This window comes from Eulemur rufifrons, chromosome 1, assembly GCF_041146395.1.
Source record: "Eulemur rufifrons isolate Redbay chromosome 1, OSU_ERuf_1, whole genome shotgun sequence".
In the NCBI taxonomy this organism is placed as follows: domain Eukaryota; kingdom Metazoa; phylum Chordata; class Mammalia; order Primates; family Lemuridae; genus Eulemur; species Eulemur rufifrons.
In genome coordinates, this window is record NC_090983.1 from 27,058,666 (window position 1) to 27,202,844 (window position 144,179).

Below are 144,179 nucleotides of genomic sequence, written 5' to 3' on the forward strand. Positions count from 1 at the left end.
TTGGCAGCATGAAATAGTCTCATCATTCACATGTGTTTGGAGGCAATCTATCCAAATAAAATACCCATCCATCTACTAATTCTCTTTTGTGTAGCAAATATTTCCAAGCAACATTTTTCTCATCCGTTGAGTTTCTTGTAATAGCCTTAGTATATTCTTACACACTCAACAACTGTAGCTTCCTAAATCCTGTTTTACATAGCACCAAATTTGGTAAGAAACAAAAATGAATGCAGACAATAATAAAAATAAAACAATAATAATAACAAGAAGGAGGAGAAAGAAAAGGAATTATTTATGTAGCAGCTACTAGGTGCCAGATGCTGCATTAAACACGGTAGTTGGTTGATCTCACTCTTCCTCCTCATACAACTCTGTAAAAGAGCAACTATTGTCACTCCCATTGTTATTGATGAGGGAACTGAAGCTTGAAGAAGTTCAATATCTTGTCTAAGGACTAAGAAGCAGGGCTGGTCAGGAACCCACGTTTGCCTGACTCCAAAGCATAACCTCCCAATCACTCCATAATGGCTCACAAATACCCTCAATCTATGCAGTATAATAATAAAAATCACACTAAAAAAATACTAAAATTCAATCTTCTACCTATCCCACACTTAATTAACAATTAATTTTTTAAATTGGAATTGAAAAAACACTGACATTCTATAATCTATTTGACCATAGTCCCAAAGCAAAACACCTAAAACAGTCTTTTCAAAGGAACTATCACATTTTTTTAAGGCTAGTCAAGGAAAAATGACATTTTGAAATGAAGATACTTGGCTATAAACACAATTTTAAATTTTATTTTGTCTGTTTCAAATCATGGACACATTGATCCCACACAGAATTTGAATTACAATCCTAACTTTACATTATAGATTTTTTAATATAGCCATTCTATAAATTATTTGTACATTTCCAGAACAAAACATAATCATTTAAGTGGGCCAAGATCCTCACTTACCAACAATTTAATTTTCTCTAAATTTGAAATTAACCAGCATAGCCACCCATTAAATTTAGTTTAATATGATCAATTAATTAGTAGCACTTATCAACCACCTACCCTTATCAAATAATAACATTAGCTTTTTCCATATTAAGATGTTTAGATTGCTAAAGTTATAACTATGAAAGCTTAAATCCTGAGAAGTCATTAAATATTTTTATTCTGCTATTTTCCTAAGACAAAAAGAATAGCTAACATTTGTGTAGCTCCTTAAATCATACAACATGCTTTTGCACACCTTATGTCACTTAGAGCAGTGCAGCATGTAGGTCAAAGCTCTACTGGCTGTATTATTTCTGTTGGATCGTCATGGCATTAGACTGTTTGTGTCATGGATATGGACATGGCGTAGAGACAGGAATCAAACGATAGAGACCAGCAATCACTTCTCCAGAAGGAAAAGATAAACTCTAGGATTCTTCAGAGTCCAGTTCTAAACTTTTTATTGGCTATTTTGATAAATTATCTGAGGGAAAGATTGCACGGTGAAATGCTCAGTCTTGCAAAAAAACATTAAGTTCTTCCATGTACTAAAATGTTTGGGTGAACAGGGATAAACTATAAACAGATTTTCTGACGTGGTACGACATGGCGGAAAAACTGATACAAGAGTTTTAATATCAACAAGTAAGTTTTGGAAAAAGTAGTCCAAACTATTTATGTATCTCTAAATATTCATTCATCCTACCTTGAAACATCATAGATTATTATTCAGATTACAACTACTGATAACACCACACCCACACACACACATACAGACACACACATTCCAATATGGGAAACAGACTGTGCAGTCAATATTGACGTTCCTTGAATAAAACAACTTCATCTGAAAAATATCAACAAAATAATGTTGGTAATCAAAAAGAAAATATGATCAAAATTACCCCAAACTCTGATGTACAAACCCTATAAAGAATTTGGACGCAATCCAGGAAAAAGCATTTTAAATGACCAAGTTGCTGCTAGATAAGATTCTAAAAAGATAAGAACCATACCATCTGGCAAGATAAACAATGAGAGAGGATGTTTTCAAAGGCTTTAAAATCATGAACAATATAGATAAGGTGAACATAGCCATCTAAACCCTAAAATGTTTTAATGAAGAGTTTGCATCTGAAATTTGAGGGAGACAATTGGGGCAAAGAACAAGCAGTATCACACATAGTACTAAATTAATTTGTAGTGGGCCCCTCTTGGGGAACCTTCCCTGCTCAGATATCTCCCCGCTTGCTTTTTTTTTAATTTCAGAATATTACAAGGGTACAAATGTTTTGGTTACATAGATTGTTTTTGTACACCTTGAGTCAAAGTATAAGTGTGCCCATCACCCAGATAGTGTACATTATACCCATCAGGTGTGATTTCACCCATCCCCTCCTTCCCCCCCACCTGATTGATTTCCATATGTGCTCATGAGTGCTGATCAGTTAGTTCCAATTTAATAGTGAATACATGTGGTGTTTGTTTTTCCATTCTTGTGATACTTCACTTAGGAGAATGGTCTCCAGTTCCATCCAGGTTGTTACAAAAAGTATTAATTCGTCATTTTTTATGGCTGAGTAGTACTCCATGGTATACATATACCACATTTTATTAAGCCACTCATGAATTGATGGGCACTTCGGTTGATTCCACATCGTTGCAATTGTGAATTGTGCTGCAATAAATATTCATGTGCAAGTGTCTTTTTGGTAAAATGGCTTTTTTTCCTTTGGGTAAATAGCCAGTAGAGGGATTGCTGGATCAAATAGTAGGTCTACATTTAGTTCTTTGAGAAATCTCCATACTCTTTTCCATAAAGGCCGTAATAATTTGCAGTCCCACCAACAGTGTATAAGTATTCCTTTCTCTCCACATCCATGCCAGCATCTGTTGTTTTGGGACTTTTTGATAAAAGCCATTCTCACAAGAGTTAGGTGGTATTTCATTGTGGTTTTGATTTGCATTTCTCTAATAATTAGAGACATTGAGCACTATTTATGACTTTTGCCCACTTTTTAATGGGGTTGTTTGATTTTTTCCTTGCTATGTTGCATGAGTTCTTTGTAGATTCTGGTTATTAGCCCTTTATCAGATGTATAGTATGCAAATATTTCTCCTCTTCTGGAGGCTGTCTATTTGCTCCATTGATTGTTTCCTTGGCTGTGCAGAAGCCTTTTAATTTAATCAAGTTTGATTTATGAATTTTTGTTTTTGCTGTGATTGCCTTCTAATTAAACAAGTCAGTCAAAAATAAAGAACAGAGAAATAAGAGGAATGAACAAAGCCTACAAGAAATACAGGATTACGCAACGAGGCCAAACATAAGCATCACAAACACCCCTGAAGGTGAAAAAGAAAACACACAAGGATTGGAAAACCTATTTGAGGGAATAATTGAGGAAAACTTCCCTGGTCTTGCTAGAAATTTAGATATTCAGGTACAAGAAGCTCAATGAACACCTGGGAGATTCATGGCAAAAAAGCAATCACCAGGACACATAGTCATCAGACTGGCCAAAGTTAAAACATGAAAGAGGGACTCCTGTGAGTTATAAGGCAAAAACATCAGGTAACTTACAAAGGAAAATCCATCAGGCTAATTTCAGACTTCTCAACTGAGACCTTACCAGCCAGAAGGGATTGGGGCCCTATTCTCAGCCTTCTTAAACAGAATAATGGCCAGCCTGGAATTTTGTATCCTGAAAAACTAAGTTTCTTATATGAGGGAGAAATAAAGACCTTCTCAGGCAAGCAAACACTGAGGGAATTTGTCAAGACCAGACCTGCCCTGAAGGAAGTATTCAGATGTGCATTATACATTGATCAGCACAACAGACACCCACGCTCAGAGCCCATATACCATAATGGCTCAAGACGTAAAACAAAGCAATAGGGTTCTACCCAATAGGATAAACAGAAACACATCCCACTTATCAATTCTTTCAATAAATGTGAATGGCAAAGTCTCAGGTTATAAAATCATTGTACACAAATCAGTAGCATTTCTATACACCAACCACAGTCAAGCTGAGAATCAAATCAAAGACTCAATACCTTTCACAATAGCAACAAAGAAAATAAATTACCTAGGAATATATTTAACACATCAATTGCCACACAAAAAAATCAGAAACTTTTCCTTGGGGCCATAGGGTTTTATTATCAACATAGAATAAAAACTTTGAGTGTAATTTAAAGGTAAACATAAATAGAAAAACAAATTTATTACTTCTATTCGTTTAATCCACGTTTTAAGGCCAGGTGTCGTAGCTCACGCCTGTAATTCTAGCACTTGGGAGGCCAAGATAGGTGTATCGTTTGAGCTCAGGACTTCGAGACCAGCCTGAGCAAGAGCGAAACCCTGTCTCTACTAAAAATAGAAAGAAATTAGCTTTAATCAGCTGGGCATGGTGGCACATGTCTGTAGTCCCAGCTACTCAAGAGACTGAGGCAGGACGATCCCTTGAACCCAGGAGTTTGAGGTTGCTGTGAGCTAGGCTGACGCCACGGCACTCTAGCCTAGGCAACAGAGCGAGACTCTGCCTCAAAAAAAAAAAAAAAAAAAAATCCAAATTTTTAGAATTAAATTGTCAATATCAATTATAACAGTAAGAACATCAACAAGTAAGATTTTATATCTGCTTCACATTGCCCCAGGGTCAAAACTAGAGTGAGTTAAATATAACTCTTATGGCAGTTAATGTGTTAACCAAGGAGGTGAAAGATCTCTGCAAGGAGAACTACAAATCACTGAGGAAGGAAATCGCAAAGGATGTAAACATATGGAAAAAAATATGCTAGTGGATCAGCAGAATCAACATTGTTAAAATGTCCATACTATCCAAAGTGACTTATAGACTCAATGCAATCCCCATCAAAATATCAATGTGATTTTTCACAGATCTAGAAAATATAAATCTATGTTTCATATGTAACCAGAAAAGACCCTGAATAGCCAAAGCAACTTAAGTTAAAGGAACAAATCAGGAGGCATCACTTTACCAGACTTCAAGCTATACTACAAGGCTATAGTAACCAAAACAGCATCGTACTGGCGGAAAAAAAAAAAAAAAAAAAAATAGAGACATAGACCAATAGAACAAAACAGAGAACTCAGATATAAAGCCATCCACATACTGCCATCTGATCTTTGACAAAGCAGACAACAATATACACTGGGGAAAGGAATCCCTATTCAATAAATGGCACTGGGAAAATTGGATAGCCACATGTAGAAGATTAAAACAGGATCCTTATCTCTCACCACTCACAAAAATTAATTCAAGGTGGATAACAGACTTAAATGCAAAACATGAAGCTATAAGAATTCTAGAAGGAAATGTTGGAAAACCTCTTCTAGATATCAGCCTAGGCAAAGAGTTTATAAGGAAGACCCCAATGGCAATCACAGATATCGCCACACTTCTGAAAACACTCTGAGAAGTCCGTCCCTATGGCCATGTCTATACCTCATGGTCCTACTCCCCCAGTTCCTCCTCCCCAATCCAGTCATAGCTCATTCATTTAGGCTCAGACACCCGAGCCAAGCTGGACCAGTCACAGTGCTTCATCTTCTAGCCACACCTGATTGACTCAGGATGGCCAATCAGAGTTTTACTAGGGACTTTTTTAAACTAGATATAGGAACAGAGAGGGAATCCCTCTTTCAGGATACAATGCTCAACAGCTTTGTTTCCTGTTCCGCAAAAGTTGAGGATAATGTCCACCTACAGTGAGCAGCACTAGGAAAATTCTAACTAAGGAGACCAGATAGATTATTTTCCAAACTATGACACTTTTGAGAGTGAAAGGGATCAGAGACATAAACCAAAAATATCTTGCATGAACTCAGATGTGTGATCCCTCTAGTCTTCACTAATAGACAGAGATAGTCTCTGACATAGACATCTCTGACAGAGACAACACGAGGAACAGACAACGGCTGTACTTATGTATGTGGTGCTTGAATATCACAGAGGCTGGTATTGAAAAAAAATAATTTTCATTCTAATTATAGTCCTAAGGTTAATTAAATGATTTTTTAAAATTTCTGGTCGCTATGGAGAAACATTTAAAACAACACAGCAACAAGATATGGTGCAATGGACATGGACTTGGGCTGCCCAGATGCCCCTCAAAGAAATGCTTGTAGCCCCTGCTGCTGGGAGTGGTGTCAGCAGGCAGCCCTCAGCTCTTAGCCTTTTTAGGGGTTGCTTCAGCAGCAGAGAGTTGTTACTCGCCAAGGCCACACCATTCCTGGGGAGATCCACATCCAATAACTGGATAAAGGGAGGATATAAAGACCTGGCCATTTTAGGTCAGCTTGCCAAATTTAGCAAATAAAAATACAGGAAAATTTGAATTTCAGATAAACAATGAATCATTTTTTAGTATAAATATATCCCATTCAAAATTTGAATCTGAAATTCAAATTTAACTCGGTGTCCTGTATTTTATCTGGCAAACCTAATTTTGCCCCAGTGCAATACAAGTCTAGCAGGCCGGCCTCACTCCAGAGCTCCCTGTGGGGTGTGCCAAGCCAGCTCTCAGGTCAGCTTGCCCTCTCCCTCTGCCTCCCTCTTTCCAGGGCCATTCTCTTGAGAAGAAAGCATCCTGTATGTAAAATTCCATCTCAAAGTTTGCTTCCCAGAGAACCCAACCTGCCACAGAGGCATCGATCTTCTGTTTTGCCCAGCTTTTGAAAAATGCAGATCATAAAAATAATCCCCCCAAAGTTTTTCCAAGTCTAAAATGACAAGAAAATGATTAGTAAGTAAATGTTTTGTTGATGGTTATATTTTGAAGTGTTTGTTAAGAAATATTTATTAACTTATTTAGAATAATATTAATAGCCATTACATATTAACAGAAATAATGTTTATGAAAACAACTATTTTCCAAAATAAAACAGTGTAGTGAGAAGAGCAGATCCTTTTACATTTTACATTTTGCAAGTCACTTTCTTGTCTGTCTCATTAGAAGACTGATGAATTTTCATATCTGCTCATGCATTTGATTTGTTATGTTGGTTGAAGTACATGAAAAAAATCCAGCCTTACATAAATATGTACAAGTATTTTTAATAACCTTTTCAGATAATTGTGGATATTCACCTTTGATAGTCAATTAAAACTACACAAGTGGTAGTTTCTTAAAGATTAGTTGTGCTGTAAAACCTAAAACCCTATCATTTGTTGTACTCTGTTAAATTAAAATACATGTATGTGTGAACAAACTCACTTGAGGCGAATCGCATTTATGATACAGTACAGCTAGAATTTTTCTAGACTTTATATAAACTTTATTTTGAGCCCTTGTGCAATCAACACATATAGACATTCCTTCCCATTTTATGGGACTTAATTTTATTATTTTTTAAAAAGAAATATTGGTAGTCAATCTTTGGTATATTTGATATGCGATTTCATGGTCTAAGTCAAGAAGGCAACCCTCAATTATAACATCGTTCTTTTGGGAATTCACAATCCATTTTGTGGTGATTTGCTTCACTAAAGGGTTTACAGGAAATGCATTTTAGCAAAAATCAAGAACTGCTGAGAGTGGCAGAAAGGCAGTGCAGTGCAGTGGCAGGAGCCTGCAATTCAGGACCAAGAGCCCAAGGTCAGATCTCAGCACAGTCTCATAAGGAGTTCCAAACTATGACACTTTTGAGAGTGAAAGGGATAAGACACATTAACCAAAATATCTTGGACAAACTCAGATGTGTGATCCCTCCAGTCCTCACGAACAGACAGAGATAGTCTCTGACAGAGACGACAGGAGAAACAGACAACAGGAGAAACATACTGCGAAAATTGTCAATTATTATATTTTGGAATTTACATTTAGTTAAATGTGTGTTTGCAGGTTGATATAAATTATTAAATGGAAATATGTTTGGCATATGTCTCTAATATTTAATGATATTTATGTCATAGAAGGAAACCATACTTTACTGTCACATGAGCCTTGGGACACATAGATCATGGGCTATATAGTCTGGTGATAGATACCCAAGGACACATATCCCGTTTAATATTCTGGGACATATCCCAAAAATAAAGCAACATTTGTAAGCCCAACATTCATCCAATGAAATAATGCGCTCTATATATCTAAGTTAGATTGTAGTGGTTGTATTATTATTAACACATATTCCTTATGGGACAAAGGAACGCCTAGGGACCCTTTTCCCTTTAACATAATAGCAAGAGTTTGTCTACTTACTGGTTCTCTGTCAATTACTATAGAGAAATGAGATACATACAAGCCATGCTCCGTCAGCAAGGTGAGGCAAGCACCAAAGTAACCCACTTCCAGTCCAGCACCAAACTATATATAAAGGTTAAAGCAGCGATCAGAATCCCCACGTTTATGCTGCACCCACTCTGCAATGCAACCACACTTTGTTCTATCCCTCCCCTTCCTTACCACTCCCCTTGACCATCTGGTGCCCCCTTGCTCTTGTCCCCTCACCATCCTTTGCATCTCTCCCTAGCTTCTCTAGAATCACATGACTTACCTACTCCCTTGTAGATCAGATTTCCCTGGGCTTTGGGATCACTACTCAAGAATCAGGCAGTTCGATAGGCCAACCAGGAGCTATGCAGGGTGCTGTGAAGTCATGTAAGTAGTGACTATGGAGGGAAAGCTGGAACAAGGCTCCCTAAGCCAGTACTCAAGGGAACCTCTATTCCCGTGAGGGAGTGCTGACTGGGAGAAGCAAGGCCTCCAACCAACTTGGCCCCATCCTCATTTGGCCTGGGATCAGGCCTGTCTGCAGATTCTGTTAGCCATTTTTGTGTGTCTTGCCAGATAAAAACCTCATATGGTTGTTCCAAAGCAAGAAGAAATATTACTAGAACAATCAGAATGTATGTAATAAAACTATCACATCACAAAAAGAACCTGCTCATATTTAAGATGAGATAAAAAGTTAGATATAATGGCCAAAGGTCATGGAATCAGAGATGCTGTGAGTCCAAAGTTACTGAATTCATCCCCCCTCTCAGTGGAGGGATTCCTCATAAAACAAGAGTTGAAAAGTCAAATGCCTACAGGGACTAGGCAGGTAATGAAAAAAGTGAAGGTACCAGACAATAAAGAATGGTGGGAACTGTGGCAAACAAGAAAACATATGCCATATCTACAGGGGCAGCCCCTACACAGCTCCACCCAATTGTTGTCTTCAGGCAAATGGGCCCAGCACTACTAGATTTTCTAATTTTTCGAGAGAAACTAGAAATCCAGATTTTTTCATGGCTTTAAAATTTTTAAATGTTATCTGTACTTTCTAATATTTTTAAAGTGCCTTAAGCCAAAGAAAACATGAAAGTGAACCAGACCTGGCTCACAATAGTGACTTCTCAATGAAGAACCTGTTTAATGGTCCAATTCACATTTCAGCAGCTCCTATCCTGAGCTCTTCCTTACACTGAACCAAAGCCTGTATCGGCATAACTTCTACTGCAGATTACATAGCTCTGTCATATGGATCAACACAGAATAACTCTGTCCTTATATTTCCTTTTTTGTTCTTGAAATATCTCCCCAAAACAATGGCTAAGGCTTTATTATCTCTTACCTTTTCTAATCCATTCAGTCTCTTTTTGCTCTCCAAACTCTTTTTTATTAATCACTGTGCTATGCTTTTCTCTAAATTGTTTTCATCTTGCTCTGTCTCAAGTACCTACAGTGACTCCCTATCACCTTTCATTTCAAGTGTGTCTGTGGTCTGACCCATGGTTACCTATTTAATTCTCCCACTTTGTACCTTCTGCTCTAACATATTGTTAGCAGGAAATGATTCTTCCATTCCTGATGTTTCTTTCCAAAGTGGATGGAAGTCTATTGCATTCCACTCCTCTGTCCCTTTACTCTTTTCACCTCTAGGGTATAGAAGTTATTTATTGGATGAGTAAATTTGAAAATAAACTGGCCGTGCTCACATCAGCTTTCTTTTCTCCTACCTGGAATTTCCTTTCTCCTGGGATTGAGGTACCCACTGAGAACAGAAGTCCTCCACCAGGAAGAGTGATGTTTTGGCCTCCATTTGCCTTTCAATTTGTACAGAACCTGGTTAGAGAACTGAGGAGCTATTTATTGTGCCTTCTGAAAAATGCAAATCATTATGTTCCTTCCCAACTCAGGAGATTCTGAAATACCACAAATCATTACAACTAAAAGGTAATGCCGGGAGCCGGTGGTGTCGGATCAAGCGACCGACGGACCGACCGAGGTTCGAGAGAGGGATCGGGACCAGGAACTTGAGCGAGGTCTAAGACGCCTGGGCCAGGTGCGCGGTCGTAGGCAGGCCGGGCGCAGGATGCGGTAGGAGAGGCGCGCGCGAGGAGCCCCATCCCCGGCGCCGCCAGCCCCTCAACCCAGCCCATGGCGAACCCCGGCCTGGGGCTGCTCCTGGCGCTGGGCCTACCTTTGCTCCCTGCCCGCTGCGGCCGAGCCCGGTGGCAAACGCTGGCCCCTCCCGCCAATGGAAACACCACTAATTTCGCCTTCTGGCTCCAGCTCCGATGGGGCCCTGTCTCAGGAAGCCATCACCGCCATCATTGTGGTCTTCTCCATCCTGGGTGCCCTGCGCCTGGCTGTGGGGCTGGCGCTCTTGGTGCGGAAACTTCGTGAGAAGCGGCAGACGGAGGGCACCTACCGGCCCAGCAGCGAGGAGCAGTTCTCCCATGCAGCTGAGGCCCGGGACCCCCAAGACTCCAAGGAACCGGTGTGGGGTTGCCTGCCCATCTAGGTCCCCTCCTCTCCCCCCCCCCCCCCCCACTTCTTTGCTGTGTGATCTTTGGGGAAGGAAGGCAGAGCCCTCTCTGGGCAATCAGACCCACCCTATGCTTATGAATAGAAGGGAAGAAGTTGCTTCAATTCCAAGGCCTTGCCCTGAGGGCAAGGGAGGGTGGGGACTGCTCACTTTTTATATATTTATATAAAATTGGTAGTGAGATATAATAAAAGCTTTTTATGAGCTGGTGGGGGCATTAACCTAGACAAAAGAAGCAAATGCAGAGGTGAATTGTAAGGTTGCAAGGGCCCTAGGGGACCTGGCAGGGGACTTCCTAGAATCCCCCCCTAAGGAATTTCAGATGCCCCTGGAGGGAAGGAGGTGGGAGGGATGGGTTTCTAAGCAGACAGAGGGCTCTAGATAAACTCACCACGAAAAACAAACAAAAAAAAAAGATAAAAGATAATGCCTTTAACCTTGCCCAAGGGAGTCCTGTAGTCTGGCAAAGAGTTTAGTTAAGCCCAAGGTAAGGAATATTGAGTTTTGCCAAGTTCGTTATATTGTAGATCATAGAGAATGTGAGTGTGCCCCACACCATCAGCAGCATGGGGTGTGTGTATGTTGGGAGGCAATGAAGAAAGACTAGTCGACTCACAAAGTATTTGTTCTTGCCCACAAATGTGTAGTTCTGAGGAAGACAAAGATCTAGAACACCAAGATGACAGGGAGGCAATGTTTTCCAACATTTGCCTCATCAGGGCCCACATAGGGAATGATGATATTTGTATGGCACTCTGGGGTAAACAAGGAAGTCCACCGCCTGCCAGAAGTAACCATCCTAGTGGTTCTGGTCACTTCAGTTCCCACGTAGGTGCCCCAAAGGCCAAGAAGCTCAATATCTTAGCACAACAAGGTGCCTATGCATATCAGTTGAAAAACTCTGCCTTAAGCTCAGGGACCATCGCTAATTTTATGTTTATTTCCCTAGAATCTAGCACAGGGCTGCAGCACTCAAAAATGTTTATTGAAAGATAGACATTGAACTCACAGGCTCCTTCTGATCCCAGGGAATGGAGGGTGCAAGATTCAAATAGCTGGTGTCCTCAGAATGCCGGACTGTCTATTCAGAATCAGCTGGATCAGAGAAACTTGATATTGGTTCTCATCTATCATTTGCTTGGATTTTAGAAAATAATAAAATGTAGACAACAGTGTAAGACAGGCACACACTCATTGCTGGTAGAAACACAAACAGGTGCCACTATTCTGGAAATGTGAACCATATACCTTAACATTTTGATACCTTGGACTTTTAAGAATCCTTCCTAAGGAAAATTTCAAAAATGCAAACAAAAATTTACATCCAGATATTTCTGTTATAGCATTATTTTGCACAAGAACAGGGCATTGCTTAAGTAAATTATCATGTGATAGAATTTTATAAAGCTTTTTAAGCTTCATTAATGAAGAGTTTTTATGACATAGGAAAATGCTTCTTATTGCAGTATTAGGTTATAGAAACCATGCAAAATGGTATATGAATTATCATTTCAACCGTTTTAAATATACACATATCAATCTTCAAAAAATGATCAAATAACCACTGAGTGATGGGATTATTGGCAATTAATGTTTTCTTCTCTTTACCCTCTGTATTCTCTAAATTATTTACAGTAATACTCCTTATTTTTATAATCATAAAATATTATAGTAAAATCATGTTTATGGAATATGTAATTAGATGGAAAATGCTTAGGATAGTGTGAACTAAAATAAAATTTTAAGGCTCACCCCCCCCCACCAGCTGACCAAATGGACCCCCTCGTGGCCAAAGGAATATCCTAAAACTAAATTGCCTGCCAGGAGGAAGGAGGTCAGACATGCCTTATCATGCCCCCTCCATTCTTGCGGACATCCCCGTTGTAACCCATTAACAGGCCTAAGGGTATGCAAGACAAACGTACAGGTCCTCAATTTACACAACAAATATATGTCCTGTGGCTTATCTCTGATAAACAGGTCCTATGTTAAAACATTCCAAGCCTTTAGACAAACCTTCATGTCTTTAACCAATTACAAGCCAAAGAATCTTTAAACTCACCTATAACCTGTAAGCTCCACCCCTTCTAGATGGCCCACCTTTTTGGGCCAAACCAATGTATGCCTCCTACGTATTGATTTATGACTTTACCTGTAACCCCTGTCTCCCTGAAATGTATAAAACCAAACTGTACCCAGCCACGAGTCCACTGGCTCAAGGGTTCTTGGGCGTGGCTCCGGGTCATGGTCCTCAATTTTGGCTCAAAGTAAATCTCTTTAAAATTACTTTACAGAGGCCAGGCACGGTGGCTCACTCCTGTAATCCTAGCACTCTGGGAACCCAAGGCGGGAGGATCCCTTGAGCTCAGGAGTTCAAGACCAGCCTGAGCAACAGCGAGACCCCGTCTCTACTAAAAATAGAAAGAAATGATCTGGACAACTAAAAATATATATAGAAAAAATTAGTTGGGCATGGTGGCACATGCCTGTAGTCCCAGCTATTCGGGAGGCTGAGGCAGAAGGATTGCTTGAGCCCAGGAGTTTGAGGTTGCTGTGAGCTAGGCTGATGCCACGGTACTCTAGCCCGGGCAACAGAGCAAGACTCTGTCTCAAAAAAAAAAAAAAAACCTACTTTACAGAATTTGGCTTTCTTTGTTGACAATAGTAAGCAAAACTAAGATGTATAGTTGTATATGTATTAGCATGATTACAACATTTAACTTTTGTAGTATGTATATATCCATATTTGGAAAAGAAAACTGCACAACAATAATTTAAGATTGGTTCTCATCTGTCAATGTGGTTATCTCTCGGTAACAAGATCAAGCCATTCTCATTCTTCGTTCTATTTTTCTGCATTTTTCAATTTCACACAATAAAAAGGTATTAATTTTATGGTGATAACAACAATAAAATTCATTTTTTAATTTAAAATTCAACCCTAAGGCTAATGTTAGTAGAACTTTCAAAGTAGAAGATTAAGTAAGGCTAAACCAGAGGAGTATCTAATTATCATGTGAGCAAGAAATCTTTGGCAAAAACATCAGTGAGACTAACACGGTCTCATTGTAGCTTGAAAAAGACTCCATTGAACTTCATTATCATAATCTAGCCCGTGGTCCCTGTTAGACTTGAGAACAGCAGTTAAACTTTGACATTTTCTACACTAGTGACTTTTCTCTCCATTCTAATAATTTACAGCTAAGTCAGTTTTTAAATTTAAAGCATTTCTAGAAATAAGATACTATTTAACAGACATAAAGACAATAAAAATATGATGTCTCCCTATTGTCTTTTTCATCTTCAACATGTTTTACTAAGATTCATTTATCAAGCAGTGACAGATGTGGAAAGTTTACCAAAAAAGGACACAGCTCTTAACATATAATCAAGGAGACTATCTTTCTGCTGATTTGTGTTGACGTTAACTAGCAATAGGGTTGGTTGACATTTCCTCCTATTACTGGAATATCTTTCTTCCACTTCATAAATCTGACAGTGTGAGCATGGAGAAGCTGTATTTCTATCTGGCACTATCTCTAGTGGCCTGAAAAGTAAACAGCTCCATGTTTATAGCAACTCTGACTACTTGGGGCTGAAAACAGGACCTGAGGGGGCTATAAAAATGCAAAATAATTCAAATGGTGAAATTTATTTCTTCTGTTTTTCAGAATATAATCTGCCAATCACTTTGTATTTTAATGTGCCGGGAGTGAAAAGAAGAAATTAATATCAAACAGCATTTTAGCTGGTAATGAATTATCCATTTTAATTAAGGCTTTTTTTTTTTTCCTAATGGGGCATTCAATATACCCAGGAAAGTATTTACCAAGAAGCCGCCTTCCTGTCATCCCACCCTGAGGCCATAACCCGGAACCATTTTACCATAAACACAAGGGTTCATTGATACCCTGGGAGATCTTTTGAAATCTGTCTGAACACTTCTCTCTATTCTTTCTACTCACACATTCTAATATTAAAATGAAAAATAGAATGTACATACAGATAAATCAATGTCAAAGGCCTGTGGAGTAAAAGATAATGAATAGAAGAAAGAACATTGTGGCAGAGGGTGCTAGTTGCTTGGCAATATCTAATCTCTCTTTTCTGGGCCCACAGCTAACCCATATTTCCCAGCCTCCCCTGAAGTTAGGAGTGGTCATGTGACTGAGTTCTGGCCAATGGAATGCAGGCAAAAGAGATGAGCATCTCTTCAAGACCTGGACACAAAAACCTCCATGTCTTTCTTACCTCATCTATGAGGAATGGAATGGAATGGAAAAACAGTGGCTCCAATGGAATGGAAAGCAGTGGCTCACATCTGTAATCCATCTCTACAAAAAATAGAATTAGCTGGGCATGGCGGCACACACCTGCAGTCCCAGCTACTGGGGAGGATGAGGCAAGAGGATCGCTTGAGCCCAGCAGTTTGAGGTTGGAGTAAGCTATGATGACACCACTGCACTCTAGCCCCAGTGACAGAGCAACACCCTATCTCAAAAAAAAATAATAATAATTAAGGAAATAAGATAGAAAAGGACTGATGGAGAACAACTGCCCAGAAACTGCTTGTCCATGAACACCCATGTTGAACTATTACATGAGCAAAAACTAAACTTATTATGTTAAGCTACTGAAGTTTGGGTTGTTATTTTAGCAGTTATCCTACCCTGACTAAAGCAAGCATGATTACATACATTTAGGCAAGTGTTGAAATAGGCATCTACATAGAGAATTTCACCTATGTTATATCCGTGATAAAAACAAAGACTAAAAAAATGACAAATTTGGCCGGGTGTCATGGCTCACGCTTGTAATCCTAGCACTCTGGGAGGCTGAGGTGGGAGGATCACTTGAGGTCAGGAGTTCAAGACCAGCCTGAGCAAGAGCAAGACCCTGTCTCTGCTAAAAATAGAAAGAAATTATATGGATAACTAAAAATATATACAGAAAAAATTAGCCGGGCATGGTGGCGCATGCCTGTAGTCCCAGCTACTCGGGAGGCTGAGGCAGGAGGATTGCTTGAGCCCAGAAGTTTAAAGTTGCTGTGAGCTAGGCTGACACCATGGCACTCTAACCGGGGCAACAGAGTAAGACTCTGTCTCAAAAAAAAAAAAAAGAGCGAGACCCCTGTCTCTACTAAAAATAAAAAAATTTTTAAAAAAAGAACTTTAAAAAAAAAAGAAAAAAATGACAAATTTTATGTGTTTGGCCCATAGCTAAATAATTCAAATTATTATTTGATTTATCAAATCACTTGTTCTATAAATGTGGTTAAACATTTAAAACTTTTTGCATAACTTGATGGCCGTCACTTTGAGAACTTTATATAATTCTATATAGCTTATGATTAGATTTGGAGGAAGACATCACAAAGGAGTTAACATTACAGCTCAGTCTTGAAAGATGAGTAAAAGTAAACCATGTGATTAGTGTCCTAGAACTTTAAACAGGAAAGGATTCTTACAAATGAGAAACTAAAAGCCAGAGAAAGTGGAACTTGTCCAAGATCTTATTATACTACTATACTGTAGCAATGCTTGGTTTAGATGAGGAATCCCTTGGTTCCCAGGCTAATGTTTCTTGTACTTCCCATTTTCTCCCCATATTACTTCACATAACAAAGTGTAAGTGTTCTCAGAATTATCTGTCATAAGGCAATGACTACACGCATTTCCAAATTTTCAAATATCTACACACATGCACATACATAAACATACTTAAATGTATGTGGGGAGGTTCCTAGCTAAATGAGAGCAGAACCTCTAGTACAATCATGCCCATGATTAAGGAATACGACCCCATTCCTGCTGTCTTCAAATCGCATATATCTAGCCACATGCCCAGTATGGTAGCTAGTCTCCAGAGATGGCTCCCAAATTGCATGCCTCATGGTATCCATGCCTTTGTATGGTCCTCTTCTGCACTGATTCAAGATTTCCAATAAAATGTGGCCAAAGTGGCATAGTACCAATGTCAGCCTTTAAAAAGACAGCTGCTTCTTCCTCCCTCTTGAAACATTCCATTTAGAGAGTGCAGAGCCACAGTGTAAGAAGTACAGATAGCTGCCTAGAAAGACTATACAGAGAGGCCATATGCAGAAAGAGAGGCCTGAGACCACATGGAGAAGGAGAGAGGCCCAGCAGGACTCACAGCCACCAGATAACTCCCACCTCAGCCAACATCTGACTGCAGCCACAAGAAAGACCCCAATTAAACCAATAGAAAAACCACCTGGGTGTGCTGGTCAGCCACACAGAAATGAGAAGTAATAGAATAGTTGTTATTTGAAGTGGTTTGTCACACAGCAATAAATGACCAAAATAGAATTTGTTTCATAAAAGTAGAATGTTGCCATAATAAAAATCTAAAACATATGGCATTGGCTTTGGCACTCAGTGGCAGACAGAAGCTGGAAGAGTTCTTGAGGAGATTAATAATGAAGGCCTGAAGGACACTGAAGAAATTGCTATTGGAAGCTGGAGAAAAAATGACCTGACTTATGTGCAGACCAAATAGCAAAACTGTCACCTGTAGCATGGATGATAGAAAGGATATGTTACAAACTGATGGATCTGGCTAGGCAACTTCCCAGTCAGGATACAGTTGGTCCTCCATATCCATGAGTTCTGCCTCTGCAGGTTCTACATCTGTGGATTCAACCAACCGCAGATCAACAATATTTTTTTTAAACCAATAAAAAAAATACAAACGTCAAAAATACAGTATAACAACAATTAACATAGCATTTACATTTGTATTAGATTTTATAAGTAATCTAGAGATGATTTAAAGTATACGAGAGGATGTGCATAGGTTATATGCAAATATTACATCGTTTTCTATAAGGGACTTGAGCGTCCTTGGATTCTGGTATCTGTGGGGGTCCTGGAACCCATTCCCCATGGATATGACTGTATTGCAAACGCCAACTGGCTTCTGGATTCTTTTAGCTGCTTGTGCTAACATACAGGAGCAGCAAGATGAACTAAAAAAGTAACTCCCATTCTCAACCAGAATTTGGAGGAAATATAAAGGATTTAGGACTTTCCATATTCAAAAATAAAACTTTCTCTTTTCTAGCTTCTCTAGGCAGCAAAAGATTCCAAGAGAGATGGCCTCAGAACAAAGATCAAATCCAGGACTCTTTTAGCAAAATATGATCCCAGAGTCAAGTTTGGATCAGTGGTGTAGCTCGTTTGTTGAGATCTCAGGAAGTGTTGAGGAGGTCCTTCATAGACCCTTTTATCTGTACAGAAAGGCTTCTAAGAACATTAAGGGTGTATCTCATAGACTCTCTCAACCAGACAATAGTGCTTCCAAGAATATTAAGACAGGTACCACAGCACCCTGCTTCTCGGCCCAAGGTAGAGAAGGTCAATCTCAAAGAGAATTATGCATGTGACTTTTGTCTAATGGAGTGAACTCCTGTAAGATTTGCAGGAAACTCACATAGTTTTAAGAAAACTATGCTCATGGAAACACTATCAGCTTGAACTAAAAACTACAGACATCATTTAAAATGAAAAGAGGTCTCTGGGCCTCTAAACTTATATTGTTAGAAAGTAAGCTGAGGAAGCTACTTGGCTGTAAACATAGGCCATTTCTTGTACAAAAGGAAAAATGACTCCATGGGTGGAAGACAAGAGCCTAGATCATGGAACCAAGAGCCATGGAGGACCACTCTAGGGAGTAGGACTGGATTTTAGTCAAAGAATTGGCAACAGTTCCCAACAGTTTTAGGATTGCTATGAACCAGTGACAGCTATATGCTTCCTGTTTTCTTTTTCTTAAATTGGGTGTCTGTTTAAACTTTTTTAATCACTTCCTAAGCACTGTGTGTGTGTTGGATAGGGGTCAGATTCTTTGTCTTTTTACTTCACTAGTCGTCACATTGATAGGAGATGAACCCAGGGAAACTTAAGCTTGCCTAGATATGATTTAGATGACTAGATTCTGGATATAAAGCCTGAACCTGATGCCATAGCATAAGAAGACCTTAAAAGCCTTGGAAAGAAGAGTGTACTTTCCATGTGAAAAAGACATGAATCATTGGGAAACAGAGGGCAAACTGTGGTAGCCAGTCTCCAAAGGTGGCTACCCATGGTTCCGTGACTCAGTATTCATGTCCTTGCATGATATCCTCCCACACTGAATCTAGGCCGACCTGTGACTTGAGTTAACCAGTAGAATTCAGTAGGAGTAATGCTGTACTATTTCCATTCCTAGCCTTTAAAAGGACTGATAGCTTGTGCTTCCTCCATTTCAGAATGCTTTCTTTGGGGAACCCTAAGCAGCCACGTAAGAAGTCCTGCTACAGAGATCACATGGTGTGCCGCATAAGGACAGAAGAGGCCCTGAGTCTCCTTGGCCAATAAACAGGGCCCAGCGATCCCAGACAAGTCCAGATGACTCAAACTCCAGCTACCACCTGACTGCAACCACATGAAAGATTCCAAGTGAGACTAGAAGAACTGCCCCACTGAGTCCAGTCAATCCACAGAACTGAAAGATAATAAAATGAATATTGTTTTAAGCCACTAAGTTTTGGAGTTGTTTGTTAACAGTAAAGATTATCAAAATGCACTGATTTGCACAATGCCTAAGGACTCCATGGGAATGAGTTTGAACCTATGTACAACCACAGTTCAAAAATATATAGGCATGTCCGACAGACTTGGGAAGAGGGCCCCCATAAGTCAGACTCTAGGGAAGAGTCTGCCACAGCAGGCCAGACTTGAGAACAAGTGCTGGATAGGTGGAAACATTTGTTCTGACTTCAAATGAGGCTCAACTTAAGCCACCTGATCCATCCAGCTGGGTGTCTATATACCATGGGGAGAAATGCCAAGGTTATCAGGGAAAAGTAAAATAAACTTGTCAGTATGAACCTAAGCAATTCTGCTGGCAGATATCTTTTTTCTCCCCCATCTCCCTCCCATCCCTGTCTCCATCCCTGCCAAAGGGGCGGGGGGTGGGGGGAGGAGTTAGTAACAAGCCAGAGAGAGGAGTGAGCACCAAAGAGAATAGGTGAGCGCCCCTGGGTACACAGCCCAAGCAGAGCAACAGAGAGATTAGTCACCACCCATGTGGATGAGCCAAGCAACACTTACTAATGATCAATGAAGGACAAAGAGGGAAGCCACCAAGACACGGAGGGCAGACATAGGCTGCTGACATAAACTATATGTGAAACAGCCTCCCATTTTTGTAGATTGACAGTGAGAAGAAAGGCTGAAGTGAGGTGAGGTGAGCAAGGCTATTAATCAAAACATGTATAGGGACAAACGGTTGAAGTTGTCTTATCCAGGTACCAGAAACCTGTTGGAGACATTTGAGTTTCTTACATGAATCTTTTTATGGGATTTATCACAGTGAGCAAATACCATGTCTTAAGCATCTTCTTGTCTATAGTTCCCAACCCCATGCCTGGTACATAGTAGGTCTCAGTAAGCATCTGCTTAGAAATATTATGGCAATCAGAAATACGAATAAACAAAGAGTTATAGTGACCTTAAGTGGAGTCAAATATGCATAACATGGATTTATCTACTAATATTTAGAATGGTCCTTTGTGTTTAAGTCAAACTGCAATTGCTGTATGTCAGGTGAAAAAGTCATTAGTAAATACTGGGGGTAAAATATGAGTCATCCTATTGACACTGGATCTGACTTTGTGCCTAGCACCAATTTTGTATTTATTAATTAAAGTTATTTCTCAAACTAACGGGTGAGGATGTCCAGAGATATAGTCAATCAGGGATGGGAGAGAAGTGTGACAAAGGGTCTTTCTACTGTTACAGCAATCGATTTGTCTCATCAATCACCTTCCATGTGCAGAAATCTAAGGGGAATAATACCATCTCCTTCTGAAAGTGATGACAGATCAAGACAAAGAACACAAACATAATGAGAACCAGTTTACACAGTAAAGAAAGGTCTTGTTAATTATGTTCCTTCTCCTGAGACCTTCCTTAATAAACACCCCGAGGTTGCTAGGAAAACGTGAGGAAGTCAGAGCCCGGTTTGACTTAGGGAAACAGGAACCTTTATTGATCTCGTGATATCCAGCTCCAGGACTCAACTTTGATGAAGGCTGTATAATTATACTCCTGCCCATATCACAATATTTTTCACAATTCCTGCCCAGTTGTTTCTCCCTTCTACACTCAAAAATAATGAGGAGGACCATTATCAAAAGAGATGGTACAAATGACTGCAAATATAATCTCCTTCAATTCATGTTTTTTTTTTCTTTTTTCGTAGCTATTCAGGGAACATACCTTTTTTCCAGTTTTATTAAAGTATAATTGACAAATGAAAATTACATATATTTACAGTATAGGTGATGTTTTGATATATGGATACATTGTGAAATGATTACCACAATCAAGTTAATTAACATATCCATTAACTCACATAGTTTTTTTGTAGTGAAAACATTTAAGATATACTCTCTTAGCAAATTTCAAGTATAGAATGCAATATTATTTACTACAGTCACCATGCTATGTATTAGATCTCCATAGCTTACTTTCCATTAGTTCAGTTTTGTTCATCTTCTGGAGTCTTATCCACTGTTCTTCTTTTTTGGAGGGCTCTTGTACCTGCCCATTAACTCTGGAAAAGTTGGATGGATCTGTATCTTCCCGCATCCCGGCGCTGAATCATATTGCATCTCCAACATCCTATAAACACTAACTTTACCGTAAGTCCTAAGAATACTATTTACACATCAAACATAAAAAAACACTGTAAGGAACATCTTTTGGCTTGGGCTACTCAAATCCATTTACCTTCTTCTGGTAAGTGAACTCTTTTTCAGGAACCATCTTTCGCCTGCTTCCAATGTATGAGGTTCAAAAGAGTTGAGTCTAAACCTGGTTCAGGGGTGTGAATATAATTTGGGTTTAACTAACTACAACACCCCTGACCACAGTGGCCCATTGGTGGGTCTGGTATCCAATTAAAGCCAATTGAAGTTAACTCTGGAAATTTAGTAGAGCAACTGGGAGAGGGGTCTCCCTCCCATCTTCCCACCATGAGAGGAGAACTTGTCCAAGAAGCCAATATAAAAGAAAGCAAAGCTGATAGACGAAGAAAGAGAACTTGGTGACAACTATTCTTGAACCTCCCAGGTAGGTGAATCAATAAATTCTCCCTCATACTTAATAACTATTGGAGTTGGGTTTTGTGTAATAAAAATTGGAAGTTTTCTAACATAAAGAGATTTTAAAACATGCTAAGACACAGAGGAATGTAGATGTCACTAAGGATTAGACAAAGATTTGAAAGGGCTATGGGGACCTACTTGGAACCCCAGAGTTGGTATGAAAATCATTTTAAGCTGAAGATATTTGAGATTCAACAGATGCAGAAAGAAGCCTTCTCAGAGCTTCCCTTATCTGACTAGAAGCAGCAACTTGCAACTTTTAGGAAATGAGGCTGCCATGTATTCCCTCTTCAGGGCAAGTCTACTCCCAGGAAAAAAACTGAGAGTAAATCTACGATAAGTCCCCTAACTGGGGGAGTTTCATGGCATGAAGACCAGGAGTTCCTGCATAAACAAACATTATTATAAACTTCATCATCTGCTTGTTCTCCTAAAAACCCATTTTTCTTTCCTAAAGAAACCTATTTATTCTTCCCATGGAAGCCTTTTCTCTCCTCTCCCTTTCCCCTACTGGGATAGGTATATAAACCCCTAACTTTAATCATTTACTAAGCTAGCTACTCCTTTTGTTAGCTCCTAGATGTGTATGAATAAACCTTTTCCTCCTGTTAACCTGTTTTTTGTCAGTTTAATTTGCAGGCCCCCACATACTGAACCTAACAGGGTAGAGGCAAAGTCTTTTCCTCCTCAACAAGGGCAAAGAGAAGAGGATAAAAACTGAAGTATCAGCCGGGCGCAGTGGCTCACGCCTGTAATCCTAGCACTCTAGGAGGCCGAGGCGAGTGGATCGCTCGAGGTCAGGAGTTCAAGACCAGCCTGAGCAAGAGTGAGACCCCCCATCTCTACTAAAAAAAAAAAAAAAAAAAATAGAAAGAAATTATCTGGTCTGGCCAACCAAAAAATATATATAGAAAAAATTAGCCGGGCATGGTGGCGCATGCCTGTAGTCCCAGCTACTTGGGAGGCTGAGGCAGTAGGATCGCTTAAGCCCAGGAGTTTGAGGTTGCTGTGAGCTAGGCTGATGCCATGGCACTCACTCTAGCCTGGGCAACAGAGTGAGACTCTGTCTCAAATTAAAAAAAAAAAAAAACCTGAAGTATCTATGAGCCGCCCACTCTGGGTGCCCAGTACAATCTATCCCAATTCCACCTGCATATCTGTAACCGTGGGACCAGTCTAAACTGGGCCTACTCTGTTGATAAGATGTCAAATTATCTTGTAGGTATAACAGACCCCAAAACTGCAAGTCACGTAGCCTGGGCAAGCACAATAGAAAAAGCTTTGACTTCTAAAAACACTTGGAACAAATGATTCCTCCTCTCAGAACCAAGAAAACCAGGACATGCCCAGAACCTAAATGCTGGAGCTCTTTTAGCAGCAAGGGGTCTGTTGACTCAGAAGATTTGATGCTAAAATCCACCTCAACATACCTTACTGTATGGCCAAATTTAAAGCCCTCAGACCCTGCCACGCTGACATTCCTAAATCCTTTCCCTTGCCCTCTGAGCCCATAAACTTGCCCCAGACCCCAAATTGAGGAGACAGATTTTGCCTCCTGTCTCCTTGCTGGCCAGTTTTGCAATAAAGCCTTTCTTTTCTCAAAAGGTTAATGCCATGGTATTGGTTTCTGTGTGCATCAGAAACATATCCTCCTTCAATCTTAACCCATCAAATTAACCCGGGTAACTGAGAATAAGTACACTAAGTTAAGGAAATATGCACTTAAAAAATGGGTAGTGGCCGGGGGCAGTGGCTCACACCTGTAATCCTAGCACTCTGGAAGGCTGAGGCCAGTGGATCATGCTCAGGAGTTTGAGACCAGCCTGAGCAAGAGCAAGACTGTCTCTACTAAAAATAGAAAGAAATTATATGGACAACTAAAAATATGTAGAGAAAAAATTAGCTGGGCATGGTGGTGCATGCCTGTAGTCCCAGCTACTCGGGAGGCTGAGGCAGGAGGATCGCTTGAGCCCAGGAGTTTGAGGTTGCCGTGAGCAAGGCTGACACCACGGCACTCTAGCCCGGGCAACAGAGCGAGACTCTGTCTCAAAAGTAAAATAAAAATTTTTAAAAATGGGTAGTTACTTTTACTTTAAAAGTTTTTAAATGATTTTAAAGTAGTTATGGATATTTACTTAATTTTTTAACTCAGCATTTCACCATCTTGCAAACTTTAAAGTAAAAATGGGTTATCTGGCTGGGCACAGTGGCTCATGCCCATAATCCTTTTTTTTTTTTTTTTTTTGGCAGAGTGTCACCTCAAAGCCTGTAATCCTAATACTTTGGGAGGCCAAGGCCAAAGGATAGCTTGAGGTCAGGAGTTCAAGACCAGCCTAAGCAAGAGCTAGACCTCATCTCTATAAAAAATAGAAAAATTAGCTGGAGGTGGTGGCCTGTACCTGTAGTCCCAGCTACTCAGGAGGCCCAAGCAGGAGGATTGCTTGAGCCCAGGAGTTTGAGGTTGCAATGAGCTCTGATGATGCCTTTGTAGTCTAGCCCTGGCAACAGAGCAAGACCTTGTCTTAAAAAAAAAGAAGGTGTTATCTGGAAGCACACTAAGGCCTCTATCATTCCTCCAGAAATGGCCATCATTCAATTCCTGGCTGGTCTACTCTGCGTTTGTTTTGCTGTCACACGGTCCTCCCTCAGGCTGAGGCCTACCAAACTGGTTACCGGGCACTTTAGCCTAAAGTCCCAGAAGAGAACCGATCGTCTCCACTCTCCTGTCACTACCAACCTCCCAACACCTGTATCCCCTAGTGATCATCTGATCTGTAAGTTTCCTTTATTGGAATACAGAATCTGCCCCAGAAATACTTCCAAGCCCTGGAATATCCTGTGACTAGCTGGAATTAAAGCTACGCTAACCAATACCTTGGCACCTTCTCTTGTAGGTTGTAAAGTTATATACAGTAATCCTCCCTGAATCTCCAAGGTCTACTCTATCTTTATTTCCACAGTAGATATTTTTAAAACCTAGAAATAACAATAACGTTTCTAAATTGTTGGCAAATTTTTAAAAAATTATCTATAAATGTTCAGTCCAGAAACAAAGTATAATATTAATATTAGCAAGATTTGCCTATATGCCCCCTTTGGATAATTTCCTACATCCTCCAGGGGTTCAGAAAAGTTTCATTATAACGCCCCAAGAGGGTGCATCTTCTGGGCTGCTCTCTGTGGTCTTACTTTTGTCTCTTTTTTCCACCCTCCTGCTCCATTCTCTGCCTGCTCAATGTCCTTATCTCTGCAGACCCTGTTCTTTGCCAAATTAACTTCTAGATGAATTCTTATGTGATGCAACTGCATTTTAATGTGAATGAATTTTTTAAAAAGGAAATTCCTAATCTAAATAAATGGGAATTTGGGGAAAGATAGAAACTGATGGAGAAGCAATCCGGGGACAAAGCTGTCATTCAGGTATCTGCCCCCCAAGCTGTATCCTGGACATGTGTGTATATTTCACTGGCCTGGTCTTCGCCCTTCAGGTAGCATTACCTACCTACCTGAAGGCAATCTAGCAGGAGAAGATGCAGCCTTAAGAGAATTGAATCATCCACCTTCCTCATAGAATTCACCTTTTCCTGACCACGGATTAAAACAATCATTTATAGATGTTTTTTAAAATTCTTGCTTTCATGTCGCATAATAAAGACTATTATACACTATTTTCTAAACAGGAGGGAAATGTATTAAACAGGTGTCTAGGCCAGGGCAAAGCCCTTGAAGGTTGCTTCCTCACCAAAACCCAAGGCCACAGGCCTTTGCAAATAGCAGCCACAGCTGCCCCCGCCGCCCCCACCCCCAGCTTCCACGCTCCATTTCCAAATCTCTTGATGTTTTATGCCCATCCCGTGGCTCCCACATGGACCTTTGCTCTCTACCATGTCTGCTCAGATTGCTGGCTCAGGGGGACTTCCAGCTTTTATTCCCATTTCTCAGGATACTGCCCTGTGGTGATTTGCTCCCTTCGGCTCCAAGCACTGTGATTCCTCTGACAAGTCCCTCCTCACTACGAATCTACAGAACTAAGAAAGACACAAGTGTACATTAGTGGGCCATTCACATATTCTTCTGAAAGCAAAAACGATTTCAATGAACTTCCTCTCTCTCAACTGAAAAGCAAAAAAAGATTAAAACCACGCTAATTCAGGCTAACTAAACATAGCCTGCATAATGAATGAAAATATGGAATTCATTTTTAAATGAAATGTTTTGCTTTAACATATATATAGTAACTTAAATTGGGCTTAACATTTTATCAGATACACATTCTTTTGAACTTATTTAAATGAACTAAATAACACTTTGATTTGTGTCCTGCCCACTCCAAACCTCCCCACTTCTCTTACCCTGTATTTTCTTTTCTTTTTTCCCCCCACAGCACTCTCACTTTTAGAAATGCTATAAGATTTAATGATTTATTTTTATTAATTTTGTCCCTTTTACTAGAATACAAGCTCATAAGCAGTGAGATTATTTGTGTTGTTCACTGATGTATCCCAAACACCTACAATAGTGTTTGGCACATTACAGACCTGAATTAGAATTTATTGATTGAACGAATGAATTAGTCCATTAATGCTAAGTATATAAAAAGGGCTTGAGAGGTTTGGGGTTTTTTCCATTTCCCTTGTAATATTTTTTTACATTATTAATTGACATATCACTTTTGTTGCCAAGGTCCAAATAATCACTTCCTTTTCTTCTTTATCCCTTTGAAGATCTAAAACATAAGTTTTAAATCACTTGATATTTTTCTATTATTTTGTATTTCATTAGGAGTGAATTCATCACCTGATTGATGATTTTGTTGACTGTCTTTTTTGGTGGTAGTTTTCCCAATGGTGATTTTATATTTGGGTTAGTAAACTCCTCTTGGGTGGGGTTGGTTTTGGTTGTTGTTTTGTCTTGGGATGTTTTCTTGCTGTGTGCTCACCTCTCCCTGTGTGTAAGTTCTGCATTTGCCTCCACTCAGCCCCCAGGGAGAACTACCCCTCAAATCCAGGACCAGGTCTTCCTTTGGAGGTGCGCTGCTCCTGGCTCAGAGTGATGAGGCTGTTGTAGATATAGTTACTGATCCAAATCGGTCCTGCTGCTTGGCTTGTTCCATTTCTTTCCATCCCCTACAGAGATTCAGCTTTATAAAGCCACAGCTTCAAGCAGTGATGAGAGCTATTCCAACCTCCTTTCATGGTCGGGGCAGGCCCACCTAGCCTTTGGTTTTACACAGTGATGCTGGCTCTGGTGCCCCACCACATGTGGGCCACTTTGGTTTTCATTGCCCTGTGGGAGCCACACTCCTAACTCTGCCTATTTCTGGACGTGGAGCCCAGCAGGCCTAAACTGCAGTCCCAGCTTACTGCCGAGTGTTTCCATTTCTGGCCCATGAAAATGTTTAGTTTTGGGTTTTTCCCCAGCTATGTCTTTTAAGTTTAGAGCAGAGAAGAAAATTTTAAAGATACACTCACAAGGCCAGTTTATGGGGAAGTCTGGAAAACAGCTAAAGAAGGGTATAGCTATACATAAATCTATAGATCAGGGGTCAGAAGTTGAAGATGATTACAATTTTGTTTAAGGATGGCCCTGCTCCCGAAGACACGGAAATATCTAATCAGAGGAAGGAGGTGTGTCAATTGAGGAATGAACCATGCTCAAATGCACATTTATTGTAAACCTTTAATCAAAAGATATTCTAAAGAGGAGGAGGGAAAAGAGAAAAAAAGGATTGCCAGGATGCCAATCAATCCTTGTAGTTGTCCAGGGTCTATCCTCATCAACCTCCACCACCTTTAATTCAGAGGAAAGCAATCAAGACATTAATAATGATAATAAATTTCAAATTTCACTGAAAAATCCATCACTCCTGTAGACTGGTGCCTCTTCTTGCACGATTCAGAAATTTACATTGAGGGTCTCACCAATCTTTAGGCTTAGGTTTTTTTTCTTCCTATTTGTGTTTGTTCTGCATAAATAAAAATTTCTTCATTTGTTTTTATATTTATTCCTATATTCCTGGTGCCCAAATGCTGAACTGAGCGGGAGCCCCATCTAAGAGTGCAGTCTCTGCATTCCTGTAAGTGTTCTGCCTGTTTACAGGAAGCCTCTCCAAGCACCCAGTGTTCCTGGCCATATATAATATTTCCCATAGAGACAATTTCCTGCTTCTCTCTATCTCCCCACCAGATACCATGGTCTGTTTGTTTGTTGAAGTCTCATGATGTAGTTTATGCTGAAGATGCTGCTATTTTATACTTTGGAAATTTTTAGTCCTAACAATCCTATTTCCTGGGTTAGATTTCCCTTCTGCCTCCACATTTGTGCCAGCTGGAGAATCCTTCCATGCACACATTTCTGAACTGGAGTTACTGTTGGTGATGTTTCTCAAGGCTTTAGTGGTGCAGCAAAAAGCAATATGTCTTCTCCCACGTGTTTTCTAGCTTTCTTTCGGGCCAAAAGAAATACTGCTTTCTCTACCTCTTTTCCTGCAGCAGCACAACCTAACTCTACTCTTGTGTTCTGTTTCCATTTCCCCCTAAGGATTCCCTATCTATTGCAGGAAGATTCATAATTTTTTCCAAACTTCCGGCTGTTCCTAAGGTAGTCTCATTCCTGCTCTACAACATGTCGGCTTACGCTCTTTGTCTGAGTGATGTCATCCTTACCATTATGTTCTTCCCACTTGATCTCAAGAGAAAAATCTATTTTTAAAGCTAGTCCTGTTCCTATGTTCCAGACTTTCCACTTCCAAAGCCCAAGCAATACTTTTCTGATCCCACATCAGATTTTGAATCCTTTTTCCTCTTTTCTGTAGTTTTTCTTCTGCCTCTGAGAAACCTGATCTCTAGAGCCAGAATGTTCTGGTGCCATAGCCCTTTATATTTTCCAAGAAGATGACACATTTCCATATAGAAAGGGTCCACCTTAAATATATATTATATATAGAGAGAGGGATAAAGATAGAGATGCATATAGACAGATATAGATGAATATCCTTATGAACATGTGATAAAGAGGGTTTCTTAAATAAGAAATTGAAAGCAAAATGAAAAACAAAAAAAGTAAGAAAAGATTGATTGACTTGATTATGTTAAAATTTAGGCTTGTATGCCAAAGACTTCATGCAAAAAGCTGAAAAATAAGCAAAGCTGATTAGGAGAAAAGTATATGCAACATACTTAACAAAAGATTGTCTTAGCAATTAATAAGAACAAGACAAACAATATAATAGAAATGTGAACAGAGATTATGAACAGATAAGTCATAGAAAAGCAAATGCAAATGGCCAATAAACATGAAAAGATACTCAATCTCACTAGAAATCAGGGAAATGGAAAGCAAAACAATAATGACATAAATGATGTACTGTTCCTCTCCATTAATTGGGAAAAAAATGTTTAATTTTATTAATGAGTTTTTGCAAGGTTTTGAAGAACTCAGTACTCTTGGATACTGCTGTGGGTGTATGAAGTGGTTCGAGCAATTTGCACATTCCCTACAACCTACAACCCAACAGTTCCACATATAGATTTCTGTTTGAGAGAAACTGAAATGCATAAGGAGGTACTTTCATGTTAAGGTTCCATGCAGCACTGTTTATCATAGAAAAATACTAGTAACATTGTAACTGCCCAACAATAAGAAAATAGCTAAAGACATTATAGACACAAAACAGCATATTACATAGCAATTAAAAGACTATACTAGATTCATTTGTGTCAACATGGGTAAATCTCAAAACATCAGTGCTAATTGGAAAAGTCAAGCTGCAGAATAGTACGTATGCGCCATTTTGTCAAACACACACAAAAACAATACTAAAATGCTATTCTGAAAACTCATAATAGTGGTCACCTCTGGGAATTAGGGAGAAGTATATGTCACAAGTGAGAAGTAGAATAACAGTAGCTCGCATTTATGAAGAGCTTACTAAGTGCCATATGGTCTTTAAGCGCTTTATAAATATTATTACATTTAACCCTTAAAACCACCCTATGAGGTAGGCATTAACATCCATTCTCTAGATTAAAAAAACTTAGGCACAGACAGATTAAGTAAATTGCCTAAAGTTGCACAGCCAGTTAATTAGTCAAATTTGAGGCTAGCAACCTGTCTCCAGCTCTCCCTACTCTATTACAATGCCTGGGATACGACATTGGGGCAGTGGGTGGTACACACAGAGGACTTAATGGCAGTTTTAGCTGTAGGTTTCCAGTTTTTTGGAAGGAGAAAGTATTAAGGAATTGTCTATACAGTTAAAAATCAATTTTAAATAGGAAAAGCGATCACTGATATATCTCAGATGGGACCACCTCCAAAAGGAAAAGAAGAATGAACAAAAGCAAGGAAGAAAGGAAACGAAGAAGGGAACAGGTAAAAAGAAGGGCTTTCACTCCTGTTCATCTGCTTAATGATGAATTTCACAACTCTGGCTTATTGGACACTTTTAGTGCTCCAAAATTCATGCCATTATCAGAATTTATATCAGCCAGGTTAAGAAAAAGGTGATAAAAATGAAAACAAAACCCTGGAATTGTCCCTCCTGTCCACCGATGCTGGCACCACCAGAATTGTCTACAGAGAAACTCTGTTTTGAGATGGGCCCTCCTTTGCCCTTGAAATTAGTTCCCACCCTGATACAATCGGTTCTGTCTCATTACCCAGAGATGTTGCTTGGCCTGCACTCATCCTCACTGTTTGGCTCTAATGGAAAGAAAAGGCAATTCCAACCAAACTGCAATTAAAACAACGAAGGAAGTTACAGTTTTTCTTAGTTCCTAGAACCTATTACCCCAAGACCTTCCAGGGGGCAGCAGGGTATGTGGGTCTAAGCAGAGACCTTGACCTCTTTTATTACCTCAGTTGGATGGGAAACCAGTTCTCTTAAAACGCCAATCAAGGAGAGAAAACCCTACAAAATGAACCAAAGGGAAAATTTGCCACCAGAAACTGTGTTTAACCTTTCCTTCAGCACAGAGAAAGTTCCAGGCCCAAGCATAGCGACCTAACCCGTGCTCTTGGACTTGGCCAATCCAGTGTCAGTGGTCAGCCTCTTTGTGGGTGGAGTAACAGCCCAGGGAAGTGAGATTTGAGCTCCCCCTCGTGGCAGAAGCCTTCTACTAACCCCGATGGGGTCAGTGGGTTTTTGCAGACTAGCCTAGATTTCTCGGTCTATGTGCAATTCTCTTACCTTCTTTGGATGTAAGTTTTTTATAGCATTTTCTGAAATAACATTTTGTGATATGAGTTTATGTCCTACAACATTGAGAACCTCAGTGATTGTGACTGGAGTTAGCCCAGAATATTTTCTCAGTAATAGACATTACAATCTGTTTATTCCCATTTGTTTTTGCCAATTCACACTACACTTTTTATGTGAACTCGTTTTTTTTTTTTTCTTTTTTAGCAAGATTTTATTCTCAGGGCTGTGTTACCACCGATTTAGTATCTGATGATCCAAATATTCTGTGACCAAGGAGAAAAACAAATCTAGTGTTTTTCGTTTTCTGTAAAGCAGTCCTTAAAATGGGGCATTTAGTCCTATGAATAAGAATAAAAAATAAACCCTATTGGCTTTGGTACACATTGTTCACCTCCAAAACATCGTAGAATACAAAACACAGAAGTCCTTGGCCACAGCTTGCGGTATTTTCTTCCTTCAATGTCTTAGGAACTCCTTCCAGATATAGAACAAGCCTTGAATTTGGCAACTCTTCTTGCTGGAGCAGCATATTTTCTCCTTCCCAAGAAAATGTTCTTTCTCTTAAAAGAGTAAAATGACCAAAATTAAAAGGCAAACCACAAACGTGGGAAACACTGCACCTACTTACATACAATAAAGCGCTTACATAAAACTACCAGAGAAAGACTGCTACTTCAATAGATAAAAGGCTACAAAGATCGTTTGCAAAAGGGGCAAGAAAATTTGGAAATGCTTTAGCCTCTAAAAACATTTTTAAAATACAAATTAAAACAATATAACATTTTTTTGCTATCATATTAGCAAAGATGTTTAAAATGCTAGAATGTTATATCTACATACAGTAAAATAGATACTGGACTATTTGCTTTTGAAAACAATTTGGAAAAATAGCAATAGGAGCCTTAAAGATATTCATAGCTTTTGACTTCTGGGATTGATGCTAAGAACATAATGCAAAATAAGGGAAAAGCTTTATGCACAAAAATTTTTATTGAACTATTATGGCTAGAAACAACCTAAATAATCAATATTAAGGGATTGGTCACTACCATAGTTTTCTTAGCCTAGCGGTTCTCGTTTCTGGATCCACATTAGAATCACTTGGGGAGCTATATTTTCACAATAATGATGCCCAATCATCATATCAGAACAACTGAACCAAAATTCTGTGAGATTTTTTTATATTTTTTAAAACTCCCCAAGTGGTTCTCATGTATAGCCCAGGGTTGAAAACCATTAGGCTAAGGAAACTATGACAGATTACTATGCAGAATATTATGTGGCTGATAAAAAATGCTTAAAGAGTTTTGAAAAAATATATTTTATCCTAACCTTAACAAAAAGTTGCAAGGTTTGATACAAAGAACTCTCATTTACCCATCATCCAGAGGTTCCATTCAAGTTTGGCCAACTGTTCCAGAAACACTTTTTAGCACAGGAAACAGTTCGAGCTCTCACATTGTTCCTAGTTGTTATGATTCTCTTGACTTTCATGACCTTGACATTTTTTTTTAAGATTACAGGAAAACCATTTTGTAGAATATCTTTTGATGTGAGTGTGTTGGGTTCCCCAAGATCACCTCCAGGTTTAATGATTGCTAGGAGAACTCGCAGAGTTCAGTGTATAGTCACACTCGTTACTATTATTTATTATAGCCAAAGAATGAAAAGCAAAATCAGGAAAGGCACAATCGGCAAACTCCAGAGGAAACCAGGTGCAAGCTCCCAAGAGTCTTCTCCCAGTGGAGTGGCACAGGACATGCTTAATTCCCCCAGCAATGAGTTGTGATAACACATGAAATGCTGCCTATCAGGGAAGCTTGTGGAAACTCAGTGCCCAAGATTTTTATTGGGGCTGGTCATATAGGTACTCTCTGTCTAGCAAGTACCAAGATTCTAGACACCCCAAAGGAAAGCAGGTGCTCAGCATAAACTACATTCTTTGCACAAACAGTTTAGGCACAGTGAACCACTCATATCAGTTAGTGTGGAGGGAACACTCCTGAAATTCAAGTTACCAAATGCCAACCAAGGGACAACCTTGCTAGAAGGCCTTTCTAAGGATAGCAGCCTCAGTTCTGCTATGTTAACTCCTGTCTATACAGTGGATTTGTTTGATGTTTCTCATAATTAAACACAGGTAATGTATTTTTTGGCTGGAATATCACAGATGTTGTTTTCTTTTCATTGAAACTATTGGGTGGAACAAAGTATGTATTGGTTTCTAGTCTGGTTCTGTTTTTGATGTGTGACTGTGGACAGCTTTCAAGCCCTACTCCTCTCTCTTCTCCTTCTGCCCCACATCTGGGCAAGCTGATAAAGAAGGCTGAATGCTTCCTTCATTGGTGCTGGTGGGAAATTCAAACCACACAAGCTCTGGCCCATGTCTGGGAACCCTCACCCCAGGCCCACCCCATTAACCACAAGGAAAGCCAGAGTCAGTCACCCTCCTTGCCTTCTCAGCCATTTTCAGAGCTGTTTGGGGACCTGCCCTACTCTCCCCAGAGAGCCTCAATATATGAGTAATAAATCTCTTTCCATTCTCATGGTGCCTGTGTCATTAGTCTTGACATCTTAACCAGTTTTGGAGGGGGTGGGTCCATCTTGCATCCATAAAATCCCATTACTGGTGGTGTTAACTTGACCACAATAAACAAGACAGTGTCTGCCAGATTTCTAAAATTGGGAACTCATGTTTTTCCCCTTTTGTAATCAATACATATCTCTGTGGGGAGTAATTTGAGACTCTGTAAAATCTCGTTCTTTGCCCCACTTTCTTTCACCCACTAATTTGGGCATCCATTGATGTTAATTGTTACTGTGAATGTTATCAAATGGAGATTTTTCTCATATCACCAATCCTTCTGTATGTATCAGTTAGCTTTCTACTCTAAGGGAGACTTCGCTTGTATTCTCATTTACTTATTCATTTATTCATTTATTTCTCTTATCAGTGTGGAACCACATGTTTGTGTTTTATTCAGCGGGTTATAATCCGTAACTACTGTTATTTATCTTGACGCTCAAATTACCAGACTTGGCCAATGAAAGCCTCTTTAAACTGGCTTGTGAGAGTATTTGTTATCTCTGCATCATGGTTTGAGGATTTCTTTGCTTTCCAGCACAAAAGAATATTCAGGTTCATCTTGTACTTTCCCTGCCCCTGCCCTGGTATCAGCTGTTTCTCCACAAATCCCTGATTCCTTTCATTGAAGAGTGATATTAAGAAGTCAAGATCTGGATGCTAAGCGTGCCTGTTACAACTGGGATGTGATTGTTCCGGGCCCTCTCTGTGGACAGAACTAGCATATATATATATATGTATACAGACACATAATCTCTATAATTTCTATATCTGTATATATAAAAACCATGAAGTTCACACTGATACCACAAATTTTAATCCAACAACACAGAGTTCATTCTGGTTTCCTTTTAAATTTTCTTTTCTGTAATTGTAGTCAATTCCAACAATGAAAAACTGGGCTTCTATTATATTGATCCCCCTGTAAAGAACCAACCTTTCCACCCACTCATCCTCAGCAAAAACCCTCATTTGAACCTGCATCTACAAGCTGCCTAACTTGTTTGGCTCTGTCTAATCATCTTTTGTTTTATAATTTTATTCAGGTATAATTGATACACAATAAACTGTATACATTAATATTTAAGTGCACAATATGGTGAGTTCTGACATACATACATGCCCATAAAGCCATCACCACCACCGAGAGAAATAATAGATCATTCACCTCAAAAGACTTCCTTCTGCCCTTTCATCATCTCTCCTTCCTGCCCCTCTCAACAATAATTCCCTATGTTCCCAAGCAACCACTGATTTGCATTCCATCACCATAGATTAGTTTGCATTTTCTGGAATTTTATATAAATGGAATCATACAGTATGCATTCATCTTTGGCTTCTTTCACTCAGCATAATTATTTTGAGATTCATCCATTCCGTTACATGGATCAATAGTTCATCTATCACAGTGTATTGATCCATTCACCCACTGAAGGGCATTTAGGTTGTTTCTAGTTTTTGTCTATTACAAATAAAGCTGATATGAACATCCACATACAAATCTTTGTGTGAATATATGCCTTATTTTGTCCTGGATCAATGCTTAGAGGAGTATGGCTTAGAGTATGGCTGGGTTGTATGATAGGTATGTGCTTAAATTCTTAAGAAACCAACAAAATGTCTTCCACATACATTGTATCTTTTTATACCAGCAGTATATGAGAGTTCCAGTTAATCCACATCTATACCAGTACTTTATAATTTTACCAGGCTTTATATTTTAGCCATTCTAGTGAGTATGAGGTGGATTTAATTTGCATTTCTCTAATGATTAAGACATCTAAATGGTGCTTACGGACCATCCTTATATCAACTTTAACATAAGTTTTTCCCATTTTTAGTGTTTTGGTTTTTTTTTTTTTTGTCTTCTTATTTTTGAGTTGTAATAGTTCCTTTTGTACTATAATCCTTTGTCAGATTTGTTTTGAAAATATATTCTCCCAGTCTGTGGTTTGCCTTTTCACTTTCTTACTCTGTCTCTAATGCACAAAATGTTTTAATTTTGATGAAGTCCAAATAATTGACTTTCCTTTTATACTTCTTGCTTTTTATGCTACATTTTAAAACTTCACCAAAACCAAGATCACTATGGTTTTATCTTTTATTCTAGAAGTTTTATAATTTTAGCTCTGACATTTAGGCATATAATCAATTTCAAATTTATTTTCATATATGATCTGAGATAAGGGATAGGTTAATTTTTTTTTTTTGTATCAGTCTATTTAATTTTCCAGCACCATTTGGTGAAAAACTATCCTTTCCCCCACTGAATTGCCTTGGCACCTTTGTCGAAAATCAGTTGACCATATATTTGTATGGGTCTATTTCTGGACTATCTACATTGTTCCATTGGTTTATTTTTCCAACTTTATGCTGATACCACACAGCCTTGATTACTGTATTTTTAAGTCTTAAAATCAGATATTGAAATCAGCCCCCAAATTTTCCTCTTCTTTTACAAAGATTTGGGTTATTCCAGGTTCTTTGTATTTCCATATAAATTTGAAAATTAGCTTGTCAATTGCTTTAAAAAAAGAACCCTATTGGGATTAATATTTGGAGAGACTTGGTATTTTAACAATACTTAGTCTTTTAATCCATGAACATGGTATATCTTTTCATTTAGTTAAGTCTCCCTTAATTTCTCTCAGTAATTACTTTTTTCTTTATTTCATTTTGAATAGTTTCTATTGCTATGCCTTTAAGTTCATCAATGTTTCCTTCTGTGACTAATCTGTTGTTAATTCTATACAATGTAGTTTTATGTCAAATATTGTATTGTTACCTCTAGAAGTTTGGTTTACATTTTTAAAATATCTTTTATGTCTCTCCTTAACATACTCATGCTGTAATCTACCTTCCCGAACATAAGAAATATAATTACAATATCTCTTTTAATGTCTTCATATACTAATTCTACCATCTGTATTATTGCTGAATCTGATTCTATTTATTGAATTTCTTTTCATTATGGCTCATGTTTTCCTAAGTCTTTGAATATCTGGAAAATTTTTTGTTGGATCTCAGACATCATTAATTTTACCTTGTTGGGTGTTGGATTTTTTTTCTGTATCTCTACAAATATTCTTGAGCTTCATTCTTGGAGTTAAGTTACTTGGAAACACTTTGATCCTTCTGAGATCTTCTTTTATACTTGTTTTAAGCAGGACCAGAGCAGCTTTTAACCTAAGATTAATTTCATCCCATTGCTGAGGCATCATCTTTCTGGGTAAACTATCTAACATCCATAAATTATAAGGTCTATTTCACTCTGCCTGGTGGGAATACAAACTCTTCCAAGCTCTATGTGAACCTCAGTGATTTTTCTCTAGTCCTTTTGGGTGGTTCTTTCCCCAAACTTGAGTAGTTTCCTTGCACACAAATGCAGTCCAGTACTCAGATGAAAACTCAAAGAGGATATTCCTTCAGATCTCTCGAGCTTCCTCTTTATGTAGACCTTTCTTCTTTGGTACTGTATCTCACCATGAATTCTAACTGCCACAGACCCCTAGAAATCACAATACCATCTCCTCATAGGCTAGAGGAAAAATCCAGTCCATATTACTCTATCTTGCTTAAAAGCAGAAGTCTCCATACTGGTATTTAGATGAAAGAAAGAAAAAAGGCAATAAATTTCTTTTAAAGAAGAAAACTGAAGGGAAGAGAAGAATCAAAAGAAGAAGAATTGTTTACAGGATTTTAAATAACATTAGAGAAAGCTTATGACAATGCTAATTTTTAAGAAACAAAATTGTACATACAATATGGTCTCAATTATGAAACAAAACAAAAACAAATATGGGCCAGGACTAAGAGAGATGCTAACAACACTTATCAATGGAAATAGGATTTTTGTTATTTTTAGTTTTCCTGTATTTTCCACAGCTTTAAAAATAATAATTATGTAGCATATTCACAATGAAGGAGGAAAATATATAACTGATATAAACTGGATTCACCTGAAAATAAGAAGGAAGATAAGGATAAAAAGAGAATGAAATGGCCTAAATTTTATGACAATTTTTTTCCGTAGAAGGATTCCATAAGTTTTCATATTAAGATTAGAAATTCCACTTATTTAACTTACCAAAATGTCACCACCCACCACCACTAAAATGTAGCCCTCAAGGATCCAGCAGACTTGTAATTCCAAATGAGACGTTATACAACACTAAGTAAGACTGTCTTCTCACCTACACTAACCTAAAGACTCTCCACTGGTAGTCAGTGGCCAAAGACCTTCTGGCATTTGATACGAATGCCAGAAATCTGGCTGTAGTTATCTAGATTCTTGACTTAATACTTTGGTGCTACAAATAAATTTTCAGAGTAGACGTTGAACTTTCCAGTAGCATTTAAACTCCATAGAATTCAAAGAAAGAGAGAAAGTTATTTTAAACAGTCCAAAGAAGAACAAATGTGTAGAGGTTGCTGCACATAAAAACCTGACTCTCTTTGCCAGAGTTGTATGTAGTATGTCTTCCACCATGCTTCTCTTCCATCTTGTGATGATAAATTCAGTACTTGCAGGATTTAAAAAGACTTTGTGTAAAGATAATTTATCTGAATGAACATAAACAAAATAAAAATAATCTTTCTCCAAAAATGCAAACATTTTGCCTCTTTGTTCATTGATTCCCCAGCAAAATTCAGTGTTTCTTCTATGTAAACCTTGTATTTGCTATGGCTAACTCAGTTTTCTGCTTTCCTGTTCATACATATTAAAGGACTCAATGACATAATCGGCTTTGCTTTTCACTCAGTTGCTTAGGGCTTATAAAAATAAAACACAAATACCCACAGCTGTTCTAGGCAATCACTCAGCTCTTTGGAAAGAAAATACAGATACGGAGACAGGTGGTTCTGCTCTAAGCACAACATTCAGAATTAAGAGTGGAGGGACTACAGCTGTGTTTCCAGGAGAAAACTAGCAAACCCCTAGGCTTTCTATACTATATATACAGTTGCATAAGGACACCCAGGATCAAGGAAGTGGCCTCTCTTGAGTCTTGCTTCTCCTGGAAGTTGACCAACTGATATCCAAGGTCTTCCTCTATGGGGATACTTCGGGATTTCTGACTGCCCAGTGGAGGTAGTTCAACAGTCCAGAAAATAGAGAGTTAGCAGCATGCTGACTGTCAGGTGGTGAGGTTAGCAAAGAACACCAGGAGGTCTATCTGCCCTTCTGATTGCTAGCCTGACAGCAATAACTTGACTTTCTGGGTACGGTTCAGTAAAGGCATGGAGACAGAGCAAGGGAAGCTGACAGCCCAGATGATTTTAAAGAAGAGTAACAAAGTGTGTGATACTGTCTGATTACACCCTTAATGTACTCATAGCACTTAGCCTAGTCAAAGCCTCTGATTGCTGCCCAAACTATGGGAGACCACAGACGCCATGACTCCTGTTTCAGCTCCCTTCAGCTTCTCCCAGAGCTTGCCTTATGACTCCTTGAATCTCAGTAGTCTACAACTGTTTTCAGTTTTATGCAGTTCTCTGATTTCAGATTTACCACATATTGGATTGGGGATCCCTACTCAATCTCTTAGTCCTACAGGAACCAGAGCACTACCCAGGTCAGCCTTCTCCCAAGTGGTGAGTGACTCAAATAGCAGAGCTTAAACTTCTATACAATTTTTCTACCCTACATCACCTTAAGCCTTTCCAAATCAACCTAGCCATTGTTTTATGGGCTATATTGGCACTTTGCAAACATTTTCTACGGCAGTCTATCCACCCCATTCATTCCTAATTTTCAGTCGAAGAAAAGAATTTGAGAATAATAATCAAGATAACAATATAAGGGAAAAAATCTAACAAAGGAAAAATCTAATGGTGATTTTTCTTGTTTCTTTTTAAATCTTCATCATATCCCCATTTAACTCAAGATCTTTTATTTATGTTAATAAATATTATCAAATGAGTGAATATAACAATGGAAAGCCATTACCAACTCAAGTCAACACTGATGAAACACTCATAAAGATCAGTCCTACCAAAACCTGATGGATATTTCAATCATATGCTTTTATGAATTTGAAATTTTAGTAATTCTTAAGAGGAGACAGGATTCTGGGAAGATGGCACAGTAGGAAGCACCAGGAATCTGCCTCCTTATCTGGATAGCAATTGCCCTAGAAGAATCTAAGTTTTTTTAAATTCTGGCATCTATTAAAGGCTTATAACTTCTGGGAGAAGACTTGGATGGTAAATTGTGATTAACTTTGGTCAATTTCAGCTCTTAGCATAGCAACAGCTACCCACTTTTACATTCTATAGCCCATGGCAGGCAGCTATGCACATGTTCCTGGAGCAGCTGGCATGATGTAAGCTGTGGGAGCCAGGGTGGGCAAGAAGGATCCTGTCCTCCAAATAGCAGGGATCCATGTTCTGATCACTGATTGGTACTTCTGATCACAGAGGTGGCCACTGTTGTTGCACCTCCCTCCATTGTTGCAAGCTCTTCTCCCACAACTGAAGTGATTTCCAGGGCCATTGCTGGGCTAACATTTCCCCTACCACAACTTTATTTTTTCTCTTTTTATCCTTTTGGGAGCCAGACGTTGATTGTGAGGACATTCAAAAGCAGCTGCATACATAGGAGAAATTGGAAAGTCACTGCACAAGCTCAGGGAAAGGCTCAGGCTCAGAAAGGAGCAGAGAAGACCCTTAAGTTCATATCTCAAGTGATCCTTGGCCCAGAGAGAGCCTATGCAAACAAAAAACAAAACAAAACAAAAAATGCAAAGCCAGCAAGCCCTGGGGAAGGGTGAGAGTCTGATTTTCCGAGTTACCTTACTATTAGATTAAAATATCAGTTTTCCACAGAAAATCATAAGGCAGTAAAGAAACAGGAATGTATGGCCCATTCGAGGGAAAAAAATAAGCTAATACAAACTGTCCCTGAAAAAGACCTGATGAACTTTAAAACAAAAGTCTTAAAGATGTTCAAAAAACTAAAGGAAAACATGGAGAGAGAAAAACAAAGATGTATAAGTAAAATGGAAATACCAGTTACCAACCAACAAACACAGTGTGTGAATCACAGAAGGAGAAGAGAGATAATAAAGGAAAGAAGGACTATTTGAAAAAATAATGGTCAAAACTTCCTAAATATAATGAGAGATATGAATATAAACATCCAAGAAATTCAACTACCTTCAAGTAGGATTAACTGAAAGAGATCCACATGGAAACACATAATACTCAACCTATTGAAAGCAAAAAACAAAGAGAATTTTGAAAGCAACTAGAGAGAAGCAACTTATTACATATAAGGAATCTTCAATAAGGTTTCAGCAGATTTCTCATGAGAAATTTTGGAGGCCAGAAAGGAGTAGCTTTATATATTCAAAAAGAAAAGAAATAAACTATCAACCAAGAATCCTATATCTGGCAAAATTGTCCTTCAAACCTGAGAAAGAAATTAAGACATTCCAGATAAACAAAAACCAAAGGAATTTATTACCACTAGACTTGCCTTATTAGAAATGTTCAAGGGAGTCCTGCAGGATGGAATGAAAGGACACTAGATGATAAGTTGAAGCCATATGAAGAAATAAAGGTCTCAGTTAAGGTAAATACATAGGCAATTATAAAAGCTAGTATTATTGTAACAATGGTTTATAATTCCACTTTTTGTTTTCTGCATAATTTAGGACACTAATACATTTAAAAAACAATTATTAGTCTAAAACTTAGAATTATTATAACTTTGGTTTATAACTACACATTTTATTTTCTACATAATTTAAGAGATTTATGCATTTTAAAAAGTATTAGTTAATGTTTTTGTAACACAATGTATAAAGACATAATTTTGTGACAACAACAACTGAAAGTAGTGAGGACAGAGATATAAAGGAACAAAATTTTTATATGTTATTAAAGTTAAACTAGAGTAAATTCAAATTTGAGTACTATAACTTTAGGATATTAAACGTAATCCCCATGAAAGGAAATGGCTATAGAATATACATAAAAGGAAAGGAGAAAGGAATTTAAACATTTCACTACAAAAAATCAACTAAACACAATAGATTTATAAGACATGGAAGACAAATAATTAAATGATAGAAGTCAATCCCTCCTTGTGAGTAATGACTTTAAATGTACATAGATTAATCTTTCCAATCAAAAGACAAAAATGGGCAGAATGCATTAAAAAACAGCATGAACCAACTATAAGCTGTCTACAAGAGACTCATTTTAGATCCAAAGACACTAATAGGTTGTTGTGTAAATAGTAACCAGAAGAGAGCCATGGTGGCAGTACTAATATCATACAAAATAGACTTTAAGTCCAAGTAGTTTGCAAGAGACAAAGAGGGACATTATATGTTAATAAAAGCTTCAATACAGGAAAAGATAACAACTATAAACAGCCCACCAAAACATATGAAGCAAAACTTAGCAGAATTGAACATGGATTAAAGAAATTGAAGAAGACACAAATAAATGGAAAGATATCTCATGTTCATAGATTAGAAGAATTAATATTGGTTTTTTTTTTTTTTTTTTTTTTGAGACAGAGTCTCACTCTGTTGCCCAGGCTAGAGTGAGTGCCGTGGCGTCAGCCTAGCTCACAGCAACCTCAAACTCCTGAGCTCAAGCGATCCTCCTGTCTCAGCCTCCCGAGTAGCTGGGACTACAGGCATGCACCACCATGCCCGGCTAATTTTTTTTTCTATATATATTTTTAGCTGTCCATATAATTTCTTTCTATTTTTAGTAGAGATGGGGTCTCGCTCTTGCTCAGGCTGGTCTCGAACTCCTGAGCTCAAACGATCCGCCCATCTCGGCCTCCCAGAGTGCTAGGATTACAGGCGTGAGCCACCGCGCCCGGCCAGAAGAATTAATATTGTTAAAATATCCATACTACCCAAAGCAATCTAACATATTCAATGCAATCCCTATCAAAATTCCAATGACATTTTCCACAAAAATAGAACAAACAATATTAGAATTTTTATGAAACCACACACACACAAAAAACCCTGAATAGCCAAATCAATACTGAACAAGAACAAAGCTAAAGGCATCACACTACCTAATTTCAAAATATACTACATAGCTATAGTAATCAAAATAGCATTTTACTGGCATAAAAACAGACATAAAAACCAATAGAACAGACTAGAGAGCCCAGAAATAAATCCATGCATTTATGGTCAACTGATCTTCAGCAAGGGTGCTAAGAACACACTACAGGGAAAGGACAGGCTCTTCAATAAATGGTACTGGAAAACTGTATATCCAATGCAGAAGGATAAAATTGGACTCTTATGTCATACCATATACAAAAATCAACTCAAAATGGAATAAAGACTTAAACTTAAGACCTGAAACTATAAAACTACTAAAAGAAAACAAAAGGAAAAAGCTTCTTGACATTGGTCTAGGCAAGATTTTTTGGAAATGACCCAAAAAGGACAGTCAACAAAAGAAAATAGACCAATGGGATTACATTTTAGTTTAGAATGTAAAAATCTACACAGCAAAATATACAATCAACAGAGTGAAAAGACAACCTACAGAATGAGAGAAAATGTTTGTAAAACACATATCTGATAAAGGGTTAATAACCAAAATATATAAGGAACTCAAACAAGTCAATAGCGAGGAAAAAAAAACTCAATTTAAAAATGGGGAAAGGACCTGAATAAACATCTCTCAAAAAAAGATGTATAAATTGCCAACAGGTATATGAAAAAAATTCTCATCATAAGTCGTGAAGGAAGTGCAAATAAAAATCACAATGAGATATCATCTCATACCCATTAGAGTGGCTATTACCAAAGAGACAAAAGATAACAAGTGCTGGCAAGGATATGGAGAGAAGTTAACCCTTGTACACTGTTGGTGGCAATGGAAATTAGCATAGTCATTTTGGAAAACAGTATGGAGCTTTCTCAAAAAATTAAAAATAGATACCATATGTTCCAGCAATCCCACTTTGGGATATACAGTATACCCAAAGGAAATGAAATCCCCATCTTGTAAAGGTATCTTCACTGTCACATTCTTGCAGCATTCATTCTTTACAATAGCCAAGATATGGAAACAATTGAGATGTCTGTCAACAGATGTATGGATAAAGAAAATGTAGTGTAAGTATAAAATGGAATACTATTCAGCCTTTAAAAAGAAGGAAATCCTGTCATTTTTTACAATATAGATGAACCTGGAGGACATTATGCTAAGTGAAAGAAGCCAGGCATAGAAAGACGAATACTGCATGATCTCATTTACATGAGAAATCTAAAAAACTTGAACTCATAGGAACAGAGATTAGAATAGTGGCTGCCCGGGGCTGGGGAGGTGGCAGGGGAGGAGAGATGTTGGTCAAAGGGTACAGTGTTTCAGCTGGACAGGAGGAATAAGCCTAGAGATCTATTGTACAGCATGGTGACTGTAGTTAATAATAATATATCATATACTTGAAAATTGCTGAGAGAGTCCATCTTAAGCAATCTCACCCCCCCAAAAAAGTATGTGAAGCGATGATATTTTAATTAGTTTGATTTAATTATTTCACTATATGTGTGTCTATGTGTGTGAGTGTATATATGTGTCAAACCATAATGTTGTACATTGTAAATTTATACAATTTTTATTTGTCAACTATACCTTAATAAAGCTGGGTGGGAGGGACTGACATAAATGAAGTGAGAAGTAGATGATTCTAAAATAACAGTTGAAGACTTCTATACCCCACTCTCAATTATGGATAGAACAACCAGACAGAAGATAAGTTAGAAAATAGAGGACTTGAACAACACAATAAACCAACTAGATCTAACAGACATATACAGAACACTCTACTCAACAACAGAATAAACTTTCTTCTCAAGTACACATGGGACATTTTCCAGGAGAGACCATATATTAAGCCACAAATTAAGTCTCAGTAGATTTAAAATGATAGATATCATACAAAGTATCATCTCCTACCACAATGAGATGAAGTTAGACATCAATAATACAAGAAAAACCAGAAAATTCAAAAGTTGATGGAAATTGAACAGCATATTAACCAATGGATCAAAGAAGAAATCACAGGGAACAATTTTTTAAAATACTTAGAGATGAATGAAAGTGAAAACACAACATACAAAAACTTACTGAACACAGTAAAAGCAGTGACAAGGGGGAAACTTAGAGCTATAAATGCTTACATTTAAAAAAGAAAAACATCTTAAATCAATAACTTAAAGGAGGAGAAAAATAAGAACAAACTAAACCCAAAACTAGCAGAGGAAAAAAGTAATAAAGATTAGGGAGGAGGCTGGCTCACGCCTATATTCCTAGCACTCTGGGAGGCCGAGGTGGATGGATCATTTGAGCTCAAGAGTTCAAGACCAGCCTGGGCAAGAATGAGACCCATCTCTACTAAAAAAAAATATAAAGAAATTATATGGACAACTAAAAATATATATAGAAAAAATTAGCTGGGCATGGTGGCACATGCCTGTAGTCCCAGCTACTTGGGAGGCTGAGGCAGGAGGATTGTTTGAGCCCAGAAGTTTAAAGTTGCTGTGAGCTAGGCTGATGCCATGGCACTCTAACCGGGGCAACAGAGTAAGACTCTGTCTCAAAAAGAAAAAAAAAAAAAAAAAAGATTAGGGAGGAGATAAATTGAATAGAGAATAAAAATATAAAAGAGAAAATCTGATAACCCAAAAGTTGGTTCTTTGAAAAAATCAAAACTCACAAAGCTTTAGCTAGATGGACTAAGAAAAAAAAAGACTCGAATTACAAAAATCAGAAATGAAAGTGGGAACATTACTACTGATTCTAGAGAAATAATAATGATTATAAGAGAGAGTACTATGAACAATTATATGCCAACAAATTGGATAAGCTAAATAAGATGGGCAAATTCTTAAAAACATGAAACCTCTCAAGACTGAATCATAATGAAATAGAAAATCTGAATAGCTCTGTAACTAGTAAGAATATTGAATCTAAAATCTTCAGACAAAGAAAAGCCCTGGACCTGATGGCTCCACCAGTGAATTCTACCAAATATTAAGGAAAAAAAATCAATCCTTCTCAAATTATTACAAAAAGTTTAAAAGGAGGGAACGCTCTCTAACTGATTCTGTGAAACCAGCATTACCTTGATAAGAAAGTCAGACAATGACACTACAAAAAAGAAAACTCAGTTCAATATTCCTTATGAATATTGATGCAAAAATCCTCAACAAAATACTAGCAAACCAAATTCAGCAGCATATTAAAAGATAATATACTATGAACTAGTGGGATTTATTCCTGAAATAAATACAAGGATAGTTCAACATATGAAAACTGATCCATGTAAGATACCACATTCACAGAATGAAGGATAAAAACCATATGATCATCTCAACTGATGCAGAAAGAGCATTTGACAAAATTCAACACCTTTCATGATAAAAAAAAAAGAACACTCAACAAATTAGGAATAGAAAGAGACTTCCTCAGCATAATAAAAACCATACATGAAAAACCACAGCAAAGACCATACTCAATGGTGAAAGACTGAAAGCTTTTCCTCTAAGATCAGGCACCAGGCAAGGAATGCCCACTTTCACCACTTCTATTCAACATAGTACTGGAAATTCTAGCCACAGTAAATAGTCAAGAAAAAGAGATAAAAGGCACCCAAATTAGAAAGGAGGAGGTCAAATTATCGATGTCCACAGATGACAACAATCCTTAATACCAGTGCTGTGCCAAGCCATACTGGAATATATGGCAAAAAGAAATATCAGTAATACCGAGTCTATCTTTATTTTAAAATTTGATATTTTGTTCATCATTAATTTTTTTTCAAGACTGAGTCTCGCTGTTGCCCAGCCTAATCTTGAACTCCTGGGCTCAAACCACCCTCCCACCTCAGCTTCTCGAGTAGCTGGGATTACATGCCACTGTACCTGGCTTCATCATTGATTTTTTTGCATTAATTTTGGGGTTTTTATTTAGGTTTTTAAAATTTTTTTAATTGTTATTTATTTTTTTTATTTCAAAATATTTTGGGGGTACAAATGTTTTTGTTACATGGACAGCTTTTATAATGCTTAAGTCAGGACTATCAGTGTGTCCATCACCCAAATAGTGTTTATTGTACCCGTTAGGTAGGTTTTTGCCCCTCCTCTCCTCCTCCCTCCCCTCTGCTTAATTTCCAATGACTTTTATTTTCCTCTGTGCCCATCAATTAGTTTCAACTTATTAGAGAGACTATGTGCTCTACTTCAAATTAGTACAACCTCTATGGAAAAGAGTATGGAGATTTCTGAAAGAACTAAAAGTAGACCTACCATTCGATCCAGCAATCCCACTACTGGGTATCTACCCAAAGGAAAAGAAGTCATTTTATCAAAAGACACGTGCACTCAAATTGCTAAGATTTGGAATCAACCCAAGTGCCCATCAATTCATGAGTGGATTAACAAAATGTGGTATATGTATACCACGGAGTAGTACTCAGCCACAAAAAAAAAAAAAAAAAAAAAAATTAGTGTCTTTTGCAGCAATTTGAATGGAACTGGAGACCATTATCCTAAGTGAACTATTTCAAGAATGGATTTTTTGCATTAATTTTGGTTTCTTTTGATTCCTGAGTTTTTTAGTGCTTCCTTAAATTTTTCAACTGCGGTGAGTACCCCACATACTTTACCCTAGTCTGAGTCTTATTTAGTACTCAGCAAGTTTCTGGTAAGTAGTCTTAGTCATACCTGAAAATTATGCCATTTGCTTATAAGAATGAAAGGAAAAATCTTACCTCTGTGGATCATTTTCCAATCCATCTGGAGGCTCTTCCCCATCTAGAGCATTTGCACTTGCTGGTCCTTAAGCCTGGATTACTCTTCACATCTTCACACGGTTGGCTGCCTCTCATCCATCTCAAACCAAGTGTCTTAGAGAAACTTTCACCAAACCATTTCTTCTGAAATAGGTCTCCTTTATTATTTTCAACCAGGAATCCTATCTGTTTATTTTACAGCACGTAAAAATTGTATTTATTTACTCGTTTGCTGACTTTTTTTTTTTTTTTTTCAGAGTCTCACTCTGTTGCCCAGGCTAGAGTGCTGTGGCGTCAGCCTAGCTCACAGCAACCTCAAACTCCTGGGCTCAAGCAATCCTCCTGCCTCAGCCTCCCAAGTAGCTGGGACTGCAGGTATGTGCCACCATGCCTGGCTAATTTTTTCTATATATATTTTTAGTTGTCCAGATAATTTCTTTGTATTTTTAGTAGAGATGGGGTCTCACTCTTGCTCAGGCTGGTCTCGAACTCCTGACCTTGAGCGAGCCTCCTGCCTCAGCCACCCAGAGTGCTAGGATTACAGGTGTGAGCCACCGCACCCGGCCAGTTTGCTGACTTCTGTATCAAGTGTTCCCCACATTATTCCATAAGCTCCATGAGGTCAGGGCTCTGTCTCATTCACCATTGTGTCACCTTCACCTAACAGAGGGCCTAGCACACAGTAGATTCTCAACATATATTCATTGAATGGACGTAGAAGCTAAGGGAACTTAGAAACGCCCAGATAAGTTGGAGACCTTCACGGGCAAGAAGGTTTTGTTCTGTTTCCTGTTGAACATCTGGAATGCCACCACCTGGTCATTTACCCACCATCCATCAGAGACACAAGCTCTTCAAAGTCAATCAAGTGGTGAGTATGGTTTGGGAGATGTGCCCTGCATGGGATTCAGGCTGAAAGCCTGGTGGGGGCTTACAAAAGAAATTGCTGGTCAAAGAAGAAGCTGCATGTGGAGGAGGGTTCTTGGGCCAGGGCCAAATGGAAGTCAGAGCCAGACCTCAAGGAGTTTCCACAGTGTCTGGCAGGACTAGGGTGAGGCCCATTCAGCCAGGGAAACCACTGAGCCCTGATCAAGCCAGGGAGGCCAGAATACAAATCACAGTAGGCAATGGCTTTAGTGTTGGATGCTTTCAGACCTGGCTGCAACCACGTGGACAATTGATACCACTAAGGAGCCAGAAGACACTGTGTGAACATAAGGACTCCCCTCCTCCCAGTGCTACAAGGTTACATAAGCAAATACACCAAGATGCATTTTGTCAAATGCTCTTTCTACATCAATTGAGATGATCATATGGGGAGAGAGGAGGCATAAAAACTAAGAGGCCAAAGATCAAAAAGACTATTTGAATCATCAGACTGGGTCAAATTTGTTTTTTGGGTTTTTTTCTCCCTTGCCGGAATTTGTAAAGAAGACCACTTCAGTTTTAGAGAACTAAAGAACCTACATTTTCCCCAACAGATTCAAGTGACAGTGTAAGAGCACTGAAAGATTTCACAGCAAGTGAATAAAACAATCCTGGTGGCCTATGGCTTGGGAAACCAAACCAAAAACCGTGGGTCTGTGTGGCTTATTTGATGACTACTTTCTACCGCCTTATTGTCCAGTCTTAGAATGACTGGCTTATAGACCACCAGACCTGGGACAAACCTTAGTACTGATGTGTTTCACCCTTCCTCATTTGACAAATGAAGAAACGGACCTTATAATTTGTTCATCCCAGTTTGGCTCCTTCAAGAAGCCATCCCTGCCACAGCAAGACATGCCAGAATGTAGGAGAAAGAAATGCTCCGCCAGGTTACGTGGCCCCCCCCTCGCCTGCCCTGCACCCCATCCCCGCTGCAAGCTCTCAGTCTCTGTTAATTCTTCCTCCAGACCCTCCGTCTGGTGCATGACAAGGCAGCATCTCCCTCTTCAGTGTTCTGACTGCAGAGCCTGCTCCCTTTCTAAGCAGTTGCTCTCGTTTCAGCTCTGTGGTGACGTGATCTTATGAGTGGCTTTCTCGGTAATCTTCCTCCTGGTTTGACCTGGCCCTCCGGACCTCACACCCATATATTGACCACTAAGCCACATTCTCAGGTCTGTCCTGACCTTAGCAATAAGCATAACTATCTTTTTTATTTTTACGCATCTTGATCTCTTTGACTAGATAATAAATTTCTTAAAACAAGGATTATTAATGTTTCTATTCTTCCCCCATACTACCTAATGTAGTTCCTGGTGTCAAAAATGTTAATTAATTGATTTAAATTACTCCCTGACCACCAATATAACCCCCACATTATATTCTGAGTGAGCAGAGTAGGCAGCTGCTGGCTTGATATAAATTTAGAGTTTAGGAAAGCTCTCCCAGCCCAAGGACTATTTCTCTCTGCCAGGAGACCTAAAATAACCACATTACTCACTCCTTCGAGGCAGGGCCTTGAAAACTCTTGTTAAAATGCAAATGTCATCTGGGAGGGATAAATTGAAGCTATCAATACCTATTAATAACATAGAATATCATTAGCTTAGCGGGGAATAAGAAAGATCTAGAAGATAGAAGGGCAGACTTAAGTCAGTTCAAAAATTTAGGACCTGGTGAAACCAAAAACAGCATTTTGGCAATAGGTGGATGCGTATTGAAAGGGACAAGGAAAACTTGTGCCTTGTTCTCAGAAAACTCAAATGAGATGATAGCAAAAAAGCACCTGGTATAGCATGAAAAAAAAAAGATGAATAATAATAATAATAACGGCTATTTTTTTTTTAGGCGGGATCTTGCTATGTTGCCCAGGGTGGGGTGCTGTGGCCATTCACAGGCACCATCACAGCACATTGCAGCCTCAAACTCCTGGACTCCAGCAATCCTCATTCCTCAGCCTCCGGAATCGCTGGAACCACAGGCCCACGCCACCGTGCCAGAATGACAGCTGATATTTTTAAGTACATATTCCATGCCAGATAGTGTTTTAGGTGCTTTGTATATATTGCCTCACTTTTCATTTCTTCACCTACGAGATGGGTATAAGTGTTATTCTTCACTTTCAAGTGAAGAAACCAAGGTAGAGAGACATTAAGTGATTTATCCAGTGTTGCAAAACTAGTAAGGGGTAGAGCTGGAATTTGGAACAAGCTGTCTGGTCCTAAGGTCTCTCTGATGACCCTCCATGCCACAGGATCACTGTATTTAATTGTTGCTTTCATTACTGTGGTTCTGATTTTAATCACAGAAAGGGGCTGTTCACTCATCTCAGCCTCACTCGCCTACATTCTATTCGTCTCCCAGTCCTGAAGATTCTGTCTCCCAGTATGTCTTTCCATTTTCCTACAACCTAGCTCAAGTTTTCTAAGAAGTATTCACCGTATGCTAGGCACCATGATATCTTATCTCATTTAAGCTTTAGCTAAAGTACCAGTAATTTCTACATGAAGAAACTGAGGCACAGTAAGGTCAGTTACTTCTCTCATCCCCCAAAGTCACTCTGTAGATATGAGTTCTGGGATTTGAACTCACAAAGGCTCATTCCAGAGCCCTTATTCGTATTTCCCATGTGATCTAACTACCTGGCTATCCTAAGAGTTTCCTATCAGCCCTCCCTTTCGCTGGTCTTTGCCCCACCCCTCTCCCCACATCACCAATAATAAAGTCTACTTTCTCCCCGTTGACTCCTCATCTGTCGTTCAAGGCTGTGGGTGCTGAGACACCCACCTCATGCTGCTGCAGGCCTACAAACCTGCAGAAAAGCCACTGATACTTCTGACTACATTGAATACAAAAAGATAAACATTTGAGTGAAGGAATATAAGGTCACAAACAGATCAACAAGCAAAGAGAAGCCTGGGGAAAATAAGTATGGCATATGTGACCAATTTTCTTAATTTACAAAGAGCGCTTAGAGATATGTCCCCAGAAATAGAAAAATATTAACATAGGATATACACAGACGATTCAGAGGCTTAAACCCCAACTAAAAATGTTTGTACTTCATCATAATTAAGGAAATGCTGGTTGAAACCACAATGCTATTATTTCTTACCTCTTATATTGGACAAAATTTTTAAGATTAATACTTAGTCTTGGAGAGAGTAGAAAAGGGACCTTTATAGTTTAGAAGATAAATTGGTGCAGCTTTTTTGTAGGGCATTTTGAGAGTATCTACCAAAGTATAAAAATGCACTTGCCATTTGACTCAACATTTCTGTTACAAAAAAAGTTCTACAGTCAATTAAAGAAGGATATCTGTCCAAAGATGTTCACTGTAGCATTTTTTGATAAGAAACCGCAATTACTGATGAAGTAGATCATAGAAAGTATATTGTGGTATGATGAATACGTTTCCAAAGTTATCTATGCTAAACTGTGATGGTCTCCAAATTGGGTAATAATCACTAAGAAAATATTAGATGTAATATTTAATATATATTTTAACTCATCCTTTTAATCTCTATTTTTATGTCTGCTTAAAAATGCACATAATAGGTCCATGTAGTGGTGTATGTATATAATTTATAAACAAATAAACATACATATATTAGAGTTAAGTGACAAAAAATGTTTGCTGTTGAGAATGCAACAACTCAAATTGGTGCTGGAGATTGGTGAACCCAAATGTGTAGGATAAAGATCCAACTCCATAGCATGCCATACAAGGCCCTTAGCTTTCAGTTACCTTAATTCTCCCGACTCCTTTCCCACTCCTTTTCCTCCTCACCAACACAATGCAGCCTATGGCCCAGGAGACCAACTGACTCATAGATTTTTACTTGTGTGTGTTGGGAGACGCTCTCATGGGTCTCCTGTGCTGCTACATGTCTTGCTGGGTATGCTAGGAATGCAAGGCCTTGACTGATGTGCATCAGGGCTATTCCTCAGGGTCATGTCTGCAGCAAGCAACCTTCAGGGATGAGGCCATGCCTCCCTCTGGGACAAAGAGCAAGGATATGGGGCCTCACTCAGAACCCTAGAATTGGTATGAAGATTATCTTCAGTTGAAAACATTTGAGATTCAACAGATGCAGAAAGAAGCCTTCTCAGAGTGTCACTTATCTGACTAAAAGCAACAATTTCTGGGAAATGAGGCTACCATAATTCCTTCTTTGGGGTGAGTTTTACTCCCAGAATAAAAGGCCAAGAACAAATCTACCATAAATACCCTTTCCAGGAGACTTTTATGGCCATGAAAAAGACAGAAAAGACCACTAGCACTGGTATAAACAAACTTTATCACAGACTTTCTTATTTTCCATTTGTTCCCCAGAAACCTATTTGTTCTTACCACGGAAGCCCTTTCTCCTTCTAAGTTAGGAAAGTGTACCTCTAACATTAACCATTCAGTGAGCTAGCTACTTCTTTTGTTAGTGCCACTATGAATGCAAATAAATCTCTTTTTCTCCTATTAATCTATCTTTTATAGGTTTAGTTTGCAGGCCCCTATTTTCTAAACTTAAGAGGGTAGAGGAAAGGTTTTCCTCCCTGACAATGCTCACACTGCCTGCCGTGCTGTAAGCAGTATAGTCCTCTGTATCTTACCCAGGAGTCCTTGTCTTCTGCCAACATCCATGAAACCGTAACAGGCTAAGTAATTAGTTTGTAAGTAGAGTAAAATCCAATCCCAGACCCAAAAATGGAGCCTCTTCCTCACTTCTGCTACATTGCCCACACATTCCCTTTGCTTGAAATATCTTTCCTTAAGTCTTCTTTGTTTCTTCTTTTTGACTTTCTTTTATAGATGTCACAGTTTTTTTAATTCCATTTTTTTCCTAGTGACTTCAAAATGATACTTTATATATTTATTCTCTCATTAGTTACCCTTAGGTTATGCATATGTGTCCAACCTGAAAAAATAGTTTAATCAATATCTCCTTACTTGTCCCAAACCCAGACTTCAGAGCGCTTTAACACAAATCATGTATCTTCTTTTTCCATATTATGGTTGTCCTTTATTCTAATTTCACCTCATTTTAAATTTCCCTCTCCTTTCATTCATTTTTTAGTTGTTTTTTGTTCTGTTTTTGCTAAAGGCGATTATTCAGATTCACCACATGCTTACCAATTGTTTTGCTCATCATTGCTTCTTGCATCCAAGTCTTCCTTCTAGGTTTGATTCGTTTCTTATACTGAAGTATATCCTTTACTAGTTCTTTCGGCAATGAGCTGTGAGTGGTAAATGCTTTTGGCCATTTTATTCAAAATCCCTTATTTTACCCACACTCTTCAGAGATTGCTAGCAAATGTTTTTCAATCTTTAGTATCCATAAAAATAATCTGGGGAGTTCATCAAATGAAGATTCTTGGATCCCTTTGAGATTCTACTTTAGCAATAGAGTGGGACAGGAATCTACCTTTTCAATTAGAACGTAAAGTGACTCTGATGTAACTATACAAAGGCTATCCTCTGAGAAGAAACAGGGCTGTAGACAGAGGGTAGGCATGGAAAAGATTTTTTGTTTGTTTTATATATTTTTTTCTTATAAAAGTAATGCATGGGCCGGGTGCAGTGGCTCACACCTATAATCCTAGCACCCTGGGAGGCCAAGGCGGGAGGATCACTCAAGGTCAGGAGTTTGAGACCAGCCTGAGCAAGAGCAAGACCCCATCTCTACTAAAAAATAGAAACGAATGATTTGGACAGCTAAAAAATATATATATATATATAGAGAGAGAGAGAGAGAGAGAGAGAGAAAATTAGCCGGGCATGGTGGTGTATGCCTATAGTCCCAGCTACTCGGGAGGCTGAGGCAGCAGGATTGCTTGAGTCCAGGCGTTAGAGGTTGCTGTGAGCTAGGCAGATGCCATGGCACTCTAGCCCGGGCAACAGAGTGAGACTTCGTTTCAAAAAAAAAAAAAAAAGTAATGCATGTTCATTAAAGATGTTTTAGGAGAATAGAGAATAGGGAAGAAAAAGTCACTTAATTCTATCCAAATACACTTACTATCAGTATTATAATACAGAGTTGATCTTCACAACTAGAAGATTCTGTATTTGCAAATTCTGCTTACTCCCTAAAATTTATTTGCACCCCAAAAATCAAAACTTGCAGTCATTGATGGACATGTAGACTGCAGTGAACAATTTGAGTCACCTGCCTGTCCTGTGCATGTTCCTAGTGGACATCAAACACAGCCACACTCTGCCTTCTTGTTTTCATACAAAGGTGAGCAGAGGACAGGGACAGTAGGGGGCAGGGCAGAGTAGTGCAAGAAGGCACAGCTCTGGGGGCCAGTAGGATGGGGTGCACCTGTTATTGGGGCAGCCAGAAGCAAGTGACTTAATACTTTCGAAACTTATTTTTTTGACTTTGTAAAATTAAGTGTACTCTACCAGGAATATACTGTTTTTAGGATTTAAGATTATAATCTATATGAGATGTATGTGTGTGATATTTCCTCTAGAAGCAATGATTCATATTCACTAACTCAGTGTTCCCGGACTTTATGGAACATAACTGTCGTCATGAGAATTGACTGTATTTCCTTCTAGACTTTTTAATATGCATCAGTTTTTTGCAATGTTGCTGTTGATATTTATGTGATATATTTGTTACCCAAGGTCAGCCTCTTCTACTCCTGATCACCTTCCTCTAATAGAATGGCTTCAACCTGGCTACACATTAGAGTCACCTGGGGAACTTGACAAACTATTGATACCCAGACCCCATCCACAGAAATTTGGATTCAATTGTTATGAGGCTGGGTCTAGGCATCAGCAGCAATTTAAAAGCTCCCAGGTGGTTCCAGTGAGCAACTTGGGGTAGAAATTCCATTTGATCTATTTGGAAAACAACTCATGGTCTCAGTGCACCTTGGAGCCACCCGTTCAGCAGCCCCCTCTCCCTCTGGCGTCCTCTGCCCCCAGCTGTACTCTGGCCACGGCTTGCTCCTCTGCTTCCCAGTGCCTGGAACTCGGGCCTACGGCCTTTCCTGGGGCAATGGCGCTATTTGTGCCACTGACCCGTGGAGGAGCGGGGTAGGAATGGCCCTACAGTGCCTTTGCTCACCCACCCTTTAATCTCACCTCAACAGTACCACACAAGACTAGAGGAGAATAACTGGCTTTACTGGAAGATTGGAGATAATGGAAGGAAACTGTAGAGCAAAAGAAAAACTGCAAACTGTGCACCAAATATGATTCTCCAGTAGTCTAAGGAAAAAGAACCACTACCACCAGAGGAATGTTCACAGACCCAGATTCCTGCCTTCTGCCTCCTTCATTCCTTAGGCAATCTACATGACACACCCTCAATAGAACATTTCCCAAAGTCTGAGTTTCTCAGTCTAAAATAATATTCCATGAAAGGTGAAAAGGGATCTGCCATTGTAAGGTAAAATTATGCCTCTTTTTTCTTCCTGATAGTTCAGCAGGTAGCCATTGAATAAAATACACACATAGACATACATGCAGACAAAACTTCACAGATAAAATTCATACCAAGGATTTGGAGAAACATTTTCCTCAATGTGAGTTAAAATAGCCCCCATATATTCATATATTGAAGATAATGTTTTACCTTATTGTGCAAATCAACCTCAGCCTCACCGCCCCACAACTATATCTTATACTTCTACTTACAAACCCTTCCCAGAGACCTGTTGGTACTTTAACTGTCTCATTTCTGCATCTTTTTTCAGCATCAGAGCCACTGGCCTTAAGGGCCACACTCTGGATGCCACAAAGAAGAAGCAAAGTATTCATAAAATCTTTGCCCAAACCAATGTCCTGAAATATTTCCCCTATGTTTTCTTCTGGTCGTTTTATAGTTTCAGGGCTTACATTTAAGTCTCTAATCCATTTTGAGTTGATTTTTCTATATGGTAAGAGATATGGGTCTAGTTTCATTCTTCTGCATATGGATATCCAGTTTTCCCAGCTCCATTTTTCAAAGAGGCTGTCCTTTCCCTCAATGTATGTTCTTGATGCCTTTGTTGAAAGACAATTGGTTGTAAATACATGGATTCACTTCTCAGTTCTTTATTCTGTTCCATTGGTCTATGTGTCTGTTTTTAAACCAGTACCATGCTGTTTTGGTTACTAGAACTTTGTAGTATATTTTGATTTAGGTAGTGTAGTGCCTCCAGCTTTGTTCTTTTTGCTTGGGATTGCTTTGGCTATCTGGAGTCTTTTGTGGATTCATACAAATTTTAAGATTTATTTTTTCCTATTTCTGTAAAGAATGTCCTTGATATTTGATAGGGATTGCATTGAATCTGTAGATTGCTTTGGGCAGTTCAATCATTTTGACAATATTAACTATTCCAACCCATACACATGGGATGTCTTTCCATTTTTGTGTGTGTCTTCTTCAATTTCTTTCATTGGTGTTTTGTAGTTTTCATTGGTGTTTTGTAGTTTTCATTGTAGAGATCTTTTGCCACCTTGGTTAAATTTATTCCCAGGGTTTTCTTTTTCGGTTTTCGGGTTTTGTTTTTGTGGTTTTTTGGGTTTTTTTTTTTTTGTAGCTGTTGTACATGGGATTGCTTTCTTGATTTCTTTTTCAGCTAGTTTGTTATTGGTATATAGAAGTGCTATTGATTTTTGTATGTTGATTTTATATCCTGAAACTTTACTATATTTGTTTATCAGTTGTAAGAGTTTTTTGATGAAGTCTTTAGGTTTTTCTAGATAAGATAATGTCATCTGCAAATAGTGACAATTTGCCTTTCTCTTTTCCAGTTGGTTGCCCTTTATTTCTTTCTCTTGCCTAACTTCTCTGGCTATGACTTCCAGTACTATGTTGAATAAGCGTGGTGAAAGTGAGCATCCTTGTCTTGTTCCAGTTCTCAGAGAAAAAGCCTTCAGCTCTTCCTCATTCAGTATGATGTGAGCTGTGGGTTTGTCATATAGGGCCTTTACTGTGTTAAGGTTCATTCTTTCTACATCTAATTTGCTGAGAGTTTTTATCATGAAGGAATATTGAATTTTATCAAATGCTTTTTCCACATCTATTGAGATGATCATATGGTTTTTGTCCTTCATTTGATTGATGTGATGTATCATATTTCTAGATTTGCATATATTAAACCATTTTTGCATCCCTGGTATAAATCCCTGTTGATCATGTTGTATAATCTTTATTTTTATTTTTTAGAGACAGGGTCTCATTATGTTTCCCAGGCTGGCCTTGAACTCCCAGGCTCAAGCAATCCTTCTGCTTCAGCCTCCCAAGTAGCTGGGACTACAGGCACTCCAATACACCCAGCTCATAGTGTATAATCTTTTTGATGTACTTTTGGGTTCAGTCTGCTAGTATTTTGTTAAGGATTTTTGCATACTTTCATCAGGGATATTGGCCTGTAGTTTTCTTTTTTTTTTTTTTTGTTGTGTCCTTGTCTGGTTTTGGTTTTGGGGTAATGCTGGTCTCATAGGATGAGTTTGGAAGAATTCCCTCCTCATCAATTTTTTGGAATAGTTTTAGAAGAATTGATGTTATTTCTTCTTTAAATGTTTGTAAGAACACAGCATGAAGCTATCCAGTCTTAGGCTTTTCCTTTTTGGGAAATGTTTACACTGCTGATGGGTATATAAATTAGTAAAGCCATTAAGGAAACCAGTATAGAGATTCCTCAAAAAAACTAAAAATAGAATAACCATATAATCCAGCAATCTCACTACTGGGTATATATCTAAAGGAAAAGAAATCAGTATATCAAAGAGATATCTACATCCCATGTTTACTACAGCACTATTAGTTTACAATAACTGAGATATGGAATCAACCTATGTGTATATCAACAGATGAATGGGTAAAGAAAATGTGGCATAGATACACAATGGAATATTATTCGTCCATACAAAAATGAAATCCTACCATTTGCAACAACATAGATGAGCCTGGAGGATATTATTTTAAAGGAAATAAGTCAGGCACAGAAAGACAAATATTGCTCACTTATATGCAGGAGCTGGAAAAGTTGTTCTCACTCATATCTGGGGGCTAAAAAGCTTGTGCTAATAGAAGTAGAGAGTAAATAGTGGTTACTAGAGGCTGGGCAGGGGAGGGATAGGAAGAGGTTGGTTAATGGATACAAAATTACAGCTAGAGAGGAGGAATAAATTCTAGTGCTCTATAGCACTGCAGGGCAACTATAGTTAATAATTTATTATACATTTTCAAACAGCTGGGAGAAAAGATTTTGTATGTTCCCAACACAAAGAAATGACAAATGTTTGAGGTCATAGGTATGCTAATTACCCTAAATTGATCATTACACATTATATAATGTATGAAAATATCATACTGCACACCATAAATATGTACAATTATTGTGTCAAAACAATAATAAAATTTTTAAAAAGAAATTGCAAAGCACTGAAAACACTTCTTTCTTTCCCACTATAGCAAATCATTTTCTTAGGGCATTGCCAATACTAGCTTTCGTCACTGGTGGAAGGCAATGTGAGGATGTATTATCCTCCCATCTAGACTATTTCTCTACCCCACCTCAGGGTGGATTGGTGGAGATGGGAGGAAGAAAAGGAAAGTGTCAACTCTTCTGTATTTTAGGCTTTTGGATTTTAATACAGTTTTGTATTTTAATATGTTTACCTAACATTATAGCATAAGCACTTTCCCACACTATAAAATAGTGTAATTTCTTCAAAGGAACCACTGGTGCACATGTGAAAAAAAAATAGTATAATTAAGTATTTTTAATTGCTACAAAATATTTTATTGAATGGGCATACTATGGCTACTTAACTATCTCCCTATGTGTATATTAGGTTTCTTTCCAATTTTTCATTATCTTAAATAATAATGTTTAGCTGTACTAAACATCTCTCATGTAGATCACTTTGCTTAGAACTACTTACTAAGGATGGATGCTTAGAAATAGAACCGCTGAGTCAAAGGTAAAAAAATATACATATATTAACATATATATATGTGTGTATATACATTAGAGACAAGGTCTCACTATAATGCCCAGGATGGTCTCAAACTCCTGGGCTCCAGTGACCCTCCCACTTCAGCCTCCTAAGTAGCTGGGATTATAGGTATGTGGCATTGCACCTATATTTTTTAAATTCTTGGTAAGTATTGCCAACACCTTTTGTTCCAAATACATGTACAAATTTACACCTTTATCAAGAACATATGAGACTATATGTGGGTACTTTTTAAAGAAAAAAAATGACATGATCTGATCTGCCTTTTAAAGAGGTAAGTCTGGCTTCATGTCTTGGCCTAGTTGGATGTGGGCTATGGTACTCCAGGTGTAGGTAAGGGCCCGGTAAAAACTAGAGGGAAGGCTTCTTTACAGAGACTTAGCCACCAGACAAGCGGGGAAGATGCAAGGCCTAGGCTGGCCTTCAAATTGCCGTGAACAAACAATGAAGTTGAAAGGGACCTGGAGAAGTCTTCTTCCTCCGTATAATTAAGACATCAGACTGCTATATTTGCTTGGAGATTGCTGCAGCATCTGAGGACCCTGGAGGATGGTTTTTGCTCACATAAAGTTATAGAATGCAGAAATGCCTTGAAGACATCATGTCATATTAAAGCAGGAAGGAGCACACAAATGCTCAGACATTTTTTACATTCAAGCTTTCGTTTTTTTAAAGAACAAAACACTTTCCCTACTTCATTTCTTTTTGCAAAAATAAGCTATGCTCACTTTGCTACTTCTATTTATCATGCTGATTCCCCCCACATTCTAAAGAGCTTTAATGTCTTTTTGATAGTCCTACAGCCTCAGAATAAATTTCCCTCAAGACTATTTTAGAGCCTAAAAATAGTAGCTATGGCACTAATGTTACCTTTTGCTTGAGTAAGAAAGGTAATTTTTATAAATCATTTTAAATCGTCCATTTACAACTAACTAGAACTTAAATCTCTATTTTAAAGTCCTTAATGCTTGTCTTTTAAACCAAAATACACAAAATGTATTGATCTAAACCCTGACTCTTACTATTAACTCTAATTATCTACCACAGCAATAATTTACTCAGCTAAAGAGGATAATATTCATCCAAGAAGAACAAGAGAAGAAGGAGAAGAGGAAGAAGAATGCTTATTTCAGGTAGTTTTATCTAGTTTGGTTTATCATTCATCTCTATGGAAATTTGCCTAGAGATTAAAAAATCAATTCTGTCTATGGGGAAAACATGGAATACAATTTTATTGGGATAAATCTTAGTACACTTTCTATCCACCTGTTATGTATTTACCCAAATTGGTTCCTGCATCTGTGATGCTTTCATAGAAATTGGAAACAATTATTTGTACAACTAGCTCCCTCATTCTTGCCTTTCCCCCACTATTGCAGAATCTGCTCACATACTTCATATGGTAAGTCTCATGTAAGGATACACCAAAAGCTATGGAGTGTCCGGCACCTTCAAGAACAGAATCAATTTCATCAGTTGATTTTCCACACACTATAATTGGTTTTCTTCTAATACCAACTCTAGTGTTTATTACATTGAGGAGGAAGGGTTTTTGATCAGACTTTTAAAATGTCAAGTACCAGAAGGATACCTCACTGGCAATGAGGGCAAAAAGATCATTGCTTCAGGCAGCTACAAATTCAATAAAAAAGAAAGAAAGAAGAGAGGAACTTTCAACTTCAAGTACTGAGCAAACACTAGATCGACAAACACAAGGCTAGCCCTAGATAACTTACCAACTTAAAAGTAAACTCCTAAATATAAGGAGAGAAAGTATTAATAAAAGTTAATTAAATAAATTATATATACACTATTTTAATGTTAATATATAATAGATACATTGTATCTATGTGTATATGATATCTAACTAAATTAAAACAAAGTTCCATAATTCAATCCAATTGGAAATCCAAAATTTATATGCTAAAGAATTTATATAACAAAAAGATTTTTAAAAGCATTTATTGGCTTTTAAATGCTTTTGTGCCTCTACAACATAGGTTCTTACTCAACTTTAACATTTGCTAAAATATACTAGTTGACAAAACTTCACAGATTTAATCAATACTGGGGCTCAAATTATAGTTATATCTGACAATTACACAAAATTTAAACATTGTGCTTCCCTATAATCTTGAGAAGGTAACTATAATAAATATAGTACAAAGAAAAAAGATGGGTATGCTTCACTTTAACTGTAGTCTTACCTAAATTTCCCATAGTCTTAGTACCCATTGCTATCTATATTGGGCATAGATGCTCTGACACAATAAATAATAAATTAAAATTAAAATAAGTTCTGGGCCAGGCGCGGTGGCTCACGCCTGTAATCCTAGCACTCTGGGAGGCCGAGGCTGGTGGATCGCTCAAGGTCAGGAGTTCGAGACCAGCCTGAGCAAGAGCGAGACCCCGTCTCTACTAAAAATAGAAAGAAATGATCTGGACAGCTAAAAATATATATATAGAAAAAAAAAAAATTAGCTGGGCACGGTGGCGCATGCCTGTGGTCCCAGCTACTCGGGAGGCTGAGGCAGTAGGATTGCTTGAGCCCAGGAGTTTGAGGTTGCTGTGAGCTAGGCTGATGCCACGGCACTCTACCCCGGGCAACAGAGTGAGACTCTGTCTCAAAAAAAAAAAAAATAAAATAAAATAAGTTCTGGCACTTATAAATTGGCTTGATAAAACAGGGTGCCATGAACTCCAAGTTAAAATAGTTAATGTGGCCCAATATAAGTTAAAACTGGGTCTCTAAGGATTAAAATTTATCATATTTTATATATATATATAATGTAATTAATAAAGAGGTGATTATTCCCATTGCTTCTCTGTTTGACAGCCCAATTTTACATGTGTTTTATTTTGTTTTGTTTTGTTGAAACAGAGTCTCAAAAGACAAGATCTCACTCTTGCTCAGGCTGATCTCGAACTCCTGACCTCAAGCAATCCTACCAGAGTGTTAGAATTACAGGCGTGAGCCACCACACCTGGCCCCAATTTTACATGTTCTTAAATCTTTAAAAAAGGGGTAGGGGGGCTGGTGATGAATTGCTGCAACCTTAATCCATCCATCAAGGCCTTATACCCAATATCCAATATTATTAAAATAACTGATTCTATTCAGTCAACAACTGGTAAATAGTTCACTCTTATAGATTGGCTAAGATGTTCTGTTCAATGCCTATTTCAACAGCCTCTCAGCTACAATTTCCCTTTACCTCCAAAGGGACACAATATACCTTTTCCAGGCTGCCCACGGGCACCTCAACAGCTTTGTCATCACACATGATCTTTGCAGATAAGTTCTTGATGACATCCACCTTTCTCCGAGAGCACAAGTGTAACATTTCGATTGATCACATCCTCTTTCAAGGAGATTGATTTGACACATTCATTAAGGACATAAAAAGCCAACATCTTTTAGCCCTTTTTGAGTCCTGGTGACAATGGACTCCACATTTATACATTATATTATACTTACAAATAAAAATCAACAGGCACTCTTGTTAGTGCCTTCAAAGAACTCCTTTGCTATAGAGTCTTTAACCACCTCTTCTTAAGCCCCCTGGAGTCCCTGGACCACTTAGGATGGCCAAGGCAGGAGACAGGGTCTCACTCTGTTGCTCAGGTTAGAGTGCAGTGGCATCACCACAGCTCACTGCACCCTCAGACTCCTAGACTCAACTGAGCCTCCTGCCTGAGTCTCCCAGACATTTCACTTTTTAAAATATGCAATGATAAGCACTTGAAAAAGAAATTCTCTAGAACTTTCATGCTCTTGATAGGTCCCTGATAACCAGTTTAACTGAGAGACATAATGATCTCCTTAAATAACTCCTTTCAAATTCTAGTCCAACCAATACACTTCCATTTTGCCCTCAGGTTTTAAATTATCTTTATAAAATTTCTTTTTTCTTTCTTTCTTTCTTTCTTTTTTTTGAGACAGCGTCTCATTCTATTGTGCCGTGTAGAGTGCAATAGGTTATCACGGCTCACCACAACCTCAAACTCCTGGGCTCAAGAGATCCTCCTGCCCCGGCCTCCCAAGTAGCTGTGACTACAGGCATGCGCCACCAAGCACAGCTAAGTTTTTCTATTTTTAGTAGGGACAAGGCTTTGCTCTTGCTCAGGCTAGGGTCTTGAACTCCTGACCTCAAGCAATCCTTCTGCCCTGGGCTCCCAGAGTGCTAGGATTCCAGGCATGAGCCACCATGTCCAGTCTATAAATTTTCAATCTTGCCCCTAACCCATAAGGTCTAGGGGCCACATTGAGGATGTATACTCTCCTGGGACTCATTAACCATAAATTGTCTCATAGGCCAGGCAGCTTCTTATCAGACATGGGACCCATCTGAACCTAAACTTCCATACTCAAAACAAAAATCCTTCCAGGTGCAGCTACACATCATTCTATTAACTGTTGGTCTTATTGCTACTGCTTTAGGTACTTTTATTGGTTTGCAGTCCAGAGGCCCAAACCCTTCAGTAAGCCATTATGTCAACCAAACAGAGCAAATGCTGAAGCCCACATCAATTACAGTGGGTATTCATAGTAGAGAGCACAGAATCATTTTTTGCTGTAATGCTTGATGGTGCTGCTGACATCGAAATTGAAAAAAGTTCATATGGAATCTTGCTTGTCATTAGCAGACTTTTGAGACCTAAGTGAACTCTATTCAGGACTCCAGGAAGTGGAGAATATAACTCTATTCACAGTAGTGCTTTATATTCAATGGCCAGACGTTTTCAATTGTGCTTTTCAGAATTAAGTGTATCCTTGGAAATCTAAAAAGATTCACAGGCTTTGACAAGAAGCCTCTCACTGGCTTCTAAAGTCTGTTCGGAGAGATAAAAATTGTGAGGTATTTTTTCTCATAAAACATCCAATATTGTCAGATGATGATTTTTATGAGATAATTTCCGTGGGCTTTAAGATATAGAACTATCAAATTTTAAATGGAAATATTGGTCTGGTCCTTCCCCACACTCCCATCGATGTTGCCTCTGTTATATTTTTGAATGATGCAGAAATCCCATTGTTTGGGAAAAAAAATAAATCGGTCAAAGTCTCACTTTCCCATTTCAGAATGCTTGCAGAGAGTGCAAAATGTCTCAAAGGGGAGTTGAAGAATGAGAAGTTGCCCAGTATTGTGACAATCAAAGAAGTTGGATTCCAATTACAAGCTTTTATTGAGTACAGCTCTATTTCTGGGATTTTTATCTACTATGGACATCTCAAAATGTTCCTGGATTCTTAAAAATTATGTATACTTTCTCTGCATTCTGTTCCTTTACATTTATCTGTACAAATCTGTTATTCTAAAAAATGCCACCATGGACCTCTGCTTCCTATCTCAAAAGCACACTTTCATTTGTCACACTGTATCACTTTGTTCCTGGTCATGATTTAACTCGCCATTGAGTTTCATTCTCAGTCATCTGTCCCACTTTGATTATAAACAGGCGATGAATGCACTAGAGATATTCCTAAAGATGAATGGGGGAAATCTAATCTGCATAATGATGGAAGAAATGTTATTATCCCATAAAAATCCACCAGCACTTCTATTTTCAGGAAGACTTAGTGGTTATGGGATTAACTGTTAAGATTTGGGGTTCTGGCGGGGCGCAGTGGCTCACGCCTGTAATCCTAACACTCTGGGAGCCCGAGGTGGGAGGGTCGCTGGAGGTCGGGAGTTTGAGACCAGCCTGGGCAAGAGTGAGACCCTGTCTCTGCTAAAAAAAAAAAAAATAGAAAGAAATTAACTGGACAACTAAAAATATTTAGAAAAAATTAGCACATGCCTGTAGTCCCAGCTACTCGGGAGGCTGAGGCAGGAGGATCGCTTGAGCCCAGGAGTCTGAGGTTGCTGTGAGCTAGGCTGACGCCATGGCACTCTAACCCGGGCAACAGAGTGAGACTCTGTCTCAAAAAAAAAAAAAAAAAATTGGGGGTTCGTGGGGAGGGAGGCACCACACAATGTCCACAGTGTCACAAAAAATGTCTTCTGATCCAAACCTAAGGCTACGTTTCTAGTTCTTTGAGAATATGACCTGCAAGAGTATTTTAATGAGCCATGTTGAACAGCCATGATGTTGGTGATGAGATGGCCCTTTGCCATCTTGATAGAAATGACAAAGACAGAATCAGCAGCAGTCGATGAATGTGGCAGCTGCGATGGACATTGCACCTGCTAGCTGTGACCATGCTGTGGCAGAGGGCACTGCAGGTGATGTTGGAGCTACAGACACAGCAAGAGAGCTGTAAGAGCCTCTCTTGAGAAAACTCAAACCACCTGAGACTCTGCCTTGCTGATGGAGAACCTTAGAGGTACCTGAGGACCCTGTGAGTCTACCTGAGATGAGACATTCTGGGGCTGCCTCCATTGGCCCAGCAGTTCCAGAACATTCCATAGTATTGAGAAGGAATAAGACTTATCCCCCATTTCCTAGTAATAAAAAGACCAATAGTAATAACCCTAATGATGAGCATAGCTACCACACTGTGCTTGCTACGTGCCGGGCACTGTCCTGAGGACTTCGCATCTACGTTCACTCACCCTTGCTTCCAGCACCTTTCCTTCTGGATCCCCCAAAGGCAGCCGTTAGCCACTGTCAGCCTCTCAAGACCAGGAGGGCAGTGAGGAGTGTGCGGGGAGAGACATTTATCATGAAGATCCAGTCAGTGGATTAAGGTCTTTCTTCCTCCAAATCTACTCTTTCTGCTAAATTTCAAAAACTAATAAGAAAACTATTTTTCTTCAATTATTCTCTCTTTATCCTAAATAAGGAAGTAGTTTTCATTGGGAATGGCGTTGCTGAGTTCTGGGCAGTCATGGCTTATAGGACACATGCTTTATGGGTCAGTGGTTTTATCCAGAAGGACCACAGGGTTAGATGGTGTCTATAAAAGAATGCAGGCAAATCATGCTTCTAGGACTGTGGGTAGAGTTTTCAATAGTAGCTGACCATTTCTGCTTCTATTCCTGTCTTAGAAAAAAAGTTTTCTTTTTAAAGTGAAGTTTTTCCCCTAAGATCCTGGGCAATTATACAATTGCTATTTGGTAAAGTGTGACCCTTAGTATACTTTGCCAAGAAAAGCAATCATTGTATTTCACAATTTTGACATGATATGGGTCACTGCCTCCCTGTATCTGACACTTCAAAAGAATGGTCAAACCCCTCACTCCACCATGTAATAAAAATGAGTCTCCCTTTTACACTCTGCTAAGCCTTGTACTGGCCCAGTGTCTACCTGACAGCCCCTTCATGGTGGTTACCTCCTTCTGCCTCTCAGGAATGAGCCATTCCGGCCTTTGGAGCATAGTCAATTTCACTCTGACTGGTATTTCCTGTTCTGGGAAGTGACAGCAACCATGGTCACTCCTCTTGTTCTACTAGGGCAAGCAATGGTGGATCATGGGGAAGACCCAAACTTTCTAGGACCCATCCAACTTAGGGAGGGGAGTTTTGGCAGCACTCAACAAAGATAACAGACAGCAGCACACAGCAGTAAGGACACATGTCAGCAAGGCAGGGAGCCTTGCCAAATGGTGAGCCACACAAGAGAGCCAGTAGTAAGCGGAGAGCAGTCTAAAGGCATTTTGCCGTGTCCCTCATGATCCTAACCACACACCCTGCTCACTGTGGTAGTTGTCATATTTTCTTCTAATTGGTCTTTCCTCTGATTTGGTCCTGAGAAAGATCTTTCTGGGGAGTGTGGCTATAAAGTCCAGCCCTGCCCGGAAGGGGCTTCAGGGGAGGTGGTTGTGGATTGTTTGCAGTGTGCCTTTCATGGGATACTTCTTTATCCTGGTCCAAGGCCGAAGTATCTGACGTATGACTAAGTGTCCCTCTCACAAGAAACTTGTTTATACTGGCAGATGCCCTTGTGGCTTCTGTCTGACCTGTGTCCAGTTTATTCCTACCAAGACAGCCACTCTCTAGGCGCACTCTGACTGTGAGGAGAATTAGGTTCGGGTGTGTGGATCAGGTGAGACACAAAGGAGGCAGCAACAACAAAACACAAGAAATAAAAGAAGCATTTTATGACTCACAGATCCTTGAGAGAAGAGCAGTGCCCATGAGGGTCGACAAAAAGTCCAGAGACGGGATGGAGGGAAGGAGAGAGAGAGAGAGAGAGAGAGAGAGACAGACAGACAGACAGACACAGAGGGAGACCAATAATACAGATACCTACAGCCTCATTATCTGTATGGAGTAGGTATTCTTTGGGGAAATGCAAAGAATCACTAAATCCTACTTTAAGGTTGGCAGTGACCATAACAGAGGCAGAGACAACCAGCATCTGATTAAATATGTAATGCTTTATGGAGGTTCCAAGGAATGAGGTGTGGAAGGTTTGGATGGGTAAAGTGAGAGTAGCATCAAAAACAGTGAGCAATTTTACTAGGAAGATAAATAACAGTAGGTACCTGGCAGAAGTATTGCCATGTCCTAGAGAACTTTCAGAGGATGGCTTAATTTACTGGAATTGCTATTTTGGAGAGGATTTCAGGTCTCATGTCAAACTGGAATGGCAAAAATTGGAGGAGCAAATGGACCTTTCAGTATCTCTTAATTATACCGTACACATAGATGACAGATAAATAAAGGGAGATTAATAAGGGACACTCTGTTAGATCAGCCATATATTTAGTAAACACTTAGTAGGCATCCAAACATGAATAAACATAAGTCCCAGTTTCGAGAACCTCATATTATATAGCCATCATATTTTATTTTGTTTTATTCTCATAAAAGAGTGTAGATGCTAAATAGCTACTAAAAAGCTCTCCAATGTGACCAAATTACTATGCTCTGAAACAGGCAGTCCCTTAGCTAAATTATAGCAGAGCTCCTTTGAGCTCTGAAGACCTGTGACCCAACCATGATCCAAACAGTTTATAATATACCCAAAAGATGATTATAATAATTGCATTTACTATAAAACAGGTACATCCTGTCGAAACATATTTAATTCTGAATCATATTCCAGCCATTTTGTATCTCTTCCAAAACAGAGAAAATAACATTCCAACTCCCATTAGCCCAGCAATGAAGATATTGAATTAAACCAGAACAGTGAGCAAGACAGAAAAGACAGTTTCAGGGAGCTCTCATTTAAAATGGAAATGAGATGTTAAGCTGATGACAAGGGGAGGAAAATTAGTTCAAAAGACAACATTTGAGTTATGATAGCTCCAATGTGGTACCATAATGACAGACTTCTAACCCATGATTAATTTAACCAGTCACATGAGTCAACCTGCCAGTTATGTCAGAATGAGTTGGCCTGAACAATGAATTCTGAAAATAGTTCCAGCAGATGTGAGAGCAAGTGGAGAAGGGGGTGGAGAGAAGGGGGAGGGGAGGAAAGATTAGTAGAGAGAAAGGTGGGCCCTGGATGTGAAGCAGAATTCTATTCACATGCCAATTCACTGGCATTACTTCAGCACCATGAACTCATTGACACAGGCTCAATTCAGTGTGCCTCATAAAGGAAGAAGTACTTCTAACTCCCAGTAAGACATTGCTTGTTCAGATTTGAAACTGATTGTTCATAAATGCAAAGTTAGCAGTCACCTATCCATATAGTGTGACTTAAAAGATACTGGAAAGTCCATTTTTCCCTAAATTTTTGCACTTCCAAATTAACATAGAGTCTGAAATCCTCACCATTAAATTATATCATTCCCTAGAAGGTCTCTGGAAAAATGTAAATATTAGTAATTCTGCCTGGTACCTACTGCCAGACCACCTTGTTACCTATCTGCCTCAACATGCTTCTACTGAGTGTGGCTGAGGCTTCCCCAGTTGCCTAAGGTAACTGTGTGAATGTGCAAAGACTACAGATTCTAGCTGGTCTGCAAATGACCAAGCAAGAGAGTATGCATGTTGTTAAATATGTGGCTCTTTAGAGACATAAGTAAAACAAGTTCCCAGTCTTCCTAGCTCTTTTAAAAATTAGAGGGGCCAGAAATGGTGGCTCATACCTGTAATCCCAGCACTTTGAGAAGCTGAGGTGGGAGGATTGCTTGAGGCCAGGAGTTCAAGAACAGCCTGGGCAATAGAGTGAGACTCCATCTCCACAAAAAAAAAAAAAAAAAATGTTTTAAATAGCTGGGATGGTGGCACGCACCTGTAATCCTAGCTACTTGGGAAGCTGAGAAAGTAGTATCGCTTGAGCCCAGGAATTCGAGCTTACAGCAAGTTATGATCACACCACTGTACTTCAGTCTGGGCAACAAAGCAAGACTCTGTCTCAAAAAAAAAAAAAAAAAAGTTAAAAGTAAGATTGTGAATAATCAAGTTTTACAGTAATTAAAATGAAGGAACTACAACTACATGTAAAAACATGGCTGACTCCCACAAATAAATGTGCAAAAGAAACCAGAAGTAAAGAGTACCTACTGTGCAATTTCATTAATATAAAGTTCAAAAACAGGCAAAACTAAGCTATTGTGTTGGAAGGCAAGACAGTCATTATCTTTGGAGGAGTAAAAAAATGGTAATGTGGGGACAAAAGGGAGGCTTCTGGTGTGCTGGCAATGTTCTATCTCTCGACCAAGTGATGGTTACCCAAGTATCCACTTTGTTATAATTTATTGGTAATTCATTTCTGTTTCATGTAATATTCTTTATTTGTAATATATTTCAACTTAAAATAATTTTTAAGTCAACTGCCTATATGCTCAATCTCAAGGGTCCCCAAATAGCCAAAGTAATCTTGAAAAAGAAGAACTTCCTGATTTCAGAACTTACTACAAAACTACGGTAAGCAAAACAGTGTAGTACTGGCATAAAGATAGACATAGAGACCAATAGAATAGAAAGAAGATCCCAGAAATAAACCTTTGCATATATAGGCAAATGATTTTCAACAAGGATGCCAAGACCATTCAATGGTGAAAGAAAATGGTGTTGGGAAAACTGAATACCCACATTTAAAAAAAAAAAATGAAGTTGGATTTTACTTTAGACCATATACAAAAATTATCTCAAAATGGATCAAAGACCTAAATAGAAGAGCTAAAAATATGTAACATGTAGAAGAAAAATTCATGACATTGGATTTGGAAATTATTTCTTAGATATGACTCCAAAAACACAGGCAACAACAACAACAAAAGGACAGATTAAGTTGGTTCAAAATTTAAAACTTTTGTGTATCAAAGGACATAACCAACAAAGTGAAAAAGGCAACCTATGGAATGGGAAAAAATATTTGCAAATCATACATCTAATAAGGAATTGATTTCCAAAATATATAAAAATTCCTACAACTCAGCCACACACACACACACACAAAAACATGTTTTTTAAAATGAGCAAAGGGCTTAAACAGACATTTCTTCCAAGAAGATAAGCAAATGGCCAATAAGCACGTGAAAGGGTGCTCAACATCATTAACCATTTGGGAAATGCAATCAAAACCACAACGAGATACTACTTTACTCCCTTTAGAGTGGCTACATTGTAAAAAAATGAACAAACTGAAAAAAACAGAAAATAATGATTGTTGGTGAGGATGTGGAGAAATTGGAACCCTGTGTATTGCTGGTGGGTAAAATGGTACAGCTGCTATGGAAAATGTTTTGATGATTTCTTAAAAATATTAAAAATAGAATTACTATCTGATCCAGGAACTCCATCCACTTCTGGGTATGTACCCCAGAGAATTGAAAGCAGGGACTTGAACAGATATTTGTACACCCATATTCACAGCAGCATTATTTATAATAGCCAAAAGGTGGGAGCAATACAGGTGTCCATCCACAATGTGGTATGTACATAAAATGGAATATTATTATTCAGCCTTAAAAAGGCAGGAAACTCTGACACATGATACAACAGGGATGAACCTTAAGGATATGCTAAATGAAATAAGCCACTTACAAAAGGACAAATATTGTATGGTTCCACTTATATGAGGTACCTAGAATAGTCAAATTCACAGAGACAGAAAAGAGAATGGTGGCTACTAGAGGCTGGGGGAGGGAGAGAACGGAGAGTGACTGTTTTCACAGGTAAAATGTTTCAGTTGGGGAAGATGAAAAAGTTCTGGCGATGGATAGTGGTGATGGTTGCACAACAATGTGAATGTATTTGATGCTACTGAACTGCACATTTAAAATGATTGAAATATTCAATAGTAAATTTTATGTTATGTATATTTTACCACAATAAAGAAAAGTCATCTACCACAAAATGTGGCCCTGCAACTGAAGCTGTACTCTCTGCCAACACTTCCCCAAAGTAAATGACAAAACTAGACTAGTGCCTGGCTAGCTGCACGGGAATTACTCTGGGAGCTAATATACAAACTCTAGGACCCATCTCAAGATTCTAACCCAAAATATCTAAGGTGGGGCCTGAGCATTTTCCTTTTTTTTTTCTTTTCTTTTCTCTTTTTTTTTTTTTTTTTTTTGAGACAGAGTCTCACTCTGTTGCCCCAGCTAGAGTGCCGTGGCGTCAGCTCAAAGCAACCTCAAACTCTTGGGTTCAAGCGATCCTCCTGCCTCAGCCTCCCGAGTAGCTGGGACTACAGGCATGTGCCACCATGCCCAGCTAATTTTTCTATATATTTCTAGTTGTCCAGCTAATTTTTTTCTATTTTTTTAGTAGAGCCGGGGTCTTGTTCTTGCTCTTGCTCAGGCTGGTCTCGAACGCCCGAGCTCAAATGATCCGCCCAGCTCGGCCTCCCAGAGTGCTAGGATTACAGGCGTGAGCCACCGCGCCCTGCCGACCTGAGCATTTTCTTACATTCCCCCAGGCAATTCTAATATGCAGCCTGGTTTGAAGGCTGTTATGCTGCAATTTTGCCATATCAGATTTAGAGGCAAGAAAGCAATTATCTATCTTTTACTTATAATTGACACAGTCCTAATTTTATCCTATTAATAAAAATCCTAATTTTATGGGATGAAACATAGATTTTTGGTTATTATTTTACATAATGCTATATTAACATTCAAGAAAAGTCCAAAATTGATTAAATCAAAGTCTAAAGACTTGGCTTTACAGACATTTATTATTTTTAGAAAAGAATTGATTGATGTAAGTCTTGTAAAATTATGCTTTGAGACATGTTTCCTCAACTCGTGTTAACTTTGTGTTGAAATTTCTTAGAGGTCTGTGGAATATTTTCTTTTTTTCTAATTTTTTTAAATTTTTAATTATGGGTACATAATAGTTGTATTAATATATCTTTATAGGGTAGAAGTGATGTTTTGCTACAGGCATACAATGTGAATTAATCAAGTCAGGGTAGTTGGGGTATCCATCGCCTCAGGCATTTAGCATTTCCTTGTGTTAGAAACATCCCAGTTTTTACTTTTTAGTTATTTTAAAGTATACCCTAACTTATTGTTTATTATAGTCACTTTGTTGTGCTATGACATATTGTTCATTCTATCTATCTAACTATATTTTTGCACCCGTTAACTATCCCCACTTTATCCTCTCCTCCCTGCTACCCTTCCCAGCCTCTGGTGACCATCATTCTACTCGCTGTCTCCATGAGATTAATTGTTTTTAATATTTAGCTCCCACATATGAGTGAGAACATGTGAGATTTGTCTTTCTGTGCTTAGCTTGTTTTACTTAACATAATGTTCTCCAGTTCCATCCATGTTGTTGCAAATGCCAGGATTTCATTCTTTTTTGTAGCTATATAATATTCTATTGTGTATATGTACCCCATGGAATACTTTCTAAGCTAGCAGAGAAATTTCCTCTCACATTTTGTCTTGGCAAATGCTGGTATTCTAGAAAGCTCTGGTTCTTTGCTTATGTGCACATCATAGTTCATATATATATATATATTTTTTTTTTTTTTTTTGAGACAGAGTCTCACTTTGTTGCCCGGGCTAGAGTGAGCGCTGTAGTGTCAGCCTAGCTCACAGCAACCTCAAACTCCTGGACTTAAGCGATCCTCCTGCCTCAGCCTCCCGAGTTGCTGGGACTACAGGCATGCACCACCATGCCCAGCTAATTTTTTGTATATATGTATTTTAGTTGGCCAGATAATTTCTTTCTATTTTTAGTAGAGACGGGGTCTCACTCTTGCTCAGGCTGGTCTCGAACTCCTGACCTCGAGAGGTCCACCCACCTCGGCCTCCCAGAGTGCTAGGATTACAGGCATGAGCCACCACACCCAGCCCATAGTTCATATTTTAAGAGTCGGCTTCCACCTGAGATAATCAGTGTCTTTCCAGTGAAAGCACTACACAGTAATTATATCCCATTTGCATCTACATAATCATCCATTATTAATAATTTTATGAGTTTACATTATTGATCAGTATCTTTCTGGAGCCAGGAAATTTATTTAATTACATTATAAATTGAGAGCTTAAAGATATCTATGAGCAATTCTTGATAAGTAATGACGTATGGTTTAATGGAAACACTGAAGTGAAATCCAAAGACCTGGTGTGCTAGACCGTGTGCTGCCCAGATCCTCTCTTCAGGACTAAGCACTCACTCCCTCAGGAGAATAAAAGCTCCTCAGCCAAAGGGTTGTGCCTCCTCCGGGAGTAGCCTGCACCCAGGGGCTGTGAACTCAGCCTCCTTGTCTCCATCTGCATATCCCTGAAAGTTCATCCCACCTTTAGCTTCTGGGCTGTGGCTGCATCACAGTTCAGCTTCTCTCTGCCCAATCCTGCTTCCCTGACTCCCAAGGACAAGTCCCAATAAATCAACTGCAACAGAATCTCCATCTGAGAGTCTGTTTCCAGGGAAACCAGATCTGCATCGTTTCTCTCAACTAATAATGTGACCATAGTAAACTCACTTAAACCACAGCTCCTTCTGTAACTGAAGAAGTCGTACTGGGCTTGGGGCCACCAAGAATCTCTAGTGCTGTTCTGAACAATGTCCTATGGTGGCAGAGACCTGCCCTCAGGCCTCATCGGCTGTGGTCAAATTCATACATTTCACAACCTATCCCTTTAGATGGCAAGGGAGAAAATTCTGTTTCATACCAGGCACCTCTTTAAAGTTCATCAATATCAAAGGAGCCTAGAGCCTTTTACTAGATAAAAAATTTTCTGGGATGGGGATAGCTCGGGCTGATCAACTCATGTTGGTTTACCCAGGACCTCCCCAGTTTTAGGGACCTCCTAGAATATAGCAGGCCCTCAATTTAATTTTTTTTAAAAAAGTGTTGTCCAGGCTGGGCACGGTGGCTCACGCCTGTAATTCTAGCACTCTGGGAGGCCAAGGTGGGCGGATCGTTTGAGCTCAGGAGTTCGAGACCAGCCTGAGCAAGAGCGAGACCCCATCTCTACTAAAAAAATAGAAAGAAATTAGCCAGACAACTAAAAAATATATAGAAAAAATTATCTGGGTATGGTGGCATGTGCCTGTAGTCCCAGCTATTTGGGAGGCAGAGGCAGAAGGATTGCTTGAGCCCAGGAGTTTGAGGTTGCTGTGAGCTAGACTCTTGCCACGGCACTCACTCTAGCCCAGGCAACAGAGAGAAACTCTGTCTCAAAAAAAAAAAAAAAAAAAAAAGTGTTGTCTGAATGACTGTGCCACATCACCATGTTGAAGGTCACAGCTTCAGATAAGCTCCTGACAAGGAGATTTAAAATTCTTAGGCTCGGCCGGGCGTGGTGGCTCACGCCTGTAATCCTAGCACTCTGGGAGGCCGAGGTGGGCGGATCGTTTGAGCTCAGGAGTTCGAGACCAGCCTGAGCAAGAGCGAGACCCCCACCTCTACTAAAAAAAAAAATAGAAAGGAATTATATGGACAGCTAAAAATATATATAGAAAAAATTAGCCGGGCATGGTGGCGCATGCCTGTAGTCCCAGCTACTCGGGAGGCTGAGACAGGAGGATCGCTTGAGCTCAGGAGTTTGAGGTTGCTGTGAGCTAGGCTGACGCCACGGCACTCACTCTAGCCTGGGCAACAGAGTGAGACTCTGTCTCAAAAAAAAAAAAATAAAATTCTTAGGCTCATAGCACTTTACCCTAGCAGAGATTTGATTAAATGTTCCAATTATTCTGCATAGCAAGGCAAATGCGTACTACATCTTGTTCTCTTAAAGTAGTAGCATGTGAATTCCGATTTTTTCTAACTGGCTACTACTAATTAATAAAGCAAGTACTTTCTTGAAAACACACTGAAATTCTCTTATTGCACATCCTCATGACCATTCTGAAAATTTTTTAACTATAACTCTTCACTCACATAACAGCTTTTTTATTTTGTTGTTGCTTAAACTGAAACTGGCCTAAATTGAAACATGTGTTTTTAAAATATAGAATCGCTATGTTCTGTGAAGTTACTTATCAATGTGTTTGTTACCCATTTTCAACAGCAACTCATGAAACAGAATGCATATAATTCATATTGAAAATGCCATCCTTTTCGATTCCAGTATAATGATAACTAATTTCAGACTGTGAAAATGCACTTTCCCAGTATGAGATGCCAGAATTGATTTCTGCCTTTTTCTCTATTCTTATAAGTGATTTTTATCCTTGGACCATGTAGAGCTCTGTAGAAGCTGAACAGCTTTACTTTTCAAATGGAAAGATGATCTTTTATCTCATCAATCTTTTTCATACCAACTATAAAATATTTGTAAAATTTCGTTGATGAGTTTATTGCTACAGCTTATAATATAAACCATATGAACCAAATGATATAAATAAATAAGTAAACAAGCCGGATGACGAATAGTTGGTAGATTAAACAGTTCAAAGCCTTTTTGTCCACGTCTAACTTCAATGTAAAATTGTGATGTTTGCAGCCCCCAATCTCCTCTCAGGGCTCCTTGACTGAGATGATGAAGGCTTAAAGCTCCTAGGAGTATTGCATTTGGAAAAAAAGATGCTCTAAGTCAGCAGCTCTCAAAGCATAACCCATAGACCATTCGGGATCTGAGGAACCCTTTCAGGGAGTTCATGAGATAACAAATTAATTTCATAATATTGCTAAGACATTATTTGGGCTTTTCTCCCTACCAAGTTAACATTTCTATTGATGGCACAGAGCAATAGTGAATAAAACTGCTGGCGCCTAAGCACATGCCAAGATAGTAGCACCAGACTGTGCTAGTGGTCCTTATATTCTTTACCAAAATGCACTTATTGTGGGGGGAAAGCCAGTTTCACTTAATGATGCCCTTGATGAAGCACTAAAAATTGTTAATTTTGTTAAATCTGGACTATCAAGTACACATCTTTTAAATATTCTGTAACATGAAATGCAAAGTATACATAAAGAACTTCTACTCCATACAAACGTAAAATACTTGTCTCCAGGAAGAGCATTTGTGCAGTTTATTTGCAAGCTGGACTAGCTGTTTTTTCACGTAACACCATTTCATTTGAAAGAACAACTGACAGGCAAAGTATGCTTATTGGGATTTGGATATTTGGCAGACATTTTATTGAAAATGAACAAAGTGAGTCTTTAATTTCAAGATAACAACTGACAATATTGTTGCCCATGATAAAAGGCAAGCTTTTGTGTTGTTTTTTTTTTTTTTATTTCAGCTTATTATGGGAGTACAAAAGTTCAGGTTATATATATTGTCCATGCCCTCCCCATCCCCCCAAGTCAGAGCTTCAAGCGTGTCCATTCCCCAGACAGTGTGCATCGCACTCATCATGTAGGTATACACCCACCCCGCTCCCCCCACCCCCCACCCCCGTCCGGTACCCAGTTGGTGTTATTCCCAAATGTGCACTTAGGTGATGATCAGGGAAACCAATTTGATGGTGAATACATGTGGTGCTTATTTTTCCATTCTTGGGATACTTCACTTAATAGAATGGGTTCCAATTCTCTCCAGGAGAACAAAAGAGATTCTATATCACCGTTATTTCTTATAGCTGAGTAATACTCCATGGTATACATATACCACATTTTACTAATCCACTCATGAATTAATGGGCATTTGGGTTGTTTCCACATCTTTGCAATTGTGAATTATGCTGCTATAAACATTCGGGTACAGGTGTCTTTGTCATAGAATGACTTTTGTTCTTCTGGGTATATGCCCAATAATGGGATTGCTGGATCGAATGGTAGGTCTACTTGAATCTGTTTAAGGTATCTCCATATTGCTTTCCACAGGGGTTGCACTAGTTTGCAATCCCACCAGCAGTGTATGAGTGTTCCTGTTTCTCCGCATCCACCCCAACATGTATTGTTTTGGGACTTTTTGATAAAGGTCATTCTCACTAGAGTTAAGTGATATCTCATTGTGGTTTTGATTTGCATTTCCCTGATGATTAGAGATGTTGAGCATTTTTTCATATGTTTGTTAGCCATTCTTATATCTTCTTTTGAAAATTTTCTATTCATGTCCTTTGCCCACTTTTTGATAGGGTTGTTTGATTTTTTCTTACTGATTTTCGTGAGTTCTAAATAGATTCTTGTTATCAGTCCTTTATCTGATGTGTAGTATGCAAAAATTTTTTCCCATTCTGTAGGTTGTCTTTTTACTCTCGTGACTGTTTCTTTGGCCGTGCAGAAGCTTTTTAATTTAATCAGGTCCCATTTATTTATTTTTGTTGTTGCTGTGATTGCCTTAGGGGTCTTCTTCATAAATTCTTTGCCTAGGCCAATGTCTGTAAGAGTCTTTCCTACATTTTGAGTAGAAAAAAAAATTCCTTTTGAGATAACGTCTTGCTGTGTTGCCTGGGCTAGAGTGCAGCGGCATCATCAGAGCTCACAGCAACTTAAACTTCTGGGCTCAAGTGATCCACCTGCCTTGGCCTCCTGAGTAGCTGGGACTACAGATGCACGCCACCAAGCCTAATTTGGGGGGTAGGTGTAGATACAGAATCTCGTTCTTACCCAGGCTGGACTCAAACACCTGACCCCAAGCAATCCTCCAGGCTCAGACTCCTGAAGTGCTGAAATTACAGGCATGAACCACCACACCTGGCCCCAGTGATCTTTTTATGCTTTGTTACATTAAAATCTATTGGTCTTTCTTGTACTTTGAATGGATATTTTGCCTATGTATGATTTTTTAACATTGTGCTTTGGTCATTTGGAAAATTCTGTTTCACTGAGTTATAGATCTTTCAAATATTAACACATTTCATTATACAATATCAAAAAATCCACATTTGTTTGTGTTACTACGAATCTCATCAGAAAAATCTTTAAGTATTGGTAAAGCTTTAAGCTCACAGTGTTGGATACAAGTTTCCAAAAATCTTAATTTTTACTCGAGGCCAGTAGTGGTGGCTCCTGCACGTAATTCCAGCACTTTGGGAGGCCAAGACAGGAGGATTGCCGGAAGCCAGGAGTTTGAGATCTCGCTGGGCAATAGCGAGATCCCATCTGTATCAAAAATAAAAAAAATTAGCTGGGTGTGGTGGTGCACACCTATAGTCCCAGCTACTCAGGAGGCCAAGGCAGAAAGATAGCTTGAGGCCAGGAGTTCGGGCTTGCAGTGAGCTGTGATCGCCACTGCACTCTATTCTGGGCAACAGTGCAAGACCCCTTCTCAAAAAAATAAAAAACAAAATAACATCATTGATATGGTTTTAGATTTCACAATTCAATTAACCTTTAAAAAACTACCACTTCTCATGTTTGGTGTAATTTCAAAGAACAAAATCCATAATTACCTAACAAAGCTACTTAAATACTTCTCCTTCGTTCCAATTTATATGTGTGAGACCAAATTTTCTTCATAATTAACCAAAGCCACATATTGCAACAGACAATGCAGAAGGAGATATGAGAATCCAACTGTCTTCTATTAAATCAAACACTAAAGAGACTTATTTTTTTATTTCAGCATATTATGGGGGTACAAAAATTTAGGTTATGTATATTGCCCTTGCCCCCATCTCCCCCCAAAAGACTTTTTTTTAATGTAAAACAATGCCACACTTCCCAGTAATTTTTTGTTTTGAAAAACATAGTTATATTTCATTAAAAATGTGTTATTTATGTTAGCATATAATGGGATCATTACTATTTTTAATTGAATTAATAGGTTAACGTTTTCTCAGCTTTAATTTCTAATCCAATAAATATTGATAGATGTAACCCAGAAAAACAAAAGTTCTTTGGGATCCTCAATAATTTTTAAGAGTGTAAGAGGTCCTGAGCACAAAAAGCATGAGAACCACTGCTCGAGATGCTAATGTGCTTATTTTGCTTAAGCCAGTTTGAATTTGTTTTTTGTCACATGCAACAAAAGTCAGAACTGACACAGAAGAAAAGAAAAGGACTTGAGTTCCAAGTCTGGAATCACACCGATACAGAGAAAAAGAATCAGCCTCAATATTCAGAGCAAAGTACAAGAATTCAGCAAATGCAAAATATAGAAACAAGAGGTGATCATAATAATTAAATTCCTCATTCCCCTCACTTAAGAATCTATAGAAATATTGAGAGCACTTTGGACTTTCCACCAGATTTGGAATTTGGATTGTATTAAGAGGAGGATGATTCAAATTTACATCTGGGTAAAACAAGGTTCAGCCAGAAATTTTTTCCCTATATAAATTTAATTCAAGAAATTTTACACAAATGTCCATCACCGATGGACAAAATGTGGTGTATCTATACAATGGAATACTATTTGGCCATAAAAAGGAATGAAGTATTGATTTATGCTACAACACGGATGAACCTTGAAAACATTATGCTAAACGAAAAAAGCTGAATCAAAAAGGCACATATGATATGATTTCATTTATATGAAAGATACAGAACAGACAAATGCATAGAGACATAAAGTGAATTAGTGATTGCTAGGAACCAAGGTAAGGGGGAATGGGAGTGACTGCTAATGGATATGGGGTTTCTTTGGGAGTGACGAGAATGTTCTGAAACTAGATAGGGGTAATGATTGCACAACTTGTGCCTGCACTAAAAATCACTTAGTTATATAATTTGAAAGAGTGAATTTTATGATATGTAAATTGTATCTTAGTTTTAAAACTTACATAAGATAAACTAATTATGAATTTGGTATATTAGTTCCATGGCTGCTGTAGCAAACAACCATACATTTGGGGCTTAAAACAACAGCAATGTATCCTCTCACAGTTCTGCGGGCCAGCACTCTGAGATCAGGGTGTCAGCAGGGCCCCACGCCCTCTGGAAGCTCTGAGAGAGTCTGCTCCTGGCCCTTCAGCTTTGGAGGCTGCTGCATTCCTTGGTCACATCACTCCAGTTTCTGCCTCTGTCTTCACATTGCCTTCTCTGTGTGTGTGTGTGTGTGTGTGTGTGTGTGATCGCCCTCTGTTTCTTTCTAGTGAGGACACTTGTGATGGCATTTAGAGCCCATCCAGACCATCTCATCTGAAGGTCCTTAACATAATCATACCGACAAAACCCCATTTTCCAAACATTCACAGGTTCTGGAGATTAGGAAATAGACGTATCTTTAAGAGTTATCAACTTACCACATCTGGGTTAATATATAAATAACTGATGTGGTACGACAGCAACTGATGTGGTACGACATCCACTGGTGTGTGCCATTTGGATTTTCCTTCAAGAAAGAACTTGCCCATCAACATGAAGATGTGCCATTAGTTGACAGCCTCCAGCTGCGGCACCTTCAGGATGTGCCACATCATTTGAGCTGAAGCCACATTCTTCCCAGGCAGCCCCAAGCCAGTAACTGAGTATGGCAGATATGCAAGGAGCTAGTCATTTGCTTAACATGGGACCCCTCCACCAGCAGTCTTTATGCCAGAGCTCGCCACTGGGTTAGCTGACATTTAGTTCTTCCTACTTAATCCATCTTCTTTCTCCTTCTCCTTCTCCTTACCTGCCTATTCCTATTTCTTCTCCCTTTTATATCTCACAGGGTTACCTCCATGGATCTCTTGCATTGCCAACTTGGGCTTGGCATCTTCTTCCCTCGGGGATCCAAACTCAATCCATTGATACTGAGAGTGGTCTAAACAGCAGATAGCAAAGTGGGCTTTTGGGATTAGGTTACTCCCTCCTCAGCTGGAAATGATGACCCCATGTTGCAGTGGCACAAGGTGGAGGTCTATTTGCTAAACTTACCAGTGATGACTCAGAAGTGTATTCTGGTGGAGGCAACTTTTGTGGCCAGTGCAGTAATTCAGGCAGTTGAGGGTTAACAACGCATATAAGGACAATGGAATTGGCTGGTTATTATTAAATCGTATTGATGCCATTCAAAGAGGTACTGAGAAACTGAAGGCAGTTAACAAACATTTAAAAACTAAGAGTGAGAGCCAAAGGACCTCTCTGACAGCTTACAAAGAGGCCTTTATCTCCTGTAGTAAAAGAACAGACACAGCTGTGGAACAAATTCAGGGTAGCCAAACTTCAAAGAAAACTGAATACTCAGCCAAGACAAGTCTGTTATACTAAGATCAAGCTCTGTCTGGAAACTTTGGGACCCTGAAACATGGGATAGGGATGAATCCTCAAATACTTTGACTCCCGGAGCCTGCTGAGGTCACCTACTCCTCCCTATTAAGAAGTTAGTGTTTCCTCCATGAGGCCCTAGTTTGAGTTAGCACTTCCCCTATGCAGAAAGACACTGCAAGGACCTCTCCCCTGCAAGACAACTGATCCCCGACAGACGCTGTCCCCACTTCTTACTTGGCTGCCAGATTGATAAGTAGGGTTAAATCCCAGCATGATACAATTGGGTGCATGCTGGAAATGATAAAGGAAGAGAGATTACATACTAAAGGAGCTGCAAAGATTAGCTAGGATATACTAGCAGAAGCCATAAAATTGGATTTTGAGGATGCCTAATCAACTCCTATACAAGAAAGAGTTTATTAACTAAGGGGCACTCTCTCAAAACACAGGATTAAACACCCTGGCAAGGACCCCAAAAGATGGAACAAACTCACTGGTAGGGTGGCTTTAAAACTTGAAGAAAATGATAGCCCATGCTGAGGGAACTTGAGATGCATGAATCACCATAGCAGGCAGTAGAGAAAATAATTACAAAGCTCAGGGAATTGGGCCATGCTGGGATGTAGATACTACACTGGGCCAGAAGACCAATTAGAGAATAATGCTTACCAGGAAAATGTTAAGGACACACCATTCACAAAGGCCATCGGAAATGCAGTGGGGAAAGGGACACCAACATCACTAAGAAATTCATTGGTGAGGCCGGGAGTGGTGGCTCACGCCTGTAATCCTAGCACTCTGGGAGGCCGAGGCGGGTGGATCACTCGAGGTCAGGAGTTCGAGACCAGCCTGAGCAAGAGCGAGACTCTCATCTCTACTAAAAATAGAAGGAAATTATCTGGCCAACTAAAATATATATAGAAAAAAATTAGCTGGGCATGGTGGAGCATGCCTGTAGTCCCAGCTACCCGGGAGGCTGAGGCAGTAGGATCACTGAAGCCCAGGAGTTCGAGGTTGCTGTGAGCTAGGCTGACGCCACGGCACTCACTCTAGCCCGGGCAACAAAGCATGACTCTGTCTCAAAAAAAAAAAAAAGAAAGAAAGAAAAAAGAAATTCACTGGTGGTCCTTTTCTGCAGGCCAGAGCTGACAAAAGGAGAGGCAATCACAGAGATTGGTGTATTAATAGCAGCGGTGATAATGAGTCCCTGAAATAGTAGTGATCAGGTAGTGGCACATAACTGCCCAGCAGAAGTCCCCCATAAGATGGAAAATGTCTACTTGGGATTGGCTAAGGTAGAACCAGCAGCATGTGTAAGCTACATGAGGAGAGTCCAGACTCCTATTTCAACTCTCCCCCTTTAGCCTACTGGTCATACAGAGGATCCCACATGACCAGTTTAAACAAGAGGAAAAAACCTGAGCTTCTTTTATAAATGAGTTGGCTCTGTTTGTGGGTAAAAGCTAAAAATAGATGGAGGCTGCATTACAGTCCCATTCAGGGATAACCTTGAATGACAGTGGTGAGAGAAGATCTGTACAATGACAGAAGCTTTGACTGGCATACGTGGTCATTTGCCTTGTGTAGAAGCAGAGGTGGTCCAAGGTGAGAATATGTATGGACTCACGGGTGGTAACGAGTGGCCTCATAGGCTGGTCAAGGGCATAGAAGGCAAATACTGAGAGATCGATGCAAGGAGTAATGGAGTAAAGGCAAGTGAATGGACGTATGGGAATGGACATGCAGTGTGAGTTTTTGTGTCACATGTTAATGCCCACTAGAAAACACCTACCACAGAAGAGGCAACAAGCAACCAAGTAGAGAAAATGGCTTGGCCAGTTGACATTAGCCACTTTCATCACCAATCACTTGAGAACTGGAAAGGTGGACATGTCAATGGAGTAGTCACCAGGGCAGAGATGTAGGTAACATGCAGGCCCAACAGCATGGACTTCTACTTACCAAGGCTGATCTAGGAACTATTACCCCTGAACGTCTCACTTGCCAACAATATCGTGTTGAACCCATGATATGGCACTATTCCTAGAGGGGACCAACTAGCCACTTGATGGCAAGGTGACTACGTTGGACCCATTATGTCAGGGAAGGGCCAGTGATTCATTCTCTCAGGAATAAACACATTTCAAGTAAGGGCTTGTCCTTCCTGCCTACTCCTTTCCTTCCAGCATCATAATCTGGGGGCTTATAGTAGCTAATCTGCAGGCATGAAATCACACAAAACACAGCATCCAACCTACTTCACAGCAAAGGAAGAACAGTAGTGAGCACACGACCATGGGATCCACTGGTCCTGTCATACACGATGCCATCCAAGAAGCAACCAGCCTGCTAGAGCCTCTGGCTGGTGAAATGTCCTACCATGGTGCAAGCTTAGAGGCAGTACTCTGTAACAAACCACGAGGAAGCTGCTCCCCAAGTGTGTGGAGAAATGGATCCGTGTGACACGAAGAGAGGACTGTAGCAACCACGGAGGGGCACCTCTTGGATCTCCCTTCAAGAACTTTCTGGCCAGCAGCCAGGAGTGCAGGTAGCTGACAGTCTCCAGCTACAGCACCTTCAAGATCCACTAAATATCTGGGCTTGGTGGTTCTCCCATGGTTCTCCTGGACAGCCCCCAGCCAGTGACTGAGTCATTGCTACTCAACGTAGAACTCTTCTATGGGACATCTTTATACTGGAGCTTTCTTGGGGACTAGCCCAGGTGTTCTCAGACCAGCACCGCAGTGTGTGGCTGTTCCCACCCAACCTCTTTCTTTCCCCCTCCTTACACAGGTGTCAGACCTGCTCTGCATCTGAGGACGTTCTCTGCCTACTCTTACTCCCCTTTCTATATATTTCACAGGCAGTTTTGACAGGTATCTTTCACAGTATCACTCTTGCATTTCTAACTCCATCCCAGTATCTGCTTCCTAAAGGACCTAAACTGATACATATGATAATTAAATTTTTCTTGACAACTAATACAACAAAATTAACTTAAATTTCCTACTCACCATCACTCCACCAGCAGGTCTCTATGTAACACCATGCAATGAAGTGCTCATTAATGACCTCAATTTGCATTATTAGCTACAGCACCTGTAAAATGCTGAGTCATTCATTCATTCATTCAGTGCCTATTCTATTCTAGATACTCTTGTAGGCACTGGGAATATAGCAGTAAACAAAACAGAAAAAGTCCTTCTCTTTATGGAACTTACATTCTAATGAGGCAGACAATAAAAAAGACACATGACCAAAAAAAAAAAAGGCATATTTATAACGCATTGCCTTACAGTATGACAGCACAAATGTTGGTCTCAGCTTTTTATTATTGATCAATATAAGAAAGAACCATGTGCTACTTTTTTTTTTTAGGACAACTAGAATGGCAAGTTATTGGAGAGGACTTTTAAATGAAATTCAATGAAGGAAGAAAAACAAACCCTCTTCTGCATAATAAGAAGCCAAAAGCAGTGTGGGAATTGCACAAGTGTCCTTATTGGAAAGGGACAGAGGGAGATCACACACACACACACACACACACACACACACAGAGAAGGCAATGTGAAGACAGAGGCAGAAACTGGAGTGATGTGACCAAGAAATGCAGCAGCCTCCAAAGCTGAAGGGCCAGGAGCAGACTCTCTCAGAGCTTCCAGAGGGCGTGGGGCCCTGCTGACACCCTGATCTCAGAGTGCTGGCCCGCAGAACTGTGAGAGGATACATTGCTGTTGTTTTAAGCCCCAAATGTATGGTTGTTTGCTACAGCAGCTATGGAACTAATATACCAAGTTTGTAATTTATCTTATGTAATTTTTTAACTGACATATAATTTATATATCATAAAATTCACCCTTTCAAAGTGTGTAATTGAGTGTTTTTTAGTACAATCACAAGTTATACAACCATTATACCACTATCTAGTTTCAGAACATTCTCATCAGTCCCAAAGAAACGCCATGCTCACTAGCAGTCACTCTCCATTCCCCCTTAACCTTGGTGCCTAGCAGTCACTAATTCACTTTATGTCTCTATGAATTTGTCTGTTCTGCACCTTTCTTATAAATGGAATTGTACAATATGGGCCTTTTTGGTCTGCTTCTTTCATTTACCATAATGTTTTCAAGGTTCATCCATGTTGTATCATGAGAGAAATTAACCCTTCTAGGATCCCAGTGTCAGGTGTTTGAATTTGAATATATATAAAGTATATATTTATGCATAATTTTATATGTGTATGAATTTTTTTCAAGGCCAATCATAAAGAAAAAAGAAGCAAGCTGCCACCCCAAATCTATAGCCCTCAGTGAATTTCCATCTCAGGACCAAATTGAAATTAAAAATTTGAAATTGATAATTAAAAGCTATTTTGGAGAAAGAACCAGGATCTGGGCTTCCGAGTCTTTGAGCTAAGTCCAACAGAGGAAAGGAGGCACAACCAGGTGAGGAGAGGCACCCCACAGGTCTGGGTGGAGAGGACTCCCACCCCGGGGATCAGGGCCCTGTGACGCACACAGCAGCAAGCATGGCCAAAGCCAAGGCCTGGCTGGCAGATACGACCAGGAGAGACACATGAGCCCTTTTTAGATTTAGACAAATTATTCTACTACTTACATAGACAGAGGGTAGCCAAAAGCTCCAGCTCCCTTTGGGCTTTGTCCCACACAACAGAAAAGATAACCCAAAACAAAGTGGGGGGGATGATTGCAACGTGAGCGGTAGGGCATCTCATGCTGAGAAGCTATTTCCAGACTGCAGCCAGGCAGTTTTACAGTCTGCAGCTCTATTCCAAAGGAGTGAGGCAGAAAAATTCATACTTCACCAGAACCTGGGAGGCCATGAAAAACTCATGAGAGATGGCCTCGGAGCAGCTGATCACACATCTCCCAGCCTCCCCTGCTCAGGGAGAATAGCACGGTGTTCTGCCAAGACTCCGCTTAGGGGAAGGTCCAGCGTTTGCCTGCGTGGCCTATGTGGATATGTGCACATGGGTCACCAGTGTGCCATAGTGGAGCTGTTCCCCTCCGGTCCCCAAATGGATTCTATCATTGTGAATCTGATGTAAAGACTCAGTAAACTTCTGGAGTTCTGTGTGTGCTCACTGGCAAAGAAAAGGAGGAGACCAATTGCTCAACCGGCCACATTCAGTGGGGGAAGCCAGGGAGACAGAGAATTCCTGGCCTACAGATCACCTGATTAGTAAACTGCAAATAGTCCCAATTTAACTAATAGTCTTTCCTACCTCCAAGATAAGGAAATTAGTGCCTGGATTATAGGAATAATGATACCTAATAATATAGTCATGAACCACATAATGCATCATTCAACAACGAACTGTGTATACGAAGGTGGTCTCATAAATTATAATGGAACTGAAAAATTCCTGTCGCCTAGTGATGTTGTAGCCATCATAACGTCATAATGCAATACAGATGTTTGTGATGATGCTGGTGTAAACAAACCTACTGTGCTGCCAGGCCTGTACAAGTATATTACATACAATTCTTCAGAGTACTTAATACTTACATAATATATTTCATAATAAAGGTAATAAACAACTATGTTACTAATTTATGTATTTACTATACTATACTTTTTTTTTGTTTTCTTATTCATTCTACTTATTAAAAAAAAGTTAACTACAAAACAGCCTCAGGCAGGTCCCTCAGTAGATGTTCCAGAAGAAGGCACTGTTGTCACAGGAGATGACAGCTCCATGCGTGTTATTGGCCCCCGAAGACCTTCCAGTATGACAAGATGCGGCAGTGGAAGACAGTGATACTGATGATCCTGACCCCTGTGTAGGCCTAGGCTAATGTGTATGTTTATGTCTTGGTTTTTAACAGAAAAGTTTAAAAAGTAAAAAAAACAAAAAATTAATAGAAAAAAGCTTATAAAGAAAATATTTTTGTACAGCTGTACAATGTTTTAAGCTAAGTGTTATGAAAGATTCAAAAAGTTAAAAAAGATTTAAAAGCTTATAAAGTTACAGTAAGCTAAGCTTAATTTGTTATTGAGGAAATTTTTTTATAAATTTAGTGTAGCCTAAGTGTACAATATTTAAAAGTCTACAGTAGGCCGGGCGCGGTGGCTCACGCCTGTAATCCTAGCACTCTGGGAGGCCGAGGTGGGCGGATCGTTTGAGCTCAGGAGTTCGAGACCAGCCTGAGCAAGAGCGAGACCCCACCTCTACTAAAAATAGAAAGAAATTATATGGACAGCTAAAAATATATATAGAAAAAATTAGCCAGGCATGGTGGCGCATGCCTGTAGTCCCAGCTACTCGGGAGGCTGAGACAGGAGGATCGCTTGAGCTCAGGAGTTTGAGGTTGCTGTGAGCTAGGCTGATGCCACGGCACTCACTCTAGCCTGGGCAACAGAGTGAGACTCTGTCTCAAAAAAAAAAAAAAAAAAAGTCTACAGTAGTGTACAGTAATGTCCTAGGCCTTCACATTCCCTCACTGACTCACCCAGAACAACTCCCAGTCCTGCAAGCTTCATTCATGGCAAGTGCTCAATCAGGTGTACCATTTTTTTTATCTTTTATACTTATTTTTACTGTACCTTTTCTGTGTTTAGATACAGAAATACCACTGTGTTACAGTTGTCTACAGTATTTGGTACAGCAACACGCTGTGCATGTGTATAGCTGGGAGCAACAGGCTATACCACACAGCTCAGGTATGCAGTTGGCTACACCATCTAGGTGTGTGTAAGTGCGCTCTGCGGTGTGCACACAATGACGAAATCATCCAACAACACATTTCTCATTCTTTATCCCCGTCATTCTGATACATTCTGTTGTTGTGAAGACTAATTTAGCTATTATATATAAAGTTAGCATAGTGCCTGACATGTCCCAGATGCTCATCGTGATAGTTCCTTTCATTCATTAATTTGTTTGTAATTTATTTATTCAATATGTATTTTTTGAAAACTTGCTATTAGCCAGATATTGAGTCAGATGCTGAATGGAAATTGGTGAACAAAGTAAACAAGGTCCTGTTCTCATAAAGTCTCCATGCTAGTGGGGAAGACAGGCATACAATAAATATATATTCACACTTATACTAACTACAAAAAAGAAAAATCATTTATTATACTAGACATGTTGAAAGACACAAAACATGTAATGTACACTGTAACTATTACTCTTTTAAGGAGTCTATATAACCTAATAAAAGGATAAGATGTATATATTTAACACATTTTTATAGAAAAATACATGAAAAGACTTTTCAACTCAGAATTTCTATTTGGTTCTTTTTTCCAATTTCTCTTTATTGATATTCTCTATTTTGGTGAAGCATTATTCTCATATATTAATTCTTTAGACATCATTTTCTTTAGATCTTTATTTTTATATGTTTATAATGTTAATATTTATAAATTTTAATTTTTCTATTGACATTAATATATTTGTATTATATATTTGTATTATATATTTAATAGCTGATTTGAGGTCTTTGTCTAATAAGTCCAACATTTAGACACCTGGGGACAGTTTTCTATTGACTTTTTTCCTGTGTATAGGCCATACTTTCCTGTTTCCTTGCAAATTTCAAAACTTTTTATTGAAAACTGGATATTTTAGATAATATAATGTGACAACCCTGGAAATCAGATTTTCGCCACCCTCAGGGTTTGTCGTTATTGCTGTTTAGGTGTTGCTGCTGCTGCTATTTGTTAATGTGGTGACCTTCCCGGACTAATTCTGTAGTTTTTATTCCCCATATCATACAGCCACTAAATTCTCTGCTCCATTAGCTTAGTGGTCAGCTCATGATTGGACACAGATTTGCTTAAATGCTTTGAGCCATCCCACTCGTTGCTGCGGAGTTCTGTATGTGTGTTAGGACATGCCTTGAACACTCAGGCAGCTTACACGTCAGCCGCAGCCTTCACTTGCTGCTTGCACAGGGCCTCTCGTTGGCCAGAGGGGAGAGAGTGGAGCCCTATCAGGTCTTTCTGACGCATGCACACAGCTTTGCATAGTTGTGCTACCTTTTAGATCCTCAGGAATACATCAGAGCTTTTCAAAGCTCCTGTGGACACTGTTCCCCAGAACTTTCAGGCTCCTGTTTCCTCAGCTGGTATCACAGTCTCAGGCAGCTGTGATGTTAAACAATTGTCACTGGTTGTTTTTGACAAATGACTTAAGGATGGGGCTTTTCAGCAGAGTCAATGCCAAGTCAGGACAAAAAAAAAAAAATGACAACTCCTCTCAAATAGGGCTTTTTCAGGGAGGTGCAAAACAGGTCAAATAGCATCAACATTCTGTGGGTAAGACTTTTTGAGGAGCTCCATATTCAGTCTGGCCCCGCCAGATCGGTACTTTGCAGCTACCGATTTTCATAGCTACTGTGATTGCAAGATTGCTCATTTTCAAGGCTATAGCAAAGCTGGAGAAAGGATAATGGGAGCAGAGGTTAAAATCTCACAAAACCCACTGTTCTTCCTGAGATTCATCAGTTTTTCTTCAATAAACACTCCTTAGATTATAGCAAGCCTTTGGTTACTTTCCAGAGTTGTAAAAGGTTGATTTTGGCCATTTTTGCAAGTGTTTTCATTGTTTTTATAAAGTGGCAGATGTACCAAGGGCCTCATTCCATCATTCCAGAAGCCCCAGCCTCTTTTGGAATAAATGTGTCATGAGATGATGTTCAAGACTAGTTTAGTGGCCACAGGAGTGAAGACAACCAATGTGAGAGAATTTTAATATTCAATAAAATTTTGTGTTAGATATGGCACCAAGGAAGAAGTGAAGAAACAGAAATGATACTGAGCCTAGCCTACTGTGTTATTCTCTCTGACCCAACTGCAGTATGTTCATTTGGAGGCTGGCAATTCACAGGCAGAAGGGACTCTACTTAAGGAAAAGGCCCTCCTCCTTCACTCAGGATGAACTCTCAATGCCTCCACTTGTCATCATGCGCTGGCATCACCAGCAAATTTTTCTTGATTTCCATACACTTTTACTGTGCTTCAGGAGAATAAGAAAATTACTTTGGCATAGAATATTAAGTCCTAAATACTGTATAATACAAACCCTTCTGTATGTTCAAGAGGAAGACAGGTCACATAATGAAGACTAAATCAGCATAGTTTTTCCACTGGACAGGCGGTTAAGGAAATTAGGCTTCATGGCCATGCCATGGAGTAATTTTAACTCACGATATCTGTACTAAAAATACTTTAAGCACTTACACTGTTATATAAAAGATCTGTTGCCACAACACACCTGCACATAACCAAAAGGAATTTTTACCCATAGTTTCACCTATGGCAAGTGAAAATAGCTATTTTATGACTGAAAAGGATACAGAAAAAAATATATACCTGGTCCAAAGTGTTTAAATTTACATGACTTAAAACACATCATTTAGAATCAGTGTAGTCAATAATATCTGAGAAGAACTAGTCATCCTTAAATTAGCACTTAAAATGTTGCGGCCATTTTTCTGCAAACTAACTCTTGTTAACATCTTTAGCTCAACGAGAACCCATACATTTTAGCTTTGTTTTCATTCAGCCACTTATAGCCATCTTCATATTCTCCCAGATCCTACATGATCATCCAGGACAGCCCAAGAAATGGCCTGGCTCCAAATGCAACCTGGCAGTTGCTACTGACTATGCTAGGCAATTTGGGGTGACTGCGACTTCCTCCTCATGAGACTGTCACATATTGTCATGAAACATTCTAAGTTAGACTTGAGCTTCTTTCTCTGTAGGAACAAAAAGAAGATGAACTTTGTAGCTCTGTTAGGTTATAGATGTGTTAAGTAGTAAGCACAGGCCGGGCGAGGTGGCTCACGCCTATAATCCTAGCACTCTGGGAGGCTGAGGTGGGTGGATCGTTTGAGCTCAGCAGTTTGAGACCAGCCTGAGCAAGAGAGAGATCCCGTCTCTACTAAAAAAAATAGAAAGAAATTAGCTGGACAACTAAAAATATATATATTAAAAAAATTAGCCGGGCATGGTGGCATGCGCCCGTAGTCCCAGCTACTTGGGAGGCTGAGGCAGGAGGATCGCTTGAGCCCAGGAGTTTGAGGTTGCTGTGAGCTAGGCTGATGCCACGGCACTCTAACCTGGGTGACAGAGTGAGACTCTGTCTCAAAAACAAACAAAAAAAAAGTAGTAAGCACAGTATGAAAACCTGAAAATTAGTTATCAGGGCAAAGTGTTTTCTGATTCTATGGAGCCATCAGAGCTACCTCGAAGACTAACCTAAATACATCCTAGGTGTAAGAAGGCCACTGTGTAAAACAGCAGTAACAATCAGTTACTAGGCTACCATTTGGTACAGGGAAATAACAGGTTAAAATTCAGATTTTCAGGTAGTCAATCACCTAGTAAAATAGCTGCAGCTCAATGGATGATAAGTATCACTTATTTTACTTATTTCATTATCTGTGACCAGTAATAACTTTCTAAAAAAATAGACCCTCGTGCTCGCTTCAGCAGCACATATACTAAAATTGGAACGATACAGAGAAGATTAGCATGGCCCCTGTGCAAGGATGACACGCAAATTCGTGAAGCGTTCCATATTTATAAAAAAAAAAGAAAAAAAAATTAAAAAAAAAAATAGACCCTCTATTTTTACAGTTTAAAAGAGCTGATAAAATCTCAACTCAAAAACAAAACATCTGATGAACATACTAGCTTGTCCTTATGAAGTCATTTTTGTGCTATGGTAAGATGATAAGTGAGTCTATGTAATATTTTATCCCAGAATATGAAGCCAATGCAGGAGAGACTACTCATAGTAACACAAACACAGGAAGACAATCTTTCCAAGTGATGATCAGAAATACCTTGCAATGAATCTCAGTGCAGAAAGTTGAGGAATTTTTCAATGTCAAATAGCAGTATCCCATGAGTGTTATCTGTATGTGTTTATTAAATTATCTTTGGAAAGCATAAGAAGTATGTTGCAAGCCCACTGATTTAACCACTACTGAAACAGGCAACTGGGCCTGTTTGGGTGATACTTGGATCCCTGGCACCCACCATAGGGCCAGCATGTAGTAGGGGTAAAATATTGTTAAATGTATGAATAAGTTATTGTCTTATCTATAATGAGTTAGATGATAAACAGTCTCACAGTCACAACTGCCACAACACTTAGTTGTAAAAAATGTAACTATTTGTTGATAACTAAATCAACCTCTATGAGAGCCCCTATTTCGATCTGATTATGAAAAACTGTTCCCCTAGGATAAGGACCAACAGTGGATATCTTCTATCACCATGTTTATTCAGATTAACATTACATGGCCCCTATCATAATACACTGAGAACACAGAATTCCTACCCCCTCCTCAAAAAGCATAAATTATTAAAAAAAAATCAGATAAACTCAAATTGAAGAAGATTCCACATACAAAATAAATCGTTTATCTGCAAAATGTCATGCATTAAATACAAAGAAAGGCTGAGGAACTGCCCCATACTGAAGAAAATTAAAGAGTTATGATAGTCTGAAGATATATGTGTGTGTGTACATGTATATATAAAGTATAACAAAGGAAAACACACTAGATTATCATTTCTCTAATATCTATAGTCTAAATAAAGTATAAAAAAATTCTCAGTTTGCTGGTGAGTACATGTGGTGCTTGTTTTTCCATTCTTGGGATACTTCACTTAATAGAATGGGTTCCAGCTCTCTCCAGGAGAACCAAAGAGATGCCATATCGCCATTATTTCTAATAGCTGAGTAATATTCCATGGTATACATATACCACATTTTGCTAATCCATTCATGAATCGATGGGCATTTGGGTTGTTTCCACATCTTTGCGACTGGTTTCCCTGAGTGCACATTTGGGATTAACGCCAATTGGGTATCGGACAGAGGTCGGGGCTGGGTGGAAGGGATGGGTGTATACCTACCTGATGAGTGCCATGCGCATTGCCTGGGGAATGGACACGATTGAAGTTCTGACTGGGGGGGATGGGGTGGGGGGAGGGGAGGAGTGCACACCTACATGATGAGTGTGATGTGCACTGTCTAGGGAATGGACACAACTGAAGCTCAGACTCGGGGGGATGGGGAGGCATGGGCAATGTATATAGCCTGATCTTTTGTACCCCCTTAATGAGCTGAAAAACAAACAACAACAACAAAACACACACACACACACACACACAAAAAAAATCTCAGACTCTTTCCCAGTCTCCCTATCTTTGTAAGTTGACATTTTGGTGTGTAATTCCCTAATTACATGATCTTTCAGTATTTTCCAAATTTTCTATACATAAAAATCCTTTGCTGAAAATGGATTTCCATTTCACATTTTTACACTAGGAATTTTTTATTATAAAGAGTAGGATGTTGTTCATCAGACAATAACATCCAGACCAACAAACTCTGAAAGTCAATACTATTGGGGCCAAAGGCACCTACCTCAGTGACATCAACACATTCTTCCATGTTTTCATGTCTTTTATAACATACACTATGGTACTGGAGGACCAAAGGTCTCCCTTCCCAGCAGGTATCAAATAGTGATCTAGATAGTGCGTCATGAACCCAGTCCTGCTTCATTAACCCACCCTGTATCTGACCCTTTCAATAGGTACACAAAATGAAGTTGCTAATCTACCACTCTACCAAATAAAGTTGTTTCATCACTTGAATAACTACCACAGTGAATATAAGCTGTATATTTTTGGTTAAACTATTTTCTTACCAGCATCACATTTATATTCTCTAATTTATGATTGCTCGATTTATAAAATGTACTTATGTTTTCATTATTCTCTTATTCTTTAAGTATTCCCCAAAAAAGCTTCCAACAAGAGAATGGAGACATACTTCAACATTTAATAAATTTTATCTTGATAACATCAAAAACAACTTTACCTTTGACACTGCCATTAGAAAAAATACATTAGTCTTCACATTAGTTTTACATGGAAATATATAATTATTTGAATATTTAAATATAGCTTTTCTCGACCAAAAAAAAAAAAGTGTTACTCAGAGCCCTAGTTACATAAATAATTTAAATGCACAAATACGAAAACACACTTTACACAATATTGTCCACATACTGTATAACTCAGGACAATTACAATAAAAATCTATGCAAGATACTGAACAAGAACAAGATTAATAAAATATTCATTACGATTGTAATTTGATTTCTTACTCTTAAAAGAATTTAATGCATTCTTGAACACACAAAAGCATCAACTGTTTTATCTAATCTGCAAATGAAGCCAACATTTATTTAGACAAAAGGGGCACATCTTGTATCCTACCGAATTCTGAAAGTAACTCATTTCCAATTTAACTTAAATTATAAGTTTTATAATTTCAAGTTTTCAAACTTGTCTAAAATAATAAGAACTCAGTAAAATTTCCAAAATGTTAAAAAAATCATCAGTATTGTTATAGTTTTCTATGTTTGATAATATATATTTTAAATATCAGCTTTTTCCGTCCCCTTTTAAAATGGCAGACTTAAAAATGGTAAAGATGGTAAATTATATATTTTATATTAATAAAAAAAATTTTTAAACTTCCAATGTGAAAAGGTAGTAACTTTAAATTTTGATCACTTAAAGTGTAAGAACTGTCCTCTCTGCATGAAGACACATATTTAAATAGTACATTATTTCCATATGATCTCTTTTAAACCTACACAGGTAGAATGCAGAACATCTATTAATAATACTTAGGGGAACTATGTGTCTATTCCATGGGAAAAAAGACACCAATACCCACAAATATAATATTTTTATATACTAGCCATTTACTTCCTCATCAGTAGGACAGAGCTTTCTTCCCAAATTAAAACTGGAGAATTATTTTGAACTAGTGGCCCACAGTGATATTTTAAGAAAGGAAACTAAAATATATTTGTATATGAGGCAAGGTTGAAGAAATGCTATATATGCTGCTTTGCAACTAAAAATATAAATATTTGTCCATTTTTTTCCAACATAATTACCGTTTAGGCCGGGCGCGGTGGCTCACGCCTGTAATTCTAGCACTCTGGGAGGCCAAGGCGGGTGGATCACTCAAGGTCAGGAGTTTGAGACCAGCCTGAGCAAGAGCGAGACCCCATCTCTACTAAAAATAGAAAGAAATTATCTGGCCAACTAAAATAAATATAGAAAAAATTAGCCGGGCATGGTGGCGCATGCCTGTAGTCCCAGCTACCTGGGAGGCTGAGGCAGAAGGATTGCTTAAGCCCAGGAGTTTGAGGATGCTGTGAGCTAGGCTGATGCCACGGCACTCTAGCCCGGGCAACAGAGTGAGACTCTGCCTCAAAAAAAAACAAAAACAAAAAAAACCCCACAAAAACAAAAACATAATTACTGTTTAAATTTAGAAGGAAAGAAGTTACAACAGAATTCCATCAAAACATACCCACAGGTTAAATGATGGCCCCTGAAATAACACCACGTTTAGAAGCCAGCTTTTACACTATTATTTCATTAATTCTAAGATAACACATTTTTAATTCTGAAATCAAGATACAGTTCACCACTGAACCAAGTTTCAATAAAATAAAGTAGTTACACGATACAGCTAAAATTCACATTTCCCCTTAACATGGACAGAGAAAGAGCCAGGATCTTGGCTTAACATGAATGAATGATAACTGATTATATCTGTACCAGCTCAACCAGTGGCCCTGAATAAGGGTTCTCAATATATTCTTAGTACCACAAATTTAAACTGCATATCATCACATCTTTTATTTGAACTATCAAAAAATCAGTTAGCACGTTTAAGACAAACTAATGTACAAATACAGGTTTTCACTTGAAAAATGGGCCACCACAAAGGTTACTGGTTTTACTCAATTTTTTGAAATTTTACGATACATAATTTACTAATGACAATTAACGACCTGCACAAATATTACCAAACCAATAATTTCAGTTCAAGCTATTAAAAAATGATAAGTCTAAAATATGCTTAAGAAATAAGGCCACAAAGTAACATGGATTTTCACATTAAAACACCAACACTTCATATAGAGGATGGATTAAGGTGGCTTAAAAAAAAAAGCCTGATCACACTGGCAAATCATTTTCCCCTTAAGATCTGATAATGCTAAAGAAAAATCACAGACACTGTATGTGTGCATGTGTCCAAATGAGACAAGTTAGAGACTTGCAGATCCAATTTAAATGAAGCAGGAGTTTGTTATATACATGAAATCACCAGGCATCTTTTAAAACCTGGATTAAAGATTATGGAATCTCATTCTCTGGAATGCTTTTAAAAGACAGATAAATTATGGTTTGTTTGTCATCATTTAAGTCAACCCCATTCAGAAGTTGAGATAATTCATTAGAGTTCCTTCTTTTTAATTATCCAGTTAGAATACTATATTAACAATGCCACTCTGCAACATAAAGAATGTAGAAACGTGTGCATTGTTCCAATTTTTCAAAAGCAATATAAGATAGCATTAATAAGTTTGCTATATTCATTCTCAAAATATTATAACTTGCTGGCATGAAAGAGAATCATAAAAAATAAATAAGAGGGACATGATTTGAGGGACAAAATTCTAAATACTGTGCTAAATTATGACATAAATTAAGGTAAAGCTCTTCTACAAAAAAGGATGGACAAAAGTTGCTTTTGAATCGTAAAAAAAAAAAGGACCCTAAACACTAATTTCAAATGAATATAAAAGGTTTGAAAAATAATATTTATAGCAAAATAGTTCAAGGTTAGTTTTCTCACCAAAGTTGGGCAAGCTGTGTGCACTAAGTACCAAGTATATTTCAACTGCTGTACTGAATCCTCAACTATCCTTAACTCAAAAGCTCCTTCTATTTCGTCTCACTGCCTCTCAATTTATGTGATAGCCGAGTATTCATTCTCTTAGCATGTGATGAAGGATGCGATAGACTTCTCAAAGCATATGGTTTAACATGTTCAGAAGAACTTTCCTTTTTGCTATTGTATTTTTTATTACCATTCTTCCTTTTTCTTGCGGTATTACCATTCTTCTTCTTTTTTGCAAAACGGCAAAAACCCTGCACAGGTTGCTTCAGAGAAAAACTTGCTATAGCGCTTGACGGCTCTTCAGCACCAGCTGGTGGAACTGAGGAGTTAAAAAAAATTTTAGCTGGTCTCTTCACGTTCTTTAGGCTACTCACAACAGATTTTTTCTTCTTAAGATGCATTCCGATAAAAGTGCTCCTGGATTGATATCTACGACGTAAAAAAGCAGAGTATTTCGAAATATACTTTCTAATTACATCACTTGGTTTGGTCCGAATCCAAATTGACTGTTTTTCTGAAGCTATTCCGGTTTTTTGCTGGAGAATAATTGGTTTTAAAACCTTTTTGGGAAAATCTGGTTTATTAGCAGTCGTCACCTTCCTTCCCTGAAGTTTCTTTTTACTTTTATTTCCTGATATCTCTTTTCTAATCGATTTTGGAGACATATTGGCAATATCATGCTTTAAAGTAATCAGCTGGAAATTAGCTCCCTTTGGAACCTCATTAGCATTGGGAGCCTCTGAGTCTTCTGGCAACAGAGAAGAGTCATCAGTCGTGTTACGTGAACTTAATTGGGATCTTGCAGGCACTGTCATTAAGGGTCTTGAAGAAGAGCTCTGTCCATTAGCATCATTACCTCCTGCACTGGAGTTTACGTTGTTATTGTTAAGATGAGCTTTAACCCAGTTAGGATTGTCCTCCTCTGGTACTACTATGTTCAGTGGAGGATTAGTTGCAATGTCCTTAAACCATGAGTCATAATAATTAAGGGTGTTCATATTATATTTGCATACAAACTGCATTTCATTATCCCAACTCGTTTTGGAGAAGTGAAGGCATTCACCTTCCTGCAGTTTAATATTTAGAGACGAGAGAACATAGACCAAGGCTTTGGATTGCATAGGCCTCAAAACTTTAGTACATGATTCAGGAAAGTCAACTGTCTCACAGTTGACTTTGTTTTTTGCTTTTCTGTTAACCTGTGAATGTAAGTGCTTACTTTTTGGTGAGGCCGCCTCTTGTCTGCTTCGTTTTCTTTTCCTTTTTGGGAAATTCACAAAATTGGTTTGAGTTCCATGGCTAACTTTCACAGTCTCGCATGGAGAAGGCACATGCCTCTCTTGTTCAGGAGGCCTCTCTGCTGGAGGAGGAGGATGGCACGGTTTATCTAAGGCCACTGAAGAGTCAACAATTTTTGAAACACTACTTGCAGTATCATTACAATCTGATGGAGCTTGAACTGATGCAGTGTCCTGAAGGTCTGCCCAGGTAACCCTTTTTTTCTTCTTAGTGGAAGAAACCTTTTTGGTCTTAGAGTCATCATCAAAGTAACAGTGGAAACGACCTTCCCTAAATTCCTTCACAAGAGTGTTAATTTTTATGTCATCTTCTCTCATTATCTGAGACCATGTTTTCCCCACAAATGAAGGAGGAACATGAGGCAAGGCTTCAAGAACTGGTTCATCAGGATTATCTTCTACGACTTCCTTTGCTTTTTCCAGGTTCTTTACAGAATCAACCACAGGAACAGAGCTTGATTGGGAATCATGGCTCTTTTCTTCCAGGTCAAAAGATACCTTCTTAAATAGGTCCGTTTTATTAACAGCATCTTGAGGCTGATCAGTGTTAGACTGAAAAGAGGGATCACGTTGAAAGTTCACCTCAGACCCACAAGGTTCAGAGCTCACACTTTCTAGACGTCTACGTTTTGCCTGCAAACGGGTTACTTTAGCAGGTATTTGATGTGTCACTGACTCAGAAGAGGCATCAACGTCCTTGGCAGAAACACTAGATTTACGGCTCTTACCTTTTTGGCCAGTATTTCTTAGACCTTTCCTATCTTTCCTATCTTTTTGAAGGTTGACTTTTTTGCGAGCTTTCTGCTGGCGGCGAGTTCCTGGCCGTCTTTTAGGACGATTAGATTGACGGCCCTTATGACCTGGGTCAACATATTTCTCCATTTTTTGATCAGGCTCTTCTGATTGGTAAGTCATCAACTGATCAGAGGCATCAACATTAAAAGTTACTTCTGAACCACAAGAGTGACAATTGCAATTGCTCAGAATAATATAGTCTTTTTTACGGTTTATTATTTTAAAAGTCTCTTCAGATTCGCTTGTCGCTGATGGAGGAAAGGCTTCACAAACACATCTTACTTCAGGACCAAAAGAGTCAGAGCTCTCCTCTTCTTCATCGATAGGTTCCGCAGGTATACAGTTGATTTCTTTGACAGTCATTTGAGGTGAGTCAGTCACTAACTCAAGAGGGACGTCAGGATGAGAAATTACTTGACAATCACCATCACTGGGCACAACGTCCACAAGTACCACTTTCGGAAGATCTGTTTCTTTGACTGACGGTGGATACTGGTTAACTACTATTTCAAAAGGGCCATCAGCATCACACATTTCAGAATCACTAGGTTCATCAGTCTTTTCTTCCATGCCAAGATGGTTTTCCTGCTGAAAGTTTATTTCTTTGCAAGCCACTTGAGGTTGGCAAACTTCAGACTGAAAATGAATACCAGAACCACACTGTAATTCAGAACCATAGAATTCGCAGTTCTTATTTTCTGGGTTATTATGATATGCCTTTTGTAAGTTTATTTCTTTGACAGACACAGGAGATTGATCAGGCACAAAATGAACAGGAATAGCAGAATCACAATTCACTTCAAAGCCACCAAGTCTATAGCTATTGTCTTCCAGGTAAATATGATCTTCCTTCCAAAGATTTATTTCTTTGACAGCTTTTTGAAGCTGGGTAGTTGCTGACTGAAAAGGATCACTGGAATCAAAGCTTACGCTAGGAGCACAAGGATCAATGCTCTTATCTTCCAAATTAGGATGCATCTCTTCCAAAATTTGTGGTCGCTTAATTACTGACTGAAGAGGAATATTTGAAACATAAATTATTTCAGAATCATGTGGTTCATAGCCTTTATTATCCAGATAAACATGTTCGTCCCTCAGAAGATTTCTTTCTTTAGTAGCCCTTTGAATTATATTAGTCACAGACTGAAGAGGTTTATCAGAATCAAAATTTGCTTTAGAATTACCAGGCTTAACAATCTTATTTTCCAAGCTAACAAGCTCTTTCCAAAGGTTAACCTTCTTTACTTCTTCAGTTCGGCCAGCCATTGACTGAAGGACATCACAATCATACACAATTCCAAAACTCTGAGCTTCATGCCTCTTATCTTCCATGTCTACTTCTTCATCCTCCCAAAGGCTTATTTCTTCAACAGTGTCTCTAACCTGCTCAGCCACTGATTGAAGAGGGTCATCAGAATCAAAACTTACTTCAGAACCACAACGGTGATTGTGCTTACCTCCTAGCTCAATGTGCTCCTGCTCCAAAATAGTTACTTGAGGTCGATCAACTATCGGCTGAACCAAGCAATCAGAATCCAAATACATTTGAGAACAACCATCCTGGCTGTTCTCAGTTTCTAAGTCTGCACACTCTTCTTCATTTTCAGGGCTTAGTGATTTAACATCTATGTCAGGTTGATCACCCACAGACTCAACAGAACCATCAGAACTAGGTCTTGATTTAGAAGCTCTATATTCCTCAATCTTATTTTTCAGGACGGCAACCTCTTTCTTCCATCTGTTTATTTTTTTAATCGCGTCCCGAAGTTGTGCAGACTTAACAGTTACTTTACCATCGCCTGATTCACTGTTTCTGTCTTCCAGAGCTTGGTCAATGATTGAATCAAGAGGAAGATTAATATCCAAATTCATTTCAAAACTTCTAAGTTCAGAGCTTTCATCTTCTGGGTCAATATAGTCCTCCTCCAAAACAACTACTTCAGGATTCTCAGTCATTGACTGAGAAGCAACATCAGAATCCAGAATTATTTCAGAACCACTACATTTATCATTCTTATTTTCTAGAACATGCTTCTTCTTTCTGGTGGTTTTTTTAATAGCTACTTGAGGTTCAGCTACTGAATAATGAGGAACACCAGGATCTGAATTTGTTTCAGAACCACTAAATTCAGCACTTTTACCTCGGAATTCAGCACGCTTTACTTTTTTAAGCCGTATTTGCTTAACAACTACTCCATGTTTGTAAATCATTGACTGAAGAGGGATATCAGAGACCACATATGTTTCAAAATCAGCGTCGTCTTCTGAGTCTATGTGCTCTTCTTTCTGAAGGTTTCTTTCTTTAACGGGTTCTTCAGAATGTCCAGTCATTGAATGAAAAATCATATCATAATTTGAACTTAATTCAGAATCAGTAGGGTCATTTTCCTTATTTTCTAAGTATACCCGGTCTTCTTGTTGAAGGCTGAATTTTTTAACAGCTATTTCAGGAGAATTAGTCACTGAATGAAGAGGGGTGTAAGAATCCGAACTTATTTCAGAACTACTGGGTTCATCATTCTCCATTTCTAAGTGTGCATACTCTTCTTTCTGAATGATTACTTCTTCAACAGCTACTTCAGGTTGATCATTTCCTGAATGAAGAGGAACACTGGAATCAAAAGCTATTTCAGAAACATAAGATTCATTATTTTTACTTTCCAGATCAACAGGTTCTTCCTCATAAACAGCTACTTGAGGTTGGTCAATTACTGAAGGAGGAATATCTGATTCAAAAGTTATGTCAGAACTATTCGACTCATAGTTCCCATCTGCCAGGTCAATGTGTCGTTTATTTCTTCTAACACCCAGCTGAGACCCCTCAGTAACTGGCAGAGGAGCGGGATCGGATTCCAAAGTGAAGTCGGAACCGGAGCATGCACAGCTATTAACTTCCATGTCGATATTTAGCTCTTTAAGATTTACTTCACCCAAAGCCTCTTGAAGCTGATCATTAGATGACTGATAAGCAGCAGCAGGAGAATCAGAGCTTAGATTAGAAATGCTACACTGAACGCTCTTACTGTCTAGGCCACTATCTTCTTTGTGAGGGTTTACTTCTTTAACTGCTACTTGAGGATGGTCAGCCATGAATTGAGCATCAGTGTGAAAATCCATTTCAGGACCATGATACGCATAGTTCATATCCACAAGGTAAGAACTCTCCTCTCTGAGAAGATCTGTTTCTTCCGTAGCCCTTTGGGGTTCATCAGCCACTGTCTTAAGAGAGACATCACCATCAAGATGTGCTTTAGTACTACTGGGTTTACGTTTCTTTCGTTTTGGGTGGACTCGTCTACTTTTCAGATGTCTTTCTTTGACAATCAGTTGGGGATGATCAACTCCTGACTGAAAAGAAACATCACAATCAAAACCTGTTTCATAACAACTTGATTCACAGTACTGATCAACCAAGCCAGTGTGAATCTTCTTCCGAAGTTTTATTTCTGTGACAGCCACTGGGGGTCGGTCAACCACTGACTGAAGTGGGAAAACAGACTCAGCATTTATTTCAGAGCTACGAGATCCATAGTTCTTATCAACCAAACCAATGTGCACCTCCTTAGAAAGGTTTACGTCTTTTACAGGCTCTTGAGGGAAGTCATTAGTTGACTGAAGTGAGGCATCGCAATCGAAATTCATTTCATAACTACTAGATTCATAGCTTTGGTCAACCAGGCCAATATGCATTGCATTCTGAAGACTTATTTCTTTAACAATCACTGGGGATTGGTTGGTAGCCAATTGAAGAGAGTCATCACAATCAGAACTTATTTCAGAACCACAAAATTTATTATTCTTATCCTGTAAATCAGCATATACTTCCCTAGAAAGGTTTATTTCTTTGGCAGTCACTTTAGATTGGTCAGTCAGAGGATGAGAAGAAGAACTGCAATCAAAACTCATTTCAGGATCTCTAGATTCACCATTGTTATCTTCTTGGTCAATCTCCTTCCAAAGGCTCGAGTCTCGCATAGCCTCTTGAGGTTGAGAAGATGCTGACTGAAGAGAGCTACAATCAAATTTCAATTGAGAACTCACTAAGTATTTCTGTCCCAAAAAGGCTGACCTGTTAACCAAATGCTTTTCTTTTTGAGTACAATCCACATTAGAAAAGAATTCCTCATGGTACTTTGGAATGGCAACCTCAAAGAGTCCTTTATTAGATGGCATGTCAATTTTATTCAGGTTTACTGCTGAGTTTACTTCTAACTCACAAGGAGAATCAACTCTTAAGGGCCCCTCAGTACTCATACGTTCACGGAATTTAAAGCCAGCTGAGAAAGTTTTGCTCTGAGCTTTTACATCTTTCTGTAAAACCAATTTATCTGAATTTATACCTAAAGATTTATTGTTTGATTCTTTAGGTTTCTGATATGAAACTGAAGAAGTTTCTAGATTGAACGATTGTGTAGGCTTTCTAGAGACCCTGTCTAGCTCCTCAAGGTATTTATCAACTTTGTTTGGGTCACATTTGTTAACTGAATCCAAACGGGCTGCTGGTGTTAACTTAGTGATATTAGTGTCGACTGGTCTATCATGAGAACTTTCAGGTAAACGACTAGCAGGAGCATTAAAAATCACTGGGGGACGTGTTAAGTTGTTTCCATTATTTGTAGCTTCACCAACATCTACTGAATTACATTTTTTCGGAGCAGGCCTAACTTTATAAAAAAACTTCCAGGGCTGCTGCTGTCCTTTCTCCAGTCTCTGAATAACTGAGGGTCGAACTGACACCACCAGTGAACACTGCTCAGATTTACTAGGTATGGAATGTGACGCTTCAACAGGTTCAGAACTCTCAGGGCATCTATCTTGTCTGGTTTCAGCATCATCCCCTTCCTGTTCTTCAGCAGGAGAATCATCCAAATGAATCACTTCAGAAGATGACACCGGATTCACATGTTGCACTGATCTAAAAAGAAAGGGGGGAAATACAGAAAAATATTCTAATCTCAGTTTAAAATGTTAAAATAAAGGCATAATAAATGTTATTTTCTTTCTGTTCTCGGCTATCCTTAAAGGATCAAGAATCAAGGCAATCACATCAGGCTACATACTATATGTACTTCAGGGAGGTAATCAGTGCAGAAGGTGGGAGAGCTTCACCAATTGCTACTTAAACACAAATGGCTCATAAACATGAGAAAAATGCAAATAAAGCCATATATCATTTTTCAGTTATCACAGTGGTAAGTAGCAAAAAGTTTGACACAAGTAACTTAACCTTGCATGCCTCAGATTCTGCCTTCAAAAAAGGAAATAATATACTATTTTCCCTCACGAGATTGTTTTGAAGAATGAAGAATAAATTAGTTGTTATATGTAAAGAGTATTAAAAAGAAAAAACAGCCTGGCACATAGTAAGCATTCACAGGTGTTAGCTAATATTATTTTGACACGTCATTTTGGCAAGGATGTAAGGATGTGAGAACTTTCTAATACATTTTTGGTAGGAGTACAGATTAGTTAACATCTGTGAAGATTATTAGTTAACTTCTATGTAGATTAGTAACCTCTAATAAGAAGAATTTGGTAATGTTTACTAAAATTAAAAATGTACATAGCCTCTGAGCTAGTAACTCCACTTTTGGTTTTTTCTTCTGTCTAATGAGGAAAGTACCAGAATATTCACTGCTACTTCTACTTTCTTTTTTTGATAAGAGCAAACGACTGAATCAACCTTAATGCCCATCAACTGGATACTGGTTAAATATTCAACGGTATTTAATGGTATACAATGTAGGTTTTTAAAATAATAAGGCAACTCTATATAGACAAAAAAGATCAATTACTATAAATATTGTTAGTCAAAATCAAATGTATATAGAATGCTATCATTTATGTAAGATAGAAGGGAAAAAAAACTATACACTTTGAATAGTTAGAGAAGGACATGTAAGAAACATTTGTTACCTCTAGAGAAGTGATTACAGGATGGCAGCAATGCAAGGAAGCATTTTTGAAAGTGCCTTTGGAATTATGCCTACATATTTGTATTTCCCATTCAAAATTTTGAATTATGTTGCTTTTTAAAAGATCTAAAACTTTTATATCTAAAACCAGTCTATGAATCTCTTCTACCAGCATCACCACAACATGCTTGACCCAAAGCATTTTAGGGATTGCTCTTTCATATATGTAAGCAGCTGACCTAATGATATTGCCATGTTCTGGATTCTTAATAAAAGAGAGGCAAAATTTCAGTCATACAACCACCACCCACTAAGGACATATGACCATGTAGAAAGTAGGTCCTATGCTAGGTAGTGAGGCAAAGAAAGATAAGCTGTCTCGTAAGGACCATTCAAGTAGCCGCAGTGGTAGATACATAAAAAATAATTATAATTCAAAGTGCTAAGTGTCATCATATCTAGACCTATTAAAAAAGGATTAAACTGTCACAGCCAAGAGGTGCCTGAGGAGACATGGTAAGTTAATGTAATGTGGTATCCTGGAGGGGATTGTGAAACAGAAAAAAGAGATAAAACTAAGGAAATCTTAGTTTAGAAAAACTTAGATTAGGTAAAAACTAAAAAACATATGAATAATCTATAGACTTTAATGTATTAATATTAGTTCATTACTTCTAGTAAATGTACTATATTACAATAAGATGTTAACAATAGGGAAACTGGGTGAGAGAGTATTATAGGGATGCTGTACTATTTTCTCAATTTTTCTGTAAATCTGAAACTGTTTTAAAACTTAGTTTATAAAAATAAATAAATAAAAATAAACAATAGATTAACACCTAAAAAATTTAAATATTTTCCAATTTTGAGCGATGTCACATTTGCCTAAGAGCACATGCAAACATATGTTAGCCACATGCAACTGTTTTTTCTTAACATAAGTGTTACTGTTACTATCTTTCCCATATAAATTTATTACCTTAATTTTTAACTTGGCATTTGGAAAATAAAATAGTTAACTCTGCACCACATGCTCCCTTTGGCAGCGCATATACTTAACCCTGCACCCAAATAATATCATGATGGCACCAAAAAATCCATTAATTTTCATACTTCTGAATTCTAATCAATGAAATTGCAGTGCCATAACCACTGTACCACAGTTTTTTGGAACGTTAGACTATCTTCATTTGCCTTAAGGACTATCACAGCATTCTCAAAATAAAACTAATTTTGTAACATGTAGCAAAAAAAAAAAAAAAAAAAAAAAGGGGGAAAGAAAAGAAAAAAGGCAGAACCATACAATCAAACAAGTGGGTAAAAATCCCAAAAAAGCACAGGAACTGTCATTTGTATGCTTTGATTTGCATCTGTATATGTGTATGTTTAACAATTAAATCATAATCCCTATTTCCAGTCATTTGTAACTAACTTTACAACAAAAAAAGGCCTCCAAAAATCTAACCATTAAAGGTTAAAAATCACTTTCATATAACTCTTGAGCTAAAAATAAAAAAAAATTTTTACACTATAAGTAAACAATTATTTAATATATATCCAAATCTATGAGACATGACCAAAATGAAAACTTCATACTTTTAAATACTACCATTAAAAAAAGAATTAGTAAACACAACTAAGTGAGCACCCAATTTAAGAAGATGGAAAAATAACCAAATCGCTCCCATAAAAAAAGCAGAAGAAATAAGAAAAAGGAAAAAACTAATGAATAGGAAACAAAAACAAGGCAAGAGCTGATTTTCAGGAAGGCTAAAAACAACAGAAAAACCTGCAATGTCTAGACAGGAGGAGAACAGAAAATAAATTTTTTTTAAAAACCATGAACTTATAATTTAGATAGCTTATAAATAAAATAATGTAGTGTTGGCATGGGATTTTTAAAAAAATCAAGGGAACAAAATGGTATTCAAAATTAAATATATATGCACAATACACAAATACAGGAATTTAAGTTATAACAGAGGTAGTGACATTTTTTATCAGTGGAGACAATTAGAGATGCATTTATGAAAAATTAAGTAGAAGTCCTGCCTCACACCACATATAAAAACAAATATTTATTTATTTTGAGATAGGGTCTCAATGTTGCCTGGCAGTGGCATCATCAGAGCTCACTGCAACCTCAAACTCCTGGGCTCAAGCAACCCTCCTTCCTGCTTCACCCTCCCAAGTAGCTGGGACTACAGGTGCGTGCCACCACACTGGGCTTATTTATTTTATTTTTTTTAAGAGATAAGGTCTATTTGCTCAGGCTGATCTTTTTTCTTTTTTTTTTGAGACAGAGTCTCACTCTGTTGCCCAGGCTAGAGTGCCATGGCGTCAGCCTAGCTCACAGCAACCTCAAACTCCTGGGTTCCAGCAATCCTTCTACCTCAGCCTCCCAAGTAGCTGGGACTACAGGCATGCGCCACCATGCCCAGCTAATTTTTTCTATATATTTTTAGTTGTCCAGCTAATTTCTTTCTATTTTTTAGTAGAGATGGGGTCTCGCTCTTTATCAGGCTGGTCTCGAACTCCTGAGCTCAAATGATCCGCCCGCCTTGGCCTCCCAAGTGTTAGGATTACAGGCGTGAGCCACCGCGCCCGGCCTCAGGCTGGTCTTGAACTGGCTAGCCTCAAGTAATATGCTCCCCTCAGCCCCCCAAAGTGGTAGGTAGGGTTGAAGGCAGAAGCCATTGAGCTCGGCCTGATTAAAAATATTTAAAAGAAGAAACAAGGGCATCAAAAAAAGACCTGAAAGAAGCCATTAAAACAATTCTACTTAGAGCTGATTATGTCAAAATGTTCAATTTCTGTATGATAGAATACAACACATACAATTAAAAGACAAATAACAGATTCTGAAAAAATATTTGTAACATGTTTGAAATACAAAAGACTATCATCCATACTCAAATACTGCTTACAAATCTAAAAATATACAAATAACTCAATAGAAAAACAGGCAAAGTATATGAACAAATAATTCATAGGATAAAATACGAGGTCTGTCCGGAAAGTATCCAGCCATTGTTAATGTAATATATAATAGTACATGGCCGGATACTTTCCGGACAGACTTCATATGGCCAATAAATACACAAAAAGAAGTTCCACTTTACTGATAAATAAAGACAGGCTAATTAGGAGATATACTTTTTTGGTCTATTATATTGGTGGTGGGGGAAGAGGTAGATAATCCCAGTGTTGGCAAGAATGACAAGAAATGAGCATTCTCTTATACTCTTCATGTGAGTATAAATAGGTATAGCCTTCTAGGAAGTGTCCAGCAAGGATTTAAAATGTCCAGCAGAGGGGTGGGGCTAAAAAATAAAATAAAATATCCATACACAACTTGAGCAACAAAATAAATAATAAATAGTAGCAGATTAAAACACACAGAATAGGCTGGGTATAGTGGCTCATGCCTGTAATCCCAGCACTTTGGAGGCCAAGGTGAGAAGATTGCTTGCTTGAGGCCAAGAGTTCAAGACCAGCCTGGTCAAGATAGCCCTGTCTTTATAAAAAATAGAAAAATTAGCCAGGCATGGTGGGGCACATCTGTAGTCCCAATTACTGGGAAGGCTGAGGCAGGAGAATTGCTTAAGCCCAGGAATTTGAGGTTGCAGTGAGCTATGATGACACCACTGTACTCTAGCCCAGGCAACAGAGCAAGATCCTGTCTCAAAAATAAAACAAAATCCACACAATAGAAGAAATATATTCATGAGTCTATAATGTTATAAATAAATACTTGAATAAATAGTGAGGGAATAAGATTTTGATTAATAAATATAATACCTGTTTCAGGGAAGAATCATCAATGGATGCTTAAAATAAGTCAGTGAAAGTAAGATGAGAAACAGGATTATTTACATAGTCAAAGTTCTTCCCCACAAGATTCTTATTAATTACAACAGGAAAAACAGTAGCTTTACAGTGGAGTAACTTTGCAGACACAACCTTAATCAAGTGACCCAAGTTAACATTGCCAGTGATAACATGGCAACATCATGTGTCTCCTGGTTTAATACACTGAGAAGGTACAACATCAGTTCTGAGATATTCTTACCCAAAATTCATAAACTAAGTTTAATCATAAAAAAATATCAGGCAGACAGAAATTTGAGAATATCCCATAAAATAACTGGCCAGTACTCTTTAATAAGAATCAAGGTCTTAAAAGCAAAGAAAAACTGAGGAATTACTCAAGATTAAGGGAAACCAAAGATATATGACAACTAAATGCAATGATCCTGGTCCAAAAGGAGGACATTAGTAGGACAACTTAAAAAATTTAAATAAGGTCTATAGATTAGCTAATAGAATGGTATCAGTGTAATTTCCTAGTCTTGATCATTGTACTTCGGTTATTTTAGATTTAGTATCTGGAGAAACCAGGTGAAGATGATACCAGAATTTCTTGTACCAGTTATGTAATATTTTTGGTAAGTCTAAAATTATTCCAAAAAGGAAAATTAAAAAAATAAAGTAAATTTTTAAGGTCCCTAAACCCTGACCCATAAATTCAAATTCTGGAAGCTGTATCACAGAAATAATTGCATGTATAAGTATGTTTGCTGAAGCATTATTTAGAAGGGTTATAAACTGGAAATTTACACTGACCCCAGAATAGGCTAATAATATTCTAATCACAATTTGTCCCCTCTGACTTTTCCCCATTAAAACATTTTCACCATTCCTAAATTCTAGGTTAGTGATCTGCAAAGTAAAGAAATTAATCCCTTTCTCTACTTACTGGTGCACATCTCAGCTACATCTGCACAGATGTGCTAATGATTTTTTTTGCCTTATCTTATACAGCTGGAGCTGCTAACGCACTATAGTATTTAATTTTCTACCAATGTTTTTCTTTGACACAGGACATTAACTCTTAAATGTTTTCAAAATAATTATTTTTATTAAAACTCCCAAAACAAATTGATACAAGAAAAAGCTATCAAGATATTGACAAATTATAACAGCCACTTCTATTTGATATCTCTTCTATTGAGAATTAGTAAATAGTTCCATTAAGGTGGAACTGACTTAGTTTTGACTTTGACTACCCTTATTCTGCTACTGTCACCGGCATTTCTGTTACTAATCTTTTAAAAACTATTTTTGTTCCCATCTTCCCCCTGTTTAATCTATGACATACTTATAAAACACATTAATGGTATAAATTATTTATTGGCCTAAGATTTTTATTTAGGCAAAACATAGTGTAATCATATCTTCTATAGTGGAATTTCTTACTTAAGCTAAGAAAAATTAAAAATTGCAAATGGAAGTTACTAGATAAAATTTCACTTTTTATTTTTTGATTCAAGATTCACTTTAAGTAGTATTGGGACATTAACACAAACACCTACTGTAACATATAACTATGTACAAACATTATTCCAATTAGCTACTTTACCTGTTTACTCGACGATTAGATGGGTGGTGTCGCAGTACATCGTGCAAGAAACGGTCCATCAGGCTCTTGGTATGTATCTCATTTCTACTCTGTCTGATCATGCTTCTGTGTTGAGCAGTGAACAAATGCTATAAAGACAAAAAGAAACAATATTTTAAACAGGTAATTCTCATTAGTGGTGAGAATTTCACAAAATGGACTTATTTATATATTCCTGGTAGGATTATATTGATAGCTTTTCTACAAAGCAATTCTGAAATATCTAAAAGCCATAAAATTATCTTTCCCTTAAATATACTAATAATATTTTCTACATATATCCTAAGGAAATCATCTTAAATGTAGATGATTAATGCAAAAAAAGATATTATCACAGCATAACAAAAAACTGGAAAACGCTCTGAGTGTCTTAACAGTAAAATCCTTTAATTATAATATGGCCTAAGATGTGTTACTATGCAGCTATTTAAAATAATACAAAGACTTTTTTTCTGTAGGTATAGTTATTGCTGAATATAAAGAATTTTTAGTAACATGGAAAAATGCTTTATATAAAGAGAAAAAATGGCGGACGCAAAAATCACATGTATGGTTTTATCTCAAACTACAATTTAAAAATGTATAGACAAGTAAAGGGATGACAATACAGCAGTCCCCCACTTATCCACAGGGGATATGTTCCAAGACTCCCAGTGGATGTCTAAATCCAAGGATAATACCAAACATTATATATACATTTTATTCTATACATACATCCCTATGATAAAGTTTAATTTACAAATTAGGCACAGTAAGAGATTAACAACTGATAATAAAACAATTATAACAATATACTGTTTTTAAAAAAGTAAAATAAGGGTTACTTGAACACAAGCACTATGACACACGACAGTTGCTCTAATAACCAAGACAGCTGCTAAGTGACTAGTGGGTGGGGAACATACACAGACTAGATACACTGGACCAAAGGAGGATTCACATCATGGGTGGGACAGTGCGGGACGGTGTGGGATGGCACAAGATTTCATCACGCTACTCAAAACAGTATGCAGTTTAAAACTGATCAACCATTTATTTCCAGAATTTTCCATTTAATATTTCCAGGTCATGGTTGACTGTGGGTAACTGAAATCAACGGTGCATAAGGGAGAAACTACTATATAACAAAATTGTAGAAGCATTTGTATCTGTGTGGTAATTATGGGTAATTTTTAAATTTTTCCTATAAATTATATTTTTCAATGAGCAAATTTTTTAAAATAAAAATCTGTTAAAAGAGAGAACAGGGTTGGATCACTATATTAAAAGAGGTCAAAGATTAATTCACAAAAAGGCCTTCATTTTCCTTCAGAGAATAAAAATCCTGCCTTAAACAGAATATTGAAACAAATACACTAAATTTTTCTGTTTTGCAATTCTCTCCACAGTTAGAAAGATTTTGCCTTTATTATTTGGTGGACTAGCAAGCAGGATGGGAAAGAAGTCTAATACTTACTGAGCACCTATGATGTATCAAACACAGTGCTTCCATTTACATGGCAACTTCATTGAATTTTCAGAAAGAATATTGTCCTCTTTTGACATGAACAGATTAAGGCACAAAGAATTAGGGTAAACTGCCTCAAGTTGTATATCTAGCAAGCAGCAAAGCCAGGATTCAAATCTGGGTGTAACTGTAAAACTTATGCTCTTTCATTGTATCATGCTAGCATTAATGGCATATTTCTAATACATGTTATTTACAATTTAATAACACATTTTAATAAAACTTGGAAAATTAACGTATTAAATACCATGATAATGGTGTCAAAAGAACTTAAATCAGGTTGCTAGTTCCTGACTACTATTACAATTCTTAGAATTATTTCCTTCTATGTTGACTTCAGAGTCTACCCTTGTACTACCATAGCCCCTGTAACAATTTAAATTATGACAGTCTCAAAATCCTCCTGCTACAAAACTCCCCACCATCTAGTAACTATTACCAGAGTTAGACTGCCTAGTGTAGTGGCTGAAGGGGACAAGTACACAAGGAAACAAAGGTTCTATTAAAATCCAACCTTGTTCTCTCTCTGCCAAGGCAAAAAAAAAAAAGCACTCTGAATGGAAAAACTGTATTTACATAAACTGTAGTAACCACCACTCTATATATCCCAGAAGGTGTCAGTTCCTTTAGATTATTTTTGAATTGACGTATAACATAAACAAAAGTATGCAAATCATATGCATACAGCTCAATAATCACATCCACACCATCTATCAAGAAATATTAATAAGCACCCAGAAATCCCTCCAATGTCCTATCCCAATCTAATATCCCTTCCCTCTTCCCCAAAGTTAACTATTGCCTAATTCTTAATACTATAGTTTTGAAAGTTTCTGAAGTTTGTATAAACGGAGTCATACATACAACATTCTTTTGCATTCAGCTTCTTTCACTCAACATTTTATTTGTGATATTCATCCACATTAGCTATAGTCTACATAATATTCCATTTCTACATAATATTCCATTCTATGAATATACCAGTTTTATTTATCCATTCTACTCTTGATGGACATGTGTGTTTTTTCCAGCTTTTGGCTATTACAAATAATCCTGCAAAGAACCTTCTTAAATGTTTCTTTTGGTGCTGATGTGCATGCATTTTTGTTGAGTGCATTATTAAGAGTAGAACTTCTGGGTCATAAAATTTGCATATATTCAGCTTTAGTATTCACTGCTAACTAGTCTTCCAAAGTAGCTGTACCAATTTATATTCCTACCAACAGCGTATCATAGCTTCCATTACTCTACTTCCTCATCAACACTTAGTATTATAAGCCTCTTTAATTTTAGCTATTGCAGAGGGTGTTTAATATTATGTCATTGTGGCCTTAATCAGCAATTTTTGTGACAGCTTTTCATATTTACTGGCCATCTGGATATCCTCTTTTATGATGGGTCTGTTCAAGACTCTTCCTCTCTTTCAAATGGATGTTCAGTCTCTTATTGACTTGTAGGAATTCCTTATTTATTCTGGACACCAGTTCTTTGTTCAGTTATATGTGTTTCAAGTATCATTTTCCTCTCTGTGGCTTGTCTTTTCACTTTCTTAATCATCTTCCATTATTTCTTAACTTTATTGCAACCTGCTTTATCTTTTTTTTTTTGTCAGTGCTTTTTGTGGCCAGAAATCTTTCCTTATCCTCAAAGTCATAAAGATTTCCTATTTGTTTCTAACAGCTTTGCTGTTTTACCTACAACATTTACATCTACAATCTACCTGGAAATGATTTTTATATACAGGGTGATTTAGCAATAAAGTTTTGTTTTTTCCCCCCATGAATATTCAATTGACCCCGTATCATTTATTGAAGAAAGTCTTGTCCTCAATGCTCTGTGGTGCCACATTTGTCACAAATATCAATATATGTCGCTGTTTCTGGAGTTTCTGGTTTCCATGGTCTTTCTAACTTTGCGCCAAGACTGCGCTGTCTTCATGGCTATAGTTTAATAAGTTTTAATATCCAGTAAAGGACGTCCTCCCACATTGTTCTTCCCTAAGATTATACTGGTTCTTCTTAGCCTTTTACATTTCCATATTTATTTTTAGAATTGTCTTAATTTTCATTTAAAAAAAAACTTTTATGAGATTCTGATTGGAATTACATTGGATAAATATAATAATTTAGGCAGAATTGACACATTTACAATATTGATTCTTTCCATGGAAATTTCTTTCAATGTTTATAGTTTCTTGTGTAAAGACCTTATACATATTTTATTATATTTATTCCTTCAAAGGTGATGTTCTTTGATGCTATTATAAATGATGTCTTTCTTAAATCTCGTTTTCTGCATGGTGTTTGTGTATAAAAATACAATTTCTTTTTATGTTGGTCCAATCTTTATAAACTCACTTATTAATTCTAATAGTTTATCTACATATCTTTGGGATTTTCTATATTCACAATCATGTTGTGTATAATTAATAGTTTCATTTCTTCATATCTAATCTTTACCATTTTTAACTTCTTTCCTTATTTCCTTGGCTAGGACCTCTAATAGAGTATTGAATATAGCTGTAATTCAAGCATCAAGTCTATTTTCACTTAATATATTAGTGAAATAATTGGATTTAAATCTTTTTCTTTTTAAATCTGTTATTATTCTTGCTTTTACAATATCCTTTTTCTCTTCTTTCTTCCTTTCTTGTGGACTATGTTTTGTTATTTCAATTTTCCCCTTTCTGTTAATTTAGTGGTTAGACTCTTTTCCCATTCTCTTAGTGGTAAAAGATTACAACAAGCAACCCTAACCTATCAAAGTGTAAAATTACCTGTTAACTTTTATTCTCTTCATGCACAATGCGAGGTGGTCCTTAGAAATGAACTCCATTTACTCCCCTCCCAATTTATATGCCATTGTTGTCAATCCCACAAGACATTACTTATTTAGATTGTCTACATATTTACCTTTCCAATGCTCTTCATTACTTCCTGTATCTTTGAGCTTCCATCTGGAATCATTTTCCTTCTGCCTGAAGAACTCCTTTTTAGTTTTTCCTTTAGTGAAGGTCTGCTGGTGACAAATTCCCTTAATTTTTATTTCCTGAAAATATTTTTATTTCACCTTCCTTTTAAAAAGATATACTTATTGAATAGAGAATTCTAGGTTGGCAGCTATTTTCTTTCTTTTAGGTTCCACCGTTTCTGTTGAATATTCCACTAGATTTGGGCCCCAATTTCTTCACTGCCTTAATAGTTCTCCAAAGCCTTGAAATGCAAGGCTGCAAAAATCCTCAACAAAGTATTAACAAAAGCAAATCCAGCAATATACAGAAAGGATTATATACCATGACCAAGTGGGATTTATCCCAGGAATGGAAGATTAGTTTAACATCTGAAAACCAATCAATGTAACTGCTGCAGACTGAATTGCAGCCCCCCAATTCATATATTGCAGTGCTAACCCCTAATGTATTTGGAGATAGGGCTTTTAGTAGGTAATTTAGGTTAAATGAAGTCATATGGGTAGGGTCCTAATCCGATAGGATTGGTGGCCTTATAAGAAGAGGAAGAGAGAGAACCCTTTCTCTCCATCATGTGAGGACACAGTGAGAAGGTAGTTATCTATAAGTCAGGAGAAGAGCCTTAACCATCAACTGAATCAGCTGGCACCTTATCTTAGACTTCCTAGTCTTCAGAACTATGAGAAATAAATTTCTGTTGTTTAAGCCACCTAATCTATGGTATTTTATTATGGCAGGCTGAGCTGACTAATAAAGTAATTTATTAATAGACTAAAAGAAAAAAACAATTATCTGATGCAGAAAAGCAAGCCAATCAATTTAATTGCTCTAGACTGAACTGCATCCCTCCCAAATTCATACATCGAAGTTCTAACGCTTAATGTGATTCTATGTGGAGAGAGGGCTTTTAGTGAGGAACAGAAGGTTGTTCCCTACCCCTCCCTCTACCCCTCAGGCCAAAGTTGAAGCAGTATCTTGCCTCCTGGAAAAATAGCACCTTGGTCACTCACAGCAATCATACCTCTCCAGTGCCTAAGGTGAAGTGGCACCCTGCAACTCAGGAAAGCATGCCCTGGGTGCACAGTGCAGTCACACACTCCAGTATGTAAGCTGAAGTTGCCCCTTGCATCCCACAGAAATGGCCACCCAGAACAGTGATGCCCCCCATGCCTGTGCTGAAGTGGTATATCACTTCCTGGAGAATCAATGCCCTGGCCAAGCTGAGGGAGGAGCTGTGCATTCCAGGGCTGAGCTGATGTAGTAGCCCATGTCCCAAGGAAACAGAGATGTGGCTGAGCTCAAACTTCCTGTCCTACAGGCCAAACAACTCTAGTATCCTGCTCCTCTGGAGCTGGACTAGCCCCCCAAGATATGCCTCTCCTTGGGGAGTAGAGGCATCACTGTGCTGTTCCCTGCATCCCCTCCTCAGGGACCAAACAACAGCTATGCTCCACTACTCTAGAGTATTTCCTGTCATTGTACCTAGACTTACAGAGTCTGGGATACTCACAAACTTCACTATCCCAAGGTCTACAGTCACTACTACATGGTGCCTCATCCCATGGGATCTCAGTTGCCACTGAGCCCTATTTGCTTACGTCCCTGAATTGCAGCTGTACCCTACTCATCAGGCTCAAACCTTCAAAACACTCCTTCTTCTCCAGAGTCAGACAAGTGCTATACCCTACCCTCCATAGAATGACAGATATAAACTGGCTCCCTGGATCCAAGCTGCTAGGGGGGGCCTGAGAGTGAGTCACAGATCCTGGCTCCACATGCAACATATATCCAACCCAGCCACCGAGAGTGAAATTTTACCCCCAAACCCAGGTGCAACGATAGGTTCATGAGACCGTGAACCTAGGACCCTAGTCCCACAGCTGCTCCAGGCACCTGTACCCGGAACACAGAGCCACTGTAGCTGCTTACAGGCTGTGTCAGATCTGACATCAAGAAGGATCCACCCAGCTAAGTCTCTCCATTGTGGGGAAAACAAGAATAGGTGGACCTCAAAAGTCCTTGACACTGAGGACATTAATAATCTATAACAATACCACTGCTAAGAACTTCTACAGTGTAGGCCATTGAGGTGCCACAGTTATTGCTGATGGTGAACAAAGCTGTAGAAGCTGGATAAAAACTGTTAACATTGCACCTATCCATAAACAGAGTTACAATATTCTCCCAACTGGCACACTAACCCCAACTGCAAGTGAAGTCTTTGTCTGTGAAAGCCACTCCAGAAAAGTATGGAAGAGGCAATAGTTCCACCATGTGCAAGACATCAATGCAGGGACACAAGAAATATAAAAAAGAAAAGAAATATGACACAACCAAAGGAATATAACAACTCTCTAGTAACAGACCCCAGTGGAAAGGAAAGTAATAAACCACTGGAAAAGGAATTCAAAATAATGATCTTAGGGAAACTCAGTAAGATACAAAAAAATATAAACAATTCAATGAAATCAGAAAATGAACTGATGACATGAACAATAAATTCAACAGAGATAAAAATCATAAAAAAGAACCAAATAGGCTGGGCGCGGGGGTTCACGCCTGTAATCCTAGCACTCTAGGAGGCTGATGCGGGCGGATTGTTTGAGCTCAGGAGTTCGAGACCAGCCTGAGCAAGAGCGAGACCCTGTCTCTACTAAAAATAGAAACAAATTATATGGACAGTTAAAAATATATATAAAAAAATTAGCCAGGCATGGTGGCGCATGCCTGTAGTCCCAGCTACTCAGGAGGCTGAGGCAGGAGGATTGCCTGAGCCCAGGAGTTTGAGGTTGCTGTGAACTAGGCTGATGCCACGGCACTCTAGCTTGGGCAACAGAGTGAGACTCTGTCTCAAAAAAAAAAAAAAAAAAAAAGAACCAAATAGAAACCCTGTAGCTAAGGAATTCAATGAATGAAATTCAAAATGAACCTCAACAGCAGACCTGATAAAGCAGAAAAAAAAGAAACTCTGAACTTGAAGATAGGCCAATTGAAATTATCCAGTCAAAGGAAAAAAAAAAAAAAAGACTAAAAAAAGTAAAGAAAACCTATAAGACTTATGAGACATGACTGAGCAAACAAATAGTCATATTATGTGAATTCCCAAAGGAGAACACAAGGAAAAAGGCATATCATGAAATAACAGCTGGAAATTTCCTAAGTCTACGGAGAGATATGGACATTCAGATGCAGGAGGCTCAAAGATCACCAAATAGATTCAATTCAAAAAGGTCCTCCTGCAAGGCACATTATACTCAAATTGTCTAAGATCAAAGACAGAGAGAATTCTAAAAACAGCAAGAGGAAAGTGTCAAGTCACATATAAGGGGATCTCCACTAGACTATTAATAAAAGGATATTTCTTTGCAGAAAATTTACAGGCCAGCAATGGATGGGATAACATACTCAAAGTGCTGAAAGAAAAAATAGAAATTTCAGCCAAGAATAGCATACCCAGCAAATCTATCCTTCAGAAATGAGAAAGAAACAAAACCTTGCCCAAACAAAACTTGAGGGAATTCATCATCACTAGACCAGCCTTATAAGAAATGCTCAAAGGAATCCTACATCTAGAAGAAAAAAAGACAATAATCACTATAATGAAAACACACAAAAGTATAAAACTCACAGGGTAGAACAGATACACAAAAGAGAAAGAGAAAAGACTCAAACGATCCCTAGAGAAAACCATCAATCATAAATAATAAGAGAGGAAGGAAGTAACAAAGAATATAAAAACAACCAGAAAGCAATTGACAAAATGACAGGAATAAGTCCTCACCTATCAAAAATAATCTTAAATGTAAACAGATTAAATTACTTACTTAAAAGATACAGACTGGTTAAGTGAATTAAAAAAAAAAAAAGACCTAACCATATGCTGCCTACAAGAAACTTACTTCACTTGTAAAGATACACATAGACTGGGCCAGGAGCAGTGATGTATGTATGCCTGTAGTCCCAGCTCATTGGGAGGCTGAGGCAGCAGGATCGCTTGAGCCCAGAAATTTGAGACCAGTCTGGGCAAAACAGTGAGACTCCCATCTCTTTTAAAAACAAAAACGAAAAACACATACAGACTTAAAATGAAAGGATGGAAAAAGATATTCCACGAAATGTAAACCAAAAGTGAACAAGAGTAGCCATACTTATAGTAGATAAAACAGACTTTTAAGTCAAAACTGTAAAATGAGACAAAAAAAGTCATTATATAATGATAAAGAGATCAATTCAGCAAGAAGATATAACAATTATAAATATATATGCACCCAACAATGGAGCAGCCAGATATATAAAGCAAATATTAGATCTAAAGGGAGAGATAGACCCCAATACAATAGTAGTTGTGGACTGCAATACCGACTTTCAGCACTGCACAGACCATCTAGACAGAAAATCAACAAGACATTCGATTTAAACTGCATTTTACCAAATAGACCTACTAGACATTTACAGAACATTTCATCCAACAGTTTCCAAATACACATTGTTTTCATCAGCACATGGAACAGTCTCCAGGATGGACCATGTTAGGCCATGAAACAAGTCTCAACAAATTTAAAAGAACTGAAATTATATCAAGTATCTTTTCTGACTACAGTGAAATAAAACTAAAAATCAGTAACAAGCAGAACTTTCAAAATTGTGCAAATACATGGAAATCAAACGACATGCTCCTAAATGACCAATGGGTCAATGAAGAAATTAAAACGTTAAGTTGAAAAATTTACTGAAACACTGGCCAAGCACAGTGGCTCGCTCCTGTAATCCTAGCACTTTCGGAGGCCAAGGCAAGAGGATCCATCAGGCCAGGAGTTCAAAACCAGCCTGAGTAGCATAAGGAGATCCTGTCTCTACCAAAAAATAAAAAAAAAATAGCTGGGCATGGTGGTGCACACCTGTAGTCCTAGCTACTTGGGAGGCAGAGGCAGAAGGATTGCTTGAGCCTGAGAGTTTGATGTCACAGTGAGCTATGATGATGCCACCAGGCTCAGAGTGAGACCCTGTCTCAAATAAATAAATAAATATTGAAACAAATGAAAACAGAAACACAACATACCAAAACCCACAGGGTACAGCAAAAGCATATTAAGAGGAAAGTTTATAGAAATAAACACCTATATCGAAAGAGTAGAAGGATTTCAAATAAACAATCTAACAATGCATCTCAAGGAACAAAAAAGCAGAACAAACCAAAGCTAAAATTAATAGAAGGAAATAACGATCAGAGCAGAAATAAAATTTACAAGAAAATTCACAAGATCAACAAAATAAAGGTGGTTTTTTGAAAAGATAAACAAAACCAACAAACCATTAACTAGACTAACCAAGAAACGAAGAGACTAACCAAGAAACGAAGAGAAAATACCCAAATAAATTAAATCAGAAACGAAAAGGAGACATCACAACTGATCTTTTGTATTTCTTCAAGACAGAAGAAATATAATTTCTTCTGCTTTTCCTCTAAGATTTCAAGGCCCACTTTCACCATTTTTATTCAACATGGTACTTGAAGTCCTAGCCAGAGCAATTAGGCAAGAGAAAGAAATAGCATCTAAATTGGAGAGGAGAAAGTCAAATTGTCCATTTGCAGATGACATGATCATACATAGCTGACCTCTAGTAACATAGGTTTGAACTGTATGGGTCCACTTCTACATGACTTTTCTGCTGCCTCTGCTGCCCCCACAACAGCAAGACTAACCCCTTTTCTTCCTCTTCCTCCTCAGCCTACTCAACATGAAGACAACAAGGATGAATACCTTTATAATGATCCACATCCATTAATGAATCATAAATGTATTTTCTCTTCCTTATAATTTTCTTAACATTCTCTGCCTTACTTTATTGTAAGAACACAGTAAATAATATATAAAGTATACAGAATATGTGTTAATCAACTGTTTATCTTACTGATAAAGGTTCTGGTCAACAGTGGGCTATTAGGAGTAAAGTTTTTAGAAAATCAAAAGTTATACATTGATTTTTGACTGCACAGGGCATCAGTGTCCCTAAGCCCTGTGTTGTTCAAAGGTCAACTGCAAATAGAAAACTATAAAAGCTCCACCAAAAACTCTTAGGATTGATAAACAAATTCAGTAAAGTTGCAGGATATAAAATAAACATACAAAAATCAGTAGTGTTTCTATACAGCAACAATGAACTAAGGAAAAGGAAATCAAGAAAGCAATCCCACTTACAAGAGCTAGGAAAAAAAAAAATCTATGAGTAAGTTTAACCAAGAAGGGGAAGATCTACAAGGAAAACTACAAAATACTGGTGAAAGAAACTGAAGTGGACACCAAAAAATGGAAACACATCTCATGTTCACAGATTAGAAGAATTAATATTATTAAAATGACTATACTGCCCAAAGCCATCTATAGACTCAATGTAATCCCTACGAAAATCCCAGACGTTCTTCACAGAAATAGGAAAAAGTCCTAAAATTTGTATAGAATCACAATAGACTCCAAATAACCAAAGCAATCCTAAGCAAAAAGAACAAACATGGAGGCCTCACACTACCTACATACACTACATAGCTACAGTAACCAAAACAGCATAAATAGACATATAGAGCAATGAAACAGAACAGAGAACCCAGAAATAAATCCATGTATTTACAGTCAACTGATTTTTTTTTTTTTTTTTGAGACAGTGTCTCACTCTGTTGCCCTGGCTAGAGTGCCGTGGCATCAGCCTAGCTCACAGCAACCTCAAACTCCTGGGCTCAGGCAATCCTCCTGCCTCAGCCTTCCGAGTAGCTGGGACTACAGGCATGCACCACCATGCCTGGCTAATTTTTTTTTCTATATATTTTTAGTTGTCCAGATAATTTCTTTCTATTTTTAGTAGAGACGGATCTCGCTCTTGCTCAGGCTGGTCTCAAACTCCTGAGCTCAAACGATCCACCCTCCTCAACCTCCCAGAGTGCTAGGATTACAGGCATGAGCCACCGCGCCCAGCCTACAGTCAACTGATTTTCAACAAGGGCACCAAGAACATTCATTGGGGAAGGGAAAGTCTCTTTAATAAATGAAGCTGGGAAAACTGGATATCCATATGCAGAAAAGTGAAACTAGACCCCTATCTCTCACTATATATAAAAATCAACTCAGAATCAATTAAAGACTTATATGTAAGATCCACAACTATGAAACTACTAGAAGAAAATACAGGAGATATGCTTTAGGACATTGGTCTGGGCAAAGATTTTATGGAAAAATCTCAAAAGCACAGGCAAAAAAAGCAAAAAGGGACAAATGAAATTATATCAAACTAAAAAGCTTCTGCACTACAAAGGACAATCAACAGTATGAAGAGACAACCTGCAGAATGGGAGAAAATATCTGTGAACTATTCATCTGACATGAGATTAATATCCAGAATATACAAGGAACTCAACTCAACAACAAAAAAAATAATCTAATAAAAAAATGGGCAAATGAGCTGAACGGACATATCTCAAAAAAGACATATAAATGTCCAACAGATATATAAAAAAAATTCTCAACATCACCAAGTATTAGGAAAATGGGTCAAAACCATCATGAGATACAATCTCACCCCAGTTAGAACGGCTACTGTCAAAAAGACGAAACAACAAATGCTGGCCAGGATATGGAGAAACAGGAACTCCTATACACTATTAGTGGGAATCTAAATTAGTATGGCCATTGTGGAAAACAGAATGCAGATTCCTCCAAAAACTAAAAACTTAACTATAACATGATCCAGCAAACTCACTAGTGGGTATTCATCCAAAGGAAAGGAAATCAGCATATCAACGAGATATATGCATCCCTACGTTTACTGCAGCACTATTCACAACAGCCAACATATGGAATCAATCTAAGTGTACATCAACAAATAAATGGATAAAGAAAATGTGGTGTGTATACACAATGGAATACTATTCGGCCATAAAAAAGAATAAAGTCCTGTCACTTTTGGCAACATAAATGAGCCTGAAGGACATTATGTTAATGGAAATAAGTTGTATGTTAGTAAGTTATGTTCTCTCTCATATGTGGGAGCTAAAAAAATTGTACTCATAGAAGTAGAGAGAAGAATAATGGTTACTAAAAGTTGGAAAGGGTGGTGGGAAAGGATAGGGAGAGGATGATTAACAAATACAAGCTCAAGGTCAGGGGTTCGAGACCAGCCTAAGCAAGAGCAAGACCCCATCTCTACTAAAAATAGAAAGAAATTAGCCAGACAACTAAAAATATATAGAAAAAATTAGCTGAGCATGGTGGCGCATACCTGTAGTCCCAGCTACTCGGGAGGCTGAGGCAGAAGGATTGCTTGAGCCCAGGAGTTTGAGCATGCTGTGAGCTAGGCTGACGCCACGGCACTCTAGCCTGGGCAACAGAGTGAGACTCTGTCTCAAAAAAAAAAAAAAAAAAAATACAAAATCACAGCTAGATAGGAGTAGTAAGTTCTACTGTTTTATAGCATGGCAGGGTGACTATAGTTAGCAACAATTTATTGTATATTTTCAAACAGCTAGAAGAGAGGATTTTGAATGTTCTCAAAACAAAGAAATAACAAATATTTGAGATGATGGGTATGCTAATTACCCTGATTTGATCACTACACATTATAGGTGTACATATATCAAAATATCACAGGGTACCTCATAAATATGTACAATTATTGTGTCAATTTAAAATAATAAAAGCAAATAAATATATATACACACATTAAGTCCAATATGGCAGTACAAGGAGAACACTGATAAGCATGAATTTCAATAGGATTTGTGTGAAATAAAGTTAATTTTATAGACTCAAAAATAATGAATTAGACCCCATCTCATAACATATATAAAAATTAACTCAAAATGAATCAAAGACCTAAATGTAGGAGCAACTATAAAACTCTTAGAGTAAAATATAGGCATAAATCTTCATGACCTTAGATTAGGCAATCCTTCTGACACCAAAATCACAAGTAACAAAAGAAAAAAATAAATTCAACTGTAGTGAAATTCAAAACTTTTGTGTATCAAAGCATACTATCAAGAAAGCGAAGAGACAACCCACATAATGGAATTATTTGTAAATCATGTATCTAATGAGAGTCTAGTATCCAGAATATATAAAGATTTTTATAACTCAACAATAAAAAGACAAATAACAAAAATTGGCAAAAGATTTGAATAAGCATTTCTCTAAAGAAAATATACAAATGGCCAGCAAGCTCGTGAAAAGATACTAAATGTCATTAGTCATCAGGGAAATGCAAATCAAAGCCACAGTGAGATACCACTTCACATCCACTAAGATGGCGTAACAAAAAAAAAAAAAAAAAAAACCCCAGATAATAACGAGTGCTGGCAAGGATGTAGACAAACTGGAATTCTCATGCATTGTTGGTGGTAAGGTAAAATAGGAAAAACAGTATATACATTTTGGAAAACAATGAAGTAGCCTCTCAGAAAAGTTAAACACAGGGTTACCACATGACCCAACAATTCCATCATATATATATATACCTAAGAACTGAACACGTATGTCCACAAAAATTTGAAGACAAATGTCCATAGCAACATTATTCATAATAGCCAAAAAGTAAAAACAACCCAAATATCCATCAGTTGCTGAATGAATAAAAATGTAGTATGTCTATATAATGGAGTATTATTCAGCCATAAAAAAGCAATAAGGTCGTGAAGCATGCTACAATGGATAAACCTTGGAAATATGCTAAATGAAAAAAGCCAAACACAAAAGGCCATATAGTATATGATTCCATTTATATGAAATATCCAGAATAGGCAAATCCATAGAGATAGAAAATAGATTAATGGTTGCCAGGTGCTGGAGGGAGAGAGAGTAGGGAATGACTGCTTAATTGGTACAGGGTTTCCTTTTAGGATGATGAAAATGTCCTGGAATTAGACAGCAGTGATGGTTGTATCACTTTGTGAATATACTAAAAATAACTGAATTATATACTTTAAAAAGGTGAAATTTATGATATATGAATTATATCACAATAAAAAAATAAATTTAGGCTGAGTGTGGTGGCTCACACCTGTAATCCCAGCACTTTGGAGGCTGAAGTGGGAGGAATGCTTAATGCCAGGAGCTCAAGACCAGCCTGGGCAACATAGCAAGATGCTATCTCTACAAAACATTTAAAAAATTAGCCAGGTGTGATGGCAGGCACCTGCAGTCCCAGCTACTTGGAGGCTGAGATGGGAGGATCACGTGAGCCCAGGAGTTTGAGGCTGTAGAAAGCTCTGATGGCAACACAGAACTCTAGCCTGGGTGACAGAATGAGACCCCATTTCTTTAAAAAAAAAAAAAAAAAGCCGGGCGCGGTGGCTCACGCCTGTAATCCTAGCACTCTGGGAGGCCGAGGCGGGTGGATTGCTCAAGGTCAGGAGTTCGAGACCAGCCTGAGCGAGACCCCGTCTCTACTAAAAATAGAAAGACATTATATGGACACCTAAAAATCTATATAGAAAAAATTAGCCGGGCATAGTGGCGCATGCCTGTAGTCCCAGCTACTCGGGAGGCTGAGGCAGTAGGATCACTTAAGCCCAGGAATTTGAGGTTGCTGTGAGCTAGGCTGACGCCACGGCACTCACTCTAGCCTGGGCAACAAAGTGAGACTCTGTCTCAACAACAACAACAACAACAACAAAAAAAAAAGATAAAAAACAGAAACTAAATTAAAAAAAAAACCTCGATTATATCAACTGTTCTTTCCATAACAGTCAGAATGAATTGTTTAAAATACAAGCTTGATGATTTAATTCCTCTGCTTGGAACTTTTGAGATGGCTTCCCATTTCACTTGGAATAAAGTTCAAAGTCTCTACCTTAGCCTATGATGCCTTACAAAATCTACTTCTCTGAATTCTCTGCCTATTACTCATCATCTACCTCTGTACCCCCACTGCAGCCATACTGGCCTTTTGGCTTTTGGTTAGCGTGCCAACCACTCTTCAGCCTCAAGGTCTCTGTCCTTATTCTCTCTTCCCTCTACCTGGAAACTCTTCCCCCAAGATAAATGTAAGCCTGGCACCCAAACTTCATTCAAATCTCAACTCAATGTCACTTCCTTAAAAAGGCCTTACCTGGCCGCCCTACCCCTTTGTTAGGAAATAGGCTAAGAGACATGAAAAGTTTCAGAGGTTTTCCAGAGCTTTGGCTTGAAGGAATCTGTGGACATGTTAGTTCACAGAATAGAAGCTGCTTCCAACAAGGGAGGCATTGTCAGAGCACGTCTGCAAAGCAATGTTTCTTCTTTGCTGCCGGCCATCACCTTGAGCTTTTTTGTAAGGCAGAAGCTCCGTTTGGGTCCTTGGTGGAGAAGCTGATTAAAAATGCCTGCCCAGCAGATAATGTGCAGCTGGAACGATCCTAGACTTCAAGGCTATTCCTGCTTCACTCCTGACTACATGTCTCTGTGTTTAGAAGTAGTAGATTAGAGTAGTACACAGACTCAGTGTTCTCACTTTATACATTTTATCTTTAATTTGTATGCTCAGCTAGGTCTGTTTCTAACTTAGGGCATAACATGCTTATCTTAGAAAAATTTTATAACCGTCTATTCTTGTAGACAGAATTAGGTAAGGCTCCCCTGGAAATCTCAAAAAATGGGCTGTACACATAATTCTCTAACAAAAGACAACTATTTGCTGTAACAATAAATACTGATGTGGGATTTCAGTCGGTGTCTCACAGCTCACAGGAATGCTGGAGACCCCCTAATTGCCCTATTATTTAAACTGCACTTTGTTTCCATCTCAATCATTTCTCCATCTATATTATTTCTTTATTTCCTATTATTTCCAAATCCCTTGTGACAATCCTGCCTTGGTGCCTGTTTTGCTGGGAGAGTAGCTAACTCCCAGCACCCCTTCCCTATTTTATTTTCCTCATAACATTTATCAAACTCTGACCTATTATATACTGAATCAATATAATTATTTATTTTCTGTCTTACTACATTATATAAGCTCCATGAAAAAAAAGCTTTGGTTTTGATCATGGTCACACTCCCAGAACCTTAAATGGTGCTTGCCAACGAGGAGCTTCTCAATATAATCTGATCAATGAAGGAATAAATGAATTTGATAAGATATAAAAGAAGAGAAAATTGTAACTAGGTCCTTGGGGTGTCACCATATTAACAGATACCTCTCACCTGCTCCAGGTTAGGATACAGCACACGGCAATAGCTGCAATATCCTTGTTTCCTCTGCATCTCGAATAACCAAAGTCAGAAGGCTACTGTCCTTAATACTCAAACTGAAAAAAAAGAAAAATGGCCAAATCATGATAATTCCTTACTATCATGAGGAAAATGGCTATGATAATTACCAGGAAACAGAAATTCACTCTTGGGTCCTCCCAACTCCTGTTTCCAGTAAGCTATTGAATCAATCAGCAAGTCCGGAGTAAAGATGAAAACTATCCATCTTCTGAAAGAACAGCGTGTTGCCAATAAGTGAAGATTAGATAACTATAATTTTTTTATCAATTTTCTGATAACTCATTAGAAATATTAGAAATTGATTTGGGGGGGGAAGGTGGGAAAGGAGTGAGGGATAAAAATCCACCTATCAGATACAATGTACACTATCCTGGTGACGGGTACACTGAAAGCCCTGACTTCAGCATGATACAATTCATCCACATACCCCATAAAGTTTTTGAAATTAAAAAAAAAGAAATTGATTCAGTAAAAAATACAGTATTCAATTTGTACAGACAAATTACTACTGCTAAAATATTACCATAGTATATTTTCTAGACTCTAATGGAGCTCATTAATTTTCCCATTATGTTTCTATACAAAATTCCAGATTATCTGAACTCTGAGTGTCATATATAATATCTACTTCTCTATCATAAGAGTAAAGATACCACACAGCATCTTCTGCTTAGTTCACAAAGAGGCAGATTTTAAAATAATTTATCCAACAAAGGTGCTAAAAATCAAAATAAGTTAGCCTCTGAAATGAAAGACATTTCTGACAATTACATACACCAAATATATATAAGAAATTTTTTCCTACCGGTGTTTTGAGATTTCTCTGCAAATAGTTTCCCAGTTTCTACCTATCTAAGATTATAATCCTTCAACATAACATACTGCAGTGGTTCCCAAACCAGGCTGATGCCAAAATCATCTCTCAAATTCTGAGTTAATAGAGCTTAGACCCTAAGATTCAGAATTTTTAAAATTCTCCAGGTAATTTTGATGCTCAGCCAATTTATTAACAGACATGATGTATGTATAGTTTATGATTATTGTAAGTAAAAAATTTAATACAATGCAGTGGGTTTTTTTTTTGCTGTTTTATTAAACTGAAAATAGAACTGCAAATAATTTTGTCAAGTTTCTAATCCTAATTGTTTTAAACATTTTTTTCTGTTGGAAAATATCTAACAGAATCATTCTATAATGTGTTATGAGTGTTTCTCAATAGGATTTTTCTGTAATGAAAAAATTTAATCATTAAAACCAATAACTAAAAAATGAAATCATAGCCTTAAAATCAATAAGATGAGAATACAAAAGCTTCATTAAGTCTAAATCTTATCATAACAATCACTTACCTATTACTTTTTATTATGAGAACGTTTGATGTTCTGACTTCCCACATTTATGGGGAAAATTAATCAATTAAACCAGTCTCTGAAATAAAGAATATGTAAGATATTACTTAAAATTTGGTCTTTTTGCCCATTAATTTACTTCACTTGTTAACCTGAAGCAACAAAAAGAAACAAAGTTTTATTTTGTTTTATTTTTTTGCTGCTTCTCACGCCCTGCTCCAGGGAGAAAGGAGCCAAAGTTTTATTTTAAGTTGTAATTTATAGATAAGGCAATTTTCAGGCTAAGAGAACCCTAGAGCTTAAACCTAAACTTTGAAAATCACAAATTAATGAAACTGTTAATTATTTACTGAAAATATAATTAAAACATTCATTGAATGAAAGACAAAACGAAACTATGAATCTACAATCACACACATACAAATTAAATACTTAAAATTTATTTATTTATTTTTTTGAGACAGAGTCTCGCCCTGTTGCCCGGGCTAGAGTGAGTGCCGCAGCGTCAGCCTAGCTCACAGCAACCTCAAACTCCTGGGCTTAAGCGATCCTACCGCCTCAGCCTCCTGAGTACCTGGGACTACAGGCATGCGCCACCATGCCCGGCTAACTTTTTCTACATATATTTTAGTTGGCCAGATAATTTCTTTCTATTTCTAGTAGAGACAGGGGTCTCGCTCTTACTCAGGCTGGTCTCGAACTCCTGACCTTGAGCGATCCACCCGCCTCAGCCTCCCAGAGTGCTAGGATTACAGGCGTGAGCCACCGTGCCCAGCCTTAAAATTTATTTTTTATATCTTTAACCCTTATGGTCTTTAAACCCTGTGGCACTATCACCTGCTCTATCTATCATCTCTAGTGCCACAATGACGGTGAATTACAATGAACCAGAAGCATGTGTTGGCATTTTTAAAAATTCACTACACAGTGGCTCACGCCTGTAATCCTTGCACTCTGGGAGGCTGAGGTAGGCAGATCATTTGGAGCTCAGGAGTTTGAGAACAGCCTGAGCAAGAGCGAGACCCCGCCTCTACTGAAAAAAAAAAAAGAAAGAAAGAAAGAAAGGGAGAAATTAGCTGGACAACTAAAAATATATAGAAAAAATTAGCCGGGCATGGTGGCTTCATGCCTGTAGTCCTAGCTACTCGAGAGGCTGAGGCAGTAGGATTGCTTGAGCCCAGGAGTTTGAGGTTGCTGTGCTAGGCTGATGCCACGGCACTCTAGCCCGGCAGCAAGAGTGAGACTCTGTCTCAAAAAAAAAAAAAAAAAAAAAAAAATTTCACTTGTCAGGACCCCATGTACTTACCAAATTAAAATCTAGGCGCAGAAGGGGGCAGGTACGCATATTTAAATTGCCCAAGGTGATTCTGACATAAGTTGATACAATGATATCAGTTATCATTCTTTATGAACTAGTAAAATTCCTTCTTATTAAAAGGATCATTTCTTTAGGGTCTGGGATTATTTTACTTTGCATGACTGAATGGTTCTTTTTACACAAACTCTGAATTCTATTAGAGCCTGGTATTTTTATAAAGTAAATTATTTACCTTGAGCAGAAAAGGTCAGGTATTTCATCAGCTATATTAGTCCTGGAAAATATCTGTAAATTAAAACAAAACTATTTTTTTAAAAAGTTAAGTCCCACAAGTGTTTATCATTGACCCAGGTACCCCCAAGTCATATGTAAGTTTGAAAAGGGACACAATTATGTTTCCAATAATAGAAGAAAACATAATAACTTTTGAACTCAAAGCACCTTACATACTATGACTCACTGAATCTCACACTATGACCTCCTAAGGTGCTCTGTAGTAGAGTGACTGTGGGAGCCTACCTAGTCCACCATCAAACACGGAAGGTCTCTGGGTTCCTGGGACAATAGCTATAAAAGAATATAAGGCACAACTGTGCCTCTGATAAGGTTAAGAACGAAATGTTGTCAAATCCAAAGTAAGCTTCACGAGAAACACTTAAAAAGTACATTTTAATGTACTTTTAATTTCATTTAAAAATATATAAAATTAAGTTTGGGTCCTGGAACAACCACCCAACTCTCAGGTACCATGTTAGTTTTAATGAAAAATATTGTCAATTCTTTATCATCTGTCTCTAGCAATGCACAATTAAGCAGAACAGCGGGGTTTTTTTATTCCTCTGCATTATTGTGGGCAAAGTGTTGCCTCTTATCCAGGATCAATGGTTAACAAATTCCAACATTTGGGCTCAAAATTTTAAGCACCGACCCTATGCAGAGCTCCATGCTAGAAGCTTTAAGAGATGAAGACAAATACGAGAGAAGCGTTCTTGCCCTCAAAAATTTTAAAATGAAATTGGGTAATTAATGCAAAAGAAGGAGGTGCTGCCTGAGAAATGCCTAAGCAAAAATAGTAAGCGTTAATGGGTTTGACTGCAAAGTTTAGTTTTAGCTGAAGTGGCCAGAGATGCCACAGTGGATAGGGTTTTTTAACCAGATACTGGAAAATGGGTAGGATTTGCTTACACAAAGGTATGCCAATTAACAAACAAGCAAAGGTACAAAAGCAGGAAAGCGTGAGGTACATTTGGAGATAAGTCAACAAGTTCAGCTGAATCTAATAAGGTTTTATATAAGAATTTAAGGGGCAAAAAAACAAGAAAAGAAGATTGAGTTTTGACAAGGTAGGATTCAAAAGCAGACTAAAGAATTTAGACTGTATCTTTAAGTAGTGTGGAATTTCTTTTGTTAATAGGTATACCCAAAGAGTGCTTTAAGAAAATTCTGGAACAATGATTCTCTCCCATTCAAAGGAGCTTTTCAAAGGGCAAGGAATGTACTGTTAACTACTCAGCACCATTTCCTAGAATACTGGAGAATTAGTTAATACGCAAAATATCCAAGTTCAAACAGTCAGTATCCCTTAAAGCCGAGCCTCATTTATGCTTATAAAATAGGAAAACACACATTTTAATTTTTTCTTTAGAAATTACTTTTATTAATTTTTATTACAAAAGTAAAATATTATTATAGCACAATTATAAAAATAAAGAAGAGATTAAAAATCAGCCATAATCCCACTACCTACTATTAACATTTGTCATATATTCTTCTTGTTCTCAACATGTTTTTACAAAAATGGAATGGTACTGTATATTCTATTCTGTAAGCCCCTTTCTCATTTAACCAAATACAGTAAGTCCCTTTATATGCCATTATATATATTTCCAAAATAAAATGTTTAATAATTGCAGAGTATTTCATTTAATCGGGGTAAGATAAAAGCCCTCTTACCTGAAAAGAACAGGTAGTTGGCAAATTAACTTCTTAGTCAATAAGATGATTTTTAAAATACTTAGACACATAACCTTAATATTTTATTATTTAACACATATAAATGTATATATGTTTGATTTATGGTCAAGTTGGGCTTTTTTGTTTCCTTGGTATTTTGGGTTTCGGGTTTGGGTTTTTTTTGTGTGTACAGGTTAGCTAGCGTTCCAAGTCATGTTTTTTCATAAACTACATCGTAATTCACCCTGGAGTTTTCCATTTTCATTGCTCTAAAGCAGGGCAAGAATCAAAAGGCATTTTCAAATCTGAAAGCAGAATTAGGGCTAAGATTTTTTCCCAACCTTTTACAGTTGTCACACCTAGTTAAGTACTTTTACTGTAACAAAGCCTTTTTTTTTTTTTTTTAGTCCAAAGCATTCAATTTATTTTTCATAAAAATAATAATGTATTTAAAACAATAGTATTCACCCTCTTATTTCCCTGGTTTATGTAACATCTAAAACTGCATAAATCCATCTGGGGCAGTGAACAGCTTTCTGAACCACCAGAGATGACTTCAGTACAACTGTCTCAGAAATGAAGTTGCATTTTGTTTTGTTATGGAATATTTCTTGCAAACCTGAGATCTGTACCAACTACAGAGGTAAACACCAATAAAAAATATTGCTGAAATGAGTCTGAAGTTGTAGTGTGTTTCTCAAACTGAGTGCGACACTGTAATAAAAGCTAACAAAATCCAGAATCCTCATGGGAAATATTTTTCAATTGCCTGACTAGAGAGACATGAACTTAATAAAAAATAAGTAAGAAAGACAATAGTAGGGCATTCAGGTTTTTGAATAGAGCAATCTAAATTATGTCTAGCAGTAGGGAAATAACTGCAAAGCAATCACAAAACAATGGCCAAATGATATGAAAAGACCATCTTTATTCAGTGTCAGTTTCTCTACACAACGCTAGTAACTAATTTTCTATTTTCCAATTTTTTGGATTATCCACACTATGCTGGCTTTCCTCTGGTGACAAGCATTATCCTGGACACCTCCATTCAGTCTTAATAAAATAATAATAGCTAACATTTAGTGCGTACTTAATCTGAGCCAGGCATCCCGTCAACAGCTTCATAATGCATTATCTCATCTAAATAACAAATAGCTTTATAAAGTAGGCGCCAAGATAATTCCCACTTAACAAATCAGGAAACTGTGGTTTAGAAAGAAGAGGTATCTTGTCACAGGTCTGTCTCACACCAATAACCAGTGTAGCTGGGGTCTGATCCTAGCTCAATTTAAGCAGTTATGTTTTAACACCTCTTAAATTCCATAAAAGGTTTCCTTTCTGTATTTTTAGGAATGCTAATTGATTGTTTTAATATTAGGTGAAAACAAATAATTAGGAATCTAATTTGCTGCAATAAACAGTGTCACTATTTCAGAGAAAAAAATAAAACCTACGTTTATTTCAACTGCATCATTGCTCTCATTCTAAGTGCTGACGGTACCTTGGATTATTGACTTTCAAAATTATTTAGCATTACACACAGGAAGCAAAATATTTTATATTGCAACCCAGCACACACATACAGGCACACATGCACAGTTAAAATATTTTCACAAAACAATACTCTCGCTACATGTAATGCATTCTAGTATTTTCTATGCTATCTTATTTCTTTTTTTAAAAATGCTCGTCACTGCCCACGAAATTAATTTCACAACTCACTAATGGATTGAAAACTGCAGATTGAAGAAATAACGACTTCAAATTTTTAAGCACAGTAAATAATACTCTACGAAAATCGATTATCATCCCCGAATTCAGCTTACTTCTATCCAAATCACCGACCACTGCAGTAATACTTTATCAAATCTCTAACGAGTTGCTTTCTTGCCTTCTGTGCTTTGGGTTCAAATGACACAGAAAAAGTCTTCGATGTATTAAATGCAAAAAGGTCAAATAAATACCCCTTATGTAACATACGTATATATGTTTATATATTCATCAAAGAGAAAGGAAAGATACACCCCGAATTGTTAATAATTTCTCTTCAGGATGAGATTGCTACAGGCTTTCTCCGTTCCCCCAGACCCCCAGCATATAATTGCTGCTTAAAAAAAAAAGAAAGAGAAAGATAACTTCCATTTTGAGAAATAAAAAAACGTTTTAGTCCCTTGAACACCAGTATCTTGTTATGCATTTCTTCCACGAACTACCAATAATCATCGCGTCGGGTAATCGCAGGAGCTGGAAAAGGGCCTTCTTAGAAGCAAGTAAAAACGATGGCGTAGTATGACCAGATTTACACAACTGTTGCACGACGGTAGTAAAATTACCATTAACACAAAAATCGAACGTTTCCAAAATAAACTCTACTCGCCAGAGACTGGTAAAGGCCTAAATCTGGGGACAGTTGGACACAACACAGGGCACTGGGGGAAACGGGTGTGTGGACAGGTGGCTCCGGACCTCGGCCCCACAGGTTGCCCAGACAACTCTCCGCGGGGACGTAGCCCTAAATCCGATCTCCGCAGGCCGTCCCCTCCCCAGACCCGGGCCCAAGGCCTCGTCCGCGGGCCCCTCCGACCGCGCGCCCCTCCGACCCCTGGTCCCAGACAGAAGCGCAATTCAGCCTGCGCCCACCTTCTCCCCTCGCCCCAGCCACCTCGATCCCGGCCCGGAGACGCCGATCCCGCTCACGCAGCAGGGGCAGAAAACAAACTCGGGGTGAGGGGAAGCCGAGGACCTGCGCAGCGGTGCAGGAACCCGGCAAGCGATCAGCGCGTCTCTCCCGAGGAAGAAGGCGCCCAGGGCGCTAGGCGAGCAGGCTCCGCCCGCGGGCGTCGCCCCGGTCCGCACCGCCCCGGTCCGCACCGCCCCGCCCCGTCCCGGCCGCGGCACTCACCTCCGCGGAGGCCGCCCTGATTCCTTCCGGGCCGCGGTGGAGACCGAAGACCAGGCTGGGTGCTCGCCCTTCTGATTCCGGGTCTGCGGCGGCGCTCGGACCCCCGGCCGTCCAGAGAGCCGCGGCCCTCCGCCCACGGAGCCAGGGCTGAGAGCCGCCGGCCACTCCGGCCTGGAGGGGAGCGCAGAGCCGGAGCGCGTCTCGCAGGACACGAGCTCCCAGTAGCGACTGGACTCACGCAAGCATCCAAGGCAACGTGGCGTTGCAGCCCCGATGGAGGTTTGACGTCAGGGAAGGTGCGAAAACCGGGCCCCTTCTGACGCAGGAGCAGCGGGACCGCCCCCTGCCCGCCCACCCACTCACTCGCCCAGGCGGAGGAGCCCCTTTCCTCCCCGCCAGGATCTCTTAAAGCGGACACTTCCTCCCTGGTCAGGGCCCCACTCCGGAGTTTATGAAATCAATCCTGTTCCAATCACAACGACTAGGCTCATAGCGCAGTTAACATGCCAGATAAAGACCAAGGTTTTAGCATTTAAGGTCCAAATAAAAATTGCTTGCCAATTCAAAGCAACATCTGAATGGAGAAAAGAAAATGGGGCTAAGAAGGCTGGCTGTTTGCGCTGTTCCCATGCGTTGCACAGTGAGGTGCATCTCACAAAAAGCTCCTGTTGAATGAGCGCTTACTCTGTTGTAAGGCACTGTTTAAGGTTTATGTATACATTCCTGCATTTCTCTTCTGAGTAACTCTACGATGACTGCTATTATTATCCCTCTTTGGCAAATGAGAAAACCGAGGCTTAAAGAAGTTAGGTATTCAAAGACTTACACTGCACATTAAAGTGTTCTGAATATTAACAATCATTTGGTCATACAATTGTATTTTCTTGCTATCCACTATGAATGTATGAGCAAAAACAAACAGTTTAAGTGTAATGGGGACACAAACCTAAATCACACTACTGAATATATGATCTTTGATAAGAAAAATAATCATATTTAAAATGCAGAGGGCTCTGTTGGAGAGCTTATATCTAGTGTAAAAATAATCTTAGAATGAGCTACCTTGTTCTTTGGTTGTTGCTGTTATTACCGTTTCCCGTTTTTAATGAGCTTGTGATTTTTTTCCCTTTTTCCTTTTTATTGACTTGTCCGTTGCTTTTGCTTCCATTGTTTGCATTCTTTGTGTATTTCAGCTCTTGCCTCCCCCACTACATCTTTCTTTCACTTTAAACCTGGGCTGTTTCAACCGTTTGACTCCTTTAGATTTAACACACCAAAACGTACTGATTTCTTTTAAGGCAAGCTCTTTCCATATCCCAACCTTCGAATTAGTGAAAGAAAACTCACTTTCTATTAAGCCAGCCACCATGATGTTATGTATTTCACATGTGCTTTAACATCTCTGAAATTATGATGCATATTACAAACTCTGATCTCTTAATGTTGTTGACCTGGTAGCAGTGCAGACATAGTTGTCATTACCTCCACATACTAAAACTTGGATGTTGCTGTGCGGATTGTCCTCATTTCAACTGAGTTATAAGCGCATTGTTTAATAAAACCCACAACCCTAAGAGGAAGGGAATTAACAGACATAGCAGTCTCTCAAACTTGAAGAGAGATTTTCCTACAGAAAGAAGATTTTCCTGGAGAAGATTATATTCCTAGGACCAAAAAGAGATTCCTCAGCATTTAGAGAGAGATAGGACTGGCTAAGAGCTATTAGACTTCTGGGAGCCCTGAGTTGCTCACCAAGTACATTAGTTCTTAATGCATTTTGGGAACCTGTATCTAATAGTTAAATAATGAGCCTAATCACCCCTTTAAAAAAAAGTGAAATAATGTGAGTATTATTCCTGATAGCCTGATTAGTCAATTACAACCCCCTGTAGGTTTCAGTCCAAAGCACCACGAAGAAGGAAACAAGTCTGGATGTTACCTGAAAACCTGCAATTGACATCTTCAGGCTAGATCAAGAACATGCCAGCATCAAAACTTAAAGAATAAGGTCAGCTACTTGGAAGAAATCCTGGATTCAATAGCGGAGCACTCTTAAGATGTGCTGCATCATTAACATTTTTGGTGACACAGAAGACAATACTGTATAGAAAACCACAGCCATCAACAACTGATTTAAAAAGTGGTTCACTTCCCTGTTCCAGGTGGATGACAAAAAACAAAAAAAAGAAAGAAAAAAGTGATTCACAAAAGTTGAGCTCGGAATGTGAAGAAGTTTCTGGAATACCTTTAACCAATTTTACTTATATTCCCCCCGTTTGTATTTTTTTTTTTTTTTTTTGGAGACAGTCTCGCTCTGTCTCCCTGGGTAGAGTGCCGTGGCGTCATCGATCGTAACTCACTGCAATCTCAAACTCCTGGGCTCAGGTGATCCTCCTGCCTCAGCTTCCCCAGTAGCTGGTACTACAGACACGAGCCACAATGCCCGGCTAATTTTTCCATTTTTTTGTAGAGACGGGTCTTGCTCTTGTTCAGGCTGGTCTCAAACTCCCGAGCTCAAGCAATCCTCCCGGCACTGGCCCCTCCGAGTCCTAGGATTACAGGCGTGAGTCACCCACCCAATCATATTTCCCTTTTTATGCATGCACAAGATTGCTACGTAATAAATAAGCTGTCTTGAAGTCTGAGAGAGCTCTTTTATCAAGTCTGAAATAAAAATGCTAAATTACAAAAAATCCTTGTTATAGTTTAGTTGGTAGAATTTTTCTTCAAACATGATGCTATCATAAAACATTAGAGGGAATACCATCCTGCATCAGATTATCAGTCCATCCAGACCAGAATTCTGTCTAGTCGCAATGGGTACATTTTGTGGGAGAGCATAATTACCTACAAGGTTAAGCTCAAAAAGTTACAATTTCCCCCTAATCTTTTATTAACCCATTACAGATATAAACACATTTACTCAGCAAATACTTACTTAAAGGACCCTAGGGATCAAGACTGGGCTTTAATGCACCCTATTTCCTTCCTAACATAGTTGGTCTAAGGAGAAGAAAAGCCTCCTACTTACGTGTTATTTCATGTTCTTCCTTCTTTAAAGGAACAATAAAAGCTGCTCTTTTATGTCTAGAAATCATTCCAATAATGCCTATATTTTGTAAGCTGTTTAAATTGACATTTGGCTAATGTCTTAAGGAAAAGGTTATAAGGAAAACCCAGATCTCATTGCAGAGTCATAAAAGAATTTAAATTCCATCAACTTAAGAGTCTGGGTTATTTTTCCCCAAAATTCTATTACTGTGTACCTCATTTTGCCTATTCACAGTCAAGCGAGGTCATTATGAAGCTTCTACCCATTATTAGCATTTCACCTCTTTAAAGAATACAGTGTCATCTTTAAGCATAAAGGGATTCAATCATATTTAAATCATAATTTAACAATTAACACAAATGATCCCAAAAATCTCCATTTTTGTCTTCCTGATTACTCCATATAAGATAGTCAAAAATTTCATTCACAAGGTAGAGGAAAGATGGTGGCGCTAATGTCCTCATATCACTGGTTGTTGGAACAAAAAGGTTGATGGAAAAAATACAAGTTAAAGTATATGACTGGAGGTGGCTCACGCCTGTACTTCTAACACTCTAGGAGGCCAGTGGGAGGATCGCTGGAGCTCAGGGATTACAAATCAGCCTGAGCAAGCGAGAGACGCGAGACCCGTCTCCACAAAAGACAGAAAAATTAGCCAGGCGTCGTGGCGCGCGCCTGTAGTCCCTCCCAGCTACTCGGGATGCTGAGGATCGCTTGAGCGCAGGAGTTTGAGGTTGCAGTGAGCTACAATGACACCACTGCACTCTACCCAGGGCGACAGAGCGAGACTCTGTCTCAAAATAAGTAAATAAACAAAGTATATGCCTTAAAGTTGCAGAGGTATACTGTGGATTATATGGAGAATGGCAGTATAACTAGTGTGGGGAGGAGAGTGCAGGGGGAGATTGTGCAAACGAATTAAATCCTCATCTATAATATAGAAATTTAATATGTAACATCTGTAAAGTCAGGAAATCACTAAATACCAATATAAATCTTTTTTTAAAAAATATAAACATAAGATGATCCACCAGAACTAAGGAAAAGATATATTTTTAAAATAGTTGCTACTGCTTATCAAGAGTAGATAAGATAGATCGCCTTCTTGGAGATCATTTGCGTGTCTATGTGTCTTACTATACCTGTACAAGACAAGCCCACGGTATACATTTCTAGAACAAATGGTGTGGCAGGCAGAATAGGTGGACACCATATGGAGATGGTGAGTCCTTAGACTGCTCTGGGCTTAATAACTGGCCCCAGCAGACAGTGGCCACTGCCTGAGATGACACCGTGGGTGTTGGCAGCTTACTGCTTGATGGCTACTCCTTGTGCTGTTTTTTGTCAGCTATTACCATGATTTCCCAGGAGCTGGAAAACCATCGTCTTCCCCCATCTGCTCTGTAGAGTGCCTCGAAGAGCGCCAAGCTGTGGAGATTGCTGTATAGATCACCATGTACAGTGCCAAGCGGCAGTGGGCAAAGGAGTAGCAGGAGCGAGGGACTACAATTGTAATATCACGATAACATTTTCCCCCACATCAATTTAAAATTACATGCAGTGAGATTTTATCTTCTCCATTACAGTCTCCCCATCCTATTCTTCCTTCAATCTAGTCTTTTCTACGTTTACATTTTGTGGATATGTTTGTAATACACCTTCACATAAAAACATAGCTGGGGTATTTGTTTCCAATAATTCTTTACCAATGCTTAACATATTCTATTCCTTTCTCTTTTTTCTTTCTTTCCTTTCCCTCTTTTGCTTCTACTCGTTTTTTTCTCCTTTCACTTTTCTTGCTAGTAGAAACACAATCTGTAGCCCTCAAAGATAGTGCTTTTAACTTTCTGGTGATAATCAGGACTGAAAATGCTACTAACTTCCACTTGTTCAATTCTTTTATTCAAAAGTCATCCAAACATACGTCCTCTAGAATTTTAACTTTACAGAAAGAACTACTATTCCCTTTTTATATGATGAGTTCACCAATATGAAAACTATATTCTTTTCCTCCATTTAAATTCCCAGATGTTTTCTTTAGTTAACTTGGAACAATGTAGGTCCGGCACAGCAGCTTACGCATACAGTCCCAGCCAATCCAGGGGGCTGCAGCAGGAGGATCACTTGAGCCCAGGAGTTCAAGATTGCATTGAGCTACGATCCAGCCACTGCACTCTAGCTGCGGTGACAAAACTAGATCCTGCCTCAAAAACAAAACGAAACAAAACAAAACAAAAAAAAACCTTGCGACAATATAAAATTATCCTATTTCAATATATGTTGCTATAAGGAAAAATTTAGAGGCCAATGTAAATTTCACATATCTTATTTTTAAAAATTAATTGGTGGCATTCAAATATTATGATATGGAAAGAGCTCCAGAAATTTTTGTTAATGTCAAAGCACCACAGGGTCAATTGTATTAACTATATTTTTTAATTTTCTTTTTTTCAGACAGAGTCTTGCTCTGTCCTCCCAGGTAACCTGCAGTGGTGTCATCGTGGCTCACTGCAACCTCAAACTCCTGGGCTCAAGTGATCCTCCTGCTTCAGCGTCCCGAGTAGCTGGGACTACAGGTGTGCTCCACGATGCCCAGACAGTTTTTCTACTTTTAGTAGAGACAGGATCTCGATCTTGCTCAGGCTGGTCTTAAACTCCTGAGTTCAAGCAATCCTCCTGCCTCAGCCTCCCAGAGTGGTAGGATTACAGGCATGAGCCACCACACCTGGCCAATTTTCAGTATTCTTGATGCAATTGAAGCCATTTAGAACTGGGGAACTGCCTCTCTCAGGTTTAACCAATTCCCAGAGATAACAACTGCCTGCCAGCACACCTTTGCTATGCAAACCAACCAATCCCCAGTCCTTAGTTCCTAACCACCTCCTCTATCAGACCTCTAGAGTCCAGGACTCTACGCTCTGTCCTGATGTCCTGATCACTACGGTGCCAAGTACCAGACCACCAGGGGCCAATCCTATAGCTCAGAATCCTTTGAAACCGCTCAAACTATCCAATCCTAAATTTATACCACTTGCTTATCTTGCTTCGCTCACTGCTTCCCAAGAAAACCGTAATAAAAGCTGCAGCAGCACTTCCCCACCCCCTCTCTGCCCGTTCATCTGGCTTTGGCATCTCCCCATGTGGTGTGCTCTGCCTTCTATGTCTAGTGGAATGAGCAAAATAAAAAACTTCTTCCTTCTTGGCAATCATTTGCGTGTCTATGTCTTTTACTATACCTGTGGAAGACAAGCCCAGGGTATACATTTCTAGAACAAATGGTGTGGCAGGCAGAATAGGTGGATACTATACAGAAATGGCGAGTCCTCAGACTGCTCTGGGCTTAGTAACTGGCCCCAGCAGACAGTGGCCACTGCCTGAGATGGCACCGCGGGTGTTGGTAGCTTACTGCTTGATGGCCAACTGTTTCATGGCTACTGCTTCATGGCTACTGCGTGTGCTGTTTTTTTGTCAGTTATTACCATGATTTCCCAGGAGCTGGAAAAGCGGAGTCCTCCTCAAGCTGCCCTGTAGAGTGCCGCGAAGAGCGCCAAGCTGTGGAGATTGCCATATAGGTATAGATCACTGCGTACAGTGCTAAGCAGCAGAGAGGGAGAACAGCAGAACTCTCGGCACATGACAAGCCCGTCCCACCCCCGCACTGAGACCTGACCAAACTCTAGCATGGCTCCTAGCAGAACAGCTGCCTCCCTAAGGTATCCCAGCCCCGCTTATAATGCCTGCCTAAGAAAGTGCAACATTGACAGGAAAATTTACTATTTGTTCTAGTCAGGTTTTCTGACCTTCCTTTCTTAGGGCATTTACTAAAAAGGACTCATAATTATAAATATGTACCTCTTGCAACTCAGAAGCATTTTTCTCAAGGACCTGAGAGCCATTCCTTTGAAATGTAATCATCAAGAAGGATAAGGCCCCAGTCTCCCAGTCTCTATGGGAAGATAGAAGCCTAACTTAGATACCTGTCGACTAGAAGACACAGCTGGCCTAATCACTTTTATATTGACCAATGCTTTGTAATTTTTCGTAGGAGCATGGAAGTAATTTAATCTGGCAACATTATTAAGTATATAATGTACACACTTAAATCACAAACATGTTCACAAGTGTACATATATTGTTTCCTGAATAACACACTGAAGAGTCAAAAGGGATATAAGTCCAGGTATGGTGGCGCATGTCTGTAGTCCCAGCTACTCAGGAAGCTGAGGCAGGAGGATCGCTTGAGCCAAGGAGTTCGAGGTTAAGGGGAGCTAAGATGATGCACCTGCACTCTAGCTGGGGCTAACCCTGTCTCAAAAACAAACAAACAAAACAACAACAACAGCAACAACTCAGTGACTCCCCTCCAAGGAAGTAAATTTCCAACACCCTCAACTTAGACTCGAAAGGGGAAGTAACCCTATAGGTTGAAGGGAACCTACCACATTTCTTGCGATACCGCCGGGGGCAACACCATTTACCCTTAACAGCAACTCATTTCCTATTCCCCCCCTCAGAGTCACCAGACTTTACCAATGGTGGGTTTTGATCATTTGCCTCATAATTTGCCTTTCTCAACGTCTTTCTATGGCATCTTTTAAAGCTCAGCACAACTTCCTTCTCAGTTCATCCACCACCGTAAATCTGTTAAGAAGGGATCTACTCACGAACTGGGGTATTGAAATTAAAGGACGAATGAGTCCTAATTTACAATATCTAGTCTTTCTAGATAAAGAGGTTGCCTGTGTATGACAAAAGCAGAGTTTAGTAAACTAATACATTGGGTAGACTTTTGAGTTAAAATTCATAGAAAAGACTGTTCTTAAAAATACTTACTGAAGTGAAATTGTTAAAATCCCCTCTAAGCATTACAGATGTTTAGACCTGTCCACTGGGTTGGTAGAGGGTAGGAAGGGGAAGAGTTCTAGGCTAGAATGTTCCTACTTAGAGGACATTTTGAAATTATAGCTTTTGTTTTGAGTGTGCATTCAATGGTACTGTGTATAGTGGAAAGAAACTTAAGTCCTATTTGAAACATCTAGTCTTTCTAGATGTTTAAAAGTGCACACAACAGGCCGGGCGTGGTGGCTCACGCCTGTAATCCTGGCTCTCTGGGAGGTCGAGGCGGGCGGATTGTTTGAGCTCAGGAGTTCGAGACCAGCCTGAGCAAGAGTGAGACCCCATCTCTACTAAAAAATAGAAAGAAATTAGCTGGACAACTAAAAATATATAGAAAAAATTAGCCGGGCACGGTGGCACATGCCTGTAGTCCCAGCTACTCGGGAGGCTGAGGCAGTAGGATTGCTTGAGCCCAGGAGTTTGAGGTTGCTGTGAGCTAGGCTGACGCCAGGGCACTCTAGCCTGGGCAACAGAGCGGGACTCTGTATCAGAAAAAAAAAAAAAGAAAAGAAAAGAGAAAAAAAAAAAGAAAGGAGAGAAGTATGCAGATATACTTTACATTTTGATGATAGCTATTGATGTAGGTGCATCCTTTTGACTATACTATAAGAATACATTAAGTAATTCAATAGAAACATACCTTCTTGCTAATACTTCAATGGTATAGATCTGATAATGAATTCTCTTAGAAACATTGCACTAAGTGTACTCTGTTGCTTTATGTTTGATTTTAAATTGAGCATTAAGGGAATGTAGTATTTTAATCGGAACTCTGCCAGTACTTTTATCTAGAGGCCTGTTACCATTTTTGTCTTCTATGAAATTTTCGTCCCAAGAAAGGCAGGATTACATTTTTTCCTAACAGATTGAGTTGGTGTAGTGTATTCTTGGTTATCAAAATACTCACACAGCTTTGGGATTTTCGACTGGTAAATATTCATGATGTGTGAAAAAGCATGAGGCATACTGTACTATCTCAATCCCATAAAATTGGAT

The 144,179-nt window shown here is 38.5% G+C and overlaps 1 protein-coding gene, 1 non-coding gene and 1 pseudogene across 2 annotated transcripts; 2 read left to right on the top strand and 1 right to left on the bottom strand.

Annotated features, from left to right (window-relative positions):
* Positions 1 to 10,390: 10,390 nt before the first annotated feature.
* Positions 10,391 to 10,757, top strand: LOC138383244 (protein crumbs homolog 3-like; annotated as a pseudogene).
* A 1,859-nt stretch (positions 10,758 to 12,616) lies between these two features.
* ZDBF2 (zinc finger DBF-type containing 2) lies at positions 12,617 to 115,524 on the bottom strand. Its single transcript, XM_069474200.1, has 5 exons — positions 115,422 to 115,524; positions 110,964 to 111,091; positions 101,541 to 104,541; positions 97,751 to 101,456; positions 12,617 to 12,681 (listed from the first exon to the last, which is right to left on the bottom strand). The coding sequence occupies exons 1-5, from the start codon at positions 115,473 to 115,475 to the stop codon at positions 12,617 to 12,619; spliced, it is 6,954 nt and encodes a 2,317-aa protein (XP_069330301.1). The 5' UTR covers positions 115,476 to 115,524.
* On the top strand, positions 92,216 to 92,322 carry LOC138387700 (U6 spliceosomal RNA). Its single transcript, XR_011233953.1, has one exon. It is a non-coding gene; the product is annotated as a U6 spliceosomal RNA (small nuclear RNA).
* Positions 115,525 to 144,179: the final 28,655 nt, after the last annotated feature.

Coding starts and splice junctions, on each gene's coding strand:
- ZDBF2 (XM_069474200.1), bottom strand. CDS start 115,475: ATGATTCCAGATGGAAGCTCAAAGATACAGGAAGTAATGAAGAGCATT. Junction 111,092..115,421: donor TAATGAAGAGCATTGGAAAG/GTAAATATGTAG, acceptor TTGTCTTTATAG/CATTTGTTCACTGCTCAACA. Junction 12,682..97,750: donor TGCAAAAAAGAAGAAGAATG/GTAATACCGCAA, acceptor GCATACCCTTAG/GCCTGTTAATGGGTTACAAC.